This window comes from Mercenaria mercenaria, chromosome 5 (genome assembly GCF_021730395.1).
Source record: "Mercenaria mercenaria strain notata chromosome 5, MADL_Memer_1, whole genome shotgun sequence".
NCBI classification, from domain to species: domain Eukaryota; kingdom Metazoa; phylum Mollusca; class Bivalvia; order Venerida; family Veneridae; genus Mercenaria; species Mercenaria mercenaria.
Genome location: NC_069365.1, coordinates 18537058 through 18681236, shown reverse-complemented (window position 1 = coordinate 18681236; position 144179 = coordinate 18537058). Strand labels below are relative to the sequence as shown.

At 34.3% G+C, this 144179-nt stretch overlaps 5 protein-coding genes and 1 long non-coding RNA gene across 6 annotated transcripts; all 6 read right to left on the bottom strand.

The window, feature by feature from the left end:
* Positions 1-35467: 35467 nt before the first annotated feature.
* Positions 35468-39281, bottom strand: LOC128556906 (uncharacterized). Its single transcript, XM_053542818.1, has 5 exons — positions 39097-39281; positions 38346-38400; positions 37854-38047; positions 37352-37480; positions 35468-36836 (listed from the first exon to the last, which is right to left on the bottom strand). Exons 3-5 carry the CDS (start codon positions 37999-38001, stop codon positions 36007-36009), a joined length of 1107 nt encoding a protein of 368 aa, XP_053398793.1. The 5' UTR covers positions 38002-38047; positions 38346-38400; positions 39097-39281; the 3' UTR covers positions 35468-36006.
* Positions 39282-41299: 2018 nt separating this feature from the next.
* On the bottom strand, positions 41300-44472 carry LOC123545136 (uncharacterized). The gene is made up of 3 exons (XM_045331442.2): positions 43837-44472; positions 43210-43612; positions 41300-43052 (listed from the first exon to the last, which is right to left on the bottom strand). Exons 1-3 carry the CDS (start codon positions 44237-44239, stop codon positions 42812-42814), a joined length of 1047 nt encoding a protein of 348 aa, XP_045187377.2. The 5' UTR covers positions 44240-44472; the 3' UTR covers positions 41300-42811.
* LOC128556907 (uncharacterized) lies at positions 44415-46654 on the bottom strand. The gene is made up of 2 exons (XM_053542819.1): positions 45539-46654; positions 44415-44503 (listed from the first exon to the last, which is right to left on the bottom strand). The coding sequence occupies exons 1-2, from the start codon at positions 45975-45977 to the stop codon at positions 44481-44483; spliced, it is 462 nt and encodes a 153-aa protein (XP_053398794.1). The 5' UTR covers positions 45978-46654; the 3' UTR covers positions 44415-44480.
* Positions 46655-49193: 2539 nt separating this feature from the next.
* LOC128545940 (uncharacterized) lies at positions 49194-50654 on the bottom strand. Its single transcript, XM_053544464.1, has one exon. The coding sequence runs from the start codon at positions 50652-50654 to the stop codon at positions 49194-49196; it is 1461 nt and encodes a 486-aa protein (XP_053400439.1).
* A 730-nt stretch (positions 50655-51384) lies between these two features.
* On the bottom strand, positions 51385-52437 carry LOC128557265 (uncharacterized). The gene has a single exon (XM_053544463.1). It carries the CDS (start codon positions 52435-52437, stop codon positions 51385-51387), a length of 1053 nt encoding a protein of 350 aa, XP_053400438.1.
* A 2449-nt stretch (positions 52438-54886) lies between these two features.
* On the bottom strand, positions 54887-139758 carry LOC123558803 (uncharacterized). Its single transcript, XR_008370891.1, has 4 exons — positions 139309-139758; positions 118781-119299; positions 116995-117200; positions 54887-55258 (listed from the first exon to the last, which is right to left on the bottom strand). It is a non-coding gene; the product is annotated as an uncharacterized LOC123558803 (long non-coding RNA).
* Between the last annotated feature and the right edge of the window lie 4421 nt (positions 139759-144179).

The window sequence follows — 144179 nt, the reverse complement described above, 5'->3', positions numbered from 1 at the left end:
TAGAATTATCTGTATAGCAGAAGAATAAAACTGGATTTTAGATAGTTTCTTTGTTTGATCGTTAAGAGTTAACAGTTGAATTTTGCTTAAGCCAGTGCCAGAGGGCGTTTCATTACCCCTAATTAACAATTAGACTAAGAGTCAAACTTAATTTGCTAGTTTAACAGATTTTAGTAACGCCATTATACTAAAGTTTTCATGTAACTACCGGGTAACTACTGGGTGGTCGTTTGCACTTTGCATTCTTTTGGAGCTTACACCAAGTCCTAGGAAGTAACTGACAGTTCTTATACGAGACAAAGAAGCCGACGAATGCCTTATGTAAGTTTTCTCTTCAGGTTTCAAACAAATTAATTTGTCGTAACCGACGGAGTCCAACTTATTACCTCTTGACTGGTATATTTGTGCGTTATTTGTTATTCTACAAAAGTGTCCTCCCTGTAAGGTACGGAGGGAAACATTTGTTCATTCTCCTGCATTTGAAAGTTAAAAACCTGTAATATTGTCTAAACTATATCGGTTCTACTTGAAACCAACACAACGTTTCTAGATTTACTTTTACAGTTCAAATTACATGCAAACGTAAAAGAATTGAACTATATGAAAACAAAAGTTTGAAATAGAAAGGAAGCCTTGTATTATACTAACAAAGACCTTTAATACAGGTTCAATGACTATTCTTTCTAACTGACGGCGTCGTGGATGCAATCTTGACTTGCATGATAAAATGATAAAGGGTTTGCCTAGATGTATTATATTACTGTTGAACTAGAATATGACATAACTGCTCACAATTTACATAACGATAGTAACAGTAAAGTTAAGTTATTTGAATATCTAACGATGACAAAACATACGAGATTGCAATGTAGGTATAAATTTGCCTAACTCATGGTTTCCGGGTAATAACTCATGAAAGGCTTGACAGATTTAAATACATTTTGGTACACAGGTGTAACATCATAAACTACAGGTCAAGTTCGAATTTGCCTGCAAACCACCATTTCTGTCGTAGTTGTTGCCCCTTTCTAAATAAAATTTCCAAAACTCATGCTTTCCGGACTCATGAAAATGTTGACAGATTTAAATAATGTTTGATATACAGATGTAACATCATCAAATATATGACAAGTTCGACTTTGACATTGGCTACACACCACAGATTTTTCACATAGTTATCAACCATGGCCACGACTAGTTTTTTACGGTTGTCAAGACACTTTCTTTTAAACTAATGGCCGGATTTGATGAAATTTCTCCATGGCCACGGCTAATTTTTACGATTGTCCAAGCGCTTTCTTTTGAAATAATTGCCGTATTAATCAATAACTTACAACCTGAAATATTTTGTATGCTATTAAAACAAAACATTTACATAGTTAACTGTATAATAACTGAATTAATTTTCTAATTATAACACTCTTTTACAAACACTCGTTTCAGTTGTTTCACCTTTAAGTTAAAAACTTTAATTGAACCTTCTTGTGGCCATTTCTTTCTTATGGTTGCCATACTTGTGTAACAAGGCCGTATTGATGGGTTATTTTTCGTCACTCCTGTGACAGTTCTAGTTTAAGAAAAACTCCTATGCTGATAAAGGATATTCAAGAAACCGTGGTGCCCCATAAGTGCCGTTTCCGCATATTTTAAACTGGAAACAACTAAAGCAAGATACTATTACTTTTCAACATGATGCTAATATCGTGATTTCGATGTCTCGAGTCATAATATGATGTTGAATATGTCCAGGGTAGAGTCCCTTGCACGATAGTCTTGTACAATACATAAAAACACCAAAACAATCTTCAATATTAAAGTAAATATTAACGTGTTATATTCTGAAATACCGACCTTGTTTTCCTATGTGTATCCTATGAACAGATGCATCTTTGAATTCATTACGAGATGTAACTATATTTTTCCATTCATAAAATGAGAAAGCATGCAGTTAATTGTAGTGTTTATAGAGATAATTGAATACAAAATGAACAAAGCTACCTCACAATTGTAAAAAGAGAACCATTGTGCAACATTTGACAACGTTTATAATTTGAAAGAGCAAGGTGAAACATTAACACTGTCGAAATAGTATCAAAATAGTATCAAAATCAAATATCAAAATAGTATCAAAATAGTATCAAAATCGGACTACAAAATTAATAAAATAGATACATCTATACAATGAAATGGCAGTCATTTTGAGTACAGTGAAATCATATTCTTTCCTTATATGGGCATTACAATGTGTGGTAAATCAGTGAATAACAGTGAATAACAACCAAGAGAATTATATTTTATGGGCAATAATGTAATATGAACCTTAGTTTGTGTGTAAAAGTGTATTCCTTAAAGTAAAGATTCATGTTTAATTGTATTTAACATAATTTTGCACAAATACCATATTGGGTAATGTCTATTTAAGGATAGAAGGACGACATCACTGTGCCCAAAATGGCTTCGGTTTCATTAACCTGAATATCAATTGTGATATCTTTTTTGTTTGTAGTCATAATTTTTCCGCCAGTTTATATTTTTTATTAAACTCTTTCTAAATACATATATGGTCAAATGTTGAATATTCCCCTTTAATAAAATATGTTTTAAATGAACAAAGTCTTACCTGATCTACCAGGTTCTTATATAATATTTATTAAAGACAATTCATGTAAAAATAAGCTACCATACGGCAATATCAAAATTAACAGCAAAATGCTTTTATTAAGATACAATTTAATTTGATTTATACGAACAGGTGTTATCTCTGTAACTGAATCCCTCTTTTAAATATGACACCATGGTAACGACAATAACTTAATAACACAGAGTAAGAAATTTTATAACTTTTAGGGTTGTTGCACTTTTCATTTATTCTTATCAACATACTCAAAAATCCATCGTGCTATTACTTTTCTTTGTTGCAGTCTGTGCTTCTTAACATTTTTATATATTTTATTAAATTTTCCAAAATTATTGTTGTTTCCCATCATATCACGTCATTGCAACTTGCTTTCTTGTTTTCCTATATCCTTCATTCCTCTACAAATTGCGGTATATAAATTGCGAGATTTACATGACAACACGGTAATCAAGAGATGTTGGTGACCTTAATAAAACCGCAGCATCAGCTGTTGACAGTTATCATCAATCTCAGAAAAAATGATCAGTCATTCAAGAAATACAATTTAACATCACTTAATTATCGTCCAGGAAATAATTCTCTTTCGTGGAATCAAGGCACGTACAGTCAGCATTATTTTGAAGTTGTGCTTTATATATTAGCAATGTATTTAAGATGCATTGACAATGTAAAATATTCTTTCTCTTTGACGAATCTTTATTTTTGTTAAAACCTAGATCTTGTTAGATGATGTACAGGCTCTGTAGACTAAAAAGTAATTTCACTTCGGAGACGTATTCTAATTTGTAGGTTACTTGTTTTTTATCGAGAACTATAACCGAGTTCTGTGGAGATATGATATTGTTCCACAAAGGCAGAAGGTGCATATTTTTCGTTTCGTTACAACACTTACAAGTATTATATAAATGATTTAAATTTTGTGTTTAATAAGGGTAAAATAGAAATGTTCGCCATTAATGAATATTTTTTCAATGAGGAAAAATGCTGACATTTGTAATTGCATGTATTTGAATACACATTTGCAATACTTTCAATAGTTATTTCGTTTTTGTTTCTGTTTGAATAGTAAGGTTCGTTATGCCTTGTTCAAATTATCAATTATTTTGAAGAAGTTTAGAAATGTTGTTTAATTTTTTATTCCTTTACCAATGACGGGATATTGTGCATACATGTATTTGATTACAAATATTGCTTCTGTCGCCAGTGATGTAAATCTAGACATTTTGAATGTTATTTCATAAGTTTATACAAAAAATGTCATTTGAAATCATCAAAAAGATCGACTTAGGAAAACGTACATTGTTGGAGAAACTATACAAATTCTGAAAGATTTACCCTATGCAACATTTTGGGACTTGTTTTACATCAATGGCGTGATAGTGACAATGGCTGGAATTTACAGAGTACTATAACACGTACGAAATATTTTGACATAATTATACAATGCAGTGTGCCTAATGATTTGCCCAGAAAACTGCTGCAAAAATGCTTCTATGTTAGAAAATGCCATAAGGCCATTATCTTTTTGGAGAACCTGTCAGTTGATTAACAAAGCACAACCACGTTTTAATGAAATCAACTTTTGTTTATGATGTTTTGCATAATCATTTTACTATAAAATGTTTCTTAAGAAGAAGCTGTGCATAAATCTTCAGTAAGATAGTTAAAGTTAAATACCTGATGCATTTATAAATATCATACAAGAAGCACTTCTTAGATTAATAGTGCCTCATCAAGACAACTATGGCTAATGAAAGACCGAGTTAACTTTTAAGAGAGGTCTACCAGTTCTCCCTTACTGCTAGCATTTAATGTTTTACAAAGATTACTAGCCGTTCTTCTGAAGTCATTTTAATTAAAATGACCCGCGAACTTATTTTTCTTTGGATGCTTCCTTTTAGTAGATATTTATATCATTTCACTTACAAATTACATTAAAGTCGTCAAAGCTAGTGCGTTACTGTGCTTATAAAATAACCTCTAATTTAGTTCTGCACTATATAACACTACTTAAATGAAAACTGTTCCTTCCGGACAAGATTTTTAAATACTAGTATTCCCTTAAACGGGATCAAACTTTCAGTGATAGTTTAAGTAAGTAAGTTTTGCAACGCTAATATAAGATATTTCATGCCAAACAAATATCGACATTTAAATAAGAAAACTATCCGTTCCAGTAATTTCGTTTTTCCAAGAATCAACTGTATTGATATGAAATTGCATAAACAGTTTCCAATTTTGTTGACGTTTTAATATTAAAGTAAACATAGGGCCTGTATGATCGTATAAATCTTGAAAGCCTCAGATACATGTACTTGTATCATACTATTTATTTGCGTCGTTTAGCTTTCAAGTGGCCACTTTATTTTTTTTTTTTTTTTTCGTTTTATTCATATCAATGTGTTTAGTTGGATATGTATTTCATTCATTTAAATTCCTTGCGCAACATTTTAATCATTATTACTGAAGAAATATAAATAATTATCACTACTTATTTTAGACTGTCGACAGTTTTATTGTTTCTGACTTACTTATCTTCAAAACAGTTTTAGAATAGTAAGCAGATTTCGAAACTTAAAGCGCATTTTGTCGTTCTGCCTTTTAAATGAAATGAAAAAGTGAAATGGAATTTCTACCCTTGTCTATAGCCTGAGTATTCACGCCATAATTAAGCAAAAGGAACATTTAATTATTTAACCAAAACAAGCCACTACGACGTGGTTTATAAAATTATGCCCTTTCTGATTTAAATCCTACATCATTAAAGTATAAACTTAATTGAATCGCTTTTACAGATGTCATCTTTTAGAATTTGTTTTTTATCTAAATAGAATATATTTACAATCCATCTTTTATATTGTATGGACCACCACGTACCGGCACTTATGTCTCTGGTAGAAACAGAAAAACCTTGAAAGATTGAAAGGTGTTATGTATTGATATGATCACCCTAAAGCTACTTTTTTCCGTGGCCTTCCAAGTTTTGTGGAGAGAATTCTTTTTGAGAATTGCCTGCCAAACTTGCTGTAGAATATATTGTATGTAAATGAACATTTTTTCTCTGGATTAATGCTATCTGATTAATAAGGCACATGTTTCACACCATTTGTTGAGAATATAATGCACCGGAAATAGAGCAATAAATTTATCAATCTATCACGTTTTGCTTAATATAAGAACTATTGGAAACGTTCCTTCGTAACTGACATGAAATGAGAAATGGCTTAAGATATTTCTCCTTGTAAAATCGTCACGGGATGACATTCGCAACGCATGAGAATCCATCTTGTGATCTCCACATTGGTTGACTCGTGCTACTGTTGACACTATTTATTATCTCTTTCGTCCAATTTTAGGGTAATTACTATGTCAGGATACTGGTTATATGACCCAGGGAAGTGCCTACGCCTTTAGTATCTTGAACAATGGTTTGGGTCCAATCGCTAAGGTGACTATGTCTTAGACTAGCTGACAAACGATGTAGATTGTCCTTTGTTAAAACGTAGAGCTGGTGAGACCAAATATCTCATATATAGAATTTTCCTCTGGCTACCTTGCCTAAATGATTCGTGTACCAATGATTCGTAAATGATTTCTTATTATGAGCTAGACAATTTCAGGGATCAGGCAAATCACTAAATGTTTCAAACTAATAATCTTTAATTAAAAATGATTAGCTCAAACTCCTATAGGCTGGAGACTCTATACTCGACTAGTCTTTTTGTTGAAGTTCCCGTCAGACAATGTCTTTGAATCAACAACATACGAGTCCTATCGCATAGATGCTCGGCCTCTGTCCTCTCAAACTCTATATAATTGCCCTGACTCCTGGATGCTCAGCGCCTATATGCTATCATATGTAGCATTCAACTACCATATAGGCATTATTCCCGATGCCTTGGCTGTACTTCGCCAATAATGCTGAACCGTCTATAAGCTGGAACTCTCCTACTATCTCAGTAGATTACCAACTCTGGGTCTCTGTCTCAGCTTCCCGATGCTCAGCCTATATATGCTATCGTCTATAGCATTCAACTACCCTTAAGGTAAAACTCCTATGCGCTGGCCCTATAGCTCGAAACCTTATCGAAATTCTGCTACTCTTCTTTAGTCTAAAAACTTCCAAAGTCTTCTTTTTAATAATTTATCCGCCCTGACAGGGTAACTGCAGTAGTCTCCTTCTCAAGGTACTGGGATAAATTATTAGCTGAATCCTCGATGTGACTTCTTCAACCGCTGGATACCGAATGCATTCTCTGTCATCCATCTACCTATTTATACCCCAACAGACGTGCTATTTTTAGAACTTGTTTCTGATTGGTCCAAATTTTAACATAACGTTTTACAACGAGTACTTGCCATATCAAATATCTGGTTCCCTTTAACTTTTGTATATGACATATGTGCGAAGCTGGGACCCAGCCATCCACATAATGAACCCAAATCAGCGACAAATGACCCAAATTCTATTAATTACAGCAATTCAACAATAATTATAGCAATGACAACATGAAAAGGGAGTCAAGCACTATCTGTGCTTATGTGTTACGTTATCAATATATTAAATATACAAATTATTCTGACATACTATATCTTGCAACAGTATGCATAGCATATCAAATTTACATAATATTGATAACAATACGGCATTTCAGCTTAACTATGGTATCCAGTTTTATAACGGAAGCTGAACCTTATTTTATTCAAACACTGGAACTTAAAAAAAACAATACGTTTTGTATGCTTAGAACGGAAAGAAAACTCGCTGCCGATTCATACATTTGTACAAATCAGTTTGTCCTAATATTGCACATTATCTTGCCTCCTCCAAGTTTCTTGCGTTTCTATTGGTCAATACACGTCACGTGGAGACAGGATATATTCCATATCCTGCTAGTACATTTCAGATATGAATTTTGATTTAAAAAATGGCTGCCACTTTGTTAATTTACAAAATATTAGATTATAGCATGTAAGTAAAGGGTAGTCGGCAAGATAAAATCGTTACACAGCTTGTTGGTGACAGGATACGGGATATACGCTGTCTCGAAAATCCATATCAGACTCGAGCTTCGCTCTCGCCTGATATGGATTTCCTCGACAGCGTATATCCCGTATCCTGTCACCAACAAGCAGTGTAACTAATAATATCTATATAAAACTGTAAGAAAATACAGAAAATCTAATAACATTTGCATAACGTCATTTATTAAAATTTGATATATTCTTCTGGAACTCTATCTCGCGTAGATTTGCATTACAGAGCAATTATGACAGGATATTTCCAGAAAAGACATGACAAAGACAAATGAATGTGTGTAGATAAGGGCGAATGTATTAACTCATATACTTTTGAAATTTAAGTAAAAATAGTTTTTGTTTCTTATCTCCATAATGCCTTGAAGAATTTTAAGTCTGAACACTGGTGCTAACAACCGCAAAGACGAACACTAATCAAAGTTTTATACCGGTAGGGGACTTTTGTATTCCCACTACAATACACGGTCACCAGGGCCTCGCCGGCTTCGAAAAAGTGGTCCTGCCACGGGACGCCAAATGCCAAAGGCAAAAGAGGGGAGAGCACAGGGGGGATATCCCCATCTCTTAAAGGGAATAGTTTTTAATGCGCATCTTTCTGCACAGCCGACACTTTCTATGGAAAACTGAACTGAAGTCAACATTTGTTGAAACATGTTACAGACAATCTTAAATATGAGGAATCTTGAATGAAATAACATTTTTGATAAGTTATATCAGTAATCAGATGTTGATACTGGTTTATGTTGTATTGACAAGTATCATGTATGACAGGTATCTTGCTGTTTTTGTGGTTGTGTTTTCACATCGCATTTTAGTATAAAGACAGTGTTGTTCATATAATGTAAGATAATTGACTTAGTACAGATAAGACAATATCACCTTTCAGATTATTTAGTATGCAATTATAGAAAGAATTAAGAATTTTTAAAACTTTTTTTAAACTTTTAGCAGACATACATGTAATCAATTTGGGCAGGTTCGCGCCATTTCCGTCCGAACAGGTGTTTGTATTCTAGCGGTCTTAACATAAAATTTAGCCTGGTGACCAATACATTTTTAGCCATTTTTATGCTCACAATACAATTATCTATACACAAGAAAAAAAGGAAAAAATTCTATGAAAGAGTTTTTTCAAAATTTAAAAAAATATTCTTCACTATGGGTATTTTTCATTGAAAAAAGTTCACAAAAGTAAATACGAAACAATATTTTTTTTTCATTTGTACCCATCATTGTAAGGATAGAGTATTACAAATATGACTATGATATCAAGTAAGTATATGATAAAATCTGTAATAAGAAAAAAACCGTATTGTGCTGCCTGGATGTATATTTTGGTTGGTATTTATAAAAAAGCAGAAAATTATGAAAATGTTCAAAAATCGCTGGCAGTTTCAGCAACAGTGGGTGTGTTCAAAGCAATTTTTCACAAAAACAAGCCTGGTGACCTATTATTTTTATTTGTTCATTGTTTTCAGCACACATTTTCCTATCATATATATGAATTTAAAAACATTCTATGAAAGGAAAAAAATTATCGGAATTCTCTTTAAGGGAGTTTGGGGGACTCCCCCAAAAAAATATAAGATTTGTGATGCCAGTAAGTGCGTTTCTCTTGCATCTTGAAAGCATTTTCGGTTTAGATTTTCAGTCAATTTCATAATATTTTTAAGGATAACTATTCAAACTTCGCCCAGTTTTAGCAGGTTGCTATAATTATTGATGTATTTCAGTTTCTAAGTGTCTGCCAAGACATAGAAAACCACTATTTCGACCCCTCTGTGAGTCTCTCCCGGCGGTGGCATCAAAGCAATAAGTTAAACATATAGTTTTAGAATTTAGAGTAGATAGAAACGAAGTTTTCCAATTTTTATAATTGTGATTTTTTTTTTTGCCTTTGTGTTTGCATTTATTTAGTTCTAATAATCAAAAGAAAGTAGCTTTCGGTTAGTTTTGTTTTTTTACGCCGTGAAAAACACAATTGTTTCCAACTTTTTTGAATATATTTTTATTTAAAAATTATTACAGATTATGTAAGGAATCGTCCTTTAAATCATACCGAATTAAAGATCCATCAGGTAATCGTTTAATCCAAAGAAGCAGCAAGGTCAATACGTTTGACACGAATTGTGACGAAGTTGTTTTCACACCTGCGGACAATCATGACATATACCGCGCGTTGTGGATAATTACATTAAGAAAAGAAGGCAGTATTTCGGCACTTTTAATCAAAGTAAAACATAAAATTAAATGCGAAAAAACTGGTACGGCTGATTGCGGCCAATATTACGCTTGGCCAATAAGTGGTCCGCGACGGCCTTGGTTACTTGTTTAGTGTATGATTTAAATATCTTTTACGACTGAACAACAAGTTCACGAGTGGCTATTCCGCTCATGAAAATCTAAAATACAGTGTTCATGATTGAAAGATATTTGACTTACAGGTAAAATATGTTATCTTTTTATTACCTGTTTCGACTAAAGTTACCCATTTTACAGTGTCTTACCAGTGAAAAATGTATTTGATAGTTTTCACTTTGAGAATACCACTTATATATCACTCTAATATTTTAATATTTCACTGTAAAGTACTTTTAGAGAGAATGCAAGGTGCGCGGCACTACTAAGTGTACACTTCAAAAGACATATTTCATTTTCTTGTTGTTAAAAAATTCACAAAATCCTAAAACTTTTGATCCGATTCAGTGGTATCGTATGACAAGGGGCCTCCTTGGTCCAATGATTCAAATCAGTGACGTAGGATCACTTGTCCTTTATCGCTTGGGGGGGGGGGGGGGGCTAGAAAATCTCGCTTAGTTTTTGTCTTGTAGGGGATTGCTGGGAGGTCTGTGGTTTTACTCAGGTGCTTCTTGTAAATAATGCTTGGAGGGGCACCTAGGGTCTTCCTTCACCATAAAAAGCTAGAAAACTTTCCATGTCTCCATGACAAGTCGGTTATCATTAAACTCAACTTCCTCTCAAGACGAAAATGACATTTGCTTGCGACCACTGTGTCCTTATATTTGTTTGTTTTATTCTGAGTGTCTGTTGTTTTTTTTGTTTTGTTTTTTTTTGTGTGTGTGTGTTTGTTATATTTGGATTTTTTTATAATTGTTTTGCAATTGAAAGTTTGAGAAAACTAAACTATTAGATATTAAACGGAAAAAACTAATCATACAGTTAAGACGACGAACGACTGTTTCATAGCTAGTTCAGAATATCTATTAGGCCTAAAAAAAATTCTTTGTTTCCGGTAACATGCTCAAAAAAATTAGGGGAGGTAGGTCGGAAATTTTATTTTTTTTTTTTTTGGAATTTTTTTTTATTAAGGGAGACTTTTCGGAAATTATTTTTTTGTCAAAAAATGATTACAAATAAGGGGGTTATGCCTTTAGAGCACCAGTAAGTTGATTTCTAACATCACTGGCCATGTTTAAAGCATAAAAAGTGCAGTTTTACATCTTTTTGTTAAAAAATTGAAATAAATATTCTCCAAGGCCATAAAAACATTTAGGGTCGGGCCAAAAATTTAGGGTAGGTCGGGATACCGGAAACAAACAATTTTTTTTTTACGCCTTAATTAATTGGCTATCCAAGACGCATATCGAAAAATATATATAAGATGCTCAATTCTACCGTAATTACATAGATGTGACGTTAATAATGCTTTTATTGCTCTGATATTAACACAGCATGACGTCAAAAATCATTTTGAAAAACAGATTATCTTTATTGCTCCTCTATAAAACAAAATTTAAAGCATCTGTTGGAGATCATTTGATTGAGCATTTATTGATCGCCGCGATCATATGGAATAGGTGAAGTATATGCGCGCTGGGGAAAATATTTCATGGACCTGTGAATTCTTTACTTATGGGTGAAACAGGTCTCATAAGCGTAAATACGACTAGCTTCTACTGATTATAAAACATACCGTACGATTTGTTGTGAATTAACTGTTGTTGTACTTTTTGTAGTGCAACCGCCACCCTTGTTTAAGAGCAACATTTAAAAAACACGTTTTTTTCATCCTCAAGTAATAAGTAAGTAGACTCGCCCAGTGTAATCAATAACCCACAATTGACCGACCCCTCTGGTACAGTATCAAGACGCATAATCTAACTCTATACATAGAGCGCCTACTTCACCCGATTTACATTCGGAACATTTTCACGCGTTTCGGGCTTTATAGTATGTTTAACATGGGATTTTTGAACCGTCCAAAGATGTTGGAAATGTTTGTCTCATTGTTTATTTTTTTTTAATAAAAATGTTACTGCTTTCATTGTCTACCACTTTTTTTTCCACCCTTGCCTGAAAAAAAAACAGTAATGAGTTTGTACACTGTTCAGACAATTGTGCTCTGTTGAAATTTAACCAAACACAAGTTTACCTGCATAAACAGAAAGCATGATATCTTAAACGTATACATCACTATACCTGTCCAGTACTGGACATTATGGTAAACGCTTCTTTCCTGCACAAATGACAATTTCGCAACTTCTGTCCGGTTTGCACAAATTTCTGGCCGCGATAAACCATTTGACTTGGTCTGTCTTTGAATAAGATATCCTCGATTTGCAGAGCGCCTGTCTGATCTCGATGAATTCTCTCGTTAAATAGTTGAATAACAACCGCTGTAGGAGAATGGCAATGCTCCACTATTCAACAGCCTTGTCATTTAAAAAAAGTAATTGAATGATCAATTAAGTCGAATAAGGGGTATAATTTTGTAAACATGCAAAATGGAGTGATGAAACCTGTACAATACATGTCAATTCATCACAGTGGACAAGCATGTGAAGTTTCAATCCATTCCCACCAGTAGGTACTGAGATACCAGCTCACATACAAAAGCTTAATAAAAAACTGCTAAGTTGAAAAATGGGCATAATTTTGTAAACACGCAAAACAGAGGTATGGAACCTGTACAATGCATGTCAGATCATTTCAGTGGACAAGTGTATTAAGTTTCAATGCATTTCCATCAGTGAGTACTGGGGTACCAGCTTACATACAAAAACTAAGCAAACACCCAGATCCTCACTCCCTGTAATTATTATAAGTAAACTTTTCTTCCAGCCACCATAGTGCTTTGGAATTCCCTTCCAGCACAACTTGTGCAAGCCCCCACTCTGAACCAATTTAAGCAGGGTGTGACGAAACTTGCACACAATGCTTAACATGATAGACCTGTTTTTAAACTGCTTTTATCTGTAAATCCTTCTGTTTTTTAACACTATCAACTGTATTTCATGCTTGCAATACACATCGTGTACTACTTTTATTCTCCTGTCCATTCTACTTTTAAATTTCTTGTATTACTATATGTCTCCTATTATATATTAAATAGAGTGAACGGTTATCAAATATGTTTGCAACAAAAACACGAGACAGTTAACTTTTATATTGCCATTTACAGTGTTCATTAGAACTTCTATGTTTAATGGCTTTCATCCCACGCGCATTCTTTTGTAATTTCTAAAATAAATGTACATGTACATCATAATTTATCTCAACAAAATTAAGGATTATGTTCCTGTTTGACATTATGCAGTTATAAACATTCATAGAGTAATTTCTTGTATGACCATGGCACAACTAATCACTAAACGACTGTTACAAATGTTATGTTTTGAGCTTTTAAGCGGTAAAACATGTTGAAAATTCTATTGGAGATTACGTGATTCTGAAGATGTTATAGACAATAGATCTTTTCATTGTCTTTGTAATGAAATTGCTGCTTTTCAAATCCTGCATTATCAATGACATTAATGTAATGATGAACAATTTATTAGACACTAATCAAGAAATTACAAAATGAATAGTTGAATAGATTCAAACATTCTGTACGCCCAATTACAAAAAAGATTAACATATCCACAAAGAACAAAGGACCTTATAAAAACAGACGCACCTGTTATTGACCGAAATTATAAACTACCCAGCTTTACCAAAAGGCAAGTATTCGGTCAGTAGTGTAATGTTTCATGAGTGAGTAGTTATTGTAACACAAATTTATTCCGATTTAAATGTTTCTTGTTTCGATGTCATAATTTGAAGTTTAGCAGAAGTTCAAATATTATATTGCCATTAATTTAGAATATGAAAACAAAACCACTGCTATGTTTATTAAATACACGTTTATTTTATGCTAAATGGTGAAATATCATCAATTCTCCATATCACTTGCCGAACTTCTTTTTATTCAAAAATACATTAAAATACATTCTTTTTTACCTCCCTTTGTTGCGTTTACAATTTCTGATACCCTATGACTTAGTTTCTTTTATAAATATCTCATATGGGAATACATTAAACGTTTAATTACACAGAGATACGATTATTGTGCATCAAGGACATTTGTACATTCAAATAAAATAATTTAATATGTCAGATAAGCCGAACTTATGCTAATGAGAAGATAGTTCTGAAACAAGTTGAGGGAAGAATTATGATAAAAAGAGGACCAATATGGCTCTGTATCGTTCACCTGAGTGATATTTGTGTCAGTGGAAGTATATATGACATACATATATTAAACAAACGGACTAGGAATAGAAATGCCTTTGTACTGCATTTTTTACCATTTGCAGAGTGAGTAGAGGAACACCCCAGTACTCATTAAATATGAAGGCAGTGTTGTCGAGTTAAGATCTTCTACTTTCCACGACCCGCCCGCTTAACCCAGTAAGTAGAGCGTCGGTCTACGGATCGCGGGGTCGCGAGTTCGATCCTCGGGCGGGGCGTGTGTTCTCCGTGACTATTTGATAAACGACATTGTGTCTGAAATCATTAGTCCTCCACCTCTGATTTATGTGGGAAAGTTGGCAGTTACTTGCGGAGAACAGGTTTGTACTGGTACAGAATCCAGGAACACTGGTTTGGTTAACTGCCCACCGTTACATGACTGAAATACTGTTGAAAAACGGCGTTAAACCCAAAACAAACAAAACAAACAAATCTACTTTCCACCTTTTGTGTCTATGTTATTCATTAGAACTGTGTGATAAATTTTGGCAAGATGAAAAGTATGTGTCACAGTTTGAATTTTAAGTCTTTTTCTGGGCTGGCAGTCACACTAAGGAGTAAAGCGCTCAGTGTCAAAGATCGTTTTATATATCGCAGTCATTGCTAATGTCAAAGACTTCTCTGAATTGTCAAAGGTTCTTTTGATTTACCATATTACGCTTAAATACAGCGAGTTTCAGGAATGTCGGGAAAAAAAAAACATGTTTATTAGTTAATTTATTGGTGGGTGCATGGGTATTTTTACAGTAAACCCGCCTGCAAAACCTCCCCTGGGGACTGAAAATGCTGGTATTTGTGAAAACTTGAATTTTTCAAGACAGGTAAGCAGGTTATATGTATTTGGAGATTGTCTACAGTACGGGTCTGACTGCATACGGGATTTCATCGCTTCTTAAGACAAGAGTAAATTACCCAGTAATGTAACAAAAAACAAAACAAGATTATGTTGTATAAGGCCGTGACTTTATTATGAATTTTTGAATGAAAATTATGGCATATTGTAAATATATAGCATGGTATATATGAAAATGATGGGGAAATATGAAGAACAAAGCTCCAGCTAAAATGCATGGAAGCAACATAGTAGCGCGAAGGTGCAGGAAACTATGAACATAAATATACCAGACCTAATAGGAAATTGTAGGTTCTAGTAAATCGCACTAATGAGAAACGAGGCAAAGATGCTCTCAAAGATCTCTATGGCATGAGATGAAAATTATATATTTCAACGAATGTAATACATTTAAGATTTTAATACTAGTAAGATTTACAAAAATGCCATACCGAAATGCACATTACGTGTATTTAGGGATACACAACATTTTATGAAAATAAAATTCGCCAAAACGAGATATGCAGTGAATTCTAAGTACACGTTACTAAATAGGTACAGCAGATCATTTGGGAAACAGTTTAAGTCTAGAGCTAGAAACACCTTTTGCTATAGTATCTAAATTTTTAAGATGTATCAAGATCTATGAAACGCGCTGCATATTTTACATATTGTGTATCAGGTACATGTACATATGTACATATTATCCAATAGTTCGATTACTATAAGCCAGGGTCACCATGAAACCTTTTGCTCTTAAAGTTGTTACATACCTGATGATGGTAGGACAGATGTACATACAAACGGACAGACTAAGGAAGCAGTGGAATAATTTTTATAGAGCCCTGTAAGTATGTGCTACATAGAATGGAAAATATTTTGTTTTACTTAATATGAAGATTATAACTATATCCGTCTGTTGCACTTGACCGTTATATACGCGGACAGACGAACAAGAAAACAACAACATTCAATTAGATGTATTTAAATAACTTTTATCTTCTCCTAAATGTCCATTATTAAAATAGATATCATGAAAATGACGGACGCATGAACAGAGAAATGAAATTATGTTCATGATCCATCGATAACATCCATCGATGTACCACGTGTTATGAAATGAAATCAGTTTAAATTACCAAATACTGCACAGTAATGTTTTGACGTAGTTATGGAATGACATCCATAATCTCTTTAAGTTCCATATTACCATGCCAAGTTTTGTTAACATACCTTCAGGGGTTTCAGTTAAAATGTATTATCTATTTATTTTGAACGAACATCAGACGGACGGACGGACGGACGAAAATAGGAAACCAATAGCCTAAAGACTTTCAACTAGAAGAGTCTTACTGCCACTGACTTGTTACGTCATAAACAGGATATGCTTGAACAATTTTCTGCGACGGCTTCTTTGTTATCATATTATTCATATTATCGAAATTATTCACATGTATCCACGGTGGGGAAACCAAGGATGCAACGTCATCAAAAAGCAGCGCAAATGAGCTGGCCACACACAAATTTACGTCGATTCAGGTAAGAAAAGTCTTGTAACTTTTTTATTACTGCAGCTTTCGACTCGAGATAAAGAGCACCGTACCCGGCCTGGAGTATACTATTCTGCGGTAGTGTTCCATGTTGTACGTATAGCTTGGTTTTTGCTCTGAAACGCGAACAGTTGGCAAAGAGGGTATGAGCTGTACCACACTTTTGTCTAAGAAAGTGAGTTTTGATCGTATTTTCGTGAAATGAGGACAGATTTGACGCTCATTTAATATCAGTGACGAGCATAATAGTCAACCACTGTTTTATTTTGCTATTTACAAGGATATCTGACGATATTTTATTCAAAACAAACAACATTATTAAAATGAGAACATCCACACTGACGACTTTGTTGGAGAACATCCACACTCTTAATTACCATTATTGCAGTTATGCTTCCTAAAAGCTATGTCTTAGGCAGTCAAGCTACGTTGTTCAACACCAGTGTCGTCTATACATACAATCAGCAGTTCTAACCATTTACCTCGAGTCTAGATCAGTTAAAATAGATCTGCCTAATCATATGGCAATGGCTGAGCACATGTTAGGCTAACATTAATCTCTGTGTATAGTGTGGCATAAGGACACGGTGTTCAGATTGGTTGCATCTTAGGAAAAAAAATATCTTAAGATAACAAGACAAATTTGCATAAAAGTCCTGCAAACAAAGTTTCAAAGCAAATAGAGGATTGGAATAGTTATTGTATTGTATTGTTATTTTGTTTATAACTATATCCACCCCAAAGTGCATAAAACACGGATAGTTAGTACTTTAACTAAATATTATAACTAAGATATTTTAAATCTTATTTCAGCAAATGGAAGTCTCTTTCAAATATCAAATACAACCCAACCTTATACATAAAAAGAGCATTATCACTTAAGGTGATTATGCACATTTGATAAACCGGCAGAAAGGCATACAATGTATTATCATTGCGTAGACTAAAGCCTGGGTTCTGCATACGGAACCGAAATTCATTTATTGAATGGCAATCCCATGACAACAATATTATATTTCTAAAGATAAAACGTGATATTAAAATTGTTCGAACATTAAATAGTTCTAAATAGTGTCTTTAAATCAGCTTGAAATGCGCTGATCTCTTAAAATAAAGGCAACGTCTATAGCCTAGTGGTAGAGCGTCCGCTTCGAGCGCGCGAGGCCGTGGGTTCGATCCCCGGCCGCGTCATACCAAAGACGTGAAAAATGGTATCAGTAGCTTCCTTGCTTGGCGCTCAGCATTAAAAGGGAAACTGGCCTCTTCTCTCATACCCTCGTGGAGACTGATCCTATCAGGAATGAGGGGTCGAGAGTGAATAATATAAGTTGTAGAACTTCCTTCACAATCGACCTAAAATGAATTCTGTATAAACTAAAATAAAGGCACACGTAAGACCGTAGCTTATATTTTCGACTGAGAAGATTCATTGGGGACAATTTACTTTTGAAAAGATGACTTCCTATAGGCACATATTACAAAAAGTTACTTAAGGTCAAAACATTTTGTTAAGCAGAAAAAATCACATGACACTATCAATTTACATTTGCCAAAAGTTGCAAGTTTATTCTATAAGTTGGAAAAAATCGGATTTTATTCGAATTTTAAATCAGTGAAGAAAAACAAATGGATCAGAACTTGTAGAACTACCTTAGGCAACATACGGGAAAGATTTTCATGTGACGCCTTGAACTTTCGTCAGTATTTATACACCTTTCCACACTCCTCACATCCTTGGTTTTCTCTCTCCGCTGATCCCGCAGATCAGGTTTTCTGGCTGAAGCTTAGCCCCTAATATCGCACTCAATCAAATGCTGATTTATTAAAATAAATTTCCCATAATTTGAAAGGTACTGCAATGCCATTGGACAAAAAATAATTTCAAACACTAAATACTGTTACAACTGTATTAATAACTTTACTAGTTGCGGACACCTTTTGATATTAGCAGATCTTAATAATTTCAAACTATAGAGATGGAGCCGTATTGTTCATTAATAGTAGTTCAGCCAGGAAAATTGTAAGGGTGTTTAAGTATAGGTTTGTGGTTTGGCAAAAGAAATTTACATATACTTTGTTATCTCGCATATGTTATTGGTGCCAAAATTATTTAAATGAAATGAGATTTATTTTTCTAATTATTGGCTACCTGTTTAGTATTTAAAATTATTTTGTGAACAAATTTAAGCTCCGCATACAGTATGTGACTTACCGGGTTAATAAACGACTGGAAGTAAATGTTGATTTACCAAAATTAATTTCCCAACGACATTTGTTGTTGAACAACGTAGCTTGACTGCCTAAGACATAGCTTTTAGGAAGCATAACTGCAATAATTGTAATTAAGAGTGTGGATGTTCTCCAACAAAGTCGTCAGTGTGGATGTACTCATTTTAATAATGTTGTTTGTGTTGAATAAAATATCGTCAGATATCATTGAAAATAGCAGAATAAAACAATGATTGACTATTATGCTCGTCACTGATATTAAATGAGCGTCAAATCTGTCCTCAATTTACGAAAATACGATCAAAACTCACTTTCTTAGACAAAAGTGTGGTACAGCTCATACCCTCTTTGCCAACTGTTCGCGTTTTCGAGCAATAACCAAGCTTAACGTACAACATGGAACACTACCGCAGAATAGTATACTCCAGGCCGGGTACGGTGCTCTTTATCTCGAGTCGAAAACTGCGGTAATAAAAATGTTACAAGACTTTCTGACCTGAATCGACGTAAATTTGTGTGTGGTCAGCTCATTTGCGCTGGGTTTTGATGACGTTGCATTCTTGGTTTCCCCACCGTGTTTTAAACCTATTTTCCGATATTTCATGATATTTCGTTTTCCATATCAATGCATTTTATAACTTATTCTTTTACATGCAGGCAGTTAAGTAATGCATGCATTGGGCACAGATAAAATGGATCTAATAGAAATAACCAGGTACAGCAGTTACCTTTCAACACAAGGTGTCGTAATAGCTGCCGATTCCAACCACGTCACGCCGTTTTTATAGTTAAACTGTTTGAAGTCATTAGGAGAATAGCCGGTTGACGACATTAGTTTTCTGCAGCCTCTTACATGTATACATTATTGATCGCTGTTATTGTGTTAATACTGGTATTGCAGTTGTTGACGTAATGGATTATCCGCATCAAAGCGTACAGGCCACTGGCGCCAGACCAGAAAGAAAATGCCTCTGTACATGTTATACCCTATCCTTAGGTATTCTGTAATAACCATGGTCATGAAGGGGAAAATATACTAACCCGTTTCAAGGGCGCATTTCATACCTAAAGCACGCAGTTCGGTACATGTGTGCTATGGATATCAAACAAATAGTAATTCATCTTCCATTGTGTACCGGCCACTTTCTTCATTACTTCTTATCTTACAAAAACAACACGTAGTTTATAGTTTTTTCAACGTTACCCTAAAAAACTTGCTTGACCTTCCCTAATGAAGTTCCATTCTAGATTTCAAAACCATTCTGATTGGCTGTTGTGAAAATGTATGTCAATTGTCATTTTACTACACGTGTTAGCTAATATGTGAAAATGCAGCATAAATGTGCAAAATGAATAAAATAAACAGAACAGATGTAGACCAATGTATGATTTCAAATCAAAAATCATATACAAGATGAATTTAATTCATCATTTCGAGTTTTAGTGTAAAATTGTGATTTTTTAAATTCTGTTTTTGTTTGTTTACGTGTGCACACTGCCCTGACCTTTAGACCGGATGTTTATTAGGGAAGGTCACGATAGACTTTTTTCTGTAACGTTGACCAAAGCATAAATATGTTGATAATTTCAGCAAGTTGGAATATTGAAACAAAGTGACTGGTAAATTATCACTTGTTCAATATCCATTCACCGAACTTCACGTTTAAGTTGAGAAATGTACGACTGAAACGGGTTTGTATATTTTCCCCTTCATGACCATGGCTCTTAAAGAATACCTAGGGGTAGGGTATAACATGTACAGAGGCTTTTTCTTTCTGGTCTGGCGTCAGTGGTACGGGCTAGAACTGCGTCAATTTTCCTCCATGCAGTTTCTACGAACACTTTAACCATCTGACCGCCATTTCATAACTGAAATACTGCTGTATTGTGAATTCTCAAAACAGTAGCACTGCAGTTTTCCGCCGTATTCTTCTCCTATGAATTTTTGTAAACGATCTGTCCTCTACGGATTTCAGATAAAGAATCTACTTGTCACTGCACTAAATGTGTCCATGAAAAACCCGTGGGATTAAAACTTGTGATACAAGTGTTTAAAGTGATACGGCTATAAATACAAATACAGGTGTGGATAAGCAGTGAGGCGTTATGTTAAGCAAGACAATACCCACAAAATTAAAAGTATTTATTCTTTAGAGAACATAAATTTACCTATATTTACCTATATTCAATACAGCATACTAGTTTCCAAGTCTAAGAAGGAACAGCAACAAGTGAATGCAAGGACCTCGGACATTTTCCCATTCAGATTGCCTATCCGATTAAGGAAAAAGTGACATAGGGATAGACTTCTGAAATTGCATAATTACGATAGTTGAAGACCATTTCTTGATAAATGCGACTTCATTTTACAAGATTATGAACAAAAAAAAAGACTTTGTAGATATTTCTCATTCTTTTTTCTATTAAAATATGAACATAAATCATTTTTACGTTTTAAACATCTTTCCCCCCAGTGACGCAACAAAATAGTTCACATGCCTTTGTAAATAATTATTATATACGTATGCTGCAAAAATGGCACTTGGTCACAGGTGGGAAAGTAGTAGTATAGGGGCCACTTTGGGGGTAAACAAACGGGCGCCATCTTGGATGACCTAGTTACTATAATTAGTAACTCATTTGCATATAAGAATTCATAATAAGTGCGCGTGTGCGTTGGCCATTTTGAATTCTAATGACGTATTTATGAAAATGCTTAGGATTGTCTTGAATACTTATCTAGGGCATGTTCGCGCACATCGAGTGTCAGCCCTACAGGTCACAATAGCCTAAATAGTTTTCCCTATATATTCTATATAAAACTGACCTTTTTTCAAAGAACTAGCAAACATAGCTAGACCCATTTCAGAGAACAAATCCTTTCCTCATTTTAAAGAGTTATGATAGAACTGATATAAAATGAAGAGAAAAGTAGGGTTTATGTATCTTCTAAGAGAGATTTCTCTGGTCACATTACTGTAAACTGACATCAAAATCACACTTCTGTGACCCGGAAGTACTACTCATACTAAAATTGAGCTTGACTTCACCGAATACAACCTGCTCTCCCATGTTTCCTACCAAAATGTCAACAATACATCCACAGTGAAATTTAAACAAAAACTAGCCTCAATTTAGACCTCTGTTAAGTGAAAAATTAGTATTCAAATACTTGACAGCCATTACGCGACTAGACCAGATGGCTCACACGCTGGTTCCTTTTAGTTTAGTTAGGCCGGGAGATAACACGAAAACAAAGCTATACGCATGCGTTATAAAGAACCTCTAGTATAAAAATCATTCCAAAGAAAATGTATAATATAATTACGTACTGCTGACCAGTCATTAAAACTATACGAGAATACCTATTTATAAAATGAAATTAAAAGACAAACTATTACGCACTCAACTGATGTAAACCCGTCGATATCCCACACTAAAATGAACCAACACTTTTAGAATACAGATTAATACCGTCGTTTCTAAACATAAAATAGCCAATCAGAAGGCAGGGAAACGAACCAATAAAACATCTCCAATAAAGTCGTTTTGACCAATGAAAACGTCGAAATTTTAACCAATCAACGCTCAATATTATTAACGAATGACATCGCGAGTTCAGAAAGCGAATCGTATATAAGAGAGTGCACAGCCGTCATTCATTGGAATTCATACGGGTGACATGGAAAACTTTACCGTTAACACTTTCACCGGCGCAGACGAATTTTGCGGGGATCAGGCGTTCTCTTCTGCAAATGATAACGGTAAGTCTGAATACTGATCAGAGAATAAACTATTTTGGCAGGCTTTAACCCGTTCTATAACGTACAAATACGATGATTTTACATAGCGCGATTTATGAGCACATTAATATAATGATTACAATTTCTTTAATAAACCCGATACGAAATACAATAGAAATAATTCACTAAATTATTCATACAACTTACCAGTCCGGATAAATTCGCCTAATGAATCAATGGTTGAATAGAAATATCGTTTCACTACCAACAGCCAATCGGAATGCAGTATTTTGACAAGCGGTAACGTTTTTCCAATACAGGTTGAGACACGTATCGCTTTACGTCTACTCCACGCTACATATATATTGATTTTAAAGAGCACCGTTAACGCTTTATACATAATTATAGAAATGATTATAGCAAAATGTCTTTAATAAACCCGATACGAAAAATGAAACAGAAATACCTAATTTAATCGTTCATACAACTTACCTGTCCGGATAAATTCGCCTAATGAATCAAATCTTTAGATGGTTGAATAGAAATATCGTTTAAAGAGCGCCGTTAACGCTTTATACATAATTATAGAAATGATTATAGCAAAATGTCTTTAATAATCCCGATACGAAAAATGAAACAGAAATACCTAATTTAGTCGTTCATACAACTTACCTATCCGGATAAATTCGCCTAATGAATCAAATCTTTAGATGGTTGAATAGAAATACCGTTTCACTACCAACAGCCAATCAGAATGCAATATTTTGACAAGCGGTAACGATTTTCCAATACAGGTTAAGACACGTATCGCTTTGCGTCTACTCCACGCTATAGTGTACATATTTATTGATTTTAAACAGCGCGTTAACGCTTCATACATAATTATAGAAATGATTATAGCAAAATGTCTTTAATAAACCCGATACGAAAATGAAATACAAGCACCTAATTTAATCGTTCATACAGCATAAACCGTGATGTGCGCTTTACTAGATCCTTTAACCGAATGATATTTACCTGTAGAACTCCAGTATATAACATATCACTACCATCAGCCAATCAGGAAGCAGAATTTTGACAAGCGATAGCGCGTAGTTTAACATTTGTCCGCATTACTGAGCGCGTTTTATAATTTCAGTGTATAGCTTTATAAATACTAACGGAATTAAAAAGCTAGGTTCTTGTAGCTCATAAAAGTCGATTAGAAGTCGGGCATAATTTTGTCTCAGTCTCTTTCTTAGTTCAGGCAGCACGTCATTAGCGGTGTGACGGTAAGCTTCTTCAAAAGAGAGCCCTTGTTCCGTATAGTTGTTAACTTTAGCTCTGAATTGTTCTTTAATAGATTGTCTGAGAGGATCCTGAAAATGCTTATCCCATATCTTACGGCGTGATCGCTCTTCTATAATCTCAACTTTTCTACGTTTACCGGGAGGTCCCTTGATCAAAGATCGTTTCTTTTCAAAGCTTGTGTCATTATTTCTATTTTCTGTTTCATCATCACTATCATCATCATCATCATCATCATCATGGTCATCATATTCCTCCTCCTCATCTTTATCCTTGTCATCATTTTTGTCAGATAAGTATCCTTCTCCATTGAAATAGTCTTCTTGTTTATATTCATCATTCGTTCGTTTTCTCTTTTCTGGATTGATCGCCTCGAAAATGTTATCGCGTAAACGGTGTTGTTCTGGGGTGCTCGATTTTAAGTCTATTACCAAATAACCGTGCGGTCTTGATGTCGCTCGTTCAAACCGTTTCATAAAGATGTTACTAGACGAAGGGTAAATTCTTCTCGCTAATGTAGCAACTTGTTGTCTGTCAATAGGAGGCTGAGGTCTTACAAGATTTGATGATAACAGTTTTCTTGTCCATTCAGTTTTTCCACTACCACTAGGTCCCGAAACCACCATAGAAAATGGATGTTGAAATGTCATCTCTCTTGAAGTGTTCAATATTTGTAATGATGGTGAATAATTCCCAGTGTGGTCGTCACTCCAATGCTTATTACGTTGATGTCTCAGCATGGCGTCGCGCCTAGAGAATGACTGGTGACATAGAGGGCACTTATTCATTTGTGAAGCAGATGTAAAAATATTTTTCATACAACAAGACACTGCTTTGTGTTCTTACAAATTTTAAATGCCATTCTTACGTTTTTAAGACATATTTTGCTGTCAGAATTATTGCCAGTAATGGTGGTGGAGGTGGTGGTGGTGGTGTGGTGGTGGTGGTGGTGGTGTTGTGGTGGTGGTGGTGGTGTGGTGGTTGTGGTGGTGGTGGTGTGGTAGTGGTGGTGGTGGTGGTTTGGTGGTGGAGGTAGTGGTGGTGTGGTGGTGGTGGTGTGGTAGTAGTGGTGGTGGTGGTGGAGGTGGTGGTGGTGGTGGTGGAAGTGGTGGTGGTGGTGGTGGTGGTGGTGGTGGTGTGGTGGTGGTGGTGGTGTGGTGGTGGGGGTGGTGGTGTGGTGGTGGTGGTGGAAGTGGTGTTGGTGGTGTTGTGGTGGTGCAGGTGGTGGTGGTGGTGGAATGTTGTGGTGGAGGTGGTGGTGGTGTGGTGGTGGTGGTGGTGTGGTGATGGTGGAAGTGGTGGTGGTGGTGTGGTGGTGGTGCAAGTGGTGGTGGAGGTGGTGGTGGTGTGGTGGTGGAGGTGGTGATGGTGGTGGTGGTGGTGGTGTGGTGGTGGTGGAAGTGGTGGTGGTGGTGTGGTGGTGTAATGATTGTTGTTATTTTTATAGTATTTTTAGTGTTTGTGTCAATATTCTGAATGTTTTGTGCTTCAGTTATGACTGCGTCGATTTTAGGAAGACGTTGTATGATCGATTTCCACTGCTTAAGTTAAAGTTGTATTCCGATGATACTTGCGGTGTGATTTATGAAACGTCTCAAATCCGCCAGGATTTCACTATCTCTGTTGCAGACAGTAATTTAAACGTTTTGCTGTATCTCGAACTGTTTCATATAGTGGCAGGCAGTCTGGTTTTAATTCACTTTAATTTCATAGTCTACGTAGTCGCAAAGGCTAAAGCGAAAGACAAGGAGAATATAACGATAAGTATAATCGTGCATATGATGATTGCTTTTTATCGTTTGATGATGGCATTTGACTGGCGAGAGTTTTCCATACTGTAAGCTTTGACTAACTAAAGCGTGTTCTAATATACACGTTTCGAAGGGCTTCGTTTTCAAAGCAAGACTTATGTAAAAAGGGAGTGATTTCATTGTGGTATGAATTCTAAAGTAAGAATGATTTATCTGTCTCGAGCGCGTTCTTCACGATGTCATTCGTCAATAATATTGAGCGTTGATTGGTTAAAATTTCGACGTTTTCATTGGCCAAAACGACTTTATTGGAGATAATTGTTTCATTGGTTCGTTTTTCCTGCCTTCTGATTGACTATTTTATGTTTAGAAACGACGGTATTAATCTGTATTCTAAAAGTGTTGGTTCATTTTAGCGTGGGATATCGACGAGTTTACATCTGTTGAGTAGGTAATATTTTGTCTTATAATTTCATTTTATAAATAGTTATTCTAATATAGATTTAATGATTGGTCAAGTCGTAGACATTATTATACATTTTCTTTCGAATGGTTTTTTATACGAGGATTCTTTTTTTAAGCACGGGTATAGCTTTTGTTTTCGTGTTATCTCCCCGTGTAGGGCCGACCCTCAATGTGCGCGAACACGCCCTCGATAGGTATATAAGTCGGCTCTATATACTTCAGGGAGATATAGATAGCAGAGTGAGGTCATTCTTAACATAGAAAGGTGATGTCATTCTAAAACTAGAATTCAAAATTCCCGCCGCATTCTTGATCATGCGCACTACTGACGTTGAAGAGGCCCCAATACTACTGAAAGTGTTTAAAATTGAAAAAAAACTACGTACAGGGTATCAGCAAATAAATTTTTACATAAATATTTTGACACTTATTGCATGTGTTTCCTAAACCTTACATATCTACAGCTTTATTCATTTTTGTAAATATTTCAAGCACAGAAAACACTAAACTAAATATATAGGGGACATAGAAAGTGAAGCTAGAAAGCAGACAGATCCTTATAAGTATATTTTATGAATTTTTCAATCAGATCTGTTACCTCTTAACAGTCTAAGTCCGTCGATTGAGTGTCATCAGGATTGAGACAACTGCATCTGTCGTAAATAAAATCTGGAAAGTAGATCCCGCGGAAGCACCGAGAACAAGGCAAACAGTGAAAATTGCAGACTCGGTTTGATTGAGTCTGTTCATGAGCAGTAATGGAAAATGCAACACTGCCCATGCCCCCTAGTAAGTCAAGAACCAAGCAAGTGGCTTCGACATATTACATATGTGTCTTCAACGTAAACATGACAAAGAAATACAGACGAACTTCTATGGGAATAGTGCCACTTAGGTGCAAATTTTTTACCTTTTGTAGGACACAGTTGAAGCGAACCTAGAATGCATTTTAAGAGCAACATTTGCTTTTATTCGATCCAGCATCCTATACCCTAACAGAACTACACCAGGCAGCATCTCATTAACTAACCTAGTTGCTTCCAGAACTTACACTGACACCCATAGAACTACTACTGACTCGCCCATAACTAACACTGACACCCCCAGAATTAACATCAATTCGCTCACACGTTTGAAACTTATTTCAAAGCCAACCGAAATACTAGTAAGGACCTCAGAAAACTAACACAGACTCCCCAAGAATATCTATATAAATGTTGATACTAGCTAGTGAAGTTCTGTTCCACTGATATAAAATGCTAAAAGTAAGGCATCCCTGAACTCGCAGTGGAATAGGCAGTCTCCTGCACCCCTCCGTTTCAACTGAAAAAGGCCAACCACGCCTATGTATGGCCAGCTACACCACTGCATGTATTCAATAATAATCCTCCACATAATGCCCGGTCAGTATTGTACATGTGTATAAATACAGTCTAGCAATAGATGTATAGCAAACAAACAATAGGATGTGATCACTGGCACCAGATCAGAAAGAAAATGCCTCCGTACGTGTTACACCCTACCCCTAGGTATTCTATAAGAACCATGGTCATGAACGGGAAAATATACTTACCCATTTCAATCGCGTATTTCATACCTAAAACACGCAGGTCAGTAAATGTGTACTACTGATATTAAACAAGCGATAATTTATCTTCAATCGTGCACCAGTCACCTTGTCTCAATATTCCATATTGCAGAGATGCTCCGTATATTTAATGCTTTAGTCAACGTTACAGAAAAAACTTGCGTGAACTTCCCTAATGAACATCCGGTCTAGAGGTCACGACAGTGTGCACATGTTAAGCGAAATGTAAACAAACAAAAACAGAATGCAATATATTCACAGTTTTACGATAAGAGTCGAAATGATGAATGAAATTCATCTTGTATATGGTTTTGAATTTGAAATCATACATAGTTATACATCTATTCTGTTTATTTAATTCATTTTGCACATTTATGCTGCATATAAACATTTTAGCGTACACGTGTAGTAAAATGACGACTGACATACATTTTCACATCAGCCAATCAGAGTGTGTCTATAATCTAGAACGGAACTTCACCAGGGAAGTTCAAGCAAGTTTTTTGTGTACCTGTGAAAAAACTGTAAACTACACGTTCTTTTTCTAAGATAAGAACTATTGAAGAAATGTGACCGGTACACAACGGAAGATAAATTACCACTTGTTTAATATCAATAGTACACATTTACTGAACTGCGTGTTTTAGATATGAAATACGCGATTGAAATGGGTTAGTATATTTTCCCGTTCACGACCATGGTTCTTATAGAATACCTAGGGGTAGGGTATAACATGTACAGAGGCATTTCTTTCTGATCTGGCGCCAGTGGATGTGATCAATGCATCAGTGTTATCATGGGCACTCGGTTGGAAATAACTGAAGTACAGTTAGGGACTAAATGTTTTGTTCCACTTTAATTTTTTCGTTTCGTTTATTTTCAAAAATGTCAATAAAACTAATGCATGGTATCAGTTTATTTATTGTGTTAAAATATATCATAGTAGACATACCTTAAATACCAATGTTTATTTTAACTAAAAATACACATTTTAAATTTTTCAAAAATATGACCCTTAGACACAAACTGTTCGAATTTCAAGAAAACGAATATGAAATAAAACTATTTTTGTGACAGTTTGATAGGAATATAACTTATTTATCAGTATTCGAAGCTGTTATATAAATCTATCTGCTACTGAAGTCAAGAAATAGCATTGAATTTAGGGCAAAATCCCTAGCATAATGTCCAATGCCCTTTGTAATTATGTCTCCCACCACATAGTCGTGTGAGAGGAAGGTGATTTACTAGTGTCTGTCTGTCTGTCTGTCACAAAACCTGTCCGCACTCTAAGTCGTACATTTCTCATCCGATCTTCACTAAGCTTGAACAAATTGTGTTTGACCATAAGACCTCGGCCAAGTTCGATAACTAGTCAAGGCACTTCGGAATTATGGCCCTTGAACATAATTACCAAAACTACCGATACAGCATTGTAGACCGGTTACTCCATCACTACCGAAACAGCATTGTAGACCAGATACTCCAACATGTGAATACCAATAGGCCACAAACAGTATACAAAGACAGACTTACTATTCAGATTATTAGTCAGTTGTGGGAGACATGTGCTTTTCTCAAAATGGCTGCTGTCAAAACATAAACTGCAGATAATTTGGTAAAAATGCTTGACAGAGTTATGGGTCTTATTGCAATAACACTGTCTATTTACCCCGAAGACTATGTGTGATGTTTTAATGCCAATACCTGCTATAGTTTTGGAGATATAAATTCGCAAAAATCTTCTAAGTTAATAACGGGATATAAATCTGTCAAAAAAAAAAAATAGTTGTGAAGATTGACGTTCTTGGTGTAGATGTTTATAGTAATAAAGAATTCTAAGTTTCAAGCCAATAGTTGATAGTATCCGAAATATTGGACTTTAAATAAAACTCAAGGTTTTGCAGTAATCATCGTGTGCTAGAAGCAAAGGGAGGTAATCCGACATAAATCAGTTCAGAGGTTTCTAACTTGATCATCGGAGTATTCTGATGACACCTATGAAATTTCAAATCAGTCTTGTCAGAATTTGATGAGAAATATTAAAATAAATGGAGGTTACTTGCCAAATATTCACTCCGGAGTTTTCTACCTAATTGTCTGGGTCCACTTGGTCACATAAGTGAAAATTTGAACCAATTATGCAAGCAGTTACCAAAATATGTTCATTTTAATTATAGAGAAAGGGATGTTATTTGAAATAAATCAGTCCAGACTTACCCACCCTGATAATCTGACACCACATTGGGAAATATAGCAATTTTTGTAAATCAAGGACACATAACTCTGGTCCTACTAAACTGTTTAGCTTTTGGAACTCATCAAGATCTTTTAATCATACATATTCTATGTTAATATTATTCGGATTCGTGAAGAAATGAAGTTGCTTGAGTGTAAACAAGAGAAAATGTAGCAATTTCTGTAAGATCAAGGGCGAGTAACTCTAGTCCTAATGGTCAGATCTCACTCATAATCGAACTCATCTGAGATCTTATGCTCATACATATTCATATAAATACGATTTGGATTGCTGAATTAATGAAGGTGTTATAGTTAACAAGGTAAAATATATGGACTTTTACAAAATCAAGGGCCCATAACTCTTTCCTACAAGTCTGATTATTTTTCAAAATAGAACTCATTCAAGATCTTATGGCAATACATATACTACGTAAATATGTTTTGGCTTGGTGAAGAAAAAAATTGTGCTAGAGTGTAAGCAACGTAAAATATGGTAACGTTTGTAAATCAAGGGCACATAACTCTGGTCCGATTTTGCTTATTCAAGACCTTGAGATCATACACATTCTTTATAAATATGATTTAATTTGGTGAAGAAATGAAGATGCTGGAGCGTAAACAATGTGAAATATAGCAAGTTTTGTCAATCAAGGACACATAACTCTTGTCCTACCGGTCTGATTTTGCTAATACTCTTATTTGTCCAAGATCTTAATGTTATACGCATACTGCATAAATATGATTAGGATTTGTGAAGAAATGAAGCTGTGACCAAAAACCATTGTTACAAATTTAATTAAGATTACTTCAAAATTGTGGATGCTAGAGTGTAAAAACTAAATATGAACGGACGACGGAAGGATGGACGAAGGACATTCATTGATCCTAATAGCTCACCATGAGCTAAAAAGTACTCTTCACTTTTCCGCAGTGTTTTCTATCATTATGACAAATTGCTTTTAATTCCCATCAAAAAGTGCAAAGTTCTGCAAAATGTTTACACAAGATAGCAATTATGACCCAGTTTCGCTCACCTGAGTAATCGGGCCTACATCCTCTGGAATGTTAACAGGATGTTCATTTAATCTGACCGGGTGACCTAGTTTTTGACTCTACATGACCCAGATTCCATGTTGCGTAAAGATCATCAAGAAAAATATTGTGACAAAGTTTCATGAAGATAGGATTATAAATGTGCCTCATAGGGTGTTATTAAGCTTTTCATATGATTTGATCAGGTGGCATATTTTTTTACCCCCACATGACTCGGATTCGAACTTGACCTAGGGATCTTCAAGGAAAATACTATGATCAACTTTCATGAAAAAAAATGGTCATACATGTGGCTTCTAGAATGTAAACAAGCGTTCCTTTGTTTAAGTGGGTGACCCAGTTTTAACCACTCTGGCCTAGGGATCATCAAGATAAAAATTCTGACCAAGTTTCAAGAACATAGGATCAGAAATGTTGCCTGTAAATTGTTAATTATAACAAGCGTTTCCTTTGATTTGTGCGAGTGACCTAGTATTTTATTCCAAATCATCTAGATTCAACCTTGGCCTTTGAATCATCAAGATGAACATTCTGACTAAGTATCATGAAGATACATGATCCAGTTTCAAACATGGTCTTTGGATTCAGTGTTGTTATATTTTCTTGTCCTTTTGGATCATGGAGTCAATTCAATATATGTGTAATGTGAGTTCCGCTTAAGCCGGTGCTAGGGGCGTGAGAGGTGTTGCACATTTCATGACCTCTCATGACCAGACTCAATCAAACTGAGTCTGCTGTTAGTTGCTTGGTTACATTCTATGCTTCCAAAAGATCTTTTTACTGATTTTATCAACTATTACATCAGCAATTTTTATGTTCCGTATGGCGGCTGTAAAGTTTCTTCGTACTTTGATTCAGTGTTGTTATATTTTCTGATCCTTTTGGATAATGGAGTGCTAGGGGCATGAGAGTTTTTTGCACATTTCATTACCTCTTATGAACAGACTCAATCAAACCGAGTCGGCTATTATTCTGCTTGATTGCATTCTATGCTTCCAAAGGATCTTTTTACAGATTTTACGAAAGACAATCAAGATAACTAAATAAACCAAGTTTCATGAAGATATGGTCAGAATGTGGTCCCTACTGCTTTGTTTCCTTAACAAGTTTTTCCCTTCATTTAACCGAGTGACCTACTTTTTGACTCCACATAATTGAGTTCCAAATCTGGCCTAAAAATCATCAAGATAAACATTCTGACCAAATTGCATGAAGATAGGGTCATAAATGTGGCCTATAATGTGTTAATAAGCTTTTGCTTTGATTTGATCGCCTGGCCTAGTTTTTGACCCCATATGACCTAGTTTCAAACATGGTCTAGGAATCATCAAGATAAACGTTCCAAGTTTTATGAAGATAGTTTCATAAATGTGGCCTCAACAATGTTAACAATCGTTTGCTTTGATTTGACCGAGTGACCTGTCTTTACCCAATATGACCAAGTTTCAAACTTTGCCTAGAAATTATCAAGATAAACATTCTGGAGATAGGGTCACAAATGTGGTTCCTAGAATGATAGCAAGTTATTCTTTGATTTAATCAGGTGACCTAGTTTTTGTCCCCATATGATCAAGATAAAAACTTGACCTAAAGGTTAAAAAGACAACATCCTGACTAAGTCTCATGAAGATAGGGTTATGAATGTTGCCTCTAGAGCATTACAAGCTTTTCTTTTGATTTGATCTGGTGCCCAGATTCTAATTTCACCTTTTGGTCATCAAGACAAACATAAAGAAATCAAAGGCCTGAAGGGCCTGAGAGTCGGCTAATGATTGATGTACTGGTAGTATAGTCTACCAGTTTCAGTTTGGTTTTAGTTTTTTTCCCCAACTGAACAGAGATTTTGTTACAATAGATGAAATGGACATTCGATGCCTAGTAAAACTTTGAATGACATTATACAAGTATTTAAACCCAATATATTTCTCTAAAATTGAAGAGTGGTTCGCAAAAATAAAAATGTTTAAAGTACAAACTACAATTTGACAAGTGACACTAAGATACTGCCCATGACTATAAATATTTTTCCAGTAAACATTTGCCTCCGGCATTACCAAAACAGGCAATTATCGGCTGGTGTATATTCGCACATGATAAAATTTGAATATGAAAATTTATATATTGAAATTTTATAGCACGGATTGCCACATACAATTTGTAACGGATGGACGAAAGAACTGTTCAGATATTTTACAGATAAGGGGCCTGGCAATAACCGTGTCACACGCTAGGTATTGTTCAATCATATTATAAGGGATGTGAATTTAAAGTATACTTACTTTTGCGTTTAAAGATATGTAAATGTTGCTGAGTGTCAATATATAGTGTCATGAATGTTTACACTGACAGGAAAATTGCGCATTCGAAACTAAGAGAAGTTACTCGGACTAGCTACCAATTTCGGAAAAGATAACCAATATTAATAAATGCAGTTCTTTTTTAGTTAAAACCATCATTTATTCTATTTCAGACCTGTTAACCCCTTCAAAACCATGTCAGTAGTCCCCAAGTCTATGTACTTTCAATTATACGTTTTGATTCATGTTTGGGGAGGGGTGTTCCTTCCCGCTTTGAACTGCAGTCAGATTTTGAAATGGGCATTATGGCAGGTGGTAAAAGGGCAAATGTATCGATTTCTAACTGAAAATTTTATGTTTCAATTTCTAAATATTACCTCTAGATTCTTTTTAGTATTACAATATTCAAAGTATGAATGACTGTCACTTCATATTTTTACTTTCAGGTCATGCCTCAGCACTAGAATATAAGTCTGATATTGATTCTATGTATGTATTATAAAAATAAATTCTAGAATCATTTCTGTTACAATAATATCTATCATGTCTGTTACTTTAATGTTTAAATTTCATAACACAGCTCGATATTTACCCAAAATATTATATCCGGATATGATTACACTTTCTTTTATACCGCCAAAATCTCCAATTTCAACAATATGTTTTACAAATTGTGATGATATGAAGACAGTTTAGCAGCAATTGGCAGTATCTGACATTGAAGTTTACGGTGAAATTATTTAAATCATTTCATAAATAAAATAAAATTGTTTCGTTTCGTCGAAGCACTCTAACATAGACGATCTACTTTCGATTTCAAAAACTACAAGAAAATACAATTTAATGTTTCGCCGATTTGTTTATTTCTCGAAAAATAAGAAATAAAATCATTTTTAAAATCAGTAGTAATTAAACAAATCAGTAAGAGCTCTTTCTCGGGATAATTTATCCGCTTACTGACTGCAAAAATCAAGCCATGTGTCATCATGAAAAGCAGAATGGGTGACGGTTTCATTTTTTTGCGAACCAGAATCGTAAGCAAATTATCCAAACCAGTCAAAATTCCAGAAAGGTTACAATCTAGATTCTTTCTAGTATTACAATATCCAAAGTATGACTTCACTTCATCTTTTTACTTTCAGATCATGCCTCAGGACTAGAATACCAGTCTGACATAGATTATATGTAGGTGTAATAAAAATAAATTCTAGAATCATTTCCGATATAACAATATCTATCATGTATGTTACATGAATGTTAAAATTTCATAACACAGCTCGATATTTACCCAAAATATTATATCCGGATACGATTACACTTTTCTCCATTTTTAACAATATATTTTACAAATTGTGATGATACGAAGACATTTAGCAGCAATTGGCAGTATCTGACATTGAAGTTTACGGTTAAATTACCTCTTATTTAAATCTTTTCATAAAAAAGTTGTTTCGTTTCGTGAAAGCAGCCAAACATAGACGGTCTACTTTCGATTTCAAAAACTACAAGAAAATACAATTTAATGTTTCGCCGATTTGTTTATTTCTCGAAAAATAAGAATTAAAATCATTTTTAATATCTGTAGTAACTAAACAAACCAGTAAGAGCTTCTTCTTCCGATAATTTATCCGTTTACTGACTGCAAAATTCATGTGTGTGTAGAAACCCACGCAAAGTTTATAGAAATCATACGATGCGTGTATACGTTCAATGTGGAAGAATTAAGGCTGATCGGGATCGGCTATGTTACCTAACGCATCCAGACGATTCAGATTTTGTTTTTAAAAAAGCATTGTGTGCATTTCTGTAATCTTATATACGTTTTTATACGCTTAGAAATTATTAGACATGCGTATTTGCATTATTGCTATACGTAATTTACGCTAATACGCATCTTATCTGGAGCCCTGTGGAACTATTTTTTGTCTTTCGCTGGATGTTACGCAAGCTTTGTAAGCCTGCGCAATTCATAAAATGCACATTTATGCTTAAGGTAAGACCTGTGTAATGGGCAATATCAAGAACCTAGAATTGCAAACTGTATTGTTATTCTGTATTATATTGTACATCTAAACGTGAAATATTAAAAGATTTTACCGCGTCATTTAATAGTTACAGGTGTTTTTTGATACTACCCCTTTTCGGCCATTTGACGCCAACAGAACCAAGAGACATGTTTTGCATTATAATATTGTTTTTCATCAAAAAGAAAAAAAAAACTCTTTCTAGCAGGTATTCTATTCCTCTATATATATATTGTACCAAAAAACAACAATCCATGTATAGTAAACAAGGCTTTCATAAAATATAAGCAAAAATATATAGCGATATGGGCTAAAACTGACGACTTGCGGGATGAAATTTTTTTCAACTATTTGTTTCAAAGTTCAAAATTTATACATTCAAAGGTATGTAATAATGTAATTTTGGTATTAAAATTTTCCTCAAAGTGTAGGCAATAAGATATATGAAAATCAAAAACTTTTACCATCTATTTTTATTTAAATAAGTCCAAGCAAAAAGGTATCCCCTAAAATTACGATAACAATTTTTTCATGAAAAAGAATGCTCGAAATGTCTTTCACGATTATTTTCACAACAATAAGTATATATTTTGCTTGCCATACATTATTCATAAATACAGTACTCTTTTGAAAGATTCAATACTTCTTTGAAAGATAAATAACTTGAACTAGTGTCAAATTAGTTATAAAATTAATCAAGACATAGTACATGTTTGACCTTGAATTGACGAACAAACCTAATTTTTGCCTTCAAAATACGACACTAATTTTGGAATTACAGCCTCCAAAACCCTCTTAGAATTTGTCACTCTTGGCAACCCTTCACTGTTTCTCATAGTAAATACATTGTACAGTCCATCTTCTCCCTTACGTAGAAAGATTGTATGTAAATGTTTGAAATTTAACCCCGAGCTAGCCACATTGTCGGCAGTGGACGACTTCATGACACCATTTGCTACCAGAACAGAAAGAGATGGCATGTTTTTCTTTTTCTCTATGTTGGATTCCATGTTGTGTTTGACATCTCTAGGAGGAAAACTCTTCACTACTACACACTTCTCATCATGTTTCACAGCGTAACTGACCAGCTCTGACAAACACTTGACATCATCAAGAGCGTTATGAGCGTTATACACTTTGGAAAGCAATGTACGGGCCAGATCCTCCTGTTTGTAAGACTCCCTTTTAGGACATACGGATTTAAATACTGGAAGAGTGTCTAACAATCCTAACACACATGCACAAAGTTCACTAAACATTCCGGTAGCTAAGCAGGCGTTGATAATGATAGGAAAGTCAAAACGTTTTCCATTATGTGCAATTAGAAACACGTTTCTGAACTGTTTCAGCCAGCTAAACAATTCTCTGAGTGCAGATTCAATAGTTTTAGTTTCAACAGGAACACCATTTACAAACATATCACTACTATTTGTCACAACAATTTTAGTCACTTGTTCGGCAGAGGCACTCATCAGTAGTTTGGGTAACACATAGCAACTGAAGCTCTTCTCTGTGCTCACATGTTTGGCGGCTATCTGTGTTATATGAGGATACACCTCTCCTCGAACTGAAAAAATAGCAGCAAATGAGAAGTGAAATAAATAAAATAAATAACAAGTGTAAATAAACACAAGAGCGATCAGTGATCACAGGTGTCACCTGCCGGGAACATTCAGACAAAGGGAGATAATTCAAAAACTAGGACAGGTAGAGTTATGGTTCTTTAACACTGCACATCCCCTCAATGAGTTCTATCATTGTGTGAAGTAATAAGTTTGTATCTTTCAGTTTTCGAGCTCTGCACCAGACAAGAAAACGTGACGGACAGACAGACAGAGGACGGAGAAGTGGTCCTTATATATAACGCGGCTACTCATTAGCAGGCGACATAAAAAACCTTTGGTCGAAGCAATGCATGAACAAATCCTCTCCCATAAAAAGATCATTCGATTAGAAACAGCCATTGCCACAAAGCATAGAATAGGCAAACAATGCAAAATCATAACTCTTGAGCTGTTTCTTTGTCTGTGTTTATAAAGGTAGACAACTGTATTTACAAAGGGAAAAGATAACAATACTAACTAAGGTCTGTAGTTTCAAGGTCCACAGTGATGTACGATGGTTCGCCACTTGAACAGACTGGCTTGAATACTCCACGCGGTATAGGATCAGGGATTCTGTCTATGTCAGTACAATCTTCATGGCCAACTTCTGTAGAAATATAAATTGGTGAAAGTTAACAAGTCATACAATTTATATAAATAAAGTGAGGTTGAGGTATATACATATATACATGTATGTCAATTACACAGCATGGGTGCCCAGTACTGCCTGATACACATGATAAAAGTGTGATAAATTCTTAGACCAAAAGATTTTTTTAGTTATAACATAACAAGGTCATCACTTTGTAAATAACAGACAGAGCAAAAACTATGAGCCAATTTGAATAAAACTGTTGCAAACATTACACTGAGGTTCAAGATTTAAAAGTTTACATGTATGTTTGAATGAAAGCATCATATACATGTAGGTACAATACAGATACAAACAAAACAGGCCAACTGTAAGTGAAGAAACTTACCTGACTGATATGTCATGCCTTCCAGTGACTCTGTAGCCGACTGGTTGACAGCACGCTCTTTCTTCAGGAATAAACGTCTTCCTTTTGCAGAAGGCTTACAGAACGTTTCTCGACATTTTTTTGCGTTTGCTGGCACACTGCTTTGCATACTCTTGTGTGTGGTGTCCAGGGGACAGATCAGCACTTTTGTTTACCTTTTATAATGATGAAAAAAGTAGTTATTGAAAGACATATTTGTAAAAAGCCTACAGTTACATCAATTACAAAAGTTGCTCTTCTGTACAATAGTTTGAAACAAGGAATAGATTTATTATTACCACTATCAGATAATGGCAGAAATGTATATTATTAACTATACAGAAAACTTGCTTTCATAGAACTTATAAAAATCATTACAATTAATCTAAATTACTAGTTGATGGTGTAATTATTGTACAGATCATACAATTGGTGAATTTACAACATTATAAAGACACGAGATTGTACACTTACTTGTAACTGTAGAAGACAACCAAACAATGTAACTATCAACTGCAAAACGTAGTAACTGAAAATCAAAAGAACATCTGAACTGTAACTATAAAGCGGGTAAACATCGACAGATTGCACAACATTAAAAAGGCAACAAACAAATACAAACAAACAAGTTCAAATTCAATGATTGGAACACTTATCAGCTGTAAGACAGTCCCATCAGAAATTATGTATACATTTTCAAAATATCCTTCATAAATTGAAACAGTAACTTGTCTTTTGTTCCAATAAATTTCTAGGTTGGCATTCATAGAAATAAATATAGTAGGAATGTGACTCATGCTCACGTATGACCAACTAGGCTACTTTAGGATCATTGTGGCCAGGTTTCATTGAAATCCACCTTGTATATTCAGAGATGTGGTAACAAAATTTGATAAGAATTTAAGTTGAAGGTTATTGTGACCTCGACCTTTGACCTAATTCTCACTTAGGACCAACTAGGTCACAGGGTGATCATTGTGGCCAAGTTTCACTGAATTCCATCCAACAGTTTCAGAGGAGATGCAATAAAAAGTTAACAAACAGATGGAATGACGGACGAATCACAGACAAGCCATCTCATGTAAGGTGGGCTAAAAAGATCACTACTGAAAATTACATGATTAAAACATTTGCCTACCTAGTGATTTTTCCACCATTGTAAAACAAGACCCCTTCCCAGAAAAGAACTTGTAAACAACATAGAACAATTTTACAACTGTGTTACCTCTACTATATAGTTCCTGCCTTCATTGATAAAAGCTGCTGTGGCCTGTACTCTGAAGTCTAAAGCCTCAGTCCCGCCATAGTAGATGTTCTTTGGAGCTTTGAGCGATACCTCACGGTGCTGACTGGATCCCAATTCAATGAGCTGGCTCGCTTTGGCAATGAAAGGTGTCATAATGTCCTCTAGCCGTTTTCTCATGTCTCACCAGTCAAACTAGATTTGTAGGGTAGTGAACGGTGAACATAGGATACATCTTTATTCCTTAGATAACCACAAAACCTTGGCTGACATAACTGATGATCACCGAAGTATTGAGGAATAATTGCTCTCAGATTCTCTTGTAATCCATGTAAGTCCCCGCTATTCTTTGAAAGGGCATATGAGACACACTTTTGGATATGACTTATTGATATCTTGCTTATTTTGATTCCCTTCTCATTTTGTAAACCATACAAACTTTTGCCTAAGTTTTTGATCACATGGTTTTTGTCATATTTCTTTTTCAGACTGATTCCATGCTTGCTTTTCAGTCTGGCCAATAAAGTGTTGTCACCATCACCTTCAAGGATTTCCACCGGGGTACCTGCTTTAGCTAGATCCAGTATAGCTTTCTCTCCACTTTCACTCTCCATAGAACGGGCACTACCGGAGTGGTTCCGTACACAGCGATGTTGCCGTAGTGGCTGGCCGGGTCGGTGACGTCTCCACCAGTTGCAGGTTGTGCACTGCCGGTGGCTGATGACGCTCTTTACAAACTTCTTCCCCATCTTTGAAGAACTCATAAAGAATGTATGAGCTGAAATAGATATAACTTGACTATAACTGAAAGTTACCCTTTATTATTAAAAAATAGATATATATGGCTGCAAAAGTCAAAATAGCCAATTTTGGACATTTAAGGGGCTATAACTCTGAAGCCCATGATGGAATCTGGCCAGTTCAAGAAAGGAACAAAGATCTTGTGGTGATACAAGGTGTGTGCAAATTTGGTTAAAATCAAATTCATAAATGAAGCTGCTATTGTGCAGACAAGGTCAAAATAGCTAATTTTGGTCCTTTCAGGGGCCATACCTCTGGAACCCATAATGGAATCTGACCAGTTCAAGAAAATAACCAAGATCTTATGGTGATACAAGTTGTGGGCAAGTTTGGTAAAAATCAAATCATAAATGAAGCTGCTATTGTGCAGACAAGTTCAAAATAGCTAATTTTGGCCCTTTCAGGGCCCATAACTCTGGAACCCATAATGGGATGTGGCAAGTTCAAGAAAGCAACCAAGATCTTATGGTGATACAAGTTGTGTGCAAGTTAGGTTAAAATAAAATCATAAATGAAACCACTATCGTGCAGACAAGAAATTGTTGACGGACGGACGCACGCACGCACAGACGACGGACGAAGGGTGATCACAAAAGCTCACCTTGTCACTATGTGACAGGTGAGCTAAAAACATCTTGTCCTAATGAAGATGTAAGCAGTTCTTTATTTTTCTATTTTTAGTAAAAGTCACATGATCTTTGACGGGTGAAAATAATCTGTATACTTTTCATGTTATCGCAGGAACAATTTTTGTGCCCGGACGGACAGGCAGACAGATCAGCAATGGATAAACCTTTACTCCCTTCCGCTGAAACATTCCGACCAATTTTCATGAAGATCCATTGACAAACATGGTCTATACTGAGGTTACAAAGTTATTTTGTTATTTGAGCTAATGACCTAGTTTTTTGACACCATGAGACCCAGTTCAAACTTGACCTAGATATCATCAAGGTGAACATTCTGACCATTTTTCATTAAGATCTATTGAAAAGTATGGCTTATAGAGAGGTCACAAGGTTATTCTATTTTTAGACCTACTGACCTAGATTTTGACCCCACATGACCCAGTTTCCAATGTGACCAAGGTATCATCAATATGAATATTCGGACCAACTTTCATAAAGATCCAATGAAAAATGTCAACACAAAAGAGAAGAAAAAAGCTTACACGTTAGACTGTCAAATCCACGTTTCTGCCAATCAGTATCAGCAGAGCAAGACATACCATATCGACTCTTGGCCTTGTACTTGGACAGAAGATTTTTTCGGATGGCCGTACTCCTACCATGGCCAAACGGTCTACACTTTCTTCTGTGTCTACGTGGTGAGGGAGATAGGGTGTCAACACTATCTGTCACATTACTTGGCATACTTGCTGTTACTAATGAGCTTTGTAAGATGGACCTGCAAGTGATTCAAAGTTTGTGGTGTTTCATAACAGTAAACTGTTACTGAAAAAATGATAGAAACGTAAAGCCAGCAAACATATACAATAACACTGTACAGTGGTCAGAATGCATTTAACCATACATCAATCGAACCCTGGACTTAATAGATTTTTATAATTGAGCCGTGCCATGAGAAAACCAACATAGTGGGTTTGCGACCAGCATGGATCCAGAACAGCCTGCGCATCTGCGCAGTCTGGTCAGAATCCATGCTGGTCGCTTTCAAAGACTATTGTTATTACAGAAACCATTAGCGGCCAGCATGGATGCGCAGGCTGGTCTGGATCCATGCTGGTCGCAAACCCACTATGTTGGTTTTCTCATGGCACGGCTCATATTTATTATTCAAACATCCTTTATTATTCAGTGTTCCCACTCATTTTTAAAAATTAAGTAAGGGTAAAATCTACACCCTGGTTACAAATTTACGGGGTAAATAATTAAACCTGGAGGTTAGATGTATGGAAACAAGGCCTTATCCGAAAATACGTCTGTCCAAAATTCTACATCTGACAGTTGAAGTCTTAAGCATATTATATATATCCTGATGTAACCCATTATCGGTGTACTAGCATTTAAAATGTCCGCATTTGAAAAACGAATAAATCACTTTTTATACTACTAGTAAATGTTTAAATAATAACCTTTTCTGCATTTAACAGGCTGATTTTATTTCATCAACCATCTCAGCTAAGCAAGCAGTGACCTATTTTACAAAGTCACTGTATCCGCCATTTTTGTTTTGATCTGTCACGTTTCACCGGTGCATACATAAAATAATACCTACCAGATTCTACTGGACTAAACTTCTGACCAAAATAGGTCATAATACCAAATAATAAACACACAATAAATTCTGTATTTATTTCAACCTGAAATGTAACAGGTAGGCCATTTAATGTAAAATATGATATATCAAAAATAAATAAATTCAAACAATAACAACACTTCTGTTAAAATTCATATTCATGTACACTGACTGAAAGTCTCAATCAAATTAACTTTCTCCTGATATTATGATTACAGACAGTTTTTATGTGCAATGAGGGCAGAGGAAGGTATCTCCCCTCCTGACACAACGGACACTAGAGCAAAACTTAAGGTGTGCCCAGTGATTACATACATCACACTGGGCCCACAAAACAATTTCCAAGATATAATCAAGGTTAAGTGCATCTGGTCTTGCCTTGTGACAAACACAGCAAAGTTCTTGCTCATCAATAACTGACGTTTCTGACTCGGAGTCACTACTGACTACATTATGGTAGACACCAGATGTGCATGGCACTGGTGAGAGTGGTTTAGACCTTTTGCCTTTAGGTTCATACTTCCTTTTGCTTTAGGGTTCAGACTTCTGTGAGATTTTTTCACTTGGAGCAGGCTTCAGTAACATTTTTTTGGAGGGAGATCTAATGTCACCAGTAATGGTTGGTGGTATTTTCCTTTTAGGTGTAACACTGTACAACAGTGATTTTCTTTGAATCAAGGAACTTGCTATTCTCATTATTACAGGCATTAATACCGTTGTTGTCACCGCCATTATAGATTGTTGCTGGGGCTGTTTTCTGGCAGCTTATTTCCATCCTATTAAGTGGGTATATACCTGTCTTCCTAAATGATGAGATAAGGTTACCTGCTGTGACACCCTTGTTATAAGCATTGCCAGCCAGCTCAGCAATGTTGTACCTGTTTTAAGAAAATTCATATAAGCAAAGAAAAATAAAATAATTAGTTTTTTTTTTAAACAAGGATGTTAACGGTTAATTTATCAAGAGGGATTCAGTTAAATGATAATTACATGTATTTGTTTTAATCAATTAAACATGCTTAACTAACTATATACCTGGTTACTTGCATTCCTGGATTTCTTCGCATGAATGTCTGACATTCACTGTAATAAGCATTCTTGAGGGGACCAAAGCACCCTACGTCCAACGGCTGAGTTATGTGAGAGGTGTGAGGAGGGAGGACGAAGAATACAACATTGTTCGCAGCAGCCCAGGTAGATAAAGTGAGGTTGACATGTGATTTATGTCCATCGAACAACACAAGAACTGCATGGTCATTAGTAGGAACACGTTTCTTAAAGTGCTCATTTAAGAACTCAAGAAAGACAGCTGAGTTGGACCATCCGGTCTCTGACATGGTGCCAACAGATCCTGGTGAAGCACCCTCTAAAAGAGAATCACACCATCTCTTACCAGGAAATACAAAAAATGGAGGGAGTCTTGTTCCTGCAGCACTACCTGAAAAATACAACAGAAATACTAATTGTCAGAAATACAACAGAAATATTATGTGTAGTTTACAAATTAAGCAACAAACATGTTTCCATCATTTGAATTTATGGTGCTAACAGTATATTTGCATAAGCATAGTATTAGTAACTGATTAGCTAAAATTTTATAAAGTTAGTCTGGTTTACAAGAATTATTATGAGGTAGAAAACATAACGCATAAGACGCAGTACCTGCTGCAATAACTGTGACAGTCTTCCCCTTGTTGGAAGTAACTGCCTGTGGGGTCTGCCCTTTAATGCAAACAACATGGTGTGGATTGTGTTCCATCATTAATCCGGTTTCATCTACGTTCCATATGTATTCTGGTTGATTTGTCAGATCATACTTGTCCATGACAATTTTTAATTCCTCAAAGTACTTATCAAGCACTTCTTTTGATGTGCATCGTGCCCGTACTAACGACAGTTTCTGAGGTTTGGATAGACAGACTTCAGGGTTACGGTTCTTAAATCCAGTGAACCAAGAATGTGTTAACTGTGCATCAGAAACAGATCTAATACCTAGGGACAGAGCAAAATCAGTTGCTAAATTTAGAAAGTCATGCCTGGTGTACCCATATCCTATCCCTGTCATGTATGAAACATGATCTACAAGTTGCTTTTCTTGCTCCCTTGTAAACACTGTCGATGCACCTGACCATGGTACGTCCACTTTACTTTCTACAGCTGGCTGCAGTCCAAGGGTCCTGTCTCTTAATGTGCTCTCTGGTACACCATACACACGTGCAGCCCTATAAACTGATACACCCTTATCTTTAACATCTCTATAGGCTTTCCAGAGAAGATCAGTGTTATAAAGCCTTTTACTTTGTTTCTTATTCTGACCAATGGTTGGAAGCTGAAAAAAGGGTGAAAATCCAATTAAAAATCAATTAAATATATTGGTCAGAAGTTTAACTCAGTAGCTGAAAAAATCGGACATAGCAGGTGCTCTGACGTCACTATTGTTTACATGAACGCCGAGCGCACTTGGATCGATGTGGTTTTTTTGACATTTCAAGGTATATTCCTAATACTATGAGAAATTATGAATTATTTTTAATTGTTTTTGAAAAGTTTTCTTAAAAGAAGCGGAAAATAAAGTCTACTTACCCTCAAAAATGACATTCTTTACACTTTTTTTACTTTGACAGATGGCGGAAGCACTTTGCAACAAAAGTAAACCGGAAGTGACATAGTACGCGTGAATAAATCGTATATTTCGGATTGCACCGGTGATATGTTTACACCGATAATACATGAACAAGGGATATTATTATCAAGTTTTAAGTCTGTCAGAAACAATATTAAATTTGTCAGTTATAGGAAAAATTTGGCCTTATTCAGACAAAATCTGAATACCTGTTTTCAACAAAATCCGTTGTCTTCTCTTGATTTTATCAATAAATGCCTGTGCACTGTGTGCAGTAAAGGTCGGCAATAAATCTCCCGCATCGAGTGTACACACACATTGAATAGTACACTCAATACGTGCGTACATCCAATAGGGGCGATTTAATGTTGACGGTGCTGTACATAAAGTGATATATGCATTTGTACTCGGTCCATTTCATACGCGAGCAATCTCGCACCAGGTCAAATTTTAATGTGAATTGGAACGCTGATTATTTTTGTTGTTTTCTCAGACCTTCACAGAAAGACGCCGCAAATGCATATTCTCACATGTAACATTCATTTTTCTGATTGGCAGTGGCTTGGTTGCCGGTTCCGGCTACGTAGACTAAAGGACAGATAGTCAGTCCTATATATGGCTAAAGTGTTTACGTTTTAACCCTTATTTGGACTAGTTATTTTCTTCACCACTTTCAGTGGATTGCAATATGTGAACAAAAACAAGTGACACAAAACTTTGAATAAATATCAGTGGACTTACCAACACCAAGCTTTGTATTTGCTGTGAAGCAAGGCATGCCTTTCTCTTTTACTCTGTGTGTCTTTCCATACGGGACTCGATTTACATGTTCACAGTCCAAGTTGCTGCACCTCACATATAGGAAACCTGACAAACCTTTTTTTAACTCCCCAACAACAGAGTATTTATTCATAGATACAGGGCCTAGCTTACACTTTTCACAATATTCTAAATTGTCCAGTAACACACCCAACTCGACAATAATCCTTCTATCCCTCCACCCATCTCGACTAGCGTTCTCCGGCAGATTTAAGTGTTTGTCACTACGATGGCGTTCCTGAGTAACTGTCGGTTTCTGTCCACAGTATACATGGTCTAAAGTTACCGATAACGGCTTCTTAATAGCTTTATTCACCTTTTTCTGGCCAGCAAAACGACCTTTCGGATCTCTCGCCGCCATTTTGATGCCCCGGATGTAAACATGTGGTTCCCGTCACTCATTCTATTTTCATTTTGAAAGCAGGAAACCACGTTCGGAATTACGGAAAAGGTTTGTTTATGTCCGGATCGCACCGAATTGTTACGGTTTTTGTCGAAATAAGACGAATGAACCGGAAGTGTATTACGCAGGTCTTACCTTAATGAGTTACATTCGAGTATTGCACAATTACAAGTCATAAATATGACAGATTACATCGTATATTGGTCATAGCAAAGGGAATTCACACAACTTAACTTCATTCATGCAGTGAACTGTTTGAAGTTTGAGAAGTTTGAGAAATACTGAGGAACTACATCCCTTCACTGTGTTATTTGGTCCATTTAGACTTAGAGAATCGCTGGATAGCAAGGACTCGTCAAAACGATTTCATCGTTTAGCCGACTCAAAAATCAAAACTGTCTATTATCCATTTCCGAGGTGCACAAATTCACTTAATGAATGATATTCCTTCAATATTTAAGCGACACTACTTATAAGTCATTTTCTATGTATATTTGTAACTTAGTCAAGGGTCATAGCTCTTTTTAGTTTGGCTGTGTGAGATCCCAATCAAAACATCAGTGCACAACTTCGAATGCTTAAAAAAATTTATGTGAGATTTGATACTTCTGGGTCAGATTCTATTCGAGATATGAACGACATAAATTCGGACGAGCGAGGCGTATGTTCTCCGTGACGATTGGATAAAAGGCATTGTGTGTGAAATCATTTGTCCTCTACCTCTGATAAATGTGGGGAACAGGTTTGTACTGGTACAAAACGTACTGAAAAACGGCGTTAAATCCAAAACACAACAACAAATTCAGACGGACGTACAAGGGCCAGTCTAAATGCTCCTAGCCCCAACGAAAATAAATGTGTGTGTTTGAGGGGGGGGGGGGGGGGGGGGGTAGGGGCAGGGCAAAAAGAACGACTTCCCGGCAATCAAAGTGGTGTAAAACAGTGTAAGACAGTTCCATTCAGCAAGTCTTTGCTTTTATGAAAATTCTAGTCTTTATTATAAATTTCAATTTATCATACAGAAATAATTATATAGATTGATTTGATCATGCAATACACTATATTATGGCTTGAATTGAGGTACATTGAGAGTAACTACTAATAGGTATATATACTAAAACGGCGTCTGATACAAAAGAGATTTTGTAAAACATCACTAGAAATTGTCGGTGTGTTAAGATATTTCTTAGTTGTTTAAGTACGGTGTCAGCGTCTGTCGTAATTTATTTGTTACTTGAAGTTGCATGACAACAAAGCCATCCTAAGTCCAGACCAGTCTATTTGTCAGAGAGACTGTCAAAGTTTTTTTACATCCATTTATTTATTTATTTGGGTTTTACGGCGCACCAACACAGTATAGGTTATTTGGCGCCAAACAGGACTACAAATTTTGGTTTCATATCTCATTTACATCGAAATAAAAACATGAGGCATGGAATCAAAATTTGCATACCTGCTGGAATCATAGCAGAGTTATAGCAAAACTTTTTTCCACAAGGTACTTCAAATGATTTAATTCTTATTTATTTGTTGATTAGATTCAACATCATGTGTAGAAAAAAGTCCTACGGTTTGTAAATTTTTAACAATAGTTACTGTTCTTGAGGGTTTCCCTGCTTGTTGCCAGACTAGCAATAACGAAGAGCTGAGCTATATAACTATCATTTATTTCGATCTATTGCCACGATGTTTGTTTTGTTTTTTTACATATAACGATATTTTGAATATAATATATTGGTATATCAGAAAGTGGAACAATGTTCTTAATTTTTTAACCCATCTATTAATCGAATGGAGTCAGACTCCTGAACATTCTCCCCTTCTTGATAAGCTATGCATTATCAACAATTATCATGTTACAATACATGGAATTTTATAGAAGAACAATATTCGACCATTACATAAATACTTTAAAATACAACGACTTTGTAATTGCTCGAAATTACTCAAATAAATTTTCTATTTGTCTTCGATCCAACAGATCAAAACAATATTTCTATTACTGTCCCAAATTAATTTAAGTTCAAACTATATTGTTTTGTAAATGAGTCAAGTTCATACCACTACAGCAATATTCAATATTTCCATCCAAGAAATTAAGTACTTTCAAATGTCAAATTTCTCAAATATATCCATTAACATAATACAAAGCGTCTTGTCATCAGCATACATGTTCATTTTCCAATACTGAAACATTTTGCTCGAGTTTCTTTGAATATTTTACAAATATTACATATTTAGATGTTGCTTAACACTTTTAGCACCAACAACTTTTACATATGTACTTTAATCAAATTTGGTACATTTATTTGACAAATAGCACAGTTTCTATATAAGAATAAAACAACTTTATAATTTATTAATATCTTTAGGGGATTTTTGTGCCCCTTCTAACACACCTCAAACATTTCTGAATATTCAATTTTGCACGCTTCTTTTGGAATTTTGATACTTCTGCTTGAAGTCGATTAACTTTTACTTGTCTATATACATTAAATTGATGCACTATTTGAATGTACAAATGCACAAAACTGTAGACTTGGCAAAATTATAGCATGGGGATTATTATGCCCCTTAAAACACAGCTATATTTTTTAAACACACGCGAAACAAGCACATAAGTGTTCCTTCTTTGGCCTTTATGCTATATGGCTTCAACGTTAAAAGAGTTACATTGATGATCCAATCCTGAATCTTGATCCACAAAACTGATCTCCTAATTCCCTTCTAATAGACTAATACGCGTTATCGGTCGCTTCAGTACTTTATCACTTGTGCGAATTTCTGCCACTCGTACACGATTGTCAACACCTGGATATACTTGAGAAATTCTTCCCAAAGGCCACTGACCATTGGTTTGATCTTGATCGATTATTAAAACCACATCACCAGTTTTAAAATCCTTGATTTTCCGTTGCCATATTTTCCTAGAACCGAGCATAGGCAAATATTCTTGCATCCACCGCTTCCAAAAGTGTGTGATCAGTTCTTGGACTCTTTGCCATCTTTTACGAAGATCGAAGCTAGTTACATCAACACAATTAGTGGCAAACTGACCTCCTACTTGCCCAGTTAAGAAATGATTGGGCGTAAGAACACAGTCATCAGCTGGATTTGAGCTCTGATACGTTAACGGTCTGCTATTAATTAATCCTTCAGCGCAAACGAACGCTGTTAAAAGTTCTTCGTCGTTAACGTCTGCATTTCCCAATATTTTAAATATTGCCTTCTTCGCGCTTTTGACCATCGCCTCATGAATACCACCGAAATGAGGTGCTGTAGGTGGATTGAAACGCCATTGAATGCCCTGTCTTGCTCCCTTTTTGAAATTACGTTTTTGTCTAACTGATCATATAGTTCACGAAGTTCTCTCGCAGCTCCTATGAAATTTGAACCATTGTCCGATACAACTAGTTTTGGCAGTCCACGACGACTGATGAATCTATAGAACGTATTCATAAATGAGTCTGTGTCCAAGTTGTAGGCTATTTCTAGATGAACTGCTCTGCATGCCATGCACGTGAAAACACATAAGTATCGTTTTAGTCTTACTTTTCCGCGGCCTTGTTTAGTTAAAAATGGACCTGCGAAATCTACTGCTGTTTCGCTGAATGCTTGCATCGATTTTCCTAACCTAAACTCTGGTAAAGGTCCCATAATCTGTCGTGCTGCTTTAGCCTTCCAACGTCTGCATTCATAACAGTCATTTTCAACTTTACGGATTTCCTCCCTTGCTGAGATAATCCAATATTTTGCACTTAAGGCTGATAAAGTTTGATTTGTACCACAATGTTTGTTTTGCTCATGGAAATGTCTTATAATTAACTTTGTAATCCAATTTTGCCTTGGAAGAAAAATAGGAAAGCGTACATCATATGGAAGGTACTCGTGAAACTTTAATCGACTATCACTTCGCATTACACCTTCCTCATCTAACTTTGGATTCAGAGCTAATATTTTGCTTGATGTTGAGAGTTCTCTCCCCTTTATGAGACTTTGATAATCTTCTTTAAAACTTTCCATTTGAGCCTTTTTAATAATCCGCATTTCTGACGACTTTATTTCTTCGACGAGAAGACCCGATTTTCTTCTCTCTTGTTCTGTAAGTTGACAGTTATCTATAAATCTATTGACCCATGTGAATACATATACAAACCGACTCCAACTGGAATAACGTATAGGATCAAGTCTATCTTCTTCCAGAACAGCATTTGCTCTATCTTCTGTAAAAAATTGATAAAATTCACAGTCACTGCTCATAGACTTTCGTTTCAATTCAGTGTTTGCTTCATCACTTTGTACAAAGTCTTTCTTAGGCCAGTGTTCTTTCTGTAACATCAAAAATTTAGGTCCTGTCCACCACAATTTACTTTCACTCAGTTTTGTTATTGATAAACCTCTAGATGATAAATCTGCCGGGTTTTCAGCTGTGGGAACGTAAAACCATTGTTCAGGTGCTGTAACACTATGAATCATCCCTACTCTGTTGGCTACAAATGGTTTATATCGTCTGCTTTTTCCTCGAATCCACCAAAGAACATTTGTACTATCTGACCAGAAAGTAACCAAATTCAACTTTGTTTCCAAACTTTTGCATATTTTCTGCGCTAAGTTCAGTCCAAGACATGCGGCCATTAATTCTAATCTAGGAATACTGATTGTTGTAAGCGGAGCAACTTTACTTTTTGCTGAAATAAATCACAACGTAGGATTTCCTTCAATTATCGTTCTATTGTATGCAGTCCCATATGCTTTTTCTGAAGCGTCAACGAAAACATGTATTTCACCGACATTGTCACTATAATAAATACATCTTGGAATTGTTACTTTTTTTAATTCTTTCATTTCTTGAAACCATTCATTTGTTGCAGTATTCAACACTATAGATAAATTTTCATTCCAATCTGTTCCATTCAACCAGGTTTCTTGCATCATAATCTTTGCGCGAACAGTATAGGGCGTGAGAAATCCTAAAGGATCATAAACTGTGGCGATTTTACTAAGAAGACTTCTCTTTGTGAAATTTACTGTTGAATCTGGTGCATTATAACAAAAGGCAAATCTGTCAGTAGCGGCCTTCCATAGAACATCTAAGGTTTTCACTGATGGTAACTCACTTTTACTTAAATCTATTTCATAAGCTCTATCTTGCTTTGGAATTTGTTCAAGAACAGTTTGAGAATTTGATAAACCATTTCCTTGCATACATGCTGGCTTTTTGCCAAAGTCCAGATAGTTCACGATATAACTCAATTCCTTCTTCTTCATTCGATACCGAATCCATAGAACATCTAAGGTTTTCACTGATGGTAACTCACTTTTACTTAAATCTATTTCATAAGCTCTATCTTGCTTTGGAATTTGTTCAAGAACAGTTTGAGAATTTGATAAACCATTTCCTTGCATACATGCTGGCTTTATGCCAAAGTCCAGATAGTTCACGATATAACTCAATTCCTTCTTCTTCATTCGATACCGAATCCATACTGTCATCCATGTATGTGGATTTTATTACTGTTTCTGCAGCCAAGGGAAATTCATTAGTGAAGCACTGAGCGTTATACTGCGAAACATACTGTGCTAAGAACGGTGACGCGTTTACGCCAAATACCAAACGATTGAATTGGTAGACTTCTGGTTCATTTTCAAATGACGATCTCCAAAGGAAACTGTGAAACGGTCGATCTGATAGCGTAATACCAACTTGAAGATACATTTCTTGGATGTCGCACATTATTGCAATTGGTTTTTGACGGAATCTCAACAGAACATCGAACAAATCTCTTTGAAACTTTGGTCCTGGACTCACAACATCATTTAACGACAGTCCATTGCATCTGGCAGACGCATCGAATACGATTCGCACTTTTGTTGTTGCTTTTTCTGGTCGTAGTACTGGGAAATGCAGGAGATACCAACGTTTTCCATCATTTTTTTCTACTTTGGACACATATCCCAAATCAACATACCGTTCTATTGTATTCCTATATGTTTCATAAATGTTCACATTTTTCTTCAAGCGCTTTTCTGTATTCTCTAAACGTTGATAAGCCATGTCAAAGTTATCTGGCAATTCTGTTGTTTGAACCTTCCATGGTAAACTAACTTCATACCTATTACCATTATACTTTATAGCCTGTTCTGTGCTTTGAATAACTTTCAAATTATCTGCTGACATCTGATTTTCACCGGTTTCCACTGATTCAATTTCCCTAAAGCGAATGAGAGTATCATTCAAAACTGAATCGCCTTTTTGGAAGAATGTACAATGATAACTGTTACTGGAGTTTGATTCCTTATGGAGTTTTCCTACACATGTCCATCCGAGAGGTGTTAAGCGAGCTATTGGTTCACCTTCACCACCTTTTACTTCATGTAATGACTGATGCAAATCACTATAATCAAGACCAATGAGCATCTCCACCTTTTTCTTGTTTAGGTATGGGAATTTAATGCCTTTAAGATGTTCCTACTTACTTGCTAGTTCATTCAGTTCTAAAGTTTGTAAATTACCAGTGACATTGTCAATCAAATTTGCCGTGATCTGTGTTTTTACGCATCCATTCAAACTTTCCAATCCAACCGTTACCGGCACTGTTTGTAAATTTTCCTGCTTACCATTTAATGTGTTCACAGTCATACTATATGAATTTCCATCTACTGGTAACTCTAATTCAGCTATAACACTTGAATTTATGTAACTTTGTGTACTACCATCATCTAGAAGAGCATTGACTTCCAATTTCTTTCCATTAGCTTCCAGAATAACAGGTACTGATCGCAGTGCAATGTAATTAGCTTTCTTTTCTACACTGGTAAAGGACTGTTTTTGTTCTGTTCTTTCAGGTTTGAATTCCTGGACAGTGGGATTAAATTCAAACTTGTGTAATAACCCATGATGCACTTTTCCACAACCATTGATTCCACATACTTTTGTCCTTCTACATTCTTTTCCAGCATGGTTGTCACCCAAACAACGAAAACATAATCTCAATAACTTGGCTTTGTTCCATCTTTATTCGACAGGGAGACTTTTCATAACGTCACAATCCCATGTTCCATGATTTGCACTACATAATTTACATGACCTTTCCTTTTTCTTTTCACTGTTTATTGAAAAATGAGTATGTGAACGATCTCTCCTTTTTTCTTGTTCATAGTTTCCCTTATAATCTAAGCCATGTTTTGTTTCAAAAGCTATACTATTGAATTCTGACTCTTGTAGAACCCACTCTTTTAAAGTTTCTACTGATTCTGGTTTGTGGTTTTTAAACACCCAACGTTCATATTTGGAGATCATGGATTCTGGCATCTTCTTCAGTAACTGGAAGTACATAAATTCACTTTCTAGATCTTTCTTATCATTTTCTTTCATATTAATTACAGCAATGTCTAACAGATCTGCATACTTTTCAATCATCCTAGCATTTTCATACTTCAGTGTAGGAAACCTATCTAGCTCTTCCAAAAATCGATTAACATTTCTACGTTCGCCTCCAAATTTTCTGTCCAATCTTTCTTTTGCTGCTTTGTATGCCAACTCAGAATGACCCAAACCCTCTATTGCCTTTAAGGCTTCACCACCGAGATACTGCCTTAACTGCAGAAATTTATATTCAGGCGTTGCGTTCGTACTATCAATACAAGTATCAAATGCAGTTTTCCAAAACCTATAATGTTTTTTTTCTGATCTGTAAAAACTGGAATAGAAACACGTTTCAACTGTTTGTACATATTAGCACTAACATCTTTAACTGATTTTGTAGGACTTTCTACGTCGGACTTGTCTGATGTTGTTCCAAAACTATGATACAATGTCATGGTTTCTTCATACTGTGATTGTATAGTTTCTATTTCCTCGAGGGTTTTTACCATTTCTGCTGTTCTTTTGTTATATTTATAGAACTCAGCTACTGTTGTAATGACTTCAGTAGCTTTATCCATGGCCGATTCAAGCTTATCTAATGTTTCTTTCAACAAGTCTTTTTCAGAGTCCTCATCTTCAAGGAAACTATGTAAATGGTTTCTTGCTCGAGTGAACCCTGCTTTGGCTCTCGATTTTTTTACCTTCAAGTCCATTAAGGACGATTCTAATTCATGATATCTCTCAGCATCTTCATCTAGCTCTTTAGCCATGATAATACAGTATTTCAACTCGTTATCTATCCAATTATAGTGTCTTACAGGCGAACAGTATCCGGCTAGTCAAACTGTCCGAAATATAAAGGGCACAGTATGAAAACAGTCCTCATTTCCACCGATACGAATGAACCTCGCTCTGCTACCAATTGTTCTTGAGGGTTTCCCTGCTTGTTGCCAGACTAGCAATAACGAAGAGCTGAGCTATATAACTATCATTTATTTCGATCTATTGCCACGATGTTTTTTTTTGTGTTTTTTTACATATAACGATATTTTGAATATAATATATTAGTATATCAGAAAGTGGAACAATGTTCTTAATTTTTAACCCATCTATTAATCGAATGGAGTCAGACTCCTGAACAGTTACCACATATCATACTCTTTCACTTGTATCAAAGGGTTTTATCTAAACACGGATTCGTTTTCAAACTTGAAATTGTAACAAATCATAAATGAAAGTTTCAATGTTTCAAACTGCACAGAACCATACTTCATTTCTGATGCTTGTTATTTCTGCGGGGTTTTTTTTTGTATTTTTTTAGGTTCTTTTTTTCATCTTGATATAATTTTATATTTCTGCAAATATATACACCCCTAAACAAATGCTTACACATAGATATAATAATGTTTTAACTTATTCTATACGTAACTACTTATTTCATTGTAATAATTAACTCTTACACATTTCTTCTATTTGTCTATTAGTAAAATTTAAAAACAGAATACAAAATATCGTTTTTCTTTCCACTATTCAAAACAGAATTTTATTTCATGCTTGAATTTGTATTAGATCACGTATTAACGCTTACAATCAACACTCTAGTGAATACTTTTAATACATACATCAATGCTTGAAGCAGTATTTATTTGTATCTATTTCTTTATAGTGTCATACACTATCCTAAGTGCACGGGCTATATCAGCTTGATCGAAGATGTATTCATTATTTTTCGACCGTGTGAAAGATATTTTCACACTTTGCGCAGCTTCAAACCAGGTGAAAGAAGGCGTCCATCCGATTTCTCGCAATAATGACATTATTTTTCTTGTATTATCCGTCAGTTTGAAGTGTATAATCTTGCAATAATGTTTCCCTGAAACAAAGATGTTACATTAAAACCAAGCATATCAACTATTATACCAGAACCAGTCCTATCCTATTTCTACGCAGCATTGAAAAAGCGCGAACCAATATTGTTTTAGGACTGCTGCAAATTATACATGGTAAATTACTATAACTAAAATGATACTTTTCTGAATTTGTGACCAAATCTTCAAAATGATACAATTTGCATTGCAATTCTGGTACAGATGATTGCAAAGCTACTTCAAAAAGAAAATAAAATACATAGACACGTTACATAAATATATAGGATTTTAGTACGCAAAAGGATTGACCTATTATATTTAAAATAGCATGACAGCTTCATTATATTTTTCAACATTTTTGCCAATATAAAACTGAAAGAGGACTGACCAAAGTGGTGCAATTCCGACAGAGGTGATTGCATGAATCATCGTTATAAAATCCAAATTAGGTAGTTAAACGTTTAATTAAATATATCAGCTAAAGGTATCAGTAACATAACTGGATATAAATAGCATTTGAAGAAATATATAATATCAGGAATCGGGACGACATGGAACCGGATGATTGAAGGACAGACAACATGGCAAAATAGAAACACCCTATTCACCAGGGTAAAACATCGTGAACATGCGATGCTCCAAACCCTTAACAACATTGAATCAAACTAAAGACGAATTTAATCGAGTGCACCCAAAATATGTTTATAAATGTTAAATCAATGACGTTTGTACATGAACCATTGATTAGCAGAATTATTACTTTTATTTTGAGCGCAGATTAATACACAAGTACGAAAGATGCTGCAAGATGCAGCAAAGGGAAACACAGTGCTAAACAAAGCAGTGTACGTAGTACTGATAAAAGAGATGCTATAACGATACTGGTGTCTTTGTTGTAGACCCTAGGCAAACAGACAGTCAGGTGGATTTCACGAATGTTGGTGAAGAAACATAATTGCATTTGTAGTGTGAGCAGAACTTTTGTTGTTGTATTTAGTGACCTAATTATTGACTGATCATGACCCTCACGCGAAACTGACCTCTTAGTTTCGGTATATGGAATGAAATGTATAGTATACACACGGTTGTGCTTAAGTTCAGACTTAGTAGTTGTTCATCCGAAATGACTGAGTTTCAAACTTAGCTCAGATGTTATCAAGACCATTATTCTGATAAACGTCTAATCAGGAATGTGGGCTCTATTTGATAATTTCAAGTTTATTGATGATGAAGGAATAAGATGTACACAATGAATGCAACACAACAAACATCATTTTATACCGCCTAGGGGCGTGAAACTCACAGTTTATAAAGAAAGAAGAAAAATAATAATCCAAGATTTATATGCTGACGATTACGTCTGTGTATTTACTTAGAGGGTATTGTTGTTGTTGTTGCTTTTCTTCAGTTTCAACTTCTGAATAGGAGCAATGAATATTGAACAAACAGATCGTTACTAGAGAAACCTTTACCACTACATACAGTTATATACTGATCAACTGGTATTTTGGAAGGACAAACAGTCAAAGTTGTGCAATCAGCCACATTTCAAGGAAGACAACTGTTCTGATGTTGCTAAATAGTGTAGGCTATAAGGCTGAAAATATAGCCGAATTGTGCACTTTTTAGAAGAGTTTTGATCTTTATCTAATACAATACTACTATCTATAACGGAACACTTTAGATGTAGAACCCACCTCTACCAAGCCTTTAATGGTAAATAATAAGGGTCAGAGTTATGCCCCTTGAAATCATTTATAAAAGGTATTAGTATACAACACCCACCATATACTTTTTTATTAAATACAAATTCCCAACATTTTATGCGAAATGTATGTCGGAGGAAATTATTAATCAGTCTTGGAGCTAAAAATTGAAATAGATATGCATATATGAGAGTTACGGCCCTTGAATTTGTAAAATTATAGAAAAATTGGACAACACTTATAATGGTACATTTAAAGTTTGATTTTTGAATAGTTTTGTTTAGCTATCTTTCAGAAAACGATGTTGTAAGTAGTAAATGACATGTTAATTAGTTGTGACGCCCGATTTTTATGCCCCCGTTCTAAGAAGGAGGAGTATATTGTTTTTCAGAAGTCGGTCGGTCTGTCTGTCGGTCTTTTAATATGTTGAACAATCGGTTTCCGGATGATAACTCAAGAACGCTTAAACCTAGGATCATGAAATTTGATAGGTAAGTTGGTCATAACCAGCAAATTTATTTGTATTGATTTTGAGGTCAGTAAGTCAAAGGTCAAGGTCAGAGTGACCAGGAATAATTAAACAATTTCTTGACGATACTTTGGAAATGCTTGGTCCTAGAATCACGAAACTTAAAAGAAAGGTCGATCATGACTAGCAGATGACTTTTATTGATTTTGAGGTCAGTAGGTCAAAGGGCAAGGTCACATTGACGAAGAACAGGTATACCGTTTCCAGATGATAACTCAAGGATGTTTTGGCATAGGAATTTTGAAAGTTGATAAGGAGATTTGGCACGACCAGCAGATAATCTCTGTCGAATGCTTGTGCATAGGATTATGAAAGTCGATAAGAAAGTTGGTCATGACCAGCAAATGATCTCTATCGATTTTTAGGTCACTTTGTCAATGGTTAAAGTCACAGTGACCCGGAACATTTAAACAGTTTCTGGACAATAACTTGGAAACGCTTAGACCTAGAATCACGAAACTTAATAGAAAGCTCGATCATGACCAGCAGATGACCACTACTGATACTGAGGTCAGTAGGTCAAAGGTCAAGGTCAAATTGACAAAGAACAGGTATACCGTTTCCAAATGATATCTCAAGGATGTTTTGGCATAGGATTTTGAAAGTTGATAAGGAGATTTGGCACGACCAGCAGATAATCTCTGTCGATGTTGAGATCAATAGGTCAAGATCACAGGGATCCAGAACAGTCAAACAGTTTCTGGACGATGACTTAAGAACCCTTAGGCCTAGAATCACGAAACTTTATCGGTTGGTTGATCATGACCAATAGATGACTCCTGTTCATTTTGAGACCAGTAGGTCAAAGGTCAAGTTCACAGCAATCCGGAACAGCTGAAGCGTTTCCGAATGATACTTGAAAACGCTTAGAATTAGAATCACGAAATTAACGAAACTTGATAGGGTGGTTGATCATGACCAGCGGATGACCCCTGTTGATTTTGAGATCAGTAGATCAAAGGTAAAACATTGACCCAGAACAGTTAAAATATTTTGTAAAATAACAAGAGAATGCTTTGGTCTAAAATCAGATTTGATCTAGAGGTCATTTATGACTGGTAAATGACCCTTTAATTTGATTTGATGTCAGAACGTCAAACGTTCAGTGCACAATGACCCAACAGGTTCTGTTCATTGTGCAGTTACTGAATGCATCAAGGGGTGGAGGGGGGCATTTCGTGTTCTACGAGCTTTTTTCAATATTTCAATCTTTCTGTCTGTCCGTCTCTATACACTGTCTTTGGCTGTCAATGTCCGACACATATCAGATTCTTGCCTTCAGCACCGTTATTTCAGTTTTCTTTCCTTCAGAAATATCCAACAATTTGTTCTCAGGGCCAAGAACAAAAAACAAAGACAAATATCAAACAGGGAATGCCACGTACCAAAAACGCAGCCTCCCCAAAACGAAACCTACAGCACGCAGACGTGGACACCACAAACACACACACATATACACATACACGCGCACACACACAAAGCCAACAAATGAGGACAAAACGAACAAACAAAGGAACACAGTGCATCACCGCCTTGGAACGGTCAGTGGCAAAAACACCACTGGGGAGCTTAAACCGGTTTATGGTGCGCACCCAACCTCACTCTTACCCATACTATGTTCCAAAGACACGGGACAGTGTAAATAAAATTAATCCCCTCCAGGTGAAACTCTAACACACGTAATGGAAACAAAAAGGCATGGCATGTAGAACACAAAAATGCTCGTGTATAAATATATAAAAAAACAAATCTTTAGAACCAAAAACGAATGTACTCAATGCCTTTTCAGAAGACAGAGCAACAAGAGAAACACCCTTAAGGGCCCGACGAAACAGGCCAGAAGACAGATATCAAAACAGTTCAGTCCTGGTAGGATTAAAAAAAAAGTTTAAACCTTCAGATCAAGGTCAGATGTCATAAACAAAAATAACCTTTTAGTATCCGCAACGCAAAGTATAAAATGTTTTGTTATAAATGAACATGTCAAAACCTTGTCTTCATACATGCATATATTGAGCTTAATATGAAAACGACTGTCATTGGGAATCTACAAAACGAGTCGTCAAGTGATAAGAGAGGGGGGGGGGGGGGGGGGGGGGGAAGAGGATTGGCCCTTGTATTTATTTACATTTTCATGTTCTTTATATCGACACTTACCGGTGACCGTGGCACAGTGGTTAAGGCGTCCTCATCGGGATCAGGAGGTCGAAGGGGGCTGTTTGTCATGGGACTCGTTCCGAAAAGGCGGTTCGTGAGCCACGAGCAAGTTAGATGAACGGTTACCGACTTCTATCCGCCCGGCCCTTCGCAAAGTGCTAGGAGTTGGGAGGCAATTGGTACGCATAATAAGTGTGTCTCATAATCCAAATTGGCTAGCCCTTTTAAAAGGGGTGACACGATAATAAGCAAGACCTTTACCCTTATCTTTAATAAAATAGACATGATTAAAACATCAGTGCCGTGACCAGCCCTGAAAAAAACACGGAGGCAGAATTCTTTCGGAAAAAGAGTTGTAACATAGTTACATATTTGTATTATAATGTGTGTATGGATTATTGTTTTGTAATTGATTTTATTTACTTTTAATGTCCATTCAATGTACATGTATTAAATGTATATTGCAGTTCAATTTTGTCTTAAAGTTAAACATGTAACCGGCAATTTGCCGGGTCACGAATTCTTTTTGCAATGTTGTAAACAACAGATGTTATATGTGTGCTACATCACGTTCCTTATTAACAGTTTCCTTGTATTTTTCATGCTTTATCACGTGTGTTTAAATTCATAATTCGTAACTTTAGTAATATGTTAATTCAGACGTGGTATATACGATGTCTATCTAATCAATATTCTAGCTAGTGCGTGATGTGTAATATCTGCCATGCCACCAAAGTAGATAAAAAGTATAACTTAAATGCCAATCAAAGATGTTTTACTGTAAGTCCTTTGGACGAGATCTAATTGTGAGACCCCAAGATACAGTCTATGTGCTATCAAAATTTGTGTTCTAAGATTCGTTATCCTTTTTCTGTTTTGATTTTATATGAGTAAACATGAAGTAAGAATATAAGTTGTAGTAAACCTTGTAACTGAACTTGTTGTTAGCAACTATACAATTACGGGTGTGACTACGCTATAGTGTTTCATATACAGGTCATCAGTTAATTTGAACTTTTTTTTTTCTTCAGCCATAGAAATCACGCGGAGTTGTAGCATATGTTAATGCAGGGTTATAGGGGCCCATCCTGAGATTTTGTTTGAAATTCCGCAAGACAAAATGGTGTATTTTTAGTTATTTCAGATAAAAAAATCTCAACAAAACGTTTTAGAAATGTACACACAACTCGTCTGCAATATTGAAGCTAAGTTGAGGTCTTGAAAAGTTTTGACACTATACAATACAATACAGCTGTGTTAGTTTCAAGCGATTTCAGACAAAAATTTGAGCAAAATGTCACACTACTTGCTTACATAATTGGAGTTCACGTAGAGGGTTGTGTTCGGGGTCAAAGCTGTGCATTTTAAACAACCTTCGAAAAAAAAATGAGGAAATAAGGTTAAAAATTTTGCCCTAGTCGCCTGCCTAATTGGTATACAAGTAAAGATGGGATTTCAAGGGTCCTCCGCAAGAGTATTTTGATATTATAAAAGACAAAATGATGCATTTTAAGACATCTCTGATAAAGAATTTGAGAGAATCAGGTTGAAATGTACACATTTCACGGCTGCATTACTAGAGTAGAAAATAGAGAAGGGGTCCAGGGTCCTCCCCGTGAAATTTTAAATTTATAGAAGATAATGGGACATTTACATCATCTCTGACAAAAAACCCTAGCAAATCAGGTTAAAGTGTACGCATACGACTACTCGTCTGTGTAATTTGAGTAAAAGTAGAAGTGGGGTTCAGGACCCCCTTAGAGAAATGTGGAAAATTCAATGAGGCAATACTATGCATTTGAAAGTCATTTCAGAAAAATGAATTTGAGCAACTCAGGTTGACAGGTTTACCATACTAGACTGGTAAATCGGAGAACAGGTAAGGGGCTCAGAAGTTCTTAAGTTCCACAAGAAAATGGTACGTTTTTAAAGCCAGATTATGAAATTGTTAGTAAAACTTTGTGTGATTCAGAAGCAAAAGTACAAAATTGAATGCTTATATGAGAAATGATTGGAGGGAAATGTGTGACTATGTTTAGGAGTTACCGTTGACTCTACAACCGCACAAGAACCAAAACTCAATGTCTCTTTCGTACGCCAGTGTAAAAAAAGTCAAGTCGAGATATCATTTCCATCAATATGTATATATGACTCAGGCATTTCTTGATGGGACACATCAAAATGAGTTTTCAATACACAGAAATCCTAAAATGGACAAAGAAATATTTACATCTAGGAAGAGGATTTGATTAAACCATTTACAAAAATACCTGAGTATACAGACAAATCAGGTAAGATATTTTTATCAAATGTATCTGTTTTGTTTAGAGCGAAAAAGAAATTTTATAGATGTATCAAATGTAAAAAAAAAAGAAAAAAAACCTCGTTGCTTAAAAAAAACACCGAGGAATCTGCCCTGGTAAACTGCTGAACATGCGAAAAACATTGCCGCGAAATTGTCAACTGATGTATACTTTTTTTTATATAAAACTTGTCGTTTTCTATTCGGCCCGTTAAACAATTTCATTTCGCCGATGATAACATCTGAAACTCGTCTTCAATTATTCTGCGATATACGTGATAATTTCAGTATGTGGTCATATGTAAATGATGTCATTGATTTATCTATGTTGGCTTTTAGGGTGTTTCGTGATGTTGCATTGGCGTGCGCGTGGTTTAGGCAACACGTTTCTTTGTGTCATCCTGGCACACACCTCAAACATCATAACAAAATTTTAAAAGTGTGTGTGTTGTTTTGGTATGCGCACAACTTGACAAAACAAACTGATAAAAATACACAGAACTCGTCATAAAGATACATTTAATATCGTATTTAACATAGAGCTCGAGTCGTTACTCGACTTTCATACATTTGATGGATTCTAAAACTATCGTGGAAAAAGTGTTTCATTTTTTTTGTACAGTGAGAAGAAAACGTCCGGTATGAGGACTGTACTGGTTTCTCCAAGGAAAGACGGCTTTGTGTGTATTGTAGCTATACACCGAACACGTTTAAAGAACCAGATTGTCTATTCGCAAAGAACTAAGCTAAGTTAACCGGACAAGCTTGTATCTAAAAGGGTTTTCTCTCTCTCTCCTTTTATCATTATTATTATTATCATTATTATATATCATATTTATATAGCACTCTTTTCATATAAAATATGTTCAACAGTGCTTTACATAAACAACATCTATATAATGATCAATACAAATGGTAATCGAACTATTATAGAAAACAATTTAAAATTACATTACGATAATAAGATACCTAGCATTTTAAATTTGATGTAAGCAGATCTAAACATGAAACAAAATACAATATCGTAAAAAAAACATTAACTGATCTATTCTAGAGGCTTTAGCGGCTTTTTCTCACTCTGTCCCGCTGGTCGGATCGCTGTGTTTATACTAGTAGAGAGCACAGACGAATAATTTCGCGCCTTGCTAGGCTTTGTTTGTGCTATGTAAAGCGTCTTTGATCATGGAAAGGGCGCTATATATATGTGGTACAATAATAATGATAATGATGTAACGTCATCCGGTTGCTCAAACTTACTTATCAATTATTTATCAAAGTTTCCAGCTAGATGGAAAAATGATAACATTTTTACAGAAATATTCTAGAATGAAATTGGAACAAAATGCCATGGCTCTTCAGGGACATATCTAGCTAATAACTATCTTCGTACCTGTAAGAAATGGCAACGGTTTAATTTTGTCTTTATAGGTTACAATGTACTGAATGTCTCCGCTACTATTTTCAATGTAAAATTACAATGCAAAGTATTTTCTTGTCAGCATGTCTAGTGTTACATTTCTTGCGAGATAACCCTCGTCTTGAGAGTCTATCTATAGACAATCAGTAAACAAAAAAAATATTGAGTTTTCCATAATGCTGTGAAGCCATGGTCACGTGACTGAGATACTTGATAAAACGATAATATTGCGTAGGAAGACTTCAGCAGGTACGTACATTCACTTACATTCTACCCTGCAGGTTCTACAAAAACATAGAACAACATAACGTTACGTAGCTCTAAATCATCTACAGACATTCAAGGTTGAGTACATTTTATATCTGGCATGTAAATACATTAACTAGACGGGAAAATAGCACTATATACTGACACAGACTACTTTCAGTGTTCAGTATTACCACAGAGGCAGAAACGGCGAATTACTCCCTTCGTTCCTTATTTGAACACTTTCTCAAGTATCTGCGCATTTCGAGTAGTAACGAAGTCGTAAAGCTCGCTTTGACACTTATTTCATATGAACGTCATATTGGCTATCATCTGCATGATTTGTTTATAGTATTTGTCAATATTTACAAATGAATACGTGCATACTTGCAATAAATACTATTTGTCACGGTCCATTTGTTTTGTCATAAGCTTCTGAACATTGTATGAAAAAAATTGCAATGAAATTGTCAACTAAAAAAGTTTCAGATCAATCTACTTATGCGTACATTGACATTTTATCCATTTTTGTATTAATTCTAGTTGGCACGGCTCCAACCTTAATCTTTACATGATTTTTTTACAAATTAAGTCAATGTATACATGTTTTACATGCAGAATTGCTTAAATCAATTAAGTTCGACACGCTCCAATAATTTTTCAACAAACACCAAACAAATATATGTGTCGCGTCGGCATTTAAAAGACAAATATTTGTACAAGATATTTTTAGAATTGAGCAAAAAATAAAAAAGTTATGAAAAGTACAATAAAAATCTCCACTGGTAAAGTTTCCTAAAAATCGGTCTAAACTTTGTAAAATAGTTCATGCAGCGATGGGTTCTACATCAAAATTGTAATATTATGATACAATACGCAAGAATCATACAAATTTAAAACTCTTCTAGAAAGTGCACAATCATCTGGCTTATAGCCTACACTAAAAGTTCAGCCTGTAAGAAACCTACATTGATATAATATAGCAAGGATACTTTAAACGTGTTTGCCTTATTGTTAGGTGACATTTGACTATAATTATGTATATCAAACATTAAACTCTTAAAAGTAATAAAAATATTAAACTAAAAGTATAAGACACTGTTATGGATGTTTGTTCCAAACGTAGGTACTGTGCAAAAAGTTTGATGTTGATTACCCAAAGAAGAACGGGTAAAGCCATGCTTACATTAAAATGACAGAGCCTGTACCGTTTAGGGTTACATAATCAATAATCATGCCTACATTAAATTGACACAGCTTCCTTGTACAATTAAGAAGTTGCAGAGAGAACTACAAACTAGCGACATGGTAAATACTCGATACATAACTTACATCAATCCTTATCATATGCACAACAATCCTTAACAAATACTTATACAGTAGTATAAAACCTACTCATATACTATCCAATTAAGTGGGTTTAAACTTTAAGCATAAGTTAACTGTACAATGCAATATCCGTAATTTTGGTTGGAATAAAAGGCCTATAACCCCCTACCATATTAAATGAATGTGGCAAATTTAATGCATACAATATAATAAATCAATGTTTCATCAAACTGAAAATGAAAGGAATTTCCCACGTGATGTCCGACACAAATTACTTTCTTTTCTGCTCTTTGTTTACTTTTCTACTTCTGTTTTTCTAGTAAAACTTTTTTCGCATTTGTGTTGTTTAATTCGATACCATTATTATAGGCCAGATTACACATTAAAAATAAAACTTTGAAATTTTGCGAATCGGAAGGAAACATTTGTCATTTACGACATACACTGCACACTGCACTCACAAAAAGCCATCAAAAAATACGCAGGCACAGAGAACGAAGGTTCATTGTCACCTCCCCTCAAACAAATGTTATTTTAGAGTTTTGTCATTCATAGACAATGGCTCTAAAAAATATTTATACCACTTCGTGTAAAACATCCAATTACCAGTATTTTATCAGTTATAAATCTTTTATATAAACATTTGTATTTGACCTCAGTTAGAATTATTTTTAGAAATGTGACATTTTTTCATAGTTCCCGCTGAAGGAAACACATCAGTCTGGACCTGACTTCGTTATAGTGTCCCATATTTTATGACGTATTTTTTTATATGTTACATTAAGGAAGTTACTTTAACATGTTACACGCAATAGAGCAAGTTCTTGGCATTAAGAAATACTGTAATTTAATTATATAACCGAAATGAACTTATACATGCAATTGATTAAGATCAGACATTTTAGAGATAACTACTGTAACAACCGTGTAAACATCAGCATCGACATCACACGACTTGATGAATTTGGAACGTATTCCGACACTTAAAAGGTCGCGATCAGACTTGTATAGGGCTCTGTAACATCAACTGGATACGTCACTACAATATTTACGAATGGAGATATTGTTCGATGTGACACTGAAAATTTAAATGCTGTCTGTTGTATTACTGCCTGAATTTTAAATGTCATGTTTTCTTTTTCATGTCATTGCTCAAAACAATATTGATGTTGAAATGTACAGGATTATTTCATATTTATCATTAGATACCGTTTAGTCAATCAATAATACAGAAGCTACTCGTCCAAATAATTATATTCCAAGAAAGGTCCTAAGGAGGGTCGATACCTTAATCGTCATGTATGAGACTTCTTTCGATTTTCATGAAACTTAGTCCAACTATAGCACTATGTTTCCTATTTATTTTTTGTCATCTTGGCAACAATACGTTATCAGTAATGACGTCACGAACGTCGCAACCTAGGGCGCAAAATTGCCCATATAGCGCCGTTAGGAGTCTCCTAAAATGTCTAATTACGATTTAAAATAAACAATAAGCGAAACTTTAAAATTTGAAACTTTATTTTATTTATATAAGGACCAGCGTGTTTATAAGTGGTATCACACTGCATTACAACGGACATTTATCATTTCATTGAGCAAACCGTGTTTTCTTATATAAACTTTTGACAAAAATTGGCAAAAATGACATCTTTCAAAAACTACAGGACCGTTAAAAGTCTGGTTTTCAGCACAAATGATCAATAGTAAATGAGCCATAGGGTTGATTGGTACCATCTCGGGGCATTAATTCTCATACTGATTTTTGGAAAGGTATACAACCCTGGAGTAAGATAATATTGATAGCAATGTATCAACGGTAGCTCTTGGTGTGATATCATCCTGTTATATACCTACACTTAGATACAAGGTCAGGTGAGTTTAAATATATCCAATGTAGACATACGAATTATGGAACATAATGCTATTCAGTTTGAATAATTGATGTATTTGTAACAAGTATTTAAGAACAAATAAATAAAATATTTCCTTAATGTTCGACATTTTTGTATTTGCTTCTTTGAATAAAATTTAATGTTAATTAGAATAATGATTATAAAGAACATCGTAACTGCATGGACAGCTATTAAGCATAATTATAGTTCATAATTAGATTATCTTCAGATAGATGTTAGACCTTGAGGTACTATTTCTTCCTGCCTTCCCTAAGGAATTCCACATTATGGCTTTCGGAAAGTAGATACTGAATGCTTTTTATTCCTACATAAATGCCGTTTGCTTGTTAGGGCTTTTGTAATTTACGGGACATTTAATACGTTTCCTAAAAACATTTAAAACGATGAAATAGTTTACACAATGATTAAGAAAAAGTGCATTCTGTAGTTTAATAACAGTCTTATTAACAGTCTTATTTAACCATGAATTGAATGTGCTTTAAAACAAGATTTCTTTCACGCACACGTTAACATCTAAATTAGTGTAATTTACGTAACAGTGATTTTATTACCAACATTATAGATATTTTACTCGTACTTATAACCCAATAACCAAGATGTTACGATTCTTCATACAATTGAAAGTACAGACTGAATAGTGTTTCTTATAACTATTTTTTTTTTTTGCGGTGGATGGAACTTTTCCACGATGTAATCTCCATATAAGTTTGTATGTTACCAAAACACTGAAATTTCTAAAGTGAAGAAAATGCCCTACACAGATCGTGAACAAATTATAACATTTTATAATAAGTATACATAACTTGTATTGTTGAACTAGATATTTACTAGAATGCAATGAATTACCATCTGATTGCAATAGTGCGAATTTTACGTTACAATAATATGTGTTACCGAAATCAGTACAAATCAATTATAAATGTTCAAGAACATAATTTTACATATATATATTGTAATACGTTTTAAAATTAGGTTTTTAACAAATAGAAAACAAATAGATACTCAATGGAACACCATGGCTTCATAGGGACACTATCATTCTTAGTTTAAATGTTAGAAATCTTCTGACACTTACTTATTAACAGATGACACATATATTCAACCATAATTATTTGACCTTCAACCGATGTTCATGTAAACAAGTAAAGGAACTTGCTAACAATCTAATCCTTCAACATCTGTTGCAAGTCAAGCAGCGTTCAAAGAGTACTTTCAAAAGTACAAATACTTCAAAGGTGTCAGAGAGAGGCATCACGGAAAAGGGCACACTTCTGTATGTACTTTATTGATACCATTCATTATATACTTAATAGAGGCCACAAATGTCAACGACCTGGATGTGCATATAGGAGTCTGGCACAAATGGTTGCCACTATCATTTGCGTCCAATCATCTGAACGATGCAATGTATCTACCTGCTTATCCGTTAGATTATACTAATTTGTTTTTGCTCGATTGTAATGAAAGCGTCAAGCCTATTGGTATCGCTGTCGAGTCCGCTTCCTGGAAAACCAGTACTGGAGTCAATAGAAAAGTCACCCACCACAAATTATAACATTTTATAATAAACATACATAACTTGTATTGTTGAACTAGATATTTACTAGAATGCAATGAATTACCATCTGATTGCAATAGTGCGAATTTTACGTTACAATAATATGTGTTACCGAAATCAGTACGAATCAATTATAAATGTTCAAGAACATAATTTTACATGTATATATTGTAATACGTTTTAAAATTAGTTTTTAACAAATAGAAAACAAATAGATACTCAATGGAACACCATGGCTTCATAGGGACACTATCATTCTTAGTTTAAATGTTAGAAATCTTCTGACACTTACTTATTAACAGATGACACATATATTCAACCATAATTATTTGACCTTCAACCGATGTTCATGTAAACAAGTAAAGGAACTTGCTAACAATCTAATCCTTCAACATCTGTTGCAAGTCAAGCAGCGTTCAAAGAGTACTTTCAAAAGTACAAATACTTCAAAGGTGTCAGAGAGAGGCATCACGGAAAAGGGCACACTTCTGTATGTACTTTATTGATACCATTCATTATATACTTAATAGAGGCCACAAATGTCAACGACCTGGATGTGCATATAGGAGTCTGGCACAAATGGTTGCCACTATCATTTGCGTCCAATCATCTGAACGATGCAATGTATCTACCTGCTTATCCGTTAGATTATACTAATTTGTTTTTGCTCGATTGTAATGAAAGCGTCAAGCCTATTGGTATCGCTGTCGAGTCCGCTTCCTGGAAAACCAGTACTGGAGTCAATAGAAAAGTCACCCACCACAAATTATAACATTTTATAATAAGTATACATAACTTGTATTGTTGAACTAGATATTTACTAGAATGCAATGAATTACCATCTGATTGCAATAGTGCGAATTTTACGTTACAATAATATGTGTTACCGAAATCAGTACGAATCAATTATAAATGTTCAAGAACATAATTTTACATGTATATATTGTAATACGTTTTAAAATTAGTTTTTAACAAATAGAAAACAAATAGATACTCAATGGAACACCATGGCTTCATAGGGACACTATCATTCTTAGTTTAAATGTTAGAAATCTTCTGACACTTACTTATTAACAGATGACACATATATTCAACCATAATTATTTGACCTTCAACCGATGTTCATGTAAACAAGTAAAGGAACTTGCTAACAATCTAATCCTTGAACATCTGTTGAAAGTCAAGCAGCGTTCAAAGAGTACTTTCAAAAGTACCAATACTTCAAAGGTGTCAGAGAGAGGCATCACGGAAAAGGGCACACTTTTGTATGTACTTTATTGATACCATTCATTATATACTTAATAGAGGCCACAAATGTCAACGACCTGGATGTGCATATAGGAGTCTGGCACAAATGGTTGCCACTATCATTTGCGTCCAATCATCTGAACGATGCAATGTATCTACCTGCTTATCCGTTAGATTATACTAATTTGTTTTAGCTCGATTGTAATGAAAGCGTCAAGCCTATTGGTATCGCTGTCGAGTCCGCTTCCTGGAAAACCAGTACTGGTGTCAATAGAAAAGTCACCCACCACTCCTGGAGCCGAGATCTTATCCACCGCTCCCCTATCTGTTCCCTATGATAAATCTTAAGTAACCCATTCTTGTGCAGAAAAGCTTTTGAGGGGTCGTGGCTTCAGTGTGTCTAGTTCAGTCGTACCAGCATCACAGAATGCTCTAAAACTTTGATGTTCCGATATTTTGGATGACCTTTATACTGCAAATACAAATGACTCTCCGTCCTCCAAAAGGTCGTCGGAGCTTCATGCCAAGAAAAAGAAAAGCATCATAAGTTTCAGCAGAACATGCGAGCTAAATATGTTGAAGCTACAAAACCGAAAACAGACATGACTTTAGAAGACAAACCCACACACAAAGAAGTGGAACCTGCGAAAATCAAAGCCGATTATGCGAATGTAAAAAAGTGATGACAGTTGTAGAAAAATTTATGTTTCAAATCAAAGCTGAAAGAAATGTTTCTGGACTATTCGTGATATTAGTTGTTGAACGCGCATAATGTAGACATAGAATTTCCTGTGTCCTTGGTGAAATACGGAAACAAATACAGACAAAGCCAAACTATTATACTACGTTGAAGGAAGTATCGAGCTGCAACAATCATACCATTCTATTGAAAATGTATCTAGCATCATTGATGGCGATACTTTCATAGTAGATTTCATTGCAGATACATACTTTTCCAAAACAATCTAGTCTGTCGAAAGAAAACGACGTGGAACTGCACCAACACTTCTGTTTTCTGGTCAAAAATACCAAAACATCCACAGAATTGGAAATATTTCATGAGCAATGATGACAACAAAATTCAATTATGTTCAGACAGCTTAATTGGTGAGACGTCAACATGTGTGCTCCGACGACGTTTTGGAGGACGGAGAGTCATTTGTATTTGCAGTATAAAGGTCATCCAAAATATCGGAACATCAACAAGGTTACGTACGAAATGTTTGTCAAGAAGAACGGCAACCAAGACGGCGTTCCTACGGCATAGACATGACCCTGTTGCCACCATATTAGAACCAGTCGGCTATCAGTTACTTATTCGTTTACTAATATTAATCTGCAAAATTTTACATATTTGCGTAGCTATTGTGAAAAAATAGGAAAACGTATTATAATAGACTCAAATTTGATACAATCCCTTAATGATTTTCTACATTCAGTTAATACTTTTGTAACTTTATTCATAAAAAATTAAACGACCTTGGTCTTTTCTTTAAGGTGTATATTTGGCTACATGCCCATGAGAATAGCCTTTATCTTCCTGGTGTTGATAAAAATTGCTGGAACTTGAGTGACAAAAAGATTGTTCTTGATAAACTTGTTGACATATTGTGCAACACTGACATAAACGAAACCAGTGAAACTTATGAGATGACCAATATTGACGATATCTTATAAGATTCAGACAGTGATAAAGAGTTATAACTAAAAATGTTCTAGTATGATGAATACATAGAAAATGTGGTTTACTGAAAACAAAGAATAACCTTGACATGATATACAATGACTGAAAATAATAACAGCAGCATATTACCGATTACGATAACATATTGTAACATAAATTACACTTTTCAATTCAATTAATTTACATGACATTTGATATCTAATTGTAGAATGATTTTATTGATTAGTTAAAATGTTTCTTTTCTAAACATCATACTAAATAACAACCACTTTATCATGTTTATATAAAATATTATGAAAATCTTGATTTTATGGTAACGTATTTTACTGCATAAAAGTACTATCTGGTATTATGCAGCATAAAAATGTTTACTGTCTAAGCATAAGAACATTGATACAGAAGTAGGCATGAGTATGCACCTTTTACACAGATCAGATAGTAAAACATCATGCTTAAACAACAGATTTTGTATTTTGCATCTACATGTGTATTATCACGTAAATTACAATAACAACAAGGTGACTTTGATATTAAAAACTAATGGCCTGTGAATAACTGTCTAATTATAGATTTAACATATCAAAACTAGTTCAGAAATTGCTTTGATTTAACGATATTCATACTTTTCTGTTCCAAACCCGCCCGCTTAGCTCAGTAGGTAGAGCGTCGGTCTACGGATCGCGGGGTTGTGAGTTCGATCCTCGGGCGGGGCGTATGTTCTCCGGGACTATTTGATAAACGACATTGTGTCTGCAATCATTAGTTCTCCACCTCTGATAATTCATGTGGGAAAGTTGGCAGTTACTTGCGGAGAACAGGTTTGTACTGGTACAGAATCCAGGAACACTGGTTAGGTTAACTGCCCGCCGTTACATGACTGAAATACTGTTGAAAAACGGCGTTAAACCCAACACAAACTAAAACAACAAAAAAAACTTTTCTGTTCCATATCATTTAAAGAAGTATTAATTAATTTCAAACAAGTAGGTAACGCACATTAATAGGCCGTAAATTACAAGCGCCCCAACAGCCAATGGCAGACAACTTGATTTTGTGAATTGTAGAATTCTACTGCCTTATACTCTATGTATTCAAACATGTCATATTAGTTCAAAAATGAGCAAAATAAGTTTCTAACTGCATATTACGAAACAATATTTGTGTTCTTTAATTATGTTTAAGCACTGGTCTATGTGTGTCTGTAATTGCAATCACTAAACGCTAAACAGGCAATAGTTCAACAACAGTTCTATAAAATACATACAATACATAAACTGAGCTGTTTGTCTATCAATTTCGAAGCAAATATAGTCAAAAATAAGAGAGAACCATTAGTTTGAAATAGAAAGTCTTCTTATGTATAACAGAAGTTTGATGAAAGTCTATTTTGGGATGGGGTTACTGCACGGCTAATAACTCACAAAAAGCTACCACAGCTGCAATGCTATCACATAGTTTCTGAATTGTTAGATGCTTACCTATCCAAAAATAGCATTGAGCTTTAATCCCCTCGGATGGTACCGCTGGCCAAAATTACTGGGTCTGGCTTATGGACTACAATTTGCTAAGGAAATGTCAAATAAAAAGCGGAACTTAACTTCTTCAGTTCTTCAAAATATTGTGTTGAGGACAAACTGTCCTTCCGATTTTTTTTACGTAAACGCAACATTTTATCGACGTCGCTTATTGTTTGCATCGTTCCGCTTTAGGGTGGAATGCACCTAATTTAAAGTTATTGGTTTCCGTTTCGAAAGTTTGTATAATTTGTATTCCTTATATAATGCTTATTTTACATATATGATATTCTGTAACTTGTTTTCTCTGCAAACCTTCAAACACGACCATTGACGTCGATTTTTTATGAATCATGATTTCACGTCTGTCAGACTGTTTTCGTAAATCGCTCGATTCATTCAACAAATATTTGAACCTCTGTATGCAGCTCGTCTGGGCGCACCAGATGCTTTAAGCACTGGTATTGGCAATAGAGGTAAAATGACCTCACGGGGTGCGGTCGTGAATGTTTGTTACAATCAGGCTGTAATTATTATCATTGCCATTAATATTGTTATAATAACTCTTATTATTATTATGTACAACGCCATTGAATATATTATTTATAAAAAAAAAAGCAATTAATCAAATTATTCAGTTTCAGGTTCAGTTTCAGTTTTATGATTGCATATGTCATGTTTTGTGATTTTCCTACATATCTGCGATATGTCACATGTTTAATTGTAAAGCGCCCTTGGATGTTATCATATTTCATATGAAAAGGGCGCTCAACAAATCTGGTATAATAATAATGATAATAATAACACTTGAAACATGTTTTTTGTTATATATCATAGTCAAGTTCAAATATTTTATCTGATCATAAGATTAGTTGCCATAGGCTTGCCCAGTTAATTGCCTGCTCCACGCAAATACGGCAGTTTGATTGAAAAGTCAGAATTTTTCATTCTTCTGAAATTTTATTCCACAGGTGCTATCTAACTGCAGGTGACTCGGATGGGGTCTGCCCCAAGATATATGGTATGCCAGGCCCACCGGTTTGTGGACACGCCCTGATGCCTATGAACAGACCCCAAGCTATGGACACAACTAGCCCCTGTGTTCCCAGGGTAGGGTATGAACTGGAAACTAAGGTTGAGGTAACCCCGACAGAAACCTAGATAGTTGAAAACAGAGGTGTTAAACAATTGACACTCTCTTAACGAACCACAGCACCATGCAATATCGCTATGATTACACAGCCATCCGGTATACCACAATGTTGTGCTGAATCTCTGAAGTTCCTCCAGGGAGATGTAGTGCCGGGCACCTGGATAAACGTGGAGAGGAAGTGGAGACCTGGCAAGATGATAACAAGCTTAACCTCATCAACAAGCCGGACGATCCCCCAACTTTTTACTCCAGAAACTAGCGAGCAACGTTAACCCTTTACCCTTGCTTTATGTACTGATGACATACTTGAATATGTCAAGCGGGAAGTTGATGAACAACTAGGAGGTAGTGACCATCGCCCAGTCCATCTTACTATGGGCCGTATAGCCTCTACTTCACCTAACATCCCCAGATGGAACTACAAGAAAGCCAGATGGACCTTTTACCAAAGTCTGAGTGATGAGCTCTGTAAAGACATCAGAGTGGAAGGTAGAGACATCAACCGGGTTGTCAAAGACTTCAACGCCAGTACTCTAAAGGCTGTTTACAGCGCCATTCCAAGATGAGCAAGAAAGGACTATAAAAACCCCCTACCGGGGTGATGAGTTGAAGAATATACAGGCAAAACTATCTAAAGCCAAGGAGGAAGCAGAAAACAATCCCTCACAAGAAAGTAATCTTTCTTTAAAGCGAGGCAAGGCCAAATTCCTCAGGCACAAACTTGAAGCACAGAGGAAGAGCTGGATAAACAAAACAGCCTCGCTTAACCTAGAGCGAGATGGCCAAAACTATGGAGATTGACGAGACAGCTGAACGATGAAGACACAGGAAAAGACTCAGAAAGTTTGGAAGAGAATGGTGAACTGTTGACGGGTAAATAGAAGGCACGTATCTCAAATCATTCGTCCTCCACCTCTGATTTATGTAGTGAAACTCGAAGTTACTTGCTGAGAATACAGAATCCAGTGTGACAAATTATCTCTGATACTCTTATATGATTGTTCCTAAAAATTGCTGCCCTTTAACAAAACTACTTTCGATAGGTGCTACGTAGTTCTTTCCTCTTTATTATGCTGTTTAATCACTTATCGTACGTATTTGGGGTAAATTAAACCATTGATTGCATTCATATTTAGTTATAATTCTTCTGTTTATGATGCACATCCGTTGTTGAAAGCTTATATTATAAGGTATAAATAAACGCTTATTGTTTGCATATAAACGTACATGTATAATCAGTCAATGTCAGGATGGCGTTCATTCGAAATGAATGTAGGTAATTTAATCCAATCAGTGGACGTTTTACATAGTTATGTCCAGTAGTACTACGTATTTCCTAGAAAAACTTCCATTGGATGAGTATATTCGCGCAAGCGCAGATCAAGAAGCAAGTCAAAGAACTTGGCTTCACTTTAGATGATTCTCAGTTCGCAGATGGAGTTCGAAGGAGACACATCGGTAATAATTAATTATTTAATTGATTGTTTGTTGCACTAGTCAAGCTGGGACTTTGGGATGATAATGCCAAGTAGACAATATTAAAGCAAGAAAAAAGGCATTCTTTAGCTAGATATATTGAAAGGCATTTGAGGCACGGGTCGCAGTACTCTACTGGCATTTTAAGAGTCATTTGTGGCTTATTATACTAGTTACACCAGGACATTAGACTGATATTTCTACAAAGAAGAGATAAGGGCATTCTGTGTCTTTATTGATCATAGAAGCCTGGGTCGTGGCATTCTGGTGGTTATTTTAGCTAGGCATTTTGCTGCAAATTAAGGTTTATCTACTCTAGATATTTTTATACATTTTAGTTATTGGCATTTCAAGTATCTTCTTTATTTTCTGATTCATTTATAGACCTTTTTAAGCGAATCTTTTTCGAATCATTTCTTTTAAATCACTAAGCAGATAGTTTGAGAAAAAATTATATAATACTTTCTGAGAATTTATAGGCAGTTTGCTAAAAAATCAATTTGATAAGTAGTCATTAGGAAAATTATATATATGGCATTTTAGGTACCTCTTTTAGTGTTATTGCATTCTGATACTTTTTCTTGTCCTTTTATGATATTAGTGTATATTTATCTAGGCTGCTCGGATAAATAATAGCACCCACCGAAATTTGTTACACCTGCAACACTGGCTTCTTAACTGCCAAACAGCGCTAAACCCAAAACAAATTTATTTCTTTCTTATGTTATGGCATATTTAACAGTTTTAACATAATGTTTACTCGTACTTGTGATGTCTAACAGGTTTCTAATGCTAGGAAAAATATTACATATGGAATATGTTTCTATTGCATGTCTATGAATACAAGGATAACCTTTCTTTACAAACATATCTGGAGAGCTATACGTTCTTTGCAAAGCTAGCTAAATTGCTAAATAAACCTTTTCAGAACAACAGCCTCTGTATAACAACTATACTCTATCAACTTTGTTCCCGCGGTTATTCACAGCCGATAAACTTTATTCGAAATTGGGTGTGTCCGACTACTATATTTCCCAAACGTGAATTTTGTAGTAAAGTTAAAAAATAATAATCTTTATTAAAACATGATGATATATTTACCTATAGTTTCCAAAGTTTTTTGCTTGTTGGTCTCTATGCTATTACATTTCTTTCTGTATTTTTACGCACAGATAATACGTCAAGAAAACATCGACCTGTGATGGAATACTGTACAGGTAATTGTTCAAATTAAGAGGTTGTGATAAATCAAATAAAGGATTTTAATTATATTCTGTTTTATTTCGACATAACTGTACATGTATTATATGCGAAATAAATTATATCAATCTTAACTTTGAATTAAGAGATTCCTTTCATTAATTTCTACTTAAAATATTAAAAATAATTTGTCTTCATCACAAGACATAAGAAATGTAATGTAATTCAGGGTAACGGTAATGCGGTAATGATTTTGTCGCATTTTGTGGGGGGCATGGGTAGGCATTCCACCTACCTGCGCAACGATGCAAAACATATGTGACGTCAAAAAAAATGTTGCGTTTAACGAAAAAATCGGAAGAACACTTTGTCTTCAATTCAATATTGCGAAAAACTGAAGAAGTTAAGTTCCCTTTTTAGCTCGACTTTTCGAAGAAAAAGTAGAGCTAGTGCACTCGCCCCGGTGTCGACGTCGGCGTCGAAGTCGGCGTCGGTTAAAGTTTTTGAAAACGTCAAATATCTCTGTTACTATCATAGCTATTGACTCGAAACTTAAAACAGCTATTTGCCATCAAAGTCTACACCAGGAGAAACAGTCCCCAGACAGAATTAAGACCCTTTTTAACTTAGAATTTTTTGTTAAAATTTTTGATAAAGTCAAATAGCTGTTACTATTAAAGCTTTTGACTTGAAACTCAAAATACTTATTTACCATCAAAGTCTACACCAGGAGAAACAGTCCCCATAACTCTGTTTGAATTTTGACAAAATTATGCCCCTTTTAACTTAGGATTTTTTGTTAAAATGTTTGATAAAGTCAAATATCTCTAATACTATCAAAGCTTTTGACTTGAAACTTAAAATACTTATTTACCATCAAAGTTTACACCAGGAGAAACAGTCTCCATAACTCTGATTTGAATTTTGATATATTTTTTCTCTTTTTAACTTAGAATTTTTTGTTAAAATTTTTGATAAAGTCAAATATCTCTGTTACTATTTAAGCTTTTGACTTGAAACTGAAACCGATTATTCACTACCAAAGTCTACACCAGGAGACACAATTCTCATAACTCTGATTTATGTTCCTTTTTAACTTGGAATTATTTTTACTGGCAAAGCTCTGAGTCAGAGTAAAGCACTGAGAAAAGTCGAGCATGCTGTATTACGAACAGCTCTTGTTTATTTTACATTTTCTTTGCAAATTGATCACTTGTGCTGAAAATCGGACTTTTAATGGGCCTGTAGATTTTTATAGATGTCACGTTTGCCTATATTTGCCGATTTTTTGTCAAAATTTTATATCAGAAGGAACACGGGTTGCCCCATGAAATGATAAATGTCCGTTGTAATGTAGTGCGATACCACTGATAAATACGCTGGTCCTTATACAAGTAAAATAAAGTTTCAAATTGTGAAGTTTCGCTGATTTTAAATCGTAAGTAGACATTTTAGAAGACTCATAACAGCTGTATTTGGGCATTTTGCCGCCCTAAATTGCAACGTTCGTGACGTCATCACTGACAACGGACTGTTGCCAAGACGACGGAACAAATAAATATGAACCATAGTGCTGTAGTTGGACCAAGTTTCATCACAATCGGCAGGAATGTCATATTAGACGTATAAGGTATCGACCCTCCTTAATTCCAATTGATTTATTAACAAAATGATTTTTTTTGCTCTGAAATTCAAAGTGAAGAAATACTCATTTATGATTGTATAGAATTTTTCAATCTCGTGCTATTTCAGATTAAGGGCATTACAGAACAGAGTTTATTATTGTTATTCCTAACTAGTACAGGCATATGGTGAAACACGTTCTATATGTTAGAAAAGTATCAAACTTTATAGAATGAAAGGTTTTAATGTTTTTAATTCAGCAGTGAAACGAAAAAATCAAAATGACCGATATTATTCAAAATGACCGCCATTTATCAAAAATATGAAGAAAAGTAAGAATCAAACATCCTTTATATTTTTTCCAGTAGATCTGTCTTTACGTGTCACGTATAAGAAACTTCGATTAAACGCTAGACATACATCAATGCTTGAAACAGTATTTGTTTGTAATTACTTGCCTATAGTATCAGCCACTAACCTCACGGGCTTTTTCAGTGTGACTGAAGATGTATTTATCGTCTGAACATTTGAATGCTATATATTCTTTTAGCGCAACATTCTTCAAGTTTCCTTCAATCTGCTCCCTTGCTTTTAAATTTAATGCCAATTACCCTACATTAATCATCTAAAATTTTACTGCCGAGGAACGATTACATGAAGAAATACGTCAGCTTGAGAAGTATGATCTAGCAATAATATTCACCTGAAATAAAAGGGTAACAATATAAAAGCTTCATCCAGCATATCAATAGTTATTCTAGAACCAGATGCGGCATGGATGAAATGCGAAAATGTTTCTTTTTTGGAATGCTGCAAACGACAGATTCAAATTTTACTTTTTTGGCCTGTTGACCAAATCTTCGAATTGCTTATATAAACTTATGTATCAAGTTATTAAGATTAATTTGACATATATAGATATTAAAAGGCAGACAAAACTACTAAAAACGAGGGGTTTTCGAAAAGACATGCAACTTATTCTCTAACTTTTTATTAACAGTATTATATACAACAACTTTTTCAGCAATCCTTCCAAATACTCGCCTTTACACAAAACCTCCAGGATTCAAAGCACGTTAAAAACTTTGTAAGTCTGCAATTGGTATAACATTCATGTACTGCAATGCTGACAACACAACTTTCCTGGAGGCGTACCTACGCCCTGTCAAATACGATTTATGTCTAAGAAATAAACAATAGTTACATGTGGCTACGTCAGGGGAGTAGGCAGGGTTATCAAGCACAGTCTCACGTGGTTCTCGTTCAAATACTGCTTCACAATATGTGTTTTGTATGAAGATGTATTGCCATGCAAAAGAGGCATGTATTTCATTCAATTCAATGGTCGACGTTTGAGGAAATACTATTCAATTGTTTCAGCACAATATGTCTGTAGCACTTGACGGTTACAGATTTGCTCTTTAGTACTGGTATTTGAAAAGCAGGTCCCTGTTGTGTGAAGAAAATCACATACAACACTTCCTTCACTTATTGCGTATGTTTTTAAGTAATGGGCCTCTTGGAATTTCTGGTAGCCTACACACGATTTGCCTGCTTTTTTCTTGGCTGGTCATAGTGAACCCATATCTCATCCGCTGTTATAAGACGTGTAAACTTATTTTGAGAGTACTAGGGGCATAGTTGCAGTATTTTCTTTGCCTTTAATATACGGTTGCGTTTTTGATCATCATTTGATAATAGTAGTGTAGTATCCACCGGGCACATATATTGTTAACTTTGAGAAAATTCTTCAAAATGAAGTGAACTTGAGATAAATTCAAGCCTGTACGAGCATCTTATAAATGTTCTGTTTGCTTGTTTCTGTTTTTGGTCGACCACTTTTCTTGTTGTCTTCCAACTGATCCTGGCCTGCTTTAAATCGTTTCATCGACGATGTAACAATTCAACAATACACCTCACTATGTCCACAAATCTCACAAATTTCCTTATGGATAAATTCAGCACTTAACCCAAGTTTATTTCTCCCTTTGATATAAGCCCGAATTTCAGTCGATTTAGCTATACGTTTTCCAACAAATTTTGCACAGTACAATGAATACATGTACATTGAACCTCTATAATTACCAAACAAGTGAATGGAAGTAAACCAAATTTTACACATGGATAAACGCAGGTCTTATGTGTATACGTGCCAAGATTGGCGCACGATTACGTTTTTAAGGTAGTATGCGCCTTTTCTAGAGATTTTTAAAACATCGTCGGATTCTACTCAAATCTTGATTAAATACATTTCACACAACTGCCGTTGCGTAAATATAGTTTTTATTTTATTTTGACGTCGGTAACATAGCAACATAATGACGTCAAAGCGCCATCTGCCGGCTCTTACTGAGTTTCTGTGTTTTTTCGTAATATCTTTTTTATTAGTGCATCAAAATTTAAAATTCAAACTACACTGTAATCGCGAAGACAATATCTATGAAAACATTACTATATATTTGTCGTTAATTCTCCGAGTGTATGTAAATCAATAAAAATGCAACGTTATAAACGTACCTGTTTTTAACGCACTGTTGCATCTTTGACTGCGTATAACGAAAAAACGGCGCGGTATTTTTTTTTATAGAAATTTGCTGTGAATTTCTCTATCATTTCTGCACTAAATGGATTAATAAAAAGCATACCTTCTCGATTTAGATTTTTCAGCATTCAGCTCGATATGAAATGCGATGCATTATTTGTGTAACGTCAAATATTTATCATGTCACTTTGCAGTGATTCTTACCAGTTTAATTTCTTAAAATTCCGATACTCAAACACTGAAACAAATGTTTAAAATGAAAACTTAAGAAAACTGTTCAAGTGTGTTGGGTATAAACCAATGAAAACAACACACATACACTTCAATTTACGGACATTTCATTGTCGTTATAATATTTAAAAAAGCAACAACAAAAAAAAAAAACAGCAATTATCTACTACAACCAGCTATTCTTAAAGCTGTTCATTTAGTAGTTGTAATCCATTGGAATATTTTTTTCCCTACTAAAACATGTCTGTTACCATGACAATTTCGACAACGGTCTGTTTTCTTCCTCAGATGTATCATACTACGAATATCGGCTATCTTCGGCCTTGTCCGTCAGTTTCCATATTATGATTTATCTAAGGAAGACAACATGCCATTGTCAATACTGTGATGGTAAAAAAACATATTTTAGAAGTGAAAAAAGAACTTTATTCCAATAATACCAGCTATTTCTATTTGTTGTCGTTGTCGAGAGTAGAACAATGCAAGAACAGTAGAACGCCTCTAAATTAGACGTCCTTTTTGTTAAAATAAAATGCTAGTTAGTAAATAACTGATTTACTAAAAAAATGATGATACAAGGCATAGAAAACATTTAAAAAAAATCGTCTGGTATCTTGGATACAAGGATAACCAGTTTAGAGGGATAAGTTTCGTATATTTATTCAAACATGCGTATAACCATGCGCAGTGATATAAATTTTGGGCGTAACATTGAAATATCACATGCGCGAATTTTATGCGCTACGGCTCACTGATGAAAGTAATCTGAATCCCAGCGGTCGCTTGCATGGAGCGCTGGCTGATAACAGAACATGCCCAAAGGGTACATAACAATAAAAGAAAGTTTTCTTTGTTTCATATAAAATTCAGCTACTTCAAAACAATTTTAATACAATTTCTAGATTTTCACCCCGTCGTAGACATATTTTTTTTCCACAAGATATCCACACAAGAAAAAGAAAAGAAAAAGGGGTGTTGAATAGTTTGCAGTGAAATACAAGTCAACTGAAATCATGGTACCCTCATATTGCCGCAGTTCAGAAAGCGAACTGTAAAATAAATACCCTGCTTTCATTTTGCAAGCAAACAACTCGAAAACATGCATGAACAGTTTCTTATTTCATGTAAAATTCATTTCATGAGTTAAATAATGCGCATTTTGCCCCCGGTTGACGCAAAAATGCACGAAAAATGGGAAAATCAGGATCAATTTGTTAGTTTATATTTCATTTACAGTAATACAGGTACAAATCTAATACATACATCATAGTTTGAACAAGGTAATTAGGAAAAGATAAGAATGAAAGTCACGTAGTCTTAAAGAATTCTTCTCTGATTAATCTATTACAGACTTCTTTCGACTGAATCACGGAAGCACATTTTTCACACAGTTACTGCATTATACCATATGAGTTCTGTTCGTCTCATAATTATTTTATGACGATTTCTGTCTGTATAATAAAATATTGCCTTCGGGAGTGTGACATGAAAATCGTTCACCCCTCTTAACAATAATATCGAGCCTGTATTTCACTTTTATGAGAAATAAAGGGGGAAAAATGAAATTTCCTTGAAAATCATTCAATATACCTGTGCTTTTTTTGTCATTTCATCGACGATCGGCTTTTTTTATATCACCCTCTCGTGAGAGCAAGATTTACATATCATTTTATCTCACATAAATATCCAATGCAAATTTTCCATTATATTTCCATAAGTTTAACTCGAATTATATATCATACCCACCAGTAATTTTATAACTCCTACGCAAAGCCGTTATTTTCAATTTATGCGCATGTGATATGATGCATAATTTCATATCACATGCGCAACTACGCAATTTTGGTTTTCTATGCATGTGATATTATTTTTTTATAGTTTCAAGTTTATTTATTAGATCCATTAGGCTCATACGCCCATGAGGACAACAGTTCAATACATGTATGACGAACAGTGAAAAATGCAAATACATAGTAAATACATATATCATACATTGCATGTCGGAGAAGGTTACATTCATATCAGTACAAAGTGTTATATACTAATACGTTATTCACATTTTTAGAAAATTATTAAATTAAAAGGAACAGGAAAATACGTAATTCTAATATGACGTAACAGGTGTATCTAGCGTATAATGGGAATAGTATTCCAACTACAGTCGACCTTTATCGAAAACGAAAGACATAAAGGTTAACATGTTGGCTATTCTCATACGTATAATTAATCTTTAAGGGATGTGTCTCACAGAGACAATGAAGTAATAACATACATTTAAAACGATATGACTAAGTCTTTGCAACCGGAGTAATATTTCCATACAACCAAAACATCTAACGTAATTACATAACTTACAAGATATATAGATATAAACATGTTTACAACAATTTCTAGCCCTAACGTCTAAACATATATTTATTTCTTACGGTAAATGCATTGTGAACATACATTCCTAACTTCTTTATCACGATTCTATTTTCAGACTTAATCAGATCTATAAACTTCATCATGTTTGGTCTTTTCCAAAAGTAAGACGGTATGAATTGTTTTCGTTAATCATTGTATAATGGACATGCAATTACAAAATGAAATTCATCTTCAAGCACATTACAAATGCAACATTTTCTTTCATTTACAGGAATACGTATTGGTTTTATCCATCTTCCAGACTCGATTTGTAACCTATGCGAAGAAACTCTTAACCTAGCTAATGCTTGACAAAATTTATTTACTGAAAAGCAGTCTATATATGTTTGAAAATTGAAAGACGCAATATTTTTGTAAAACAAAGCTCTACTAGAATCATTTATTCTACTATGCCAATTTTGAATAAACTGATCTGTTAATCTTTGTCTAACTAAATCTAAAAATAAATCTACATCACCAACATTTTGTTCCAACCACGCTTCATAAAATTCAAGCGTACATAGTAAATTTTTGTCCATAGAACACCAATTCACTTTCCGGTGATCACTTTCAAAATCAGCTTTTAACATATTATATACCATTTTTATATATTTGTTTTCTGGTGTTTGTACAATTTTCAACCAATATTTAATAATTTCATAACTATGTGTAACTTTCACAGATGTGCTGCCCAACTCACCATAAACAAAATCATTTTGTGTTGATTTTTTTCACACCTAAAAGACTTTTACAAAATTGTAAATGCACTCTTTCTAAAGACAAATCGTTTGCGAAACCACATACTTCACTACAATAGCTTAATATCGGCATTACTAGTGCCTGACCAGCTAAAGTACTTTGAGTTGTACCACCAGATGTAAATACTACTCCTAGATATGAGAATTTATTAACAATTTCAATTGGTTCACCCTCATAATAAAAACATAAATTTCTTGGTAACATACCACCTTTTCTGAAAATCATAACTTTTGTTTTTGCTGTATTTACTTTAAGTTGCCATGTTCTACAATAATCACTTAAAACAAATAGACTATGTTGTAATTCTTCTGCTGAATTAGAAAAAAATAACAATGTCATCTGCATATAATAGGAGAAATATCTTAAACATATTAACATCAATCCCCTCTGTGCCACTGCGAATAAAGACGTCTTCTAGATCATTTATGAAAAGTGTAAAGAGAAAGGGAGATAAGCACTCCCCTTGTCTGACCCCGAGCATACATGTATATCCTTCACTAAGTTTATTAAAATATTTAACACGTGACTTGACTGATTGGTACATGGATTTTATGATATCTAAACTTTTACCACGAAGTCCTAATTGTATCATCTTATACCATAAATTATCTCTAACAACATAATCAAACGCTTTTGTGTAGTCTATAAACACTGTAAAAAGTTGTTTCCCCCGATTCAAAACATGACTGATCAAACCGTTCAATACAAAGACATTGTCAATGGTACTCATATTAGGTCTAAATCCAGCCTGTGCCTCTATATATACATTGTAATATTCAGCCCAACTGTTCAATCGGTTATTAATGATACGTGTAAAGAGTCTTCCAAGACAACTCAACAATGTTATACCACGATAAGTATCAACAGTATTAATACTACCTTTCTTGTGTAGCGGAATGACATAACCATCTGACTACTTTTCATGAAAATAACGCATCTCAAAAATCTTATTAAAAAGTATATACAAGACAGGAACAAGTGTGTTTTTACCAACAATAAAAAAACTCGATTAACAATAAATCTGGACCTCCGGACTTATTTTTTTTCAGTTGTTTAATAGCTGACAGTATTTCATCAGTAGAAGTCGAGTCATTAAGCTCTTCAAACATAATACTAAATTCCTCATTTTGATACCTTTCACTGAAGAATAAAATATCTGCATTCGGACAGAAAAATCTATCATCCGGATTGTTAACCGCTTTAAAATATTTTTCAAAGGTTGACAATGGTACATTTGATTGTTTCACACCTGCCGCATCTTTTAACATAGTCCAGTATAATTTCGCATTCCTAACTCTAGCATTTAAATTTACATTTTCTAATAAAAGTCTTCTACTCCGTTCTAGCTGTTACCATATTCACTCGGTTAACGTCCGTTGGATTTTCACGAAACTTATTCAACATCTTAAAAATACATGTTTTTTGTCGTAGCACTCTTCGTTAAACCAAGGCTGATTTTTTTATCAATGTATTAGAAATATTCTGATTCTTTGTACTATTAACATTTTTCATATCTCTCATTGAGATATCTACACTTTCGCATTGATAAAAAGACTGAGATGATACATTTTCATACGAAGCGTTTATAAATACTTTAGGATTAAATGACCTTTTCTGGTGTTTGTGAATCCGGCCTTCATTATGGCGCCTCGGTCGATATTCATATATCTCGCGGTGAACATTTTGCATATCACCCTCTCAGGAATTCTTTTGTGTACACTTTAATGCGTATGTACTTTTCCCGTATTTAACAGCCTTATTTTATGAGCTCATCAAACGGGTAAGACACGGAGATTAGGACAAACCGTCAACAGTAACGTTACAGGCACAATGTGTCGCGTTTCAAATTGAGTTGAATTATGCAAATCTAAATCGAGAAGGTATGTTTTTTATTAGTCCATTTAGTGCAGAAATGATAGAGGAATTCACAGCAAATTTCTAAAAAAAAATTACCGTGCCGTGTTTTCGTTATACGCAGTCAAAGATGCAACAGTGCGTTAAAAACAGGTACGTTAAAATTTTATAACGTTTTGACGTTGCATTTTTACTGATTTACACACACTCAGAGAATTAACGACAAATATATAGTAATGTTTTCATAGATATTTTCTTCGTGATTTCAGTGTAGTTTGAATTTTAAATTTTGATGCACTAATTAGAAAGATACAACGAAAAAAGACAGAAACACCCCGATTTCAGTTAGAGCCGACAGATGGCGCTTTGACGTCGTTATGTTGCTATGATGTCAGAATAAAACAAAAAGTTCATAAAACCAACGGCAGTTGAATAACGTTTATTTAATCCAAATTTGAAAGGAATCCGACGACTTTTTTAAAATCTCGACAAAGGGCGCATACTACCTTAATTTAATTTTATTCGTCTTTTGATTTAAGTTCATTCGTTCAGCTCTCCTTTTAAAGTGATTTTAGTATATTCCTATAATTGACAAAACTGCTAACAAAATTCTAATACAAACCGAGCAGTGTCAACAAAGCGGACGAAAATTGTGATTGATAATTTTATCTGCCGTGCGTTAATTCCAATATTTGTTTTGATATCGGCATTTTTGCAATTTAAACATCCTCCTAAAAATCCGACAGCTCCCTTACTAGATTAAAATATCTTATAGGATTCTTCTTTGAATTATCATTAACACTTTTCAACCAGTGAATCAGAATCCTGCCATAAATGCATGTTTTAGTAAGTACGGGTTTTGTTAAACTATTGCCCAAATGATATCTTTGATATAATGCATAATCCGACGGCCCGTATATATTTCATTTAAAATAGGCATATAAAGAAAGGCATATAAATCTTCATTTCATTTCAGGCATAATTTTAATTTACATCATAGCATACATTTCTTTTCCCGCTGCTTCCTCAAGAAAAAATAAATAAAAAAGGATAACCAATCAAACACGCTCTTTTTTATATAAAGACTATTTTCTAATTTCAAAAATACCACGTGTTGCTCTTCTGGTAGAATAGACAATAACAAATCAGTAGCGTACTAGTTTAAGATAACTATTTCCAATGACCGAAGCAGATGGCTGACATGTTTTATCAATTAACCAGATCATATAGAACTCTTTTGATTTAGCGTTTATATATCGAACTATACAGGCTGAATTTAAGCCATTATTATATTGTTTTGATTTATGCTACCCTTGAAAAGGGTTTTTTAAAAGCCGAAAGCGCTCGGGTTTATAATTAAACTTTTGACACTGTCTGAACACATATCTTCTTATACTCTCTCTCTCTCTCTCTCTCTCTCTCTCTCTCTCTCTCTCTCTCTCTCTTCCCCCCTCTCTCATTCTCTTCCTCTCTCCCGCTCGCTCGCTCTCTCCTTAAGAAGCTAAAACGCATGTTTTAATGTCTTTGCAGAAGACAGAGCAACAGGGGAAAAACCAATAAGGGCCCGATGAAATAGACCAGAAGACGGAAATCAAACTAGTTTGGTGGGATTTAAGAATAATCTGTCATAGAGTCCTCCACCAGATAATAAACATGATAAAGATATTATGTCAGCTAAAACGACGTCAATGATGACGACGTCAAAATTTAATAAAACGTTAGCGGAAAAGTCATGAACATGGTCATGGAATGATACAATGATACTGGTGAAAAAGAAAAAATAAACGTATAAGTGTTATGGTTATATAATAGCACCAGTAAAACCTGATTATGAAACATGCAAAATATTGATATATTATAATGTCCTTGAATAAATAGCTATTTTTGGATAACGATTACATCAAATCTATGACTATGCATTCTTTGTGAGTATTGTTAATGTGTTTGTTTGACTCGAATGTGAATTTTTGATAAAAGGCAAAATGTTTGCCTACAAATGATACACGACACATACAAAGTCATGTATTGGGACGACATGTAATAGACGGAAAAATAAATGATAAGACTGAATGGCACAGGTATAGCCACACCATGTCTACCACCTTGTTTGCCAAAGGTTATAAAAGCTGCATTATAAGTATTATGTAACTCTAAACAGACATAACGACGCATCTAAACGAGAACGGTTTTCCATTGACTAATATTTGGTCATCCTTCGATTCATGGCGTTTGTTCGTTAACAGATAGAGATCTTGATTTGCTAACAATGTATATGATATTATTTGCCGATGATATGGTTTTGTTCACTACTGATCAGAAAAGCATGCAGACACAAATTGATAGTATTTACCAGTATTCAGAAACATGGGGCTTGGAAATTAACGTTAGCAAAACTAAAATATGTGTGTTTGAAAAACGTAAACAAAACGTTTACCCTGACTTTATCCTAAATGGAGAAAAAATTGAAATAGTGGATAATTTTACGTACTTAGGTGTAAAATTTACATACACTGGTAATATGTCAGGAGCTGTAAAATTCCTACATGATCAAGCGCTTAGAGCTCTTATCATAATTTTTTATCATTGTTTCATAAAATAAATTTTGATATTAAAACCAAACTCATATTGTTTGACAAAATGGTGGTACCAATATTACTATATGGTGCTGAAGTGTGGGGAATCTATAATAATACTAGTTACAAATATGTTGATAAATTACATATAAGATTTTGCAAATATATCCTTGGAGTCAAATATCAAACTCCAAATAGTGCTGTACTCTGAGAGCTGGGAAGATTCTCATTAACAATCATCTGTAGAGAAAGATCAATAAAATATTAGTTAAAAATTATAAAAAATAAATGATTCACCTATGTCTAAAATGTATAATGATCTCTGTCAAAATGTACAAACACATTGTTGGGCAACTAGAATTAATTCAGTCATTGACCATCTTGGTTTTGGTAATGTAAGGCGTGATTATGATGTAAATGTAAATTATTACCTGATTATACAACGTAGAATTCATGACCAGTACATTCAAGAATGGAGAGGAGCTATTAACACCGTGCCAAAATTGGATTACTATTGTAAATATAAAACAGATCTTGTATTCGAATATTATCTTTCTAATATCACAAACGATGACCTGGAAAAACATTGTCTAGTTTAAGATTGTCTTCTCACAACTTAGAGATTGAATTTGGTAGATATAGAGGTATTGAAAGAGAAAACAGACCGTGTATATGTAGTCAAAATACACTTGAATCAGAATATCATTTTATGCTATGTTGTGACACATATAGAACAGTAAGAAGAATATATTTTAACAATATTTTTATGGCTTTGTGTATAGAAATTGTTCACGCTTATGTCGACAAAAAGAAAACGTTTGCAAGTAAAAGTATCTTAATATATTAAAGAATGTATGAAAATTAGAAATTAGGAAAAATACCTTGGAAATTTTAATTGTTTCTTAAATGTATGTTGTATGATAATGTATGTGTATATATAGATATATTTAATATTCATTACTACATTGTACTTGTATTTATTTTTGTCTTTGCCATAGTTTTTTGTGTTGTAGATGGCCAAAAGTAACTTGTTTGCTAATTATGCCAATAAATTTGAATTTGAATTTGAATTTGTTAATGCACCATTGAAATATAACTGTATACAAGGACTTTGTTTTGAACACTGATCAATACATGGCGATTAAGATGCTTGGTTACCTACACTAAAGCGAATGTTATTTTGGAATGTTATTACTCATAGAAAATTGCGCTTAACAATGATGTACCAATTTGTATAAAACAATCTGCAGATAATAATGTGTTTGGACAAAACGTAGATAGCACAACACTTTGCATAATTCTTAGAAAAATAATACTCACACAATTTATAATTTCTTTATTTGTATCTTTAAAAAACAGTAAACACTACAATTAATTACCAGGTCATTTATAATAGTAGCTCGATCTGGGATTCTGTATTTGGCTCGAGTGGATTTTGCAAGATCGGATCTCACGAGGCGCGCAAGCGCCGAGTGTGGTCCGACCTTGCAAAATCCACGAGTGCTAAATACAGAATCGCAGGTATAACTACTGTTATAATAACCCTTTAGTTATATATCTCTAAGATTTTCTTAACTGTTTTGTTATTGAACGAAATCTTCATAGTTTGTCGGTGTCAGAATAGAAATGATCTGTCGGGTCAAGCATATTTAATCAAAATAGTCCGACATATACAATACAAAAAATATAGTACGGATATTTTCTGCCTGTTCATATTTACATGTGAAATTCAGGCAAGTTTATCAACAGAAATTAAGATAGGTATATAATAAAACTTAATATTGGATGAAAGTAATCAACTCAGGTAATTAAGTCATTTATTTAGATGCTTCAAAAGATCGTTTTAATGAGAATAGAAATTGAGCATATAATGTTAAATTATTATTATATAGTCATGGTTACGGTTATGTGTGGGAAACAGTAATACATCAAAAGCTATTCCTCGCTATATTCAAACAATGACTTGTTGATATTTTTAGATAAGAATGGCAAGAAATCCTGCAAAGTAATAGATCATTGCCGTAATTATCTCCGCCCTTTTTCTGTGTGCAATTAATGCCGTGAATGGCGACTTTGCAAAATTTCACATTTTTATTTGTAATGTCTGGCCTGGCCCATAATAACTGTATCAAAGTTTAAAAAATGAAACGAGAAAAATGTGTTTCGTACGAGCAGGAAATAATAAAGAGCAGAAAAGAAAGCAATATTTGTCGGACATCAAGTATTTTATTTTTCAGTTTTGATGAATGCGCCAGAAAGAAATACGTTTGATGAGCGTATTTTTCATGAACTCTTACACATGTAAGAATGCATTTCACAAATACATATTGATGGCTTTACACTATTTTTTTAAAAGTAAGCGTAGTCAAATATTTTTTCAATATGTTGCAATAATTACCGTTTGCGTAATTGGCGTAATTGAATTGGCAGCAGCAGCTGTGCAAATGTTATGCGCAAATAACCAATCTGAGCGTGAGCGCAAATAACCAATTTGCGATTAGAGTGCAACCTTACTCAGATCTGTTAAACTGGCAAGGTAGCTTTTTGGTTTATTAGTGTTTGCTAAAGACATAACGGTTTCATCTCCCGACAATATTTCCTAAGAGGGCATTTCGTATAAAATTGTTTAATGATAAAAATGACAAAAAGCATACATGCTTGAAGGTGAGATTTCTCGGACTCGTTCTATTTTAAGTGTATATTACATGAAATGTTGAAAAAGTTACCTATATTTATGCAGCTATTTTAAGAAAATATTTACGTCCTTTGTTATTTAGGAACTATGAAAATTCGTTTTCATAGTTACTTATCGTCATCCCATATGTATTCCATAGACACTAATTATTCTTAACTTTTAATGCTTTTATAATTTAACATCGAAAAACTGAAAATTAACTTTCGCAAACACACGAATAAAATAGCAAATCATGACATGTATTCTAAGCATTCTTCGTTAAATTTTATCAATTTTCCCAAGTATGTTATTGCAGCATCGTTATATCAGTTTATCAGTACTACATGAACTGCTATGTTTGACGTTGAATTTCCTTTGGATGCATCTTGAAGCAAACTTCGTACTTGCATAAACATTTGAAGAAATATTTTATGTATAATGATATCTAAATTCAATGAAAAGTAATTTCTACAGATAAAGTGAACTAGAATATCGAGATATTTACGCTTAGAATAGTAACTGGTAGAAACAGAATAGAACGATATGTGACAACAGAAGCTCTGACATAGAAAATGTAATGTTAAGCTTTGTAAAAAAAGCAAGTATGCGGCCCGTTGTCTATTTAATTTCGTGGAAATAGTCATTATATCATGTTTTGAACGTTTGGAAAGTGTATTCAAATGTAATTTTATGATATAAGAATTTAGTTGATAGTACCAGAAATATTTATCGACCCTCATCGATTACAAAATTTCATAAGGTTGTTCCCCTTTACAGGTATAATCAGCACGGATTTGATACAACATCACTGTTTTACACGAATTAATTTAAGGCAAATCCTGAAACATTTTCTACCAATTTAGACATCAGTCTTCACATATCAATGATGCGAGATTACGAGATTTGAGCCCCATTGAAATGACAAACTGACAGACAGAGAAAGAGAGGTCACTGTTAGACAGAGTAGCTGGTCCAGCTACTCTGTCTAACAAAGAGGTAGGTCACTGTTAGACAGAGTAGCTGTCCAGCTACTCCTGTCTAACAGTGACCTCTCTGTCTTTTTCTGTCTCAGGTACTATTGATTTTGTGTCCTACACTGTTGCTGTTTTTCACTTGTCTGTTTATCTATGTTAGTTAGTTGGGTGTGGTTGTGTGTTGATCTTTGATACATGAACGTCTGCGCAGTTGTGGTTTATTTATTTATCTATTGGTTTATTTATCTATTTTGGATTTAACGTCGCACCGACACATGATAGGTCATATGGCGACTTTCCAGCTTTAATGGTAGAGGAAGACCCCATGTGCTCCTCCATACATTATTTCATCACGAGCGGGCACCTGGGTAGAGCCACCGACCTTCCGTAAGCCAGTTGGATGGCTTCCTCACATGAAGAATTCAACGCCCCGAGTGAGGCTTACGTGGTTTACGTTGTAGTGTAACTGTGATTAAAGAACGTAGCATTCCCCTTGAATAGTCATCCTTGTTCTATTTTCCCCTTCAAACTCCTCCCCCGCCCCACCTTCCTACCCCTTACCACTTCCTTCCCCCCATCCCTATACTTCACATAAAATTTAAAGGTACTTGTTGGATATTTTAAGCAACCCGTCTGTAATATTTTTTCCGTTACAGCTTCTTTTTGTAGGCCTACTTTGCAAATGCGTGGCTCTGAGGCTGTCCTTTATCTTTTGAAGTTACTGCAACTTTCACTGGTTTTATGTGCAGATTGGAATTTCCGGCCTCGAGGGTAACTGTTTAGGCGGTAACGAGGTTCCTGTCAAGTTACCGCCTGAACAGTTACCCGAGAGCCGGATATTCCCATCTCCACCTATAACCAGTGGTAGAATCTTTTTCTTGAATACCGAGTTCAAAAAAAAATAAAGATGATAAAATCAATCTAACGGCTTTCTTTTTAGAACTATTTCTTATAGCAGCGTATTTAAACAAAGCGTGGGAAACCAACGTCCGTTAACAGGAAATACGTCATGACGTTTTAAAGACAAATAACAATGTTTATTTCCGGTTTTGTTTTATCAGTTGTAGCGTAACGTTATTAAATTTTGACAAAATAACGTGTTTTGAATCGAGAAATATGCTATCAGGAACAAAGAGGAACTGTCAAGGTATTGGATTTTTATTCCGTTTTTTTTAAATGAAATATAAATTACTACATAAATCTTCTGCATATATGTAGTTCGTAATACGTCATTTACAGCACGAGTGTCATCTTACACCCCGGGATGTAAGATGGATTTTCCAGCACCGGTAAAAATACCGGAAATCCCAGTCTGGTATGCAAGAAAAATAGATCTACTACGCATTACTATTATATGAATCATATGTGCTTGTACGTCTACTAATAATATATATTTTAGATTTTATTGTTTATTTATGTCACATCAATAGAAACACATATAATACGATTTACAAAGTCACGATTATAATATTAATATATACAAAAGTACATTCCACTCTAAGCAGATATGATGTCATAGAGACATAATTCACCTTCATTGACAAACGTTGATAAGTGATTTTTAAAAACAAACCTAAAAGGAAAACAACACTGTTAATTAACTATAAAGAAAAAATGGCTAATAAAATGATTTAATAAATGGCTCTTACTACAATAGACAAAACGGGTATAAACAATGTTCTGTATTGTTCTTCATTGTTCATATATTTCAGATTGATATATATCCATCTACAGTTATGTAGATAAAACAAACCAACACATAAGATTTCTAAGATAAACTGGCTATATATTACAGGATTGTAAAAAGCCTGAAAATAAAATGTGAGAATAAATTCTTTAAGAATGACTGAAGAACTGGTATTTGCCAAAAGCATGATAATCACAGAGAAGTAATCCCTAGAACACCATTATGCAATAACCAACACATACAGATAGAAGTCATTGCAAATCAATGAATCTTCTATGAACACCCCAACCCCCGCCTTTCACAGCACACAGACACCCATTCCTTTAATAAAAACAACTACAGTATCATGTGTTCAACGGTGATAATTCTTCAACAAAGATAAAACACAATTGTCAGTTTATTTGTACAGCAAATTGTTCCTAGTGTTTGAAATCATACATCCTGTTTCGGCAGTATTAATAACTATATCCTTGTTGGAGGATACAAAATTCAATTTATCTTGGTTTTTGAATATGAAGATGTGTCGTGTTACATGCAATAAATTAGCCAACAGTTTATTTTGTTCATCCTCGATATTATGCTTAATCCAACCACACCTTTAAAAGGTATATAATAAATATTTATATGTTTTTATGTTTTAACTTTGTATTATATTGTCAACCCGCTTTTCTTATTAACGAGAGCTCAGAAGAAAGGATTGCGGGGTCGTGACATAATGAGATACGTTGTCGTGCGCTCGAGATAAGATGTTATGTAATCGTAAAAGTATAAATGTAAAAACAATATATTATAATTCGTTCAAAACTGAAATGCAGTTTGCAAATATTTAGATGAGCGTTTCTATCAGAAATATTTCACATGTAGATGTTCCTCTTTGAAAGGTTTAGGTTGTTATTTGGAAACGTCTAACTTTAATCAAAGTCGATTTATCATTGGTCAGAATTTAGAAAAAAAAATATATAAATTCGAGGGAGAAAGTACCTAAAACATGAATCCCTTTTTGGAATTTAGAAATAAAGTATATAGAAAGACCAATGTTTTTTCGAGTCATTTACTGAAACAAAAGTAATAAAGTGAATAAATGAAACTCTAAAAAGAACACTTTCATCAAAAGTACAGATCTTTTTCAAAAACTACAATATAAAGGACCTGGATTTCCGGATGGCCAGTATTAACAAAAAGTATTGCACGATCGATGGTGGTAAAATTTTTAACTTGGACGAACATACGGTTCTGCAAACAATTTAGCAAGCGGGTCTTGAATTTAAACCAGAGAAAAGTCATATGTTTCAAAGCAGTTGGAAGTCTTGGACATTCTATTTCAGTAAAAGGTGTTCTCCATCGGTTAAAAATATGAATAAAATTATTTTCAGTTTGCAAAACCATAAACAGTGACGCAGGTTCGAGCTCTGCTCGGCAAGGGGTCCTACTACAAACACCACTTTAAAAACTACTCATAGCCGAGGAAACCTCTCATTGATCTGACAAAGAAAAGTAGAAAGTTTAACTTGACAAAAGACTGTGAGGACAATTTTCAGAATTCGATGATTACGCTTGTTAGTCCCGAAATTATGGCTTATCCTAGTGAGGATGGATGGAGAATACATATAAAATTGCGATGCTAGTGATTTCCAATAGGGTTTGTACTTAGCCAAGTGCAATATTGCGTTGAGAGAGTGATTAGCTATGGTAACAAACTATAGACCAAGTATGAGAAAAACTACTATGTAACCGACAAAGAACTTTTGGCTCTGAGATACTTTGTAGAATGCTACAGGCAGTATTTGTTAGGCAGGAAATTTGTAGTGAACAGACCATCAAGCGTTAGTCTACTTGTTTTCATTTAAAGAACAAAATAGGAGATTTGCAAGGTATTCAAAAATCTTGTCTTCTTATGACTTTATCTTCGAGTATCATTCAGGTAAGAAACATTCAAATGCAGATGGTATGTAAAGGTGTGTTACACCCTGGGATTGTCAGTGCAATTACTTCGATGAGATGAAGGTTTTAAGGTATGAGCGATGTAAAAGAAATGTGAAATAGATGTACTAAGGGATGCTGGTGCCTGTGGAGATATATAGATCATAAACGTAATAAGATGAGTAAAGGTATCGGCGCGGATGTGCCTCGCCGATCGACAAAGAGTTATAAATCTGTTAGCGAGACTGAGGCAGAGGCGACTGTAAACTTAACGAGAGGTGAAATGTCCTTTTAAGGACGGATTTCACCAAACAGGAAATGACTACTCATGTGAAGTAGTCCAAAATGTAGTTATATGCTATGGATGAAATCTGGTATAATGAGTGACATGAGGAGGTGACAATTATATTTTTGGCTTAGTTTAATTGCTTATTGTATTGAGAAAAGGTCTAGACCATTTTCATTTTGAATTTCCTGGAATAAGTTTTGTTCTTTGCGAAAAATGTCTACCTACGCGTAATTGCTAAACGGCTGTTTTCGTGAGGGCATTTTTAGAGGGTGATGTTTCTCAGAACAGATTATGTTTCTTATATACAATATAACATGTCAATATTTTTCTATTTTTGATAAGAAGACATGTCATACTATATGAACATATATGGTTTTCATATCATTGAAATGCTCTAAAATGCTGAAAATGAGGTCTGAATATTTTATTGTAAATATGAAATAAAGAAGAAATTGAATTGGCAGAATGTAACCTATAAGTTGAGTAGGGGTAAAAATTGAAACTTGTTAAGATGTGGCTGTAAATAGGCCAGTTTGGCCAGATTGTGATAGAAAATGACAAATTCAGTGCAATTTAGCAGAGAACAAGTAGAAAAACTGAAAATATTTCAATTTCACTGTTTTGGGTGTATTTTTCTCAAAAAGGCATATTTACTGACTAAATATTTCTAAATGTTAGGTGACAGGGGTGAGTTTGGGTATATTTTACAGTAACAGTTTGTGATTTGAGTGCAGTTTGTGGTAAAACTTGATAAAATATGGCAAAAATAAGCGCCAGCAAGGAAAAGTGGCCATAAACGATGTTGCGACAGATTTTTCAAGGAAATTTGGCGTGCTAGCATACGTGACTGAAAAAGCAATAAAGCCTTGAAAATTGATTGTATCAATGGTAGAGTGACAATGATCAGAAAAGTTCTCTATTTTAGGAGTAGGTGGGACCCATTTGTTAACAAGGCATGTTATATACCAAATTGTTCGGTAATGTCTGTAGTATCTGGAACTGCCAAAATAAATTGGAAAATATGGTGGCGTTCCGAGAAATCTAAGATGGCGTCCAAGATGGCCGCCATAAATTGCCAATTCCGTCAAAATTGTATGTAACAGTGTGGGAGTTTTATTTATAAAGTTAATGCTTAATATTTGCATGGATATTATTTATATTATAATGTACCTTAATTTAGAATATAGCAGGCACCACTTCAAGGTCAAGGTCAGGGTCATTTCAAGGTCAAAGTACAAAAAGCACCCAAAACAATGATATTTTCTACTTATTTTTTCTGATTTTAAATGATTTTTACATTTCCTTTGGTTACAAATGTAAAAGCAAAACTGGTAATTGCATGTTTTTTCATTTAAAAGTTATATTTTTGATATAGAATATTCATATGTTGTGGATACAAATATTTTTCATACTAGTGCATGGTGTACAAAATTGACCGGAAAAAATGACGTTGTTTCCGTAATATTGAAAGGGTAGATGGGACCCCTCTGTTAACAATGCATGTTATATACCAAATTGTTTGGTAATGTTTGTAGTATCTGGAACTGCCGGCAAAAATTGCCAAAAAATAGTGGCATTCCGAGAAATCTAAGATGGCGTCCAAGATGGCCGCCATAACTATTTCCGCGAAAATTGTATGTAACATTATGGAGGTTTTATTTATAAAGGTAATGCTAAATATTTGCATGGATATAATTTTATATTATAATGTATCTCAAATTGAAATATAGCAGTTACCACTTCAAGGTCAAGGTCATTTCAAGGTCAAGTACCTCAGAAATTGATATTTCCTGCTTAGTTTTTCTAATTTTAAATGATTTTCACATTCACTTTGGTTACAAATGGAATAACCAAATTGGTATATGCATGGTTTTCATTAAAAGTTGTATTTTTGGTAGAGTATTCATATATTTTGGAAAGAAATATTTTTCATACCCATACATGGCGTCCAGAATCGCTCCAAAACCGCTGTGTTCATGCTCGAAAATTTAATGTTCAAATGTTACAGGCTAATTTTAAAGGTATAGCTAAATGTTTGCATGGATATATACTATTTATTTTATGATATATATCAAATAGACATACAGTCGATGTTAACCACATGAAGATGAATGTTAAGGTTGGTTCAAGGTCAAAATACAAATATTACCCAGAAATTAATATTTCTTCTGTATTTGTCTTCTTTTGGAAGATTTCTTTATCATTTGTATACTCTTTCTTTTATAAGTTTACCTTTGATAAAGAATATTTATGTTTGGTGAAAACACCAGTACATGTGTAATGTAACCACAGGTTTGAAAGGTTCTGAATATTGCAAATTCTATAAATCATTGTTTAATATGTTACGGAGAAAGATGATAAACTGTAATCTAAATTGAAAATATTGAAAGCTTGCTGAATTATCAAACCTGTCACAAAACATGTAGCCCTAGGGTTAAACAGGTTTACTTAGTTGTTTATACCATTTACTTTTGGGATCAAAGTTGAATATGTTTAAGGAAAAGACACGACGAATTGCGTAATTTTACATAGCGGCTATACTGTTTAATTAAATATATATGTTGAAACATAACTATCTGAGAGTTAGAGATGGGGTAGAAATGCTAGATTGATAAGGTCACTTTCACTTGATAATATCTGCATAAAATGATTTGTTTAAAATAATAAAGACTGTTGCTATTTTAATAAAACTGCTTAAAAAGTTATGTTTGTTGTATTAAATGGCCACGCTACGTTACACATGATGTCCAAGACAAATCGTTGTGTCCATGATAGTTTAATGTTTTATTGCAACAGTTTCATTTTAAAGTTATAGCTAAAAGTTTAGAACTTGTACAATATACTTTGATCATCTTTTGAATTTTTTGATATCAACAGACATTTAGGAAAGAGTATTTAGAATGCTCGTCTTCTAATGGTAAAATACTGCAAAGAGCTTTGGTGAAGTAGTACACCATCTGATATCATACAAAAATATTTAAGCCTACTATAAATGGATAATATATTTAATGAATTCAAATCCATCTTTTATAATAAACAAAATAAACAAAAAATACGTTAGTAAATTAAATATGAAGAGGTGTTAAAAACAGTTATTAGAACATCCTGTTAAAACTTAAGTACTGAAAAATGCAACAATTTGCTTGTCTATTTTGAGCATAGACATGTAATCAGTGCAAAAGAACATTAACAGACTTCATATTACATCACTATTTTTCAGAAATTTCTTTGTTGCAATCATAATGCCAGCCACCATCTGTGAACAAACTTAATGGAAAGGATGAGTTCTCATATGGGAATGGAATGAAACTGCACACATTTTTCATTGTGATGATTTTTCATTCATTGCACAGGGTTCATAACTCTACTTTACACTGTTACACAGTTATGCCCTTTTTTGACTAAGCAATTTTTGGTTTAATTTTGTATGAAAGCTAATAGCTCAGTACCCACTAATGAGAATGGATTGAAACTTCACACTCTTGTTCACAGTGATTAGCTGACGTACATGCTACAGGTTGCATAAATTTGCATTGATTTTTAGCTCACCTGTCACAAAGTGACAAGGTGAGCTTTTGTGATCGCGTGGCGTCCGTCGTCCGTCCGTCCGTGCGTCCGTCCGTGCGTGCCCGCGAAATGATGGTTAAGTGACTGCATAACGGTACTTTCTCTTTGATGTCATTCATTCCGTTCTGTTTCTGTGACCTTTTTCTTTTTATGTGACTGTTAGAACAATAGAGAGAACAATGGGGGTGTCACATAACTACCGTTTCGTTAGAACGTCCGTCCGTCCGTCCGTAAACTTTTGCTTGTGACCACTCTAGAGGTCACATTTTTCATGGGATCTTTATGAAAATTGGTCAGTATGTTTATCTTGATGATATCTAACTCATGTTCGAAACTGGGTCACGTGCCCTCAAAAACTAGGTCAGTAGGTCAAATAATAGAAAAACCTTGTGACCTCTCTAGAGGCCATATTTTTCACGGGATCTGTATGAAAGTTGGTTTGAATGTCATCTTAATGATATCTATGTCAAGTTCGAAACTGGGTCAGCTGCGGTCAAAAACTAGGTCAGTAGGTCTAAAAATAGAAAAACCTTGTGACCTCTCTAGAGGCCATACTTTTCAATGGATCTTCATGAAAATTGGTCAGAATATTCATCTTGATGATATCTAGGTCAAGTTCGAAACTGGGTCACGTGTGGTTTAAAACTAGGTCAGTAGGTCAAATAATAGCGAAACCTTGTGAACTCTCTAGAGGCCATATTTTCCATGGAATCTGTATGAATGTTGGTCTGAATGTTCATCTTGATAATATCTAGATCAGCTTCGAAACTGGATCAACTGCGGTCAAAAACTATGTCAGTAGTTCTAAAAATAGATAAACCTTGTGACCTTCTAGAGGCCATACTTTTCAATAGATCTTCATGAATATTGGTCAGAATGTTTATCTTGATGATATCTAGGTCAAGTTTGAAACTGGGTCACGTGCTGTCAAAAACTAGGTCAGTAGGTCAAATAATAAAAAATCCTTGTGACCTCTCTAGAGGCCATATTTTTCATGGGATCTGTATGAATGTTGGTCTGAATATTCATCTTGATGATGTCTAGGTCAAGTTTGAAACTGGGTCAACTGCGGTCAAAAACTAGGTCAGTAGGTCTAAAAATAGAAAAATATTTTGACCACTCTAGAGGCAATATTTTTCAATGGATCTTCATAAAAATTTGTCTGAATGTTCACCTTGATGAGATCTTGAAAAGGTTTGAAACTGGGTCACATGTGCGGTCAAAAACTAGGTCAGTAGGTACAAAAATAGAAAATCCTTGTGACCTCTCTAGAGGCCATACTCTTCATGAGATCTTCATGAAAATTGGTGAGAATGTTCACCTTGATAATATCTAGGTCAAGTTCAAAACTGGGTCATGTGCCTTCAAAAACTAGGTCATTATGTCAAATAATAGAAAAACCTTGTGAACTCTCTAGAAGCCATATTTTTCAATGGATCTTCATGAAAATTGGGTCATGTGGAGACAGGTGAGCGATTCAGGATCATCATGGTCCTCTTGTTTACAAAAGTGTGCAACTATTATATTAATTCAATTGACAAGGCTGTTGAATTGTTGTCCTCCAGCAGCTCTTGTTTCCAAACCAAAGATAAAGGTGTTGAAAAAACCTATTAAAACTTTTTTAACCATTATGATTGCTTTCAGCGCTAAGTCAAAATCTTTTCCAGACAAAATAGGCCCTGCTGTAAGTTTGGCAAATATATCAGAGTCAACCAAGAAGTCTTTCAGACCAGTATCACCATAAATGTGCCCAGTCTCATTTAACAAAGCCATCATGTAAAGTTTGCCACCTTCTATTGATATAATAACATTTTGTTCTCCGACAGCAGTTTTGAACTACTATTAGTATGTGTACATCTGTCGGCAAACACTAATAATTTGGCCAAACAATCCTTCTTCCTGTGATATCTCAATTCATCAGCCACTAAATTACCTTTTGAACTAAGTAATCTATTATAGTTCAGTGTTATTCTTTAATTTTGGTATTTCTAGAAGCTGTAAATAAAGTTTTGAAATTCATCAAAAGATAATAAAATCTGTGAAAAGATCCTTTGGAAGCACAGAATGCAATCAAACAACACTTATTGAGAAAAAAAGATATAATTTATGCCATCTGTTAAATATCTGTTTTCCTTTCATTCACTTTCAAAAGACAGTTGGATGGGAGGGACTGACCGGCATCGTAGGTTGTAATTTCTTACTGAATATGCGAGTCTGAAACTAGTTCTTCAAAGAAATGAAGACAGTGCCTGTCTATGTGTCTGTCTGTCTCTCTGTAAATAACTGAAATAGTGTTTAAAGGACGGGCATTAAACCCTTCAACATAAATAGTAGATAAATGCAAAAGGAGAAAAAAAAACAGAATAAAAACAACAGTAGTCTAGGCTAAAACTAAAAAACTATAATGGGATAAGATTTGCAATAGTTAAATTATGGAAGATTTTATGATGCAATGCAGAAGTTTGAATAACAAATCAATCTGATGTTTATGGATATGAAAATTTCAAATATTGTGAAGCTTGAAGGTTCAGTGATACCTTTTGAAAGAACCTAATAGTAACCTTGTATCGCCGAACATTTCTATACACACAAATTACTGTATCTTTTAATTTTCCCTCGTCGGTAATAAAGGTCAAAATGAACAAAAAACGCTGTTCCTTTTTGGACGTAGTTGAAATATGAATACGTATTTGTATTTTTCTTTTAAACAACATATCCATTATATTCACCTTACTGTACTTTTTCGATACTTTTCTAATCCGATACTGGGTCTATTTTTGGACACGATTACAGTTACAATGGGCCTTGTGTGTGTGTGTGTGTGTGTGTGTGTGTGTGTGCGTGTGCGTGTGCGTGTGCGTGTGTGTGCGCGCGTGCGTGCATGCGTACGTGCGTGTGATGTTCTTATGAGGAAATATCTTTATTGTTTAAACAAACACATACAAGTCATGTTTTTTTCATTTCATATTATTTTCTTGTAAAGTGTTCCGAGAGCAATTATCTACGTTGTTTCAGTTTTTAGGAGATCATCTGATAAAATATTTTGGGAAAAAGAAGGAGAACTGGTCCAAGATGTATATCAATTACATCATATTTCCAATTACATGCCTTGTTCAGAACAATTATGGCCGAAGTTCATGTAACATCTTTATACAGAGTGGAAATATCAAAATGTGTGGGGTATTTCTGTATTTTGACCTTAATACGACCTTGACATTGACCTTGAAGTAGCCGGCATTGTATGTCAATTTGATATATATCATAGAAATAGATGATATTCATGCAAACAAATAGCTTACCTTTTAAATTAATCTGGGATATTTGAACATTAAATTATCATGGAAACAGCGACTTTTTGGTCACTTTTGTACCGGTATGAAAGGTATTTGTTTCCACAACAAATGAATACTCTTTATTAAAACTATAACTTTTAAATGGAAAACATGCAATTACCAATTTCACTATTACATTTGTAACCAAAGTGAATGTAAAAATCATTTAAAATTAGAAAAAAATAAGTAGAAAATATCAATTTTTTGGGTGTTTTTTGTACTTTGACCTTGAATTGACCTTGACCTTGACCTTGAAGTGGTCCCTGCTATATTCCAAATTGAGGTACATTATAATATAAATAATATCCGTGCAATTATTAAGCATTACCTTTATAAATAAAACACCCACACTGTTACATACAATTTTGACGGAACTGGCAATTTATGGCGGCCATCTTGGATGCCATCTTGGATTACTCGGAACGCCACCATATTTTCCAATTTATGCCGGCAGTTCCAGATACAACAGATACTACCAAACAATATGGTATATAACATGCCTTGTTAAGAAATGGGTCCCACCTCACCTTTTGATATCCCAAGATTGTCACCCTACCTTGTCAATTGAATTAATATAATAATTGCACACTTTTGTAAACAAGAGGACCATGATTGTCCTGAATCGCTCACCTGTCTCCACATGACCCAATTTTCATGAAGATCCATTGAAAAATATGGCTTCTAGAGAGGTCACAAGGTTTTTCTATTATTTGACATAATGACCTAGTTTTTGAAGGCACATGACCCAGTTTTGAACTTGACCTAGATATTATCAAGTAAACATTCTCACCAATTTTCATGAAGATCTCATGAAGAGTATGGCCTCTAGAGAGGTCACAAGGATTTTCTATTTTTATAACTACTGACCTAGTTTTGACCACATGTGACCCTGTTTCAAAATTTTTCAAGATCTCATCAAGGTGAACATTCAGACAAATTTTCATGAAGATCCATTGAAAAATATGGCCTCTAGAGTGGTCAAAATATTTTCCTATTTTTAGACCTACTGACCTAGTTTTTGACCGCAGTTGACCCAGTTTCAAACTTGACCTAGATATCATCAAGGTGAATATTCAGACCAACATTCATACAGATCCCATGAAAAATTTGGCCTCTAGAGAGGTCACAAGGTTTTTATATTATTTGACCTACTGACCTAGTTTTTGACAGCACGTAACCCAGTTTCAAACTTGACCTAGATATCATCAAGATAAACATTCTGACCAATATTCATGAAGATCCATTGAAAAGTATGGCCTCTAGAGAGGTCACAAAGTTTTTCTATTTTCAGAACTACTGACATAGTTTTTGACCGCAGTTGATCCAGTTTCGAAGCTGATCTAGATATTATCAAGATGAACATTCAGACCAACATTCATACAGATTCCATGAAAAATATGGCCTCTAGAGAGTTCACAAGGTTTCGCTATTATTTGACCTACTGACCTAGTTTTAAACAACACGTGACCCAGTTTCGAACTTGACCTAGATATCATCAAGATGAATATTCTGACCAATTTTCATGAAGATCCATTGAAAAGTATGGCCTCTAGAGAGGTCACAAGGTTTTTCTATTTTTAGACCTACTGACCTAGTTTTTGACCGCAGCTGACCCAGTTTCGAACTTGACATAGATATCATTAAGATGACATTCAAACCAACTTTCATACAGATCCCGTGAAAAATATGGCCTCTAGAGAGGTCACAAGGTTTTTCTATTATTTGACCTACTGACCTAGTTTTTGAGAGCACGTGACCCAGTTTCGAACATGACCTAGATATCATCAAGATAAACATTCTGACCAATTTTCATAAAGATCCCATGAAAAATGTGACCTCTAGAGTGGTCACAAGCAAAAGTTTACGGACGGACGCACGCACGGACGGACGTTCTTACGAAACGGTCTTTATGTGACTCCCCCATTGTTCTCTCTATTGTTCTAACAGTCACATAAAAAGAAAAATAGTCACATAAACAGAACGGAATGAATGACATCAAAGAGAAAGTACCGTTATGCAGTCACTTAACCATCATTTCGCGGGCACGGACGCACGGACGGACGGACGACGGACGCCACGCGATCACAAAAGCTCACCTTGTCACTTTGTGACAGGTGAGCTAAAAATCAATGCAAATTTATGCAACCTGTAGCATGTACGTCAGCTAATCACTGTGGACAAGAGTGTGAAGTTTCAATCCATTCTCATTAGTGGGTACTGAGCTATAAGCTTTCATACAAAATTAAACCAAAAATTGCTTAGTCAAAAAAGGGCATAACTGTGTAACAGCGTAAAGTAGAGTTATGAACCCTGTGCAATGAATGAAAAATCATCACAATGAAAAATGTGTTCAGTTTCATTCCATTCCCATATGAGAACTCATCCTTTCCATTAAGTTTGTTCACAGATGGTGGCATTATGATTGCAACAAAGAAATTTCTGAAAAATAGTGATGTAGTATGAAGTCTGTTAATGTTCTTTTGCACTGATTACATGTCTATGCTCAAAATAGACAAGCAAATTGTTGCATTTTTCAGTACTTAAGTTTTAACAGGATGTTCTAATAACTGTTTTTAACACCTCTTCATATTTAATTTACTAACGTATTTTTTGTTTATTTTGTTTATTATAAAAGATGGATTTGAATTCATTAGATATATTATCCATTTATAGTAGGCTTAAATATTTTTGTATGATATCAGATGGTGTACTACTTCACCAAAGCTCTTTGCAGTATTTTACCATTAGAAGACGAGCATTCTAAATACTCTTTCCTAAATGTCTGTTGATATCAAAAAATTCAAAAGATGATCAAAGTATATTGTACAAGTTCTAAACTTTTAGCTATAACTTTAAAATGAAACTGTTGCAATAAAACATTAAACTATCATGGACACAGCGATTTATCTTGGACATCATGTGTAACATAGCGTGGCCATTTAATACAACAAACATAACTTTTTAAGCAGTTTTATTAAAATAGCAACAGTCTTTATTATTTTAAACAAATCATTTTTATCCAGATATTATCAAGTGAAAGTGACCTTATCAATCTAGCATTTCTACCCCATCTCTAACTATCAGATAGTTATGTTTCAACATATATATTTAATTAAGCAGTATAGCCGCTATGTAAAATTACGCAATTCGTCGTGTCTTTTCCTTAAACATATTCAACTTTGATCCCAAAAGTAAATGGTATAAACAACTAATTACACCTGTTTAACCCTAGGGCTACATATTTTGTGACAGGTTTGATAATTCAGCAAGCTTTCAATATTTTCAATTTAGATTACAGTTTATCATCTTTCTCCGTAACATATTAAACAATGATTTATAGAATTTGCAATATTCAGAACCTTTCAAACATGGTTACATTACACATGTACTGGTGTTTTCACCAAACATAAATATTCTTTATCAAAGGTAAACTTATAAAAGAAAGAGTATACAAATGATAAAGAAATCTTCCAAAAGAAGACAAATACAGAAGAAATATTAAGTTCTGGGTAATTTTTGTATTTTGACCTTGAACCAACCTTAACATTGATCTTCATGTGGTTAACATCGATTGTATGTCTATTTGATATATATCATAAAATAAATAGTATATATCCATGAAAACATTTAGCTATACCTTTAAAATTAGCCTGTAACATTTGAACATTAAATTTTCGAGCATGAACACAGCGGTTTTGGAGCGATTCTGGACGCCATGTATGGGTATGAAAAATATTTCTTTCCACAATATATAAATACTCTACCAAAAATACAACTTTTAATGAAAACCATGCATATACCAATTTAGTTATTCCATTTGTAACCAAAGTGAATGTGAAAATCATTTAAAATTAGAAAAACTAAACAAGAAATATCAATTTTTGAGGTACTTGACCTTGAAGTGGTAACTGCTATATTCCAATTTGAGATACATTATAATATAAAATTATATCCATGCAAATATTTAGCATTACCTTTATAAATAAAACCTCCATAATGTTACATACAATTTTCGCGGAAATAGTTATGGCGGCCATCTTGGACGCCATCTTAGATTTCTCGGAATGCCACTATTTTTTGGCAATTGTTGCCAGCAGTTCCAGATACTACAAACATTACCAAACAATTTGGTATATAACATGCCTTGTTAACAGAGGGGTCCCATCTACCCTTTCAATATTACGGAAACAACGTCATTTTTTCCGGTCAATTTTGTACACCATGAACTAGTATGAAAAATATTTGTATCCACAACATATGAATATTCTATATCAAAAATATAACTTTTAAATGAAAAAACATGCAATTACCAGTTTTGATATTACATTTGTAACCAAAGGAAATGTAACAATCATTTAAAATCAGAAAAAATAAGTAGAAAATATCATTTTTTTTTTGGGTGCTTTTTGTACTTTGACCTTGAAATGACATTGACCTTGACCTTGAAGTGGTGCCTGCTATATTCCAAATTGAGGTACATTATAATATAAATAATATCCATGCAAATATTAAGCATTAACTTTATAAATAAAACTTCCACACTGTTACATACAATTTTGACGGAATTTGCAATTTATGGCGGCCATCTTGGACGCCATCTTGGATTTCTCGGAACGCCACCATATTTTCCAATTTATGTCGGCAGTTCCAGATACTACAGACATTACCGAACAATTTGGTATATAACATGCCTTGTTAACAAATGGGTCCCACCTACTCCTAAAATAGGGGACTTTTCTGATCATTGTCACTCTACCATTGTTTTTTTCCATGCATTTAGGTTACTGGTACAATTTAAGTGTGAAGTAGTCCAAAATGTAGTTCCATGCTATGGATGAAATCTGGTATAATGAGTGACATGAGGAGGTGACAGTTATATTTTTGGCTTAGTTTAATTGCTTATTGTATTGAGAAAAGATCTAGACAATTTTTTTTATTGTGAATTTCCTGGAATAAGTTTTGTTCTTTGCGAAAAATGTCTACCTACGCGTAATTGCTAAACGGCTGTTTTCGTGAGGGCATTTTTAGAGGGTGATGTTTCTCAGAACAGATTATGTTTCTTTTATACAACATAACATGTCAATATTTTCTATTTTTGATAAGAAGACATGCCATACTAAATGACCAAATATGGTTTTCATATCACTGAAATGCTCTAAAATGCTGAAAATGAGGTCTGAATATTTTATTGTAAATATGAAATAAAGAAGAAATTGCATTGGTAGAATGTAACCATATAGGCGCCGAAAATAACGTAGAACATGAGAAACAAATCATTGAGGTAAATACAATAACAGCCGGTGCGCAAAAATATTTAGAGACCTCTTTGAGACAATCGCACAGGAAGTCAAGACTGAAAACTTAGTGAATGCGGTTAAAACGGTGACAAAGAAGGTAAACTGTATGAATGAGGATAGTTGCAGTAAGGAACGGATGAGGTCAGTTGCGACAGTTTTGCAGGAAGGTTGTGGGTGGGGGGCATTCAAAGTCAGGAGAAGACAAAAGTGAGATTTCAGACATAGCAAGGGTAACCGAACTAAAAAGAGAACATACTTCAGGTGAGATCTAGCAGCGAGATAGCAGCCATACAACATAAAGATTCAGACCCTAAATTTATATACGATGCAGAGATGTCAGGTACAAGGCCAGCGACTAAACACTATACTGTGGGATCATTACAGGTGGTAAATGGTAATCTATTTAAGAATATTTTCCCTTAAAATAGACAATCCAGTATTTGAAATGATGGTGCCTAAACTAAAAATGGAAACATGGTGAATAAGGTTTATGACGCAATATTAAAGAGGCACTTGGTCGGAAAATGACATATCAAAAACTGAAAATGAAATACTACTGGTATGAGATGAAGAAAAATGCCAACAATAATTGGGACCGCCAGTGCAACTTGTGTGAAGCTTACACACAGTGAGGAAGCCTAAAGCGCAACTTAGTAGTTTTTTTGTAGGTTATGTAATGTAATGTTTGGTTACAGGCATCTTAGGTTCATTTCCTTTAACGCCTCGTGGCAACAGATATATTGTAGTTACTGATCAATTTACAAAGTGGGTTGAAATATTTGATGTCTCCGATCGGACTGCAATGACTACTATTATCTTGAATGAAGTTATCTCACGTTATGTGTCACCAATTTTTATCAATAGTGATATTGATGGATATCATTAAGACTCGATCATCGGTCAAGAATCCAAATATAACCATCAAGCTGAAAAAATGTAATGCCACATTGTAACGTATGATAAAAACTTATATTAAAGATGAACAAACAGATTGGGAAATGAACCTTGGATATCTTGCCGTAGCCTACAGGGCTACACCACATAGTTCTACTGGCTTGACACCAATCATGCTAATGTTTGGGCCAGGTATGAATTCCAGCAGATTGTCAAGAAATATTGTTGATTACGATGGTGTACCATCATATATATGGTGAATATGCTAAACTTTTGGGCTAGAGAATGGTTACAGCACATCAAGTTGCAAGGCAATATCTCGGCATGGCTTCTTTGCGGAACAAGCATGGGTCTGATACATGTATCAAGCTTTCTGAAAACATGTATAAAGCAAGTGACTGTGCATGGTATTTTTATGAAACTATGTTACCAAGTATTAGTCTTAAGTTGCAAACTGTGTACAGGTTATGTGTCATTATGAAGCGTGTGAACATTTTGAACTACGCGAATTTGCTACACGATTCAGATGAATCTCGTGTGGTTCATCTTGATAAACTAAAGCCCTATACTGGGGACAAATTTTGGATATATATATATATATATATATATATATATATATATATATATATATATATATATATATATATATATACAGGGTTTGACCTTGACCTTAACCTTGAAAAGTCTGGAAAGTAGATCCCTCGGAAGCACCGAGAACAAGGTAAACAGTAACAATTGCAGACTCGGTTTGATTGAGGATGTTCATGAGCAGTAATGGAAAATGCAACACTGCCCACGGCCCCTAGCACCAGCTTAAGCAGTATTCAATCTTCGATTCTAAATGAGTTGAAATCAATGATCCCGAAGGACCAGAAAATATAACAACACTGAAATGAAGTCAAGGCGACTTTTTAAGACCGCCACACTGCATTTAACACCCGCAGTGGTGAAGTAAATAAAATTATTATTAAAAGTATAATGACTAGTACGCTTCTGTCTTTTGTATATTTGCATGCAAATATTTAGTTTTTGAAACTTCTTTCTTTAGTTGGCCTCTGTGATGTTGCAACGAGAGGGAGGGTGTAACAGTGTGTCACTTGCAGGCAGAAGGACAATAACATAATCTGAAAAGTAGATACCTTGAAAGTCACGTATGGAGCTTTACTGCTATAAAAGCCACGTGTGTGACTATAATGTGCAGTTAAAGCGTGTTGCCTGCGATTTTAAATTTGGTGATGCTGACAAAAGAAACAGAACCATCTAGTCACTCGGAAAAATGTGAGGCTGACATTATTGCTGCGTCTGTGGAAGAAGAAAGAGTGCTTGGTCAGATTCTGACCAATGAGAATGACGATGTTTTTAGAGAAGACAGCAGAAGTTTAGTTCCAGCAGAAAATTATTCTAAACATAACTTCATGGGTCAGGCGGAGGTCTTGGACAGTGATTTAATTAAAAAGGATTGAGTCTTCAGAGTGTATTATAAAGAGGAAGGTTTTCTCCTATTAAAAAATGTGATAGAGAGTTCTAACAATGAATATGAAATGGTATGTTCTATTCGTAGGGAACAGGATAGGTGTTGAGAAAGAGAAGCGAGGAGACGTTAGGTGTCTCTCTCAGTCCACTTGATAAATATTCATATTATTAACTTCTCTACAAATTTTGCGGGTGCCGTGGCTGCAAATGTTTGAGTTTACGACATTCCATTAGCAACCTCTTCTGGTGGTCGGTAAAACTTCCAGATCAGTCCAGAGATAACGATTTTTTCCAATAATAATAATTTTTATATATTTATTCATGTAATATTAAGGTGCAGAAAAGCGGAGACCTTGATTTTCAGCAATTCCGACCGATTTTCCTGCAAATCTAGCATCGCATGATATTGTCAGAATAATTTGTATATTTAATATATTGATAACGTAACACATAAGCACAGATAGTGCTTGACTCCCTTTTCATGTTGTCATTGTTATAATTTTTGTTGAATTGCTGTAATTAATAGAATTTGGGTCATTTGTGGCTGATTTGGGTTCATTATGTGGATGGCTGGATCCCAGCTTCGCACATTATGTCATATTCAAAAATTAAAGGGAACCAGATATTTGATAGAGCAGGTACTCGTTGTAAGACACTGTGTATAAATTTGGACCAATCAGAAACAAGTTCTAAAAATAGCACGTCTGCTGGGGTATAAATAGGTAGATGGATGACAGTGAGCTCATTCGGTATCCAGCGGTAGAAGAAGACACATCGAGGATTCAACTAACAATTTATCCCAGTACCTTGATAAGGAAGTTATTGCAACTACACTGTCAGGGCGGATAAATTATTAAAAAGAAAAAAATTATAGTTCGTAGACTAAAGAAGAGTTGCAGATTTTCAACAAGGTTTCGAGCTATAGAGCCAGCGCATAAGAGTTTTACCTTTAGGGTAGTTGAATGCTATAGACGATAGCATATATAGGCTGAGCATCGGGAAGCTTAGACAGAGACCCAGAGTTTGGTAATCTGCTGAGGAGAGTTCCAGCTTATAGACGGTTCAGCATGATTGGCGAAGTACAGCCAAGGCAACGGGGATATACCTATATGGTAGTTAAATGCTACATGTGATAGCATATAGGCACTGAGCATCCAGGAGTCAGGGCATTCATATAGAGTTGAGAGGACAGAGGCCGAGCATCTATGCGATAGGACTCGTATGTTGTTGATTCAAAGACATTGTCTGACGGGAACTTCAACAAAAAGACCAGTCAAGTATAGAGTCTCCAGCCTATAGGAGTTTGAGCTAATTGAAAATTGTTAGTTTGAAACATTTAGTGATTTGCCTGATCCCTGAAATTGTCTAGCTCATAATTAAAATCATTTACGAATCATTGGTACACGAATTATTTAGGCAAGGCAGCCAGAAGAAAATTCTATATATGAGATATTTGGTCTCACCAGCTCTACGTTTTAACAAAGGACATTCTACATCGTTTGTCAGCTAGTCTAAGACATAGTTACCTTAGCGATTGGACCCAAACCATTGTTCAAGATACTAAAGGCGTAGGCACTTCCCTGGGTCATATAACCAGTATCCTGACAGATATATAACGGAATCGCGCCTCGGATCCACCTCTTCCACGCTTTGGAACCATTTATACAGCTCAGTCTATCAGATTTTATGTATTTTCGAGTTATTCGCTTTTATTAGTGTAATAGGAGAATTCGAACGTGAAAGTAAGGATGGCGTTCGATGTTTGGATTCAAGTTTGGATTTCTGGTGTTATTTCTTGTTTTATTTTTTTTTTCTTTGGTGTGTGCATGTGAAATGGCGGACGGTGTTTGTTTTATCCTGAAGACTGAAGACAGTTCTTCGACTAGAGCGGTGCGTGATGCGGTCACCAAATCAAAATGTCCTGCGCTGATGACGTTTGTTTATATTTTCTACATATTCTTCTTTCGTTTTGACAGATACTGAGATGATCCTGAGAGCACCGTCCGTGGCCGATCGTGCAATGAGTTTACAGTTTTGTTTATGTTCGGAGTTGCTGAAGTTAACTCATTCATGAATAAACTACTCTTTTCTTATTCTTCAAGCGCTGAAATATTTTAGAACTTCGATTCACTTAGAAGATTTCAAATTTCAACATATTTAATACTTATTTTATTTCATAAAACTGTATGAACGTTGTATACATGGTGTCTCACTCACCTCACTCTACTTTTTGCAGTTTGCACATCTTAAATGAAAAGTGCTCATCTTTGTTTCCTCAACATGTCCATGATTAAAGACCGTTTTGTTGAAAGACCCCCAAACGACCAAATGTCAACCAAACAATCACAAATCACCCCAAACGACTGAGATTTTTACTTTAAATAATCTAATTGTTTTTTTTTGGGGGGGGGGGGGGGTTGTTCTTTTTTTAAAAATGTGGTCTCATGTGAAAGTTTCTTTGAATCAAACAGGATGACAAGACATGGAATAATAATATGACAAATACCCTATTAGACCTAAAAGATGTAATGAGCATGGTCAACACCAGATCACACTGCCAAATTATTACATTATTATATAATGTTGATTTGGTAATTTATGTAAAACTAGAATACTACGAATTTTCACCGCTTGCTTCGATTATTTCACCAGTTACTTAGGCCATTTTTACAATAATTAATGAATTAAAACGCATTTTAACATTGAAAATTCCTTTGCTGCTGATGCGGTTTATGCCAACATTCATAGTGCACGGCTTAGTTAGGGAATGAACTGATTAATAGTGAATACGTAAAAAAATGATTGTTTTGACCATGAATTTGCGGAAACGCATGATAAACACTTAAAGACGGTCTTTTAATTGATGTTGCCACCGGCCATTTTCTTGACAATATGTTCATCCTTTTATTGGATTATCAAATTAATGATGTTAGGATAAAATGTATGACTGGAATCTCGCATGTCGCACGTGCTGTAATTACCACCTGGTCACCCTCCCTTCATGTTGTTTTATATCACTGGCTATTTTATCACAACAAATTATTTGTTTCGTGTTATATTTGTTGGGGAGGGCCGTCATCTGATGTTGTAAGAACTTGTGGCCCGACCCATTTGCTTATTTGTTTGTGTTTGTAAAAAATGTTGTATATGCTTGTAAATATTGAATGAGCAATAAAATATAAACTAAAATTTTATCACAACTGCTAGATTGAGAAACAAATGTGAAGTCGGCATTTATTGATAAATCCCGAAAATAGTCGGTAACTTATATTTTTGTCGTGCAGACATCAAGGAACTAATTACAGTTTCTTGACCTGAGGCTATTTGTAGTATACATAACACTATGTTATTTCTTTCAATTGGCGATTTAATTAAGTTAATGAATTACAAAAAAGTACTTTTTTAATTTTTTTAAATATTTCTATTCAAACATGAAATTCATTTTTATTATAACATTGTAATTTCTTCGAATTGGTAATTTTGAATGATAATCGGGTATTGGCTTCGAAACTGAGAGTCCGGATGCATGTTATTCCCATTACTCAGCGTAACATTTAAATATGCATTTATTAGTTTTTATTATATGTTTTCAGGGCAAAAATATTTACCTTGAAAAAGATTTTGAACGGTAATATAAATTGTCAAAATCCATATTTTAGATGATAATTTAAAAGTTGTTATTGTGACTAGCTTGACTGTGTTTAGACAAGAATCGTAATATTTGTCCCTAGCCACGGGGCATGCCAAACAAACAGACACTAATTAGTTATCATAATACTTAGAAATGTGTCAACAGCCAGTTAGCTTATTGTCAAACGCGTTATTTGACTTTAATCTGGCATGACAATGCGACGGTGATGCTTGATCGGGGATTATCATGTACAGAAATACAATAATTATAATAATTGCACCGAATAATAAGTTTTCATGTTTGCAAATTTCTTTTAAGTGAAAGCCCACCCGCTTAGCTCAGTAGGGATAGCGTTGGTCTACAAATCGCGGGGTCGCTAGTTCGATCCTCGGGCGGGGCGTTTGTTCTCCGTGACGATTTGATAAAAGGCATTGTGTCTGACATCACTCGTCCTCGTTCTCAACCTCTGATATTTCATGTGGGGAAGTTGGCAGTTACCTGCGGAGAACATGTTTGTACTGGTACAGAATCCAGGAATACTGGTTAGGTTAACTGCCCGCCGTTATAATATACATGACCGAAATACTGTTAAATAAATGGTGTTAAACCACTGAAATGCTGTTAAAAACGGTGTTAAACCAAAAACAAACAAACAAACTTTTAAGTGAAATAAATGAAGAAAGAGTTACGTGCAAATTCATGTTTAAATGTGAATATAGCTTTCATTACCCTTGTGTTATATTAACATACGAGTACAATATTTAAGTTTAACTATGAACGTGTAGTTCTATAATTATGTTAATCAACTATTATGTTATTTTATATTTTAATGCAATAATGCAATAAATAATTTTAGTAGTAAAATGAATTCAATAAAAAAATAATTTTAATACAAGTGCAACGTCTTCGTCAAACGTACTTAATAACAATACTCGCCTAAAATTAAAGGTACACCTATAACTGAACACTCCCGTTAATCTTTGCGGCTGTCTGGGGTATTTTAACATTTGTTTCATGTATTTTACTCTAGTTTTATTCAAACAAATTTTCACGTAAGGCCACAATTAATCATTTTAAATAAAATTTGTTTATTAAAAGTAAAAATATATGTCGTTTGGGGTCGTTACGGATGATATGGGGTTGTTTGGGGTGATATGGGGCCGTATTGGGTCTTTCAATTGACCCATTTAAGAAATAGATCTTGACCAGTCATTTACAAGCTCTGGCAGAATAAGGGTACAAATTACAGAACAGATATATTACGATTTATAAATCATGTACATATTTTTTCAACTATATCGTTGAAACATATCATCAAACATGGCTTGTACTTCATTTTACATTTCTCTCATACTTTAGATGGTATTTATAGTTATATCGGGGATTTGGGGTACGGATCCTTAGATATAATTGCTTAAGTAGCCTTGTATGAACTAGGATTTGAAATGCATATTTTATGAGTTCATCGTCCCTGAACCCCGACAATATTATTCTCCAATCATGTATGGAGACTTGGATAACATTATATCAGAATCTAAGTGGCATATATGGAAAAGTTTAAATGCTACAAAATACGAAAAATTACACTTGAACGAAAACTATGTATATTTGTCTATCAAAATTTAATTTTTCTTTCTGTGTTAAAAAAGAAACATTTTCATTAACTTTCAAGCTTATACTAGTCACTATACTATCACTTGCGTTTTCGTTTCGAGTAAGAGTTAAACAAATGTGCCTAAAATTATTTACAATAATGATGCATACAATTTTTCATCTTTTTTTTTTTTTCCAACAGTTCATTAAAACAATCTTATTAACGGCTCAAAGGCATTTAAGATAACTGAATAATATATCACGAGATTCTCACAACGTGCAAATATTTTGAATCTAACCTGCCGATGGTGCGAACAGTTTTGACAACTGAGCGCGAATTTAATTAGCAGTAGCAACAAATATTTGATTATTATACAGGCACCATGTGTCACATTCAAGTAATGAAGTTACCAAACATGTTCACATACTAGAAAAACGGCCGGGAGAATATGAAGTTTTCGCGCTTTCCAATTAGCGTACAATCATAACATGCAAAAAGTTTTGATTTCCCGATCGGAATATTTTTAATTCCAATATAAATATCTATATTTCAGGCATCTCCAATAACTTATACAAGAGTGGAATATATACTAATTATTTCACTGTTTAAAATAGTCATATTTACAAATATAATTTTACTGGAACAAAGCTATACTTGCATTCATTTCACAATATCATCATTATCATAAATTTAACTTTTTAAGATCCTAAAGAGATATCCTAACTAAAATGGCTACATCCGATGCATTCTGTTTAAGATACGCATTGGAATCATGTTCAAAAACTTGTGGTGACTTCCTGCTCTACAGCTCGGTTTGCTGAATGCTAAACTAAATTATGTACAGTTCGTATTACTGCGGAAAGTTGTGATATTTTATTTTTCACATAAAAAAAATCCTTCTACATGTACATATATCTCACAACAGATTAAGTACAACGCGTAAGAGATAATATATATATATTTATATGTAACTTAAAGGTACTTACGTTTAATATCTAAATCATGAAGGCCCCAAATGTCAAGAATAACTACCACTGTGTACACATCAGCATCGACATCACACAGCTTGATGAATTTTGAACGTATTCCAACACTTTGAAGATTGGATTCATCTAGCGCGTGAAGGGCAACACATCATGATCTGGCTTCGGCATAAGAATATTCACGAATGGAGTTAATGTTCGATGTGACACTGAAAATATGAAAATTTCCTGTTAACGTATGACTTCAAAGTGTAATGTTTTCGTCATAATCCAAACAATGTACAGAATGACTTAAAGAGTTGATCATTACATAATATTCAGTCAATCAATTTTCTAGAAGCTATTTGTCTAAAACATGTTCTAAACTTTTTATCTTATTTTTATGTTTAAGTGAAAGGGCCTGTACTGGTTCTTCCCAGGAAAGATGGCTTCGCGTGTATCGGTGCTATACACCGGGCACGTTAAAGGACCAGACTGTCTATTCGCAAAGAACTAGGCTAAGTTAGACGGACAGGCCTGTATCTCTCTCTGTTCTTGTGGGCTTTATCTCACTCTGTCCCTCTGATCAGATCGCTCTGTGTCTGTACTAGTAGGGGATGAATTTCGCGCCCTGTGTGGCTGCGTTTGCTATATGTAAAGCGCCTTTGAAAGTGTGTATCATGAAAAGGGAAAAGGGCGCTATATAAATCTGGTATAATAATGATAATAATAATAATATGAACCTTGGTGGTGGCATAATATTCACTTTAAAGCATTCAATTTCTTTATACAATTTACATTTAATGGATAAAACATGCTTTATGTGTTTTGAATGTCTGGAAAAAGCCCGGAATTGTTTTATAACCTTAATCGTAAGGACAAGGTCACCAACATAGCCCGACGGCGATGTTAATGCACAAAACACACATGTAATGTCACTAGCTTCACATAAACTGTCCGGCATAATTTAAATGTATTTATTTTATAGTATTGCAATTCCGGTAAACTTTTTATACCCATTCTGTCGCTCTATGAGTTTCAAATATCAATAACCTGGGCACATAATACAAAGACACTGAAAATTTAATTTAACGATAATGTTGATTTGATTTATTATTAATACAAACATAGCAAACAGTGTTTGTATAAATCGGTATACCGAAATATAAATTCACAAAGAATAAATTCTTTTACAAGTTTACTTGAGTACGATTGTCTTGACCTGCAGCCAAACAAACTTTGAAACAAATTTGTGAGAAATAAGATAAAATAAACCGTTTTATCCTTCCCAGCATTGATGAGAAACTATATGTAAAAGAAATGAAACAGGATAAAGATAAACTATGAGCATTTGCGCATGAAGACAAAATCGTTGTTTTATGGCCGTAATTGTTGCGAAGTATTGAAGTTATAAAGAAGCCACTTAAATTATTTCTTTAAAACAAATATATTATTGGTCAATTTCAGTATCACAATATCAATGTTCTCTTAAACATAAATAATAAACATTTAATCCTTAAATTAATATATAACATTTCCTATTTGGTTTTAATCTGACCTAACTATTCGTGTATTCAATTATAAGATTTTAATTCTTGAATCTATTAGTTTTTTTCAGAATTTGTAAAATTGAAATCAAAATGAAATATTCCGTAATTCTATTTGTCGTGTAATAATAATGTATTAATAATTCTATTTCATGAAAGTTGATTTTTTGATTGAGTTATACATTCTTGATCTCCTGAAACATTTGACTTGAACTATACGATATTGGATATAACTTAGACCATGTTTATAGTTCAAAACTTACCCTCAATAGTTCCCAAAGACACAACGTCCTCCAAGTTTTGTTTAATCCTTGTACTGAGTTTATAGTTTATTCTCTCCAATGGCTTCCCAAAATGTGCGTCTTTACAGTCGTTGCCTTTTGACACCTGTCGTTCTGCAAGCTTCATGGTGGTATATATTTTAGCATCATCATCATACCGGACCTGTGTGACTTTGTTGAGATATTTCTCAATATCTTTTAGCATCTGATCGACTCTCTCAATACCGTGATTCAAATCGTCTATTACGGCCTTGTATCGTTTTTCAATTTGTGAAATGGAACATTCCCCTAGTTCTTCGACTCTTTGCACCAATTGTAGTTTGAACTCCTGTATTTCTTTGAGTGAGCTCTTTCGTTGTTCGTTCAGCTCTTTCAAGAATTTTGATTGCTCCGACCTAAGGAGTCGCAGATCCTTTGTAATATCTTCCAGATTAGACTTCAGTTTTTCTCTGTCTTGAGCGCGCAGGAGTTTTTTTGCCACATTTGGTATATACTCCACTCCTTTGCATGAAATTTAATAAAGTTTGACATCAAAGCTATGTATTGAAATTTGGCATTCAATTTAGAATTTGATAAATATATAATTTGGAAACAAAAAAGTCAGTAAACTGTTGAAAACTACCAACTATAAAATATGTGTATGTTATGTATGCTTCAAAAATTGAGCTTCACAAAATTTCCGCCTACTTACCTTATTGGATTCATGTAATCGCTAGAGGTAAATTTCAGAAAATATTATTTTATATACAAGTATCTGCAATCCCTACTTTGTTTATGCAGTGTCCAGCGTTTAGTACTTTCATTTCTTTAATTTTTGAAAATACGTCGATTGTACGTTATACTTAAACCCCCTTATAATCCGTGACATTATTCTTCCTTTGAAGGACTGTGGTCAGAACACATTGTGTGCGTAAAGGTTAGCTTAGACGTAAATGTATGATATGACCCGTGGGCCAATGCAAAAAAAAAACAATTGAAAGTCGTAACCCAGAAATTAGGCAAAGGTTGAGCTATACCATGATGTTATTTTATCATTCAGAAAACGTTTAAGGGTGGATGTTGGTCTGAGCAACATGTCAGTAAAATTTAATGACGATTTTTTAAAAACGTTGGAGTCTAATGAATACAATCTAGCATTGTAAAGGGATAACGCTGATTTGGATGGTGAAAAAGAAATTTATGTGACACTTGTTATAATAAATCTTATCTTTTCATGCCTGAAATAATCAATAATTTACTTTTGTTGTCAAATAATGCTACGCTTTGTATTATATACCGAATAAAATGTAAAAAGTAGGGGTTGATGTACCCCACCCACCACATAAGTACATATACTTACGCGGGAAATCGAAAGAACTTCTAATCCTTTATAAAGGAACAGATACATCATGTTTACAAAATATAATTAAATAAAAAATCTGGTACCTTTGTACCTTAATATCAGTTAGCCAAACCTATGCTTTGTGTTTCATTTTGGACGATTTGCATACTGACCGACCTATTCTTTGCTAGAGGAGTAGAAATGATAAAAGTACTGCAAAAGTTGATACGACCGAGACATTTTCAAGGAAGTTCACGATGGGGAACATCAAAAGGTAAGTAGATCCAGCAATAAGACCCTTTATTCAAGATGACAGCTATTTCAAATTAGTATACATATGATTTAATGCCACAAAAGTTTTCATATTTTGATGACTTTGAATCTCTTCTTTGCTAGCTTAGGTCTTTTAGGTAGCCATTTTGTACGTAATAATCAAATTACCCAAAATTTAAGTATGTGAAACTTCCAACAAAATAGGTTATTTCGTTACACAGACTATTCAAATAAAGATGGCCTCCATTTTCCAAATTTCAAAATAACTGCCTTAAATTGAACCAAACATGTACATATGAAAGAAAGTCAAAAGTCAAAGCTATAACGGAAATCACATGATATTGATTTAAACATGTTGCAGAGGATTTAACCACTCACAAAATGACCTCCTGAAATTGGTTCCACGTATAAATATTGATAACTACTACTGTTCAAACATTCAGTATTATAAATTAAATCAAGTTTTCAAGGAATTGAAGTTTGAATATTCATATAAATCTAATAAAGATAGTGTCCTGTTAGTTTTAAACTAGCCGCTAGAAATAAGTTTGCAAACATGCATACGGATAAGATCTATTTCTGTAATAGAAGTCATTTGATTTTGTTCAAATAATTTCAATTGAAAACTACGTTACCAATATGAGCTAATTCTCTTGTTTTCACGACGGCACCATTTTCTAAATGCATACCGTAAAAGACGTTACAAAAATATAATTTAAATGCTGTTTTTATTTCTTTTAAAACTAAAGATGTTACTCTCATTTCATTCAAAGGATTTTTAATGAAGCTAAAATGTAATATCAATTTGTATCAGAAGGACTGTCTGATAGATGTTACATAATGCAGTGTAACCTAGTAAAATAACAATAAATAATAAATGGAGAATAGAACATATATTGAAATTGTCACTTTCTTTTAAAAGTCAAGTGAAATAGATCATTGTACAAACAGTTATGTTTTTAAACATTTGAAAGGATTTATAAAGTTTATGTTTAAATGCAAATTGCATTTTTCTGTCACAATTCATATAAGTATTTACGACCTCCTTTAAAAGTACAAATCCCTATATGATTACACAAACGGAAATGAGCATATACAGTTCTAAACCTATCCAAGCAATTCATGATACATATATCAATGTACCTTTTGGTGGTGCTTGAACGTTTCATCTGTTTCAGATATATCACAATGCCAAATCCCTTCAATATCCTTCAAAAAAGCCTTTCAATGCGTATTTCTCTGAAACAGTGCCCAACTTTTATGAATACATCTATAGTTATACATTAGCTTGACATTATGAACAGGTAGTACAGATCTTCACAAACGCTATAAAATGAGCAAGTCCTGGAATCAAGAAGTCGTGTATCGTATGTGTTTGTTGGTTGGTCGTATGAGTAATGAATAATTGGTATTGTTGTAATTAATATTTAAAGTAACGTATGCCTCAATCAATTTTAGGATGTGACTTAATGATATTACTACGAAACAAAGCACTCAACTAAAACGAGTGCTTAAAAATATGTCATAAAGACATCAATGCACCACTGGCGTGTTCCAAACAAATGATGCAGAATTTGTAAGTATGTTCATATGCATCTATAAACGTATGATGAACTTATTCTGATACTGATACCAAAAAGTGACTTTCCGCAACCTCTTATTTCAAATTTTAGAGTATATTTCCGACATATGATGTACATTAATGTTATAATGTGTTCTGTTGTGTAGTTCTGAAACATACGTTACCGAATTTAGATAAAGGTATTAAAAGTAGAATATTGAATTCTAGTAAGAACTCAGAATAGACAACAATGATACCATAAACACAATATGAACAAGGAGTCTCATTTATGTTTTCGTCAAAGAAATGTAATATGATTGCGAAATTTAGAAATTCTGTCCCACAGTATAAGTGATATTTGAAAATCACTATGGTGAAAGAAACAGTATTATTAAAAGAAGGAAGTTTTACCAAAAGTGACATTTTTTCGTTACCCATGCTGTACTGTATATATATGATATTCTATAAGTTCAAAATGTGCAGTGTTTATTTACACTGGGAACTGCATCAGCATTTTTGAACACATATTGCATATAAACCTATAATTTCAGTAATGAATCATACCTTCCATGAATATCAAAACAACGCATTGAAAATATAAAAACCTCTGTCTAGAAACCAACATAGTCCATCGAAACCCAAAAATTATCCTAGTTTTAATGTTACTTAATATTCCGTGTAATCTTTGTAACGTATGTTTCATAATGTATGTTTCATTTCATTTTTGCAATGCTGTAAACTGACTGAGTAGGTGCTTTGCAATGTCAATACGTATGATTTATTCATTAGCTTTGAATATTAATATACTAAATACGAATATTAATATATATTTCTCAATTAATTCGGTTTGCCAGAGCGTGTAGACATGTCAAGCATTTCAATGAACGTAATCAATATATTACAAGTAAACTTCTTCAGCAAGGCTACCGTTATTACAAATTGCGTAAATATTTTGCTAAATTTTACTATCGTAATTCTGATTTAGTTTTAAAATTCAATAGTAATTTAAAGACACTTCTGCGAGAAGGTATTTCTAAACCCGTTTTTTTATGGAGATGTGGTGTACAAACTTCGTAAGATCTTGGGTCATGGTAAATTTCCAAATGTATTTGGTAATATTATCAAACGTTTTATTAAAAGAGGTTACGACCCAACTGTTTTGAGACATACCGCATGTTTAGTGTTCAACCCGTTTACAGTTGGACACTACGCTTCCCTCTTTGATTGCGTCTGACGGAAGAGGGGGAGGACTCTATGATAAGCAGTTTTTAAATCCTACCAGGACTGAACTGTTTTGATATTTGTCTTCTGGCCTGTTTCGTCGGGCCCTTAAGGGTGTTTTATACACGAGCATTTTTGTGTTTTATATGCCATGCCTTTTTGTTTCCATTACGTGTGTAAGAGATTCACCTGGAGGGGATTACTTTTATTTACACTGTCCGGTGTGTTTGGAACATGGTGGGGGTAAGAGTGAGGTTGGGTGCGCACCATAAACTGGTTTAAGCTCCCCAGTGGTGTTTTGCCACTGACCGTTCCAAGGCGGTGCCCCACTGTGTTTTTTTGTTTGTTCTTTTTGTCCTTATGTGTTGGCTTTGTGTGTGTGGGTGTGTGTGTGTGTGTGTGTGTGTGTGTGGTGCACGCGTCTGCGTGCTGGGGGTTTCGTTTTTAGGAGGCTGCGTTTTTGGTATGTGGCATTCCCTGTTTGATATTTGTCTTTGTTTTTTATTGAGAAACAGCATTTGATTTATATGTATTACATTTGTATGCACGTTGTCTATAACCTAAACTGATTGCAAAGTATCTATCTATCTATCTACCTACCTACCTACCTACGTGTAGCTCGAGTGAGTGGGGTACTTTAACCCCAAAATTTTGGCAGAAATCGTTTAAATTTGGAATAAATTTTTACAGTGAGCATTTACTTGACTTGGAACAGTTATATAATATCTGACAGTCAGAACTGAAAGAATCTACTAAAACTTCGTGTGTAGCCAATAATACTTTCAAAGAGAGAGAATTTTGCAGTTTTTTATACACAAGGTTTACTCAAATGAGTATAATTTTGTTTGACATACGGTAGAAAGCGACATAAAAACACAAATAAGATAATGATCTTCATGCCTGCCTGTGTAAAACGGGATGTTCCCTACCCGAGGGATAGTGTGGAAAAATCAAAACTGTACCCAGGGTTGGGAAAACAACTGTCTTGCACAGGCAGACATGTACGATCATTTTCTTGCCTATCGCGTTCGAAATAGATCATGGTGACAAATAGATTTGTTTATTCCATGGCATTATAAAAAAGTTACAAGCATGATGTTAGTATTTGGTCCAACATGCTTCTTTCATTTTTTTTTTTGGAGATGGTAGGTTGGGGCATGCTGAATCCAAATCAAAATATGTTGGTCGTCAGGTAAATGCCTCTGATAGGGGCAAATACTAGGGTGAAAATGATCACACTATATGTTTCTTATTTCCGTTGATATCACTTTATAAAAATGTTTGTCTTTGGAGATATTTTAATAAATCATTTAATATTATTATCATTTCTCAGTAAATATCTATCAATAAAATGTAAAACTAGTTAAATATGTGTACTTTCCGGGGTTCAAAAAGGGGGGACATGAAGACAATTTAAAAAAGAAATTAAAAAGAAATATCTAACGTCATTCATGAACTAAGTATTAGTTTGAAAATTTTTGCTGAAATTTGTGATTTCTTTTCTATGAAATAGTTTCACTGTCTTAAAATTATCATTTAAGACAAAATAATTTGGGAAATTAAAACTTAATTAGCATGTCTACGATGAACAGAGTAACATCTATAACATATTTTATCCAGGTAAGATCAATTTGTCTCATAATTTTGAGATTGTTGTTACTTTTGCGTGCTTTTCCTATTACAGTCCTACTAAAATGTCCAAGATTTCAATTTCTCCCAGAATTTCTGGTCAGAGGGTTAATGAGTGGCGTGAAATTATAATAACATGGAATGCCAGAGAGTTACAGATAGCATCTTTAGATTGGCTTTTAATAGCCCTATCAAATTACCGGCACTCTTCTCCATGGTCAGCTTATGACATTGAGATGAACATTAGGTCAGGTGGTTTTATTGCATGAGGAATCAAGAAACAGATACAATTGTTGTATTTTGACTGAAATGTTGTAGGAAATCTCACACACTTGAAATTCAAGTAATACATATGAACCTATGAAAGTTAATAAAATAATCTTTACAATTAGCAGTTCATATTGGAGTAATAGTTTAAAGGCCCAGTAATACTTTGAATGTAATAATTACAAACAGCATTTATTTTACCTAGAAAGTTAACACTTTCTGACGAAATTGGCCTTTATTTGCTCAGAACATAATTTAGCGTTGCTTTTTAAAAGTTTAAATTATAAATCAGAAATATAGCATGTAGTATTTTTATTTCAATGATATTGCAAAACAGAGAGAAATGTCTTCTGTGCGTATGCAACCCATGATTACAATAGGTAACATTTAAAGCCCTGCTCCCGTGCTACCTTTTAACCTTGAATTGCCACTGACAAAAGCATGAAAATCCTGACTATGAACAGTGACTCCTGTCAAAATTGAGTCTACTTTTAAAATTCTATATTAAATACCTGTGGTTTTGCGTGCTAAAGTGTGGCACGTGGCCGTTACAGCTGTTACCTATTGTAATCATAGGTTGCATACACACAAAAGAATTTGAATAGTAGCGGAGCAGGTCTTTAACAGTTTTCTATGAAGAGACAACTAAAATTTCACAGAAAAATATATGGTAACATGCTGTAAGTTAATCCTAAGTGTTACTTGACCTTTAGAAAAGAAAACAATTATGTCATGATTATATGAAAAAAGCACTGCCTCAACTGGAATCGATCAAACATAACATTTAAAAAGAACTGTCTGATAATGGCACGGACCGTAGGACACAATTTTCAAGTCGACAGTAAATATATCATTCGGTATATCGCATGTTAACGAAAATGGATCGGTCCCGATTTTTATCGCTTCGCTCAAGATCTGTTCCCTATCAATTTAAAGGTACATTTTGGAATAAAGACAGGACTGCCCATATTTGTACTATTGTGCAAGAAGACATGCTAAAATACGTGGGAGCATAAATGTCACTATCTTCTCAATATCCCCTATTTTTATACAACCAAAATACTTTTAAAATTATCGCATAATTTCATAATTTTCCCACACAAATAGTCAAATGCCTTATGTGTGTACTCATTCTGTAAAAAAAGTCCATTAATTGATCTGCCTCTAATGCTTTTCAATTTATTGCAAGAGCTGTTTTATTAAGTTTTCTCATGACAAGGTACAAACATTGCAAAAATTAAATGATGTGCCTCCTATCAGTATAGCAAGTTACAATAACCCTTCATGTACTTCTTATTAAGTCATTTCAGGATACAGTTTCTTACATTTGCATAACTAGGTAAAAACAAAATGCATGCATTTTCACCTGATGTTTTTCATAACATATACTATAGAAAGTTTCATCAAAATTGCATTATCCTTTCTTTTGTACACTTATTGAAACAATTAGAAGGACATTCTGGTAGACGGAATTAAGCCATCTAGAAGAAGTTATAATCACTAAATAAGAATTAGCGAATAAATTGAATTCAATATTATGTATCGTCTCCTGTAGCAGCATAAGTACCGATTCGTATTAAAGCATGGACAGACAAACTGATGGAAGTAGTAAAACTATAAACCCTCTAGTGAAACAGGTAGGGACTTATACTAATTTTCTTAGTTTTATTGTGTATAATGATAATAAAAAAAAAACTTTCTCGAAAATAACTGTACTGTACTTCTAATTGTTTTTCCAGATAAATTTTGTTTGAAGAACATAACTGATAAAGACAAAAAATATATTATTACTCACCTGTAAAAAGTAATAAATATGACTAAATTTATTTTATAGCTCTTTGGAAATGATGAAAAAAAAAACATTCCCTGCTTTGTAGACAACAATATAAGACTTCTATAAATTTCTGCCGATTAGTAAAAAGGCATAAAACTTGTGGTCGGTAATTCATGTAAGATAAGGTCAAATAGCAGGTAATTAATGTGAGGATGTCAGCACGGCAGACCATGGAGATTTATGGGATATTAACAGTTACAGGTTATTTGCCTAGCTGAATAGCCCCTGCTAGATTTTAGTAACCTTGTCGGACATTTTGGTAGGACTGATTAATTAATGTATATTTTGCCTGCTAACATTAGTGGAAGAGTACTCCAGTATTTCATAATAATGTTGAATTAAATTACAACTATTTTTATCAAAAGAATGACAGCCGCCCGCATCGCTCAATAAGAAGACTACATGCCGATCATACAACCACCAGCTTTTGATATCAACAAATAGAACAATGTTGTTCAGCAGTGTATAACATACATGAGAAAGACTAAGACAGTCATATACATTTATAACTGTAGACCAGGCTGTTTTCTTAAAACTTAATAATTTAAAAAATGACAGTGCCTGAATACAGGGACAAGCTTATACCTAGAATAGTAGGTTGCATACATCATAAATTATTTGAGTATTTGTAATGGATTTTTGTGAGAGCAATATGTGTCGTAAATGGTGACTTTTTCCTTTCGTTTTGCAAAATTTTAAATTTTAATTTCCAATGTCTGACCTGGGGCCGTATTCATAAAGCATCTTAAGTATAAGTATAAAAAATTGATTATTTACTTAAGTATTACTTAGGTAAAAAATTTATTTTACTTAAGTATATTTGTTATTCATAAAACAGCTTAATAAGTAATTCTTGTTTTTTAGTGTGGACGAAAACATTAAAAAAAAACAATATTAATTTCATACAGATACAACATGCACAATTATGTTTAAAGTGCTTTTATTTTAAAAACAACACTTTAATCGTACTCACCACGCTATTTTTTTCTGACTTAAGTCATTTCTTACGTATCTTAAGTTTAAGCTGTTTTATGACTAGGACTTAAGTTTTTACTTAGACTTAAGCTGAAATCACCATAAACTTAAGTTAAATCTTCAACTTAAGTCAAAACTTATACTTAAGATGCTTTATGAATACGGCCCCTGGTCCATAATAATGACATCAGATTTAAAAAAAAAACGAACGAGAAAAATAAGAATCATTAAAAGAAAAAAAGCAGAAAGAAAAGAAATGAAAACGCACATAAGAAAGAAAATTTTGTCGACCATGACGTGAAAAAAACTCTTTTCGTTTTCAATTTGATGAGTGCGCAAAAAAGTTTTGATGAGCGTGCTTTCTCAAAACACACTAAACATATATTTCTCAAGCACATATTGATGGCTAACCAACAATGTTTTAAATGTAAGCATATCCAAATATTTTGTTCAGTGTGTTGCAATAATTATAGTCTGTGTAATAATATTGGCAGGAGCTGCGCGAATGTTACGCACAAATAACTAGTCTGCGTGAAATGTAAATCCCTCAGCGCAAATAACCAATCTGAGATTGGCGTAACGATTGGCAAATAGGACAACCTTACTCACATTTGTTAAACGCGCAAGGTATTAGCTGGAAATCACTATTACAGAGGAATGAGGACTCACAAGATAACAACACAGGCATTCTGGATTTCCTTTTACAATTACTGACTTACATTGATTAGAGAGACATTGAATTACATGGGACATTAATGGAAATGAAGTATTCTGAGAACATAGAAAACCTCGTTGCTGAATTGCTAAACCACAACTTTAGAGGCCACTTGGGCATTTTTGTTTAGAATGAACAAAATCCTAGCTTGCCGTTTTGGTGGACATATCTGAGAAAATTAACAGTGCTTCTGCAGTTCACGAGAGTTGTAATGGTGAGCTTTAGGATATATATCTCTATGCATTGCGGGGCATGCTGCTTTTATTATTTCATAATTTCATAGAACTATATGATCTAACAAATTGTGCACGTTTGGGAAATGTATATGTGGCAAATGTACATCAGTTGCCTTAGGAAGTCTTGCAAGAGATCAAAAGTAGCAACTTTGTGGTAAAGCAGTGAAACGGCAACTCCAATCAAGTGGGTAATGATCAAATGCAAGAATGGTTGAATTCAATTTGGAAGAAAGATGGTGGAATACCCGGTAAAACGAGAACCACTACAGCTTTGACTAGATGGTCTTTATCATACAACCTGAGGTCTCGCATAATTTCTTCTGACCAAGTGTATGTGCAAAGTCAATGACTAAAACATAACTGTGCACAAAGAAATATGACAGAACAAGCAAGCTCTGACAATAAAGCTGAAAATCAGTTCTATATAAATTTTGTTACAAATATATAATCTTGTTGATCCATATTTGCAAGGTGAAAGTTTGCTGAATGCAGACACTAAAGCCATTGCCACTGACACCATAGAAAGTTTTCTTCTCTTTTGCCTGCCCTGAAGTTAAGCATGGAACAAGTGGAGATAAATTCAGTGAGAATGTATCAAAAGTTTAGCGACATGCTACAATAAAGAAGAACAGTCCATCCACATTTGCTTCATTGTACATCACTGATATATCATCGAAGTCAACAGTTGAAAAGGGCAAAATATTAAAAGCAGATTGAAATACTCTGTATCGTTTAGTGACTGCATATAATGCAGGCAGAGATATTATAAATATAGATAAAATACTTAAACATGAATTGTTGCCAGTTACAGTATCCATTTCAGAAGCAAATGGAACTCTCAAGGCGGGCAAAGAATCCATATTGTTAGATAAACTTGTCAATGTCGTTGAAATGAGTGACCAAATAAACGTACGAGGAAAGTCTGAATATATTGTGGATGGCCAAGCGTAAATACAATGTCTGATAACACGTAGAAGGAGAAACATGCTAATTTATTATATTAATCCAGTATAGAACAAAGGAAAATATTATGAAAGAATAAAGGTATTATTTGACCGGTATAGGCATCACTCAATACAATCCTGCTCAAGGAAACAACGCACAAGGACATATCAACCAGTGAGCAGAGTAATTGAAAGTAGGGATGTTCCATTACCAAAAACCGTATCTAGCCTTTTAGCACTTCCTACAAATAAAGTTGACTTAGATATTTTTATCAGAAGAGCTGATAATGCAAGCCCTGACAGAAGAAGGTTAGTTTTTGTTGGTTGCTTTCAGGAAGAAGAAACCGTTGTAAGAATTGCCAGCTAACTTAATTTGGTTGCATAAGAGGCTAAGCGCGGGGCGTTTGACATAAGAATCATTCTTTATGCTGTTCACTGCAGTAACGCTATTTTTTTTTTTTGTTTCTGACAGAGATGCTGACGTGTTTTGATGTTATTATGCCACCTGCAAGAATTATATTAGTAGTTTATACTATGATAGAGTGAAAACATTTAACCTCAATTTAACCCTTACCCTTGACCTAAACTGACCAATACCGGCAAATTAAAAAACCCACAGGTTTTAACAAATTACTGTGAAAACATTTGGTTTGGTAAAGTTAAAAAACCACAGGTTTTTAAGTTAAAATAAAACATATATTTTACCTTTAAAGTATTTTAAAAACATTAATGAGACCTTTACACCCGGACTGAAAACAATTTATAGAATAGTTTTAGCCTCCAGTTTAAGGCCAATATTGACTTTACTAGCTAGTTTTGTAGTTATATAAGCAAGCGTGAACAAATATTGGTCTTTCATGCATTTATGTAACGAAATGTAATTTTAAATTCTACTACAAAAGGGGAAGTTTTGAAAGATTTAAAAATATTATCAAAAAAGGAAGGATTTATGAAAACACTAGAAAAGCCTGGTTTCACTTTTTCTTTATCATATTGTAATTTTTTAATACGCTTATGTCATTTTGCAACAGAACATGATAAAATTTTAAAATCTGTATATCAAGAATTACGTTGCTAAATGTTGTACAAACAACCGAATCACTCAACCGCATGATTATGGTATAATCCTAGGCATAGTTGAATATCATAATACTCTTATGTTGTCAGAATCTCTCAACCGTATGATTATGGTATAATCCTACGCATGGTTGGATATCATAATACTCTCATGTTGTTAGAATTACCGGACGGGTCAAAGTATACTTTAGAATCAATCTGTATACCCTGGCCTTGTCGGTTGCTTGCAGCACCCTTACCACTTAACAAAGATGTAATCAAAGGTATTCCGAGACTAGTAAGAATTGTACCCATGAAACCGCCGTCTTGTTTCTGTTTTTGTGTTAATTTAATTACGGTCATAATATTTTGAGCTATTTTTGAAGCTACCGGAAGTACTGTCCGAACTAGCAGACCCGCCAAAACTCAAAAAAATCCCCCATTTGACCTTGACTGACCATTTGTTGTTTTTTTTGAAATTGTAACTTCTAATCCCTTCTTATTCCTAATAGACTTTTCAACTTGATTAATCTGTGATTTTTGTTAAAAGTAAAAGAAAGTGTCCACGCAATTGTTCATATTTTTATCTTAAAGCACGTGGAATTTTATTATTATAGGCTCTTGCTAAGTTTTTCTTTTGTCCATCTGTTAAATTTTCTTTATGTTCAATATAATTTGATGCCATTTTATATATCAAATATATATTTTTTAAACAATAACAAGTTCATTTCCAACAGTATTTATTTCAACTGTTTCTTCATACAATACAATTGCGTAAACACGGTTATTAGCTCCTGGCGGAACATTTAACTTAGCTGTTAATGTAATATGCTTAGGATGTTCTGCAATTCCTTCCTTTTTAAATTCTAAGTTAAAATGAACAAATCCAAACAAACTTTGAAAATTTGACGTATTTAAGAGACTTCCAATAGTTTTATTAATTTGTTTAAGAGACTAATTAAGAACATCATCATAAATTCTTGATATACTTGTATATCCCGTTTCAGGATAAAAAAAAACACCATTACCAACTTCAAGACAGCAATATTTCAGCCTACAATCGTTATTTGCTGCATTAGCTTTAAATATATCTAATAAATGTGGATTATGTTCTTGTGAATTACTTTTATCAGGTCGTTGTAAATAAACAAACACATGTCCGTTTTTTACACCGGATGTTATTCTAAAAGTTATATCAGTTTGTTGTGTATCTGTTGACTGTGTTATCATTTCTCGGAGATATTTCCACCCTGTTTTTGTATATTTTTCAAAAATTTAATTAAATCCATTATCATTAAAATTTAAACGTGGAACCCACAAAATTAATTCAGTTACAATTAACAGATTAATGTGTTATTATTATTATTATTATTATTATACCAGATTTATATAGTGGCCTTTTCATGATGAATTTCCCGTTCAAAGGCGCTTTACATAGTTCAAATGCAGCCATACAAAGCGCATAATTCATCCTCTACTAGTACAGACACAGAGCGATCTGACCAGAGGGACAGAGTAAGACAAAGCCCCCACGACAGAGAGATCAGAAATCAAATACAGGCTTGTCCGGCTAACTTAGCCTACTCGTTGCAAATAGACAGCCTGGTGCCCAGTGTATAGCACTGATACACGCAAGGTTTGCCTGGGTTCCTGACCAGTACACCTCTAGTTGGGTGGGAAACACTGGAAAGCGTTTCTGAAAATTCCCGAGTAGCTGCCAGGGATCGAACCTCCGACCTCAGGATTGGAAGGCGAGTGTGCAAACCACTAAGCTATCCTTCCACCCATTTTTAAAATGTGTGAAGAGGGTCATGATGACTCTGGATCGCCACCTTTTGTTTTAATAATCACCATTCAAAACCGGTTACTGAAGGAGCTCTTATCCTGTTGTAAGTACCTATTGTAGCTTATGTCTTGCTGTTATATTAATATACTTATTGCGATTTAATCTCCTTTTGTGTCCCTTCAGTTCTGCACATGGAAGAAGAAGGTCGTAAATAGATGCCAGGGTTGATTTTGCTTCTAATTGAATCCTCGATTGTTTATACTTGCTGATGTTTAATATATGGACGTAATTATTCTATGTCCATTTAGATATTGTGAGGAAATACTTAAATAGTATTTAGAGATTTTTGTTGAGTGATTTAGATCTATCAGTTATGCAGTTTATATAGCAGGGAGGTAGGCTGATATCATTTTCTTATTTTTAATATAGTTTGTATTTATTGTACGGATATATCTGTGTAATTACCGAAAGGCTTAAACGTTAAATTGATAAATAGCTTTTCTGTTATACTTTGCAGTTATCATAATGACTATTTGTTTTTTTGACCTGTTACAGTTTAATCCTGGAGTATTGAGGTGCCTATTTGTGTGTTACTGGAGGTATACACTTAAAACGAGAGGTAAAAGAACAAGTCGATACTCGAATGTAATATGAATTATTAAATTGGTAATATGTCTTTCAAATTTATGCAGGTAATTATGTGGTTTCCCCAGTGAATTTTGATAAGGGGGCAAGGGACAGTAAATTTGAAAACTCCACAACTCTGCGCTGATACCAGTGCGAAAAAAATCATAAAAAATCAGATTTCGACAAATTCAAGATAATTGTTGAGCGAATGTCTTGCATAGACATAGCGCTTCATTATGTGACATTTTCAGTCTGCCGATTCTGTTGCTTCTGTGATAATAACGAGTAAAACGCAGGTTTCAGGACACTAAATTTTTAGACAAAAATGGCCCAAAATGCACACCTTGCGCGACCTGTACCGTATTATCTGCAAATGACTGACCTAAAACACATGCATATTTTAAAGCATGTTGCCAGACGAAAATAATGGTGGGAAGAAAAGTGTCTCATAACCGTTTACTTTTTCCGCAAATTTGAGCTGAAGCTGGATGGATGGATGACCGTTTCCAATTCGTCTGACTTCCGTTACCTCAGGTAAAGTTTTAGACCCGGCCGTCTACATGGAGCAAGGAAAGTCGATACATGCACATATTTATTTTACACAATAATCACTCGTACGCAGGAATCCTTAGTTCTATAAACATCATAAATAACCAGTTGAATATATATGCCTGTAAAGTACATATGTCTATTTTATTTAAAAAACGTACCCGGGCCAAATGCGAAACTGGCCCCTGCCACTTAACAATGCATTCCGTTGTAATACATGGTTAAAAATAGACATGTGTAAACATCCATGCTAGCGGTGTAGCAGACGATTTCTGTACACGAAGCGGCGAGTTATTCATGTAGTCTGTTACACTATATGTAGTATAAACACGTAGAGGAGTCTATTATTCATGATACCTGCTTACAAACAGAAGGTTAAAGCAACTTTATCAGACTTAATCTCGCTGAAAATAAAGTGAAGTACGGATCAAGTAATTAATGCGCATTTGTGAGTTAAATAAGTAAGTTCGCTTTTCAATAAACCACCATTTCTTGCAGTATGTTTGTTTTTGGTCATGTAGGCTAATGTATATGGTTTGTATATATATTGAATAATACTGGTAATACAGCAATCGAATGAATGAATAAATATAAAGCAAGTTGGCTTCAAAAAAAAAAGAAAAAAAAAGGAAAGTAGTTATAACTTATTGGCATTTGTAGAAGGATGACTGTTTTCAGATCTTAATATTTAGTTAGCCTATCAGATCTTAATCTATAGTTAGCCCAGAAGGTAATGTCTGATTGTATCAGCCCGTATTGGCCCAGAAAGAAGGGTGCCATCATTTTGCATTGTATTGGATTATAACTGGATTTTGAATTTATAATTACTGTACTGGTGGCAGTTGTCAAGACTTTTTCCACGTTGTTCCAAATTCTCGACATGTGGCGGTTAGATCAGCCTCCTCCAGTATATCTTAACGTTGTGTAATAAGAAGTTTGTTTGTTTCAAGTATACTGTATTAGGCCTTTGTTCGTTCCCGGAGCCTCCACATCTGCATTTTAAACATATACTTTATATCACATGTATTTGAATATTGACATTTATGTGAAGCTGTGACCAATATATGCCAACCATTAATTAAAACGAAATTAGATATTAATTGCTTGCTCTAGTAAAATGGTTAATAGTAAAAGTAATGTATTCATACAACTGTTTTGAGTTGTTCCTTTAAGTATTATTAATTTCTGTGCTAAGCTATCTTCAGTAATGTGTTTTTAATGCTTACCATTCAAAACCGGTTACTGAAAGAGCTCCTATCCTGTTGTAAGGACCCGTTTTAGCTTATGTCTTTCTGGTATATTAATATATTTGTGGCGATTTAATCTCCTTTAGGTACCTTCAGTTCTGCACATGGAAGAAGAAGGTCCTTTGCAAATAGATGCCAGGGTTGATTTTGCTTCTAATCGAAGGAATCCTCGATTGTTTATATTTTATCCCACCCTCCACTCCCCTTATTTTGTTTGTGTTCTCCTTTTTCTTTATTTTTTCAGGTACATCTTATGTGTTCAAGTTCAGCCTACACCTTCCTTGCCTTCTGTCGTTACAACTTAACATGGAATATGGGCAGTTTTCACATGCTGATTTATTGACATGACAGTGTTTGTTTTCCAGAACTGTGAAATGTGAATGTTACGTATACAAACGTTTAACGTAGTCACTGATTCTGTATATCTGTTTTTGTATACATGATCTCCGTTGAATTCTGATCCCAGGTTCGGCGATTAGGTCAGCCCCCGCCAGTATGTCTTAACGTTGTGTAATAAGAAGTTTGTTTGTGTCAAGTATACTGTATTAGGCCTCTGTTCCCAGGGCCTCCACATCTGCATTTTAAACATATACTTTTGTATTTGTATATTCATATGTATTTGTATATTGACATTTATGTGAAGTTGTGACCAATTTCTGCCAACCATTAATGTAAGCGAATTTAGATATTAATTGCTTGCTCTAGTAAAATGGTTGATAGTAATAGTAATGTATTCATACACTTGTTTTGAGTTGTTCTTTTTAGTATTATTAATTTCTGTGCCAAGCTATCTTCAGTAATGAAATTGAAAGGTCTATTAGGAATAAGAAGAGATTAGAAATTACAATTTCAAAGGAAAAATACAAATGGTCAGTCAAGGTCAAAATGGGGGATTTTTGGAAGCTTTGGTGGGTCTGTTAGGTCAAACAGTACTTCCGGTAACTGCAAAAAAAGCTCCAAAAATATTAGGACCGTTAGGTGTTGGAGCTTTGTGCGATCTTGCCAGTACTGGTGTTAGTAAAATAAATGGAAATGGTATGATTTTGGTAGCTAATGATAAGAGAAATATGATATCACCATATCTTACACCTAATCAAAGAAAACAAGAGAAACTGGTGTAATTAAATTAACACAAAAACAAAACAAGACGGTGGTTTCATGGGTACAATTCTTGCTAGTCTCGGAATACCTTTGATTGCATCTTTGTTAAGTAGTAAGGGTGCTGCAAGCAACTGACAAGGCCAGGGTATACAGACTGATTCTCAACGAAGACCTTACAGACGAATTCCTAATGTAAATTAAAACATATAAGATTTATAAACAAACCTATTTCTAACTTTGAAATTGAGCAATGGGTAAAGCAATTAAAACTTTAGGGGTGTATTTAGTAAAAATAATTTACCGAAAACAAAAGGACCAAAGGTCGAATGCGGAATAATCAATTTAGATAATTCTATCGGACCCGGAACACATTGGGTTTGTTATGTAGATAAAATATACTTTGACCAGTTCGGTTTACCACCACCAAAAGAAGTAATCAATTACATCCCGAATGTATAATACAATAACATACAATATCAAGACAAAACAAGTGTATTATGCGGTTACTATTGTTTATTTTTCATAAAAATGTTACAAGATGTTATAACAATGTATGATTTATTGTATAAAATACTGAGAGTTAACAATCATAAGGATAATGAACAAATAATTATTTCCTATTTCACACATTACTAACACCGCTAGAGATCTCCAACAATGAGTAGGATTATACCATAATCATACGGTTGAGTGATTCTAACAACATGAGAGTATTATGATATTCAACCATGCGTAGGATTATACAATAATCATACGGTTGAGTGATTCTAACAACATGAGAGTATTATGACATTCAACCATTCGTAGGATCATACGGTTGTGTGATTCGGTTGTTTGTACAACATTTAGCAACGTAATTCTTGAAATACTTGTTTGATAGTAAATATATTCAATAGATAAAGCACATTTTAAAATTTTATTATGTTCTGTTGCAAAATGATATAAGCGTATTAAAAATTACAATAAAGAATAAGTGAAACCATGCTTTTCTAGTATTTTCATAAGTCCTTCCTTTCTTGATAATATTTTTAAATCTTTCAAAACATCCCCTTTTGTGGTAGAATTTAAAATTACATTTCGTTTGTCAGAGTTAATCAATTTATCAAGTGTGTTCAAAGGTTCAATACATTTATCCACTGTTGGCTCTCCTTCTTCGTATTTACATTCTCCATTGATTCTTCTCTCTTCTGAATATGACAGTTTAACATATTTTTTAATTTTATTATATTTAATCGGTTTTGATGTGGGTGTCCTCGTTGTTTTAGATGTATTTTGTTTCATATTTGTTGATGGTACTTCTGGAAGTTTATTCCCCAGTAGTTTTAATTCTAATGCTTCAATATCTTGTAGTTGTTGTTGTTGCTACTGCAAATGTTATCCCTGAAAATAAAAAAAGAAAATTATGTTTCTATGGAATAAGGTCAACGTTAACAAAACAAATATACAAAAAGTAAATCTTATAGTTTTAAAAGTCATGTACCACTTACCTGTTCTGCAAAGTATACATAGATGTTTACATCAATATAAAAATATTCAAATGGCGGGTAAATAGTTAGACAAATAAATATTTTTCTGAAGTTAGTACAAAGAAAGAAAAATAAAACTTACATTTTAGTCGTTTAAATTCTCCTTCTTTCCGTCGTACACAGTAGCCGTAGCTTATTAATGCAAACAATGTTCTGGCGCTGTTAATCAACTAAAGTGATGAGTTCTTATGAATTACAGGGAAAACAGGGTGCAATAAGCTATATTTAAATCCTTCTCATAAATGCTATATTTAAATCCTTCTCATAAATGCTGGAAAACCGATCTTTGTTCACGCTTGCAGATATGAATACAAAACTAGCTAGTAAAGTCAGTTTTGGCTTTAAACTGGAAGCTAAAACTATTCTGTAAATTGTTTTCAGTCCGGATTTAAAGCCCTCGTTAAGTTTGTTTGTTTTGGGTTTAACGCCGTTTTTTCAACAGTATTTCAGTCATGTAACGGCGGGCAGTTAACCTAACCAGTGTTCCTGGATTCTGTACCAGTACAAACCTGTTCTCCGCAAGTAACTGCCTTCCCCACATGAATGAGCAGAGGTGGAGGACTAATGATTTCAGACACAATGTCGTTTATCAAATAGTCACGGAGAACATACGCCCCGCCCGAGGATCGAACTCGCGACTCCGCGATCTGTAGACCAACGCTCTTACCTACTGAGCTAAGCGGGCGGGCTCCCTCGTTAAGGTTTTTAAAATATTTTAAGGGTAAAATATATGTTTTCTTTTAACTTAAAAACCTGTGTATTTTTTTAATTTACCAAACCAAATGTTTTCACAGTAATTTGTTAAAACCTGTGGGTTTTTTTAATTTGCCGGTATTGGTCAGTTTAGGTCAAGGGTAAGGGTTAAAATGAAGTTAAACTGTTCGCTCCATCATAGTATAAACTACTTAAATGCAACAGTTCGGATGATGACTTGAACAGCGAAAAAAAGAATATATATTAATGTCAACAATCTGTTAGATAGATCATTGATAACTAAAACGTTGCGTAGAAATTTGCTTACCATTAATGCACGCACTGGCTATGATACAACATCATATACAACAATAGCTATGCAATTATAACAACGCCTAAATCATTTAATTTTTTTTCTCCAAAAATAGTCAATAGTTTTCTCTTTTTTTTGCTCTTAAATGATCACATATTTAGATCAAAAGCTATTTATTTTTGAAAAAGTGTTGTTTTTTAATTTATTACTATGTTATACATTTGTACATTGCACTGATAAAGAAACCCAGATATTGTTTTGGTATTTTTGATACTGTTACATATTTGTATTATAAAATATCTATCTTAATTTGGCAGCCATTTTGTTTTCCTCCATTTTGACCTATAAAAAGTCATTTGTCATATGGCCAACATATATGTTTGAACTTGGCAGATCCAAATTATACTATAAACTTGTTTGGGACAAAATACTAACAAAAATGTCTGTACCTCTTACATGTATTGAAATCTTGACTAGACTAATAGTTTATCTATTTAATGTTACCTTTTTCATCTCAGGGTTTATATCCATAGCTTTTTAGTCAAATGATAAATGTTAAATGTTAAGATATTTAATTTTTATAAATAAATAAAATATTAGACAACTAATATTTATTTCAAAGAAAGAAAAAAATACCTGTGTTTCATTGCAATACAAACAAAACAGCACACCTCATCATGCTCCTCGCAGTACATCTCTATCATTTTCCCATGATGTTCCTCACAAATATCCACTGGTATTACAGTCGGCGATGATGTAGGTAGATAGTTTTGACTTTGTCCGGGTTTCATGCCATTTACGTCTAATACAGTGTGGTTTTTTATGTACCTGTTGTGACCGTCTAGACATCTTTGACAAAAAAGTGTCCGGCAGTCGGCACATTTATACAATGCTTCGGTAATTTTACTTTCCTCAGAGCACGGAATACACGGAAAATTGTGTATTACATCTGATGCTTCGATCACTGATTTTGTTAACTGTCCACCGGTCGCCATTTTGTTGTGTACTGATAACGCCTTATCGGCATATTTAAGTAAGACAAAATGTGTGCATATAAAATAAACTTTATAAGCTTAAGAGTTGATAAATTTCGTGTACATACCACAGATAAAACGGATGAGTTGAACGCCGCTAAATTAGCATTATCCATCTTAAAATATATCAACATCAACTGAACTAAATTCTGTATAATTCCCAAAAAAGCTCAGTTTGTTTGTTTGATATCTTTTTTGTCATTTTTAGTAGGTGATATTTCTTTGCATGAAGTTATTAATCTACAACTAATCTACTTGTACACTTGTCAAAAACGGAGGACGAATGACATAACTCAGTTAAACCTTGTTTGCTATAATATTGTTTGCTTGCATTCTATACCTTTTATGATCCGAAGATATTTGATCATATCGAAAAACATATAGAACGGCATTTGAGAATATTTTATTTTTGAAACAAAGTATACTGTTTACGATAAGTTAAGGTTTTACTTAAGAAAACAAAGTTGTATTGTCAATAAAATTTATTCCATGAATTCCATATGCAGACAACCCTTTCCAGTATGCTACCTGCGAACAGAGAACAACCTAACCTAATTACTTTCATTTCCATTTTAAATATTTATAGCGTACTGTAACCTGTGAAAAAGACCACCTGTAAATGTAAAGAACTTTTAGATGAGTTTGACTGTATTGGAATCAGTAAGTTTCGGTCGCATAGATCTCACAGACTCAGAACACATCAAAGAAACCTAGTTTATCGTATATTCACAGACGACCATTTAGACATACAGACCGGCACATGTTGGTGGTAATACAGTTATCAGATGCCAATAACAATTCGAAAGTTTTTTGTTTTTCTATTTTTATTTCTCAAATTGTACGTTGTATTGCAGTTTACGAAAAAAAATTCAAATCAGTCTTTTACAAATTTGACGATGATGTTTTGTTTAGAAAAATGCCACTTACTTTTTAATAATTCTCTATCAACCGTAGACCTTCTCTAACAGTACTGATCTTTATAAAGTCGTGTGTCTTCTGTATCTGAATCTGAAATGTGAGATATGAACTTATTTATCGTACCTTCATGCAAAATAAAGGCAAAAATCAAGGGGTCAAATAAATTTTTTGCTTTATCAGGTCAGTGACTTCATAAAGTTTGGCGGACTACTTTTTGGACTTTTTTTAAACGACACTATCTTTTTTTTTGAGAATAACTGCTAAAAGACATATGTTTGCAATTATTCTTATAAACGCGCTTTTATTAGGTACAAGAGTTCATTTACAAATGTATAGTATATGCATACCGTATTTGCAATTACTACCAAGAGTTTTTATAACGGAAACGGAAAGTGACTCGTGTATAGCGTTTGTTCAGGATTTCAGCTTTCTGCACTTCAATCTAGGGATATATTTCATCTGGAGTGGAATGTTATTGCATAAAATCATCGAGGAAACGGTTTGCCTATTTGATTTGTCAAGCGGCGTTATGGTGTGTGTATAAGTCACATCTATCATTTGTTTGGTGAGGATGAGTAATCCGACATGCAAAAGAACTTCGGACAAAACTTCACTTGGCAGCGAGTTAAAATTATTCATTAATGTTTAGCAGAACAGAGAGTTCAGGCACAAAGCAAAATAAGGTTAGTCTTTGTTTTTATTGAGCCTGTTTATGGACGGTAGTGGAAATACATGCTACCGTCCACGCCCTCTAGCCCTGGGTTGAGCAGAACTCAACATTTACACATGCTAAAAGTACAATAAAACAGTTTAGAGACATCCGCAAATGTATTCAAACGGCGGTGAACATAGAACCTTCAATGACTGAGTGACTCGGATCTAGTTGATGGTAAATTTTAAATTTTAATTAAAGAATGATTTTAGAAGGTAGGATAAATATAACAGCAGAGCCTCAACTTTTATATTTTCCCCGACTCACTTAATAAATTTGAATTTATAAGACATTGACCTAATATTCTCTATTTCTCTTCCTTACAAAATGTACTATTTTTTCTATTTATAGTGTGTTCTACTAATATCGAAGTGAGAAACATGTAATTATCTTAGGCCAGTGTTTTTTATCTTTAGTTTTACCCGACCCTCCTGCCCTAAAATTTGGGAAGGTGAAAAAAAAACGTCAGATTAAAAACCCAAACTCAAGTGTCCAAAATGATGCACACACAGTCATCATAGACGGTAAACTTACTTTTTATGTTGATGTTTTCATAGTACTGGGTATTTTACCCTTTTTCAGGAAAATTAATAAATGTGAAGTTTTTTTTATTTTTTAAAAATAATAGTAAAATGAAGGGCAGGACTATCAGAAAACAGATTCCTTACTGATTGTACATGAAAATTATATTTAACAAAACATATGTATTTAAACAACGATGAATATAGACTGTGAAATGATAAAACAATAAATGCATAACTCCTTCATGTTTGCTGCAAAAAAGTTTTATTTAAGTATTTTATTTATAAGGGTTATACTGTTTCTCTGCACATTTTTGCTGACAGGTACAAATGTATTATCTTTAAACCATCAAAAATGTATGTAAAGTAAATGGTAAAGTGTATTTTTAATTGCTGATATCTTACTATTTAAAGTCAAAGAAAATTTTTTTAACGTGAGAAAAAAAAATATCACGATTGTCCTTAACTTCTATCTGCCAACTTGTTTCACAGATGGGGTTTGTTTAGCAATGTTCAATTCTTGTTCAACAGTTTATTGTATTACATTGTGTAAGGATATAAAATTAGTGACCTTAATCACTAAACATATAAAGATAATGGGATATAGCTGGATTTGAAACAGTATCTACCCGGCACCAACAAGCCTTCTTGAATAAAAATACAAGAACAATAAAATGCATATTTCGAACATGTTGAGAACAACTGAGCACAGGGTACACCAGGTTAGCTTTTATGATCAACCACTGTCTGTCGTCTGGCTGCAATTGTTTGCCTTGTGAACAGGGATGTGGCTATAGTCTGATTCAATAATCATCATTTTATTTGGTGAGTGTGATGCCTTGTTGGTAGTTTCAGTTCAGGTTGAACAGGGCTGCGTTTGAAGTTTTGCAAAAATACTTTACAATCGAGGACACTTCTTTGATTTTAGTCCCTCCTTCTGCTCTACCTTTTTTCCAAAAAAAAAAAATCGGTAAAAGTAATAATAACAAAAATTAGCATCATCTTCCACTTTATCTTGATTTATGGTCTATTTGCAGTTAATAATCTATTAATGATATTGAACTTTTTTAGATAACCGTATTTGATGTCAAAATATACGCAGGTCTAGTTACAAGTAGTCAAAATATAACAAAGTCCTTATCTTTCTTTCTTTACTCATGCCTTTTTCATTTTATTTGCTTTTACTCTTCTGCATTTTTGTACATATTTGTAGCAGTATATCGAAATATGCATGCTTCTATTGCATATAAGATAAACAAAATATGACTTCATATTAATTTTAAGATGGCACAGAATCAAGCGGATGGAAAATAATTTAAGGGGTTGTTGTTACATAACTGTCTTGCATAAAAGCTAACACCCCTCCTGCGTTTTCTTTTCCATACTAGAGATGAAAGATATGGTTCTTGCTCTGAAGTTTAACACTCTAGAAAATGTCGAAATGTAGCACACATGCATATACGCAGGTATGTGTATTGTATATATTAAAACTATAGACTGATTTAATAGTGCTCAACCTATATGTGTCATAAATAACAATAAAAACACAGAACTCGCTGCAAAAGTACTTGCACACTGCCGTTTTAGATACATAATACTAAATTCTAGCTATAATCAAAAGTCGTGTGTTAAAGGAAATATGTGATTAGAAGACAAATAATGAAACTCAGAAGTAATTTGAAGAAGAAGCAGATACTGGCATTCGTTTGGTGCTGCTGTGCTCCTTGATACCCCAACTGTTTGCGCAGTTTTATATGACTGTAAGACTTTTTCAGACACTATAAGAACAACCATGACATTTTATCAATGCATGCTCGAAAACAAATACCTACTGGATATACAAATTATCTTGAATATTTACACGGCGTTACATGATATTTCGATCCAAATATATTTTTTTTTAGATTCTCTAACAAACACTAGGTCAAATTATAGAAACAACCTTATTTATTATTTACTAGATAGTTTATTTCAATTTTATTTTATTTTCGAAATAACATCTATACAATGAGAGTTCTCGCATAGAAAACAGAACAGTTTACTCTCAACATGATATATATTTCCGCTCCTTGAAGTCATTTTCAATGTTTACTTTATAACTGTGGCTTATAAAATCAGTGTCTTTTTTGGGGAGCATGTAGTATATTTCGTTACATCCAAAGCCGTTTCTTTGAAGTTTTAACAGCTACTTGTTCAAATGAATCTGTTTACACGTTTCCGAACGTAACCACTTTTACATAAAGAATCATTTGATCGATTTACGTTTTTGTTGTTGACAGTTTTATTTCGTTTTATTTATTCAACGACATCTCTATATTTGTT

Coding starts and splice junctions, on each gene's coding strand:
- LOC128557265 (XM_053544463.1), bottom strand. CDS start 52,437: ATGCTCATTGGTCTTGATTATAGTGATTTGCATCAGTCATTACATGAA.
- LOC123545136 (XM_045331442.2), bottom strand. CDS start 44,239: ATGACAGGGATAGGATATGGGTACACCAGGCATGACTTTCTAAATTTA. Junction 43,613..43,836: donor TGTCACAGTTATTGCAGCAG/GTACTGCGTCTT, acceptor TGTATTTTTCAG/GTAGTGCTGCAGGAACAAGA. Junction 43,053..43,209: donor CCAGGAATGCAAGTAACCAG/GTATATAGTTAG, acceptor TTCTTAAAACAG/GTACAACATTGCTGAGCTGG.
- LOC128556907 (XM_053542819.1), bottom strand. CDS start 45,977: ATGGCGGCGAGAGATCCGAAAGGTCGTTTTGCTGGCCAGAAAAAGGTG. Junction 44,504..45,538: donor AAATACAAAGCTTGGTGTTG/GTAAGTCCACTG, acceptor CCCTTTTTTCAG/CTTCCAACCATTGGTCAGAA.
- LOC128556906 (XM_053542818.1), bottom strand. CDS start 38,001: ATGCAAAGCAGTGTGCCAGCAAACGCAAAAAAATGTCGAGAAACGTTC. Junction 37,481..37,853: donor AGGCATGACATATCAGTCAG/GTAAGTTTCTTC, acceptor ATATTTCTACAG/AAGTTGGCCATGAAGATTGT. Junction 36,837..37,351: donor CCTTGAAACTACAGACCTTA/GTTAGTATTGTT, acceptor CTATTTTTTCAG/TTCGAGGAGAGGTGTATCCT.
- LOC128545940 (XM_053544464.1), bottom strand. CDS start 50,654: ATGGCCGCATGTCTTGGACTGAACTTAGCGCAGAAAATATGCAAAAGT.